Source organism: Diadema antillarum, unplaced genomic scaffold, assembly GCF_040938485.1.
Source record: "Diadema antillarum isolate AM-2024a unplaced genomic scaffold, OU_Dant_1.0 seq00002321_RagTag, whole genome shotgun sequence".
Lineage (NCBI taxonomy): Eukaryota > Metazoa > Echinodermata > Echinoidea > Diadematoida > Diadematidae > Diadema > Diadema antillarum.
Window position 1 is genome coordinate 22,702 of NW_027272942.1, and position 144,179 is coordinate 166,880.

Below are 144,179 nucleotides of genomic sequence, written 5' to 3' on the forward strand. Positions count from 1 at the left end.
CTCTTTTTTGGAGGTCATGTTTTGGCTTATTTTTTTATTTTTATTTTTTTTTAAATCAAGTATGTGGTTGTGTTTTCTCTCTGAGAGATCATCATATCAACTCATACATTTTGTGGGTTTTGAAACGCTTCTGATTTAACAGTCAAATTTACACGTCATGTTGAGGGCAGTCATCAGAATCCTCCAATATGTAACAGCATGTCTTTCATTTTTTTTTTTTCAGTAGAGAAAGAGAACTCATCATATAAAACAAGACAAGATGCAAAGTATGTATGACTTGTCAAGTCTCATTCTTTTATACTCTCGTATATAGCCATTGAGCAAGTCTTCACCTGAGGATTACAAGGGGAAAAAGGGATGTGTGTATTAATCATGATTATCATGGTAAAGAAAGAGTGATGGTAATGATGATGGTGGTGATGGTGGTGATGGTGGTGATGATGATGATGATGGTGATGATGATGATGGTGATGATGATGATGGTGATGATGATGGTGATGATGGCGATGATGATGATGGTGATGATGGTGATGATGGTGATGATGGTGATGATGATGATGGTGATGATGATGATGGTGATGATGATGGTTATGATTGTGGTGGTTTTGATTGTAATGGTTTTAATGATTTGGTCATTTTTTTATTTGATAGTGACTATTGTGTCGAGGGAGATGATTTAATTCTCTCTCCCTCTTCCTCCTTTCTTACCCACTCTGTTTAAAGGACAAGTCCACCTTCATATACATGTGGATTGAGTGAATGCAACAATATTAGTAGAACACATCAGAGAAAGTTTGGGGAAAATCCGACAATCCGTTCAAAAGTTATGAATTTTTAAAGTATTTGCGCAGTCACTGCTGGATGAGAAGACTACTAGAGTGTTGATGTCATATGCGTACAACGATATAAAGAAATTAAAAAGAGAATTTCACAAAATTTTACTTTTTGAATAAAGTGCACATTTCTTCGACTTGTTACTGACATATTTTAAGGGTAATATTATTCCCCCTACCTTCTGAAAGAGAGAAGTCAAGTGTTCTTTTGTTATGCGAGAAAAGTGAAAATATGTTGAATTTTCTTTATTCTTTCTTTGTATCGTTGTACACATGTGACATCACAAGCTTTAGTAGTCTTCTCATCCAGCCTTGAGTGAGAAAAAACTTCAAAAATTCATAGCTTTTGAACGGATTGTCTGATTTTCCTCAAACTTTCACTGATGTGTTTTACAAATATTGATGCATTCACTCAACCCACATATCTCTGAAGGTGAACTTGTCCTTTAATGATAGAACTTTGGATGTGGAAGATGATGACAGTAAGGATTGTGATGAGGTCGCTTTCAGTGAAAATAATGGTGATTATGATCGAGATCCAATGACAACAGAAACAATGATGGTGACGATGGCAATACTGTTTCTAATGGTATCTCTGATTTATACATTAGTGATAATGATTGTATAGACGAGTATGATGGGATTGTATAGTTTTGGTTGAGATGGGGATTCAGGATTTAACTCATTGTGAGATACAGTGGACTCCCATTATAACGCAGTCCTTGGGATTGGCAGTTTAACAAAAAAAAAAGATCGAAATTTCATTATAACCGAATAAATAAACAATAAAATACATAGAGTTTTTTTTACTTCGTTGTAACCGGGATTTTGTTATAACCATGTTTGTTATAACATGAGTGCACTGTAACTAGAAACCATTTATTTAATTTATTGAATAAGCATTTAATTCTAAGAGGAATTCAGAGTTTATTTGATGAAAATTAGTTTTGAAATGGTGGTACCCACCTTTTATTAGGACCTCTTTGTTTTGCTTTGTTTCAAATATCTCAGCCATTTCAAAACTGATTTTTATTTTAATTCCTCTTAAAAATCTATGCTGTTTAATATTTCATATACTATAAGTGGTTTCTAACTCACAAAGAGTTAAAAGGGCAATTCCACGATAACACCGTGACACTTTTGAGTATAATTTCACTCATCAAATGTAAATAACAATCAAAATGTAACACTTGAGAAAAAAATTTTATTGTGTATCTATGCATATCGTCATAAGCAATTTTGAAAACAAAAGAAAGGAAGAAAAACTGCTATGGTAAATGAGTTATGCATGATTAATTACCACTGTAACACCGTGACGCAAAATGGACATGGGTTTTTGTGCACTTTGTTTACTGACAAAACTCTGTGAAGTTAATGAACATTTTGATAAGTGGATGTGTTCATTGGATGTACTAGAGACTCAATTATAATAATGAAGTAAAATTTGATTAAAGAATCAATTGACAGGAAAACTATGACATAGATTTTAAATAAGTGCACCGTAACACCGTGACTGAAAACCTATGGAGAATCCTGTTGTCTTACTTTCAGCTCATAGTATTTCTCCATTAGGTAGAATGAAATGATGATTCACGATGAATGTTTGACATCACAGTATAACACTTCCAGATAAAACAGAAAATTATTGAAATCATAACAGATTAACAAAAACAACAGAGCAAAGAAAAACTTTGGACTGTAACGCCGTGACATGTCATATACGTTTGTACACGTCACAGTCAGGAACACTGCTCTTTTAGTAAAATATACTTCATGTTTTGAGACATAATTCACTCTATCATCATTGAAACCTTGTTAAATAGTTCTGAGTGAACTTTTAGGGTTTACAACTACTCTTTAAAAGTCCAATTTGTATTTTTAAAGATGACATACAAATTTGAAATTTTGATTTTAATACCTTTGGTCACAAAGCCAGGTGAACCAACTTAGCAATTTCAGTAGCAATAAAAAGAATCATTCAAGCAATTTGTGTGGTACAAAATGTACCATAATTATTTTTCTTTTTCAAAGATGTACTGGAAAATGAACATGTACATAAAAATGATTACAATGCAAATTCTCATTCATACATATACTCCTAGTGAGTGTGGCTCTTTTAATGGTGAAACTTGTAAGATTATGCACAGCACCATGCACAGGAAAGTAGTATTCCAGTGAGATTAACTTTTGGTGGACACATTGATCTAGCTTCAGTATGCCCTAGGTAATTCTTTAGGATACCAGAGAAGCTGCAGCAAGATTTCAGACTGTTTATCATGTTAGGAACACATTTGAGTCTAGAAAAGAAGAGTCAAACCATGTGATAAAATGGTCAATTATGATAAAAATATTAAACAAAGGGTATTAACTCAACTGAAACTGTTGCCTTTACCGTACCGGTGATTAAAAGTTCAAAACCTTCAGAAATGTTTGCTCTGGATAGTTATGAATCTGGTAGGTGGCACACTGTGAGTGGACTGCTTCCATTTAATCCAGCATGTGCTCTGAGTGTTGATTGGCATATCAAACCCCACTGCATTGTAAACACAGTTCTCGATTTTTGGCACAGAAAGGGTCAAAATAGCATGATGCTGGCAACAAGCACAAGGGATAATCTTTGTGGATATTACTTGACCCATCTGTTATGAACAATCCTTGAAGAACATCTATCTTTTGAGTAAATGTGACAGAGAAATCAGATGGTCACTTCAACAGTTAATTATCATGTGTACGTGTAATCCGGTATGTGTCCTGTGTTATTGCAATGCAAGTCACGGTGTTATAGTCACGGTGTTACAGTTACTGTAACACCGTGACATATTTTAATCAGCTTTAATTAATTAACAAAATGAGTTACCATCATTTTAGTACTTGTATATGGTAGCTACGTGTGGTCATGATTTGGGCTATCAAAATAAACCCTTTAGTGTTTGTAATTTTCAAACAATACTAAAAACATCAGTTTTTACCGTAACACCGTGACATTATTGAAGATCGTATTTGCGATGTTCGCTGAAGCTTAACACATAGAAAATCTTGCACTTTGATGATTTGGTAATGATGTTCAACCCTTAAACTCTGAAAACAAAGGCAAAGTTTTTACCTCCTTTTTCATTTTCTCATGCAGCATTCATTTAACTTCATTATATTTTTCAGGTAATTATGTCAAATTTAATTACGCTGATTTTATGCACATGTTTAGCAAAGTTAATGATGTAATTTTTTAACAAGATAGTCAAATATGAAAAATTCAGTCCTTAAGCTTTCATTTGATACCAAAATGAATGAGATTTGACTATTTTGAAAATTTGATGGTCATGTCCACTTTATCTTGGAATTGCCCAAAACCTGAATTCCCATCTTGACCAAAATTATATCACCCCTTTAAACTGATGATGTTGACAAACCATGTTGATGATTATAATGGCGATGTAAACTGGTGAAGCTAACTAGGTAATAATGATATTTCGTGATAGTATAATGATTCTTGTAATGATGTTGATTATGGCTTTCATAGTGGCTGAAGTCTAATAGAGGTCGATCAACTCTCCATCAGAGCAAATATGCGGTTTTTCATGCTTGGGAAAGATATTGCAGAATTTCAGGAGTTTGATAATGACGATGCAGGGTGAATGATAGTGTTATAACATTTAATAAGGTGAAAATAATGTGGTAGAGTTGTGGCAGAAGAAGTGGTAGTAGAAAAGGTGGCAATAGTTGCGATGATTGGTAATGCCCATTTCGATTACACATAGCAATGTAAATCATATCTGCAAAGTAAACTGAAGAATGAAGAAGAGAGTTCGATGAACTTTTATAGCACAATCTTCAATCACAAAGAAATATATAACCGTACCGGTACATTGACTGTGAAAGCTATAGGCTCTATCCACGCCCTAAACAGTGCTTTATCCCATCTTTTGTTGTTTGTAATTTTTTTTTTCTCTCTCTCATTCTTTTGCTCAGTTCCTTTCTCTAGTCTTCCAGGTCGTTATGATAAACAGAGTAAAATAAAAGAGACAGAATACTCCATTAAATCAATCTCAGTTACTGAGAGAGCTTTGTAGGTTTGCATTTCAAGTGTTGAAAAAAAAATAATCACAATTACAAGCAAAGTAGAAGAGCTGGTGACTTTTCATCTCATTACCTACCAGAGTCCTGAAGTCTCAAACTGAGCATTTACCTTGTTTTGCTCATATTTCCTGTTAGTTTCATAAAAAGCATACTCTTCACAACAACTTTTTGCAGAGTTGTGATAACTTACTTATGATGTCCTTACGAGTGGTTATGGTTGCTAAATCATTGACAAAAAGCAAAGTGTACTTGCTCAAGTCTTTGATAAATGGAATGAAACAATTAGGCAACTACCTAAACATCTTTCTGCCACATAAAATGGATTTTCAGTTGCCATGTTATGGTGTCTCTTTGAAAACATGAAACTTCAAAACTCGAAACTTCTTGATTTTCCTCAGATTGTGCTGTATGTGAAACAATGTCAACTGGCTATGAGCGGAGCGTTATCAAGGCCAGGGTTCATCCAAAGAGGTTCTACATGTAACATAATAGAACCTCTTTGGGTTCATTTCATCACCACACTGTGCTAAACTGCGCATGATCGAATCGATATTTTATAGATCGATCACCGATCGATCGGAGTGATGAATGGCTGATCATTTCGCTGATTCTACGTACCAGAGCTCATTCAACGCACTGATGAGGAATCAGCGTCTCATTGGAATTGCACGCGTTGATTACGTATTTACACGTACGTATGTTTACACTTTTCGCGAATTTTCGAGGTCCTGCATGAATGTCCTAGGCTGCCGGTTTTCCGAATTTAGGGTCACTGACGCACAAATATAAATATATCTGCCAATTAGGTGATTCAGTGATTGAACAGCTTCAGTGAGTCTGACTACATTCCAATTTGCAAGCGTATATAAAGCTATTGCACCATGTTTGGCTCACCATTTGGAGGTGGTTTCTTGAACGACGATCCATTTTTTAGGTAAGCAAGATAACACTAACGTTAGATTCATCATGGAGGTTTACCTCCATGGATTCATATAGGAGCTACAGCGCAGTACAGTAGGCCACGCCACGGCACGGACCAGTGCCGCGGTCGGTCGTGCACGGCGGCCACGGGTGCTTTGCACCGGTGCATGCATGCATGGACTCGAATGGCATGCATCCGGGTGCGCTGGGTTGACTTTTACTTGCTGCTCAGCCACGGTTTCAGCGTAAATTATTTCCAATCTGTGTAAAAACGGTGTAGAAAACTAGATGCATAACAATGTAGAAACTCTACCTTTATTAAACATGATATTGATAATGATCAGTAGATGCTAGATGAATTACGAGTCCTTGGCCTTGTTGGACCTTGACTCTTTTTTGTTAAAGTTTACCGTAAATTTTATGTCTCCGCGTTCTCTGTCACAATGTCAGTGATTTGCTTACCTTTAATGTGCAAAATCAGCTATGAATTATTAGGAACCATGTGTATATTTATGAAAGTGATCATAGTTGATTATTTGTACCATACAGAAAGTCACTGTCAGAAACAATGTCTGAAATGAAATGAAATGAAATGAAGACGTGCAGCCATAACCCCAGGGCGCTTCTTCCCAGAGTTGGTTGTTGACTTGTTATACTGGTACGGCGGTAGGCCTACTTCGCGTTCGGTCTGGTCGCAGTCCCCTAATACTAGGCCCTATCATTATTTGTGGTTATGGATGAACATGTACAAGCTGTAACTGTTATGATTATAACCCAGTCAGTCTAACGTCTAGAGAGCATGCTTCCAACATGTAACATTAAAATCCTAAATGTAGATGGATGTAGATATTACAATGTAGATTAATCTATGCTCATTTGATTTTGGAAATGATGGTGTGAGACTGAGAGAGAATCTGTTTAAATAAAGCTAAAGAGTTGATTGAACTTCTGCCACTCACAGTCTTACCATTGAAGTCATTAATGTCAATACAGATCATCATTGACATTGGTTTTGCTAGGTACCATTCGTTGAATTTAAAGGGATGGTACAGTATTGGTGGAGATGAGAATTGGGCTTTTAACTTTTTGTGAGATACCAAGAAAACACTTATGAAATAGTACAGAGCATACCATTTTAAGAGGAATTCAAAGTTTATTTGATGAAAATCGGGTTTGGCTTGACTGAGACATCCAAAAACAAAGAAAAACAAAGCGATTGTAAAAAAGTGTGGGTCCCACACTTATTAGAATCGCTCTGTTTTGGGTATCTCAGCCATTTCAAAACCAATTTTCATCAAATAAACGTTGAATTCCTCATAGAATTACATGCTCTTTCATATTTCGTAAGAGGTTTCTCTAAATTATCTCATCAAAAAATGTTAGAAACCTGAAATTAGGTCTCAACCAAAACTATACGATCCCTTTAATACAACAGAGTGACAGCTGTCACTGTCGATATTCTCTTTTTACAGTGACATGCACAACATTCATAGACAGCACATGCAAGCCATGGAGAGCATGTTTGCACGTGATCCATTCATGTTCCCAGCCGTGGAGGCTCCTCATGCAGGGGGAAGGTCCGCAGCAGCAAGACAGAGAGACCGAGGCCCACTGGTAAGTCGGGCCAGTGAGGCGCATTTGATTTTCTTGAAGAATTGACTGTGATCTATCTCCATTATATCACCCCTACTTTGTGAAGGTTGATAAGCTTGTGAAAGAAAAACATGTTTTTGTTTTGTTGGGGTTTGTTTATTTGTTTGTTTTTTTTATCTTTCAACTTGACGCCTTGATTTGTATAAAACCCATTGTCGCTGGGACTACAGATGTGTATAGCTGTATGGACCATGGAGCTCAAGAAAGAAAAAAAAGGGGGGAAAAACAGCTTCATGGTAACATTTTAAACCCCAAAAAGGTTAGGTAATTCTGATTCAATATTGTACCGGTATGCTACATAGAAAAAAAAAATGATATACAATGTAATGCCTTAATTTTCTGTTCCATTTCATTTAACTTTTCATTTAATACAGCCAATATTTATTTGGACCCTCATTTTGATTAAACTAGTGATAGGCATACAGTGCATTGTTACTGACTGAGTCACAAAGTTCATTTGATGTTATTTTTCGTCTCTGTTCACATTGTACAAAATTTGTACAGTTACTGTATGTTCAGTCTTGACTTGTGATTTACAGAAAGGCAATAATAACTTCTGTTATTGTTTGTTTATTTGATCATTTAGGCTTTGTCTCCGTTTGGAATGATGGATTCCATGTTTGGAAATTTGAACTCCATGATGGGCAACATGCACAGAAACATGGTGAGGATCTCATTTTTACTTCTCTTGAACCACAAAGGTGCTCCTTAGCAAATTTGCAACTGACAGTGATGGCTGAACCACATATTCATTCAAATCACACCATAAAGTTTGACGTTCACGAGATTATCCTCTCTGGAAGTAGAGACTGCAACATTTAATCTTGTAGGGGTATTTGCAGTGTGAATGCAGAAATGGTGTGCAGTAATGTGTTCTCTCCCAGCTCACCATCTATGATCTGTGTGTATATGAAGTTGAGATTCAGCTGCAGTGGTATTCTTCCATTTGGAGTTTTTACATGTACAAGTACAGCCATTGGAACTGAGTTGGTTGAATGCACAACATGGTCTTTGTACTTGAAAATGATGGAACGGCCCAAGTCCAGATTTGAGTTTCATCTTTGCTTTGGAGACCCCTTGCAAAGTAATGCATAGATACTGTATATAAGCTTTTATTTTTGCAAGGGTTGAATTTTCGTGAGTTTTGTGCAGCACAGTGGGACCGCGAATATGCAAATTATGTGCTATGGTACTATTAGCATGTTTTCAATAGCCTCGGTGTCAATTTGTGAAAATAACATCTCGCGAAAATGTCTGTCACTTCCTCATTAGCAAAAATATCTGTACCCGAAAATAACAGCTTTTATACAGCAGTCATTCAGATGGCTGTGTTACATTTTTGTTTGTACACATAACTTTCCCACAACTGGAAAATTAAAAATATTGGGATGTTTAAAGGGGATGGCTAGTAACTGATTGGTGGGAATGCTGGGGATGATTGTTCCAATTCTTGTTGGAATCATTTAAGAGTACATTATATATTGTTGTGTGAAAATTGTTTGCTTCAGAACGGTCTCATATTCAAGTAATGTGCAGTTTAATGCCCTGTCACTGACCAGGCACGCTAACCTGGAAACATTAAACTGCCCATTACTTGAATATATATGAGACCATTCTGAAGCAATTATTTTTCACACAGCAATAGATATATAATGTACTCTTAAATAAATCCCACAAGGATTGGAACAATAATCCCCCAGCAATCCCACTGATTCCCACTGATCAGTTACTAGCCATCTCCTTTAACTTGTTTGTATTGTTGTTGCTTTTTTTTTTTTTCCTCAAATTTCTCTCAAATGGACTTGGGCCTTGCTTATGTTCAGGCATGATTAGAGACAAATTTCAATGATTGATGATACAATAGTGACCATTCTCTCTTTTTCTTTTTCTTTTTTGTATATTATAGGAGAGCTTGGCACATAATCCAAATGCTCATTGCTACTCATCTTCAACGGTAATGAGCTACTCGAACACTGGAGATGGCGCACCTAAAGTCTACCAGGCATCTTCATCTACCCGGCAGGCACCAGGAGGGGTATGTTTCATACTAGAATTATCCCCATGGCTCGATCATAGAAGTACATTGTATATTAAAGCTAAGTTGGTCAAGACGTTATAGGTAATTGTTGTATTGAAGCAGCACCATATGCGAGAAGTCATATCTGACTTCTGAGCACACTTTGGTTGTGGTGACTTTTGTACAGTGTATTTCTTGCAAACATTATCTTACAACCCTTATTGACACTTAACTCTAAGATTTGCTTTGGCCTACGACATACAGCATTCCATGATGAAACTTGGGAGCATACTATTCATGATATTAATATGAGATAACAGTAGAAAGAGTAATATTCGTACCTTCAATATGAGTCATTCAGAAAACTCTAGAAGTGGTTTTGAGGTTGTAATCTGCATACCGGTTAACTTAGTTAGTTGATGTATTTTGACAGTTTAGTTGTTGATTATGCAGCCTGTCATTTTTTTTTCTTTGTTTTTTCCATAGTTGTAATATTGTACCTGATTTTAGTGCAGAGCAACTGAGGTATATCTCGTGCAAGTGTTTTTAGAATTGGAGAAGTGGAGTCCGGACGTGATTTTTTTCTAGTCCCCATAAAGAAATTAGAAGAGACCTTCTTTAAAGACATGCATTTCTGTGAGGCAAGTTGATTCAGAGCTGTGATTGAATGGGGGACATTTTTAGAAAGCATATAAAAGTAAACTGATGCCGTACCTAAAACTTGTATTTCTGTTAGTTTTTCCTCGTACTGTGGGAATACGCACTTATCAACGACATGTGATTGTATCTCGTTTACAGGTACGTGAAACAAGAAGAACGGTCCGAGATTCTGAGAGGGGTATTGAAAAGATGGCCATTGGGCATCATATTGGTGAGTGGCACTGGTCGTAATTTCCTTTCTCCTTTTTTTTTTTTTTTTTCTTATAGTTCAGGTATCTCCTGAAAGCTTAAGTGGTGCTGTACCATGAACTAAGCCTCATTGCTGACTAAATTTATGACCTCAGTGGAGTCAGCAGTGGATCTTGTCAGTGGATCTTGACTCCATGCTAGGACCCTCTGAGCATGCTTGTCGGGTTGTAGCATTGAGTTGAGATCCGTGGGGCGTGGCAATAATATCAACAGTGCCCCGTAAAGCAGCCCATGTCTGTGTCGTAGAACTTATACCAAGTTATGTTGTGGATTGCGCTACAGGTACAATCCTCCCTCTCCTTTCATATTGTTTGCCACTTGATAGCATGAAAATGTTTTCATGAAGGAGAGCATCCCTATAATAATGAACTGCACGTAGGAGAACACTATGTGGTCTGCTACTGTATACGCTATATAATAGCGAGTCTAAATTTTCACAAATCGAGACTTCTGACGATATCGTAAGTGGCTAAATTCGCGATCATGGGGTGCTGTATTGAACAGAGAAATACGTATGTGTGTGTCACATTTATATCGGGATCAGAGCCTTTATGGATACGCGTGTCCTTAATTTCCCATATAGCACCTGACTTGCAAAATTCATTAGAATAAATACCTCGCGAAATATTTAGCGTATGCAGTATTACATAGTCATGGTCATGATCGTGTGCAGCAAATACTTGACTGATATTTGACTGATATTTGATTAACCCATACATATGATAGTGTATGGCAAGATAACTATACTTTGATCACCGTGACAAGGTGGAAAAGTGCAGTGACACACATCTGATAACAGATATTTATTTGCTCAATATGAGGATGGCAATAAAAGTTGTGCATTTCAAATGTTTATGGTTCTTTTAATGATTTACTTTGGGATTCTCTTGTATGTCAATTATCAATAGCCATGTCACTTTTTTCTTCCTTACATTGTGGTAAAGGTGAAAGGGGACACGTGATTGAGAAATCTCGAAATAGCAGGACTGGTGATATGGAGGAAAAGCAGGATTTTCTGAACATCGATGAGGGTGAGTATCTGTGTGTGAGGCATCTTATTTCAGTATTTAGTCTTTTGAGGAAAAACTCAGCATGTTATCTTTTGGAAATTTTCAATTGCTGTATTAGAAGCTTAATGTAAAGTAGACAGTCGGGAAAATTCTAGGACCGTTTCTTTTTCTTCCATCCATATTCCTACAGCAGTCGATAATTTATATATTTTTATCTTTTCAGCCATGTATCACTAATATGGTAAATAGGGTCATCCCTTCTTGAGTAACAGGATACTGAATGAAATTCAGTCAGATTTGATACCAGTATGAAGTATGACAGAGTAATGCACTGCAACATAACGGTAGATGTGAAGCATCTGAGTGTGCAGGTTCAGAGTTTGAAAAAAAAAATTCTGTGTTATTGAGGGAGTTTGAATCACCTGAAATAAATATGTCCAGATACTGTGCAACACCAATAGCAGTGAACAGGATATTTAAAAGAATCCACTGGATTCAGACATAGCACTGATATGTACAGTTGTAGATATATAATGCAAGTGACTTACATGTGATTGTGTGTAATGTATTGCTGAAAATGGGCTTCTAGGAATATGATGTGGTGTGCAGTTGTGTATGATGTGTAATATACTTTGAGGGTCATATGGAATGATATTAAGGTATTCCAAGCACAGATGCAACTGCTGCAAAATGTGCCAGGGCTTAACATAGCATATTATTCACAGATTTTGAAGGTAACATGAAAATGCTGAGTTCCATGATACCCCTCACCTTTCTGCTTCACTGTGTCTGTGTATCTCCTGCCCAGACAGACAAACAGACAGACAAACAAACACTGATAACCCAACCTGTCACCGACTCAAAATAATATGTTTCGTCATGTATGCATGTGAAGACGCTATCGTGTTACGTTCCATCCTTCACCAGGTGAGGCTCATACGTTCGACACTGAATGGAAACAAAGGACGGGGTCTCGCCACGGGGGGCGGTCAGTGACCGGCGGACGGACCGCGCCCCCCATGGTTGCCATCACAGATGGAAGAGAGTAAGTGATATTGTTCCCTTACAAAAGCTCCACAAATTACTACAAATTCTACCAAGTATTTACCTGCTCAAGTGTAAGGTGCAAAGGATTATACAGTGCACTCCCATTATAATGAACACGGTTATAACAAAATTCAGACAAACAAAATTAACACCTTGTATTCACATATGTTCGAATAGTTGCAATGACCAAGCAATGGTGACTTTTTTTTTTGGGGGGGGGGTGGGGAGAAATTACTCGTTAGTTGCTAAATTATCAATGGAACACCTAATTTTGATGATACCTTTGCCCTAGCTGTTTGCAGAGGTGTTGAGTAGATAACAGTGTCACCTCAGCTGCCTGTACAATTGTAGTTTGCTTATGATTGTTGACCAATATTTATAAACTGTATGGTGAATTCCATGATGTTCTTTGTGTCCAGGTTAAGTTAAATTTTGTCCAGTCTGTTTGTTTGATTTTATCTCATTTTTCAAAGTCAACATGAGCATAAGGTTGAATTGCTCTGAAAGTCTCCACAGAAATCTAGCACAGGATAATTGGCTTCTTGCTACTATTGGAGAACTTGGTGGGCACAATGCAAGTTATAACGTGAAAAAGGTGATGTGGATAGGGGTTCTAGGGCAATTACCCCAGACCCTTCCCCTGACCGAAACCCTAATCCTAATCCTTAATACATCCTAACCCTTATCTAAACTGTAACCCTAAACCTAACCCTAACTCTAATATTTACTCCGACCTTATCACTAATCAGTATTTAGCTTGGGGGTAATTGTCCTCAGGGGGTAAATGCCCTGATACAGTGGATAGGAATCACAGTCATTGGTGCCTACAATATGACTGCCTTCCCTTTGATGTGTACCATTTACACACTCTCTTTCATAATCTTACTCGTTTCAGACACCAGCGTGACCGAGAGCAGCGTCCCACGAGGCACCACGACAGCTCCGACCGCTACGACCGTTCCGACCGCTCCGACCGCTCCGACCGCTCAGTCCGCTTTGACCGCTCTGAGCGAACGTCCGATGACGCCCATCCGTACCAGAGGCGCCCCACCCCGGCCAGACCCAAGGGACCAAGCAAAGGGGGGCGGTACAGAGAGGAGGACCAGCTCTGAGCTGTCAATGTGATGGTTCTTCCGTTTGTTTGCCGGACTCTTACTGATAATGTTTATCAAAACCACAGACAAAAATGGAAAAAAAAATTTCTTGTACAGTATGCATGTAGAGATATCAAACATTGTGAAGTATGAATTAATCCCCCAAAACAAACAAACAAAAGAAAGAGAAACACTGAAATCTGACATCATGTCAATTTGAAAAACATCAATGTCACTTTAGATAACATCAGTGTGTAGAGATGTATGTCAAGGACCATATTGTATTAACTGACATTTTTTTTTTGGTTCTTTTTTCAATTTAGTCATGAATTTAATTTATTCAGCGAAAGCAAAGATACCATTTGATTAGCAATGTGGGTGCTTTGTTGATTGTGTTATTCCTTTATGCATTTACGAGGTGCTTCATAGCTATTGAAAATGCAAAAAGCTGATATGGTTTATTGAATGCATGAGAAAATATTCCAGTCAGTAGTATTTCAAAATTAAAACAGTGTATCAATGAGTAAATATTTCCTCGTCCTGAGAAAAGGGAGTACGTAAATATTGTTTTGGCCATACATTATTAAATTTAGTGTCAGCATTAGTTTTGAACACATGCGTCCTGCCCGGAGTATGAACAGATTAATCACACATCTAAACAAAAAGCACTTTACTGAGTTTAACGTACTTGTATTATCTTTCTTTTGTAATGTGTTTGATGTCTGAATGTTTGCTGTGATAATTTTGACATTTGGTGGGGGAGCCGTAAAGATATACAAAACAGTGGCACTTTGGCACCAGTGTGATTGAGTGATCCATGACAGATGGAAGTTTTTCTCAAAAGTTAAAAACCAAATGACAAATGGCCTCTGTGACGGGAAATGATACTTTCTTGCACTTAGAAGTGAGAGTAATTTCTACTTCAAAGGATTGTAAATCTGATACGAAAGCATCAAACAAAGCTGTGGTTTTGCACAGTTCTGATTGCAGTGGAAAAGATCAGACTTTGGCAACCCTCTATAGTAAATCCTCTTGAATTAAGATGCATTAGTGTTCAGTGCTTAACCCCTACCTTTAAATTCCATCTGCTGTATCATATGTATCCGGTACTGCCCTGCTAGCACTCAATCATTTCTTGACGACAATCCTTTAACCTGACTTAAATTTAGTGCCATGCTTTCAGCTGTCCTCAAATATTGCTCCATCATTTCAGCAGCTCATGTAGAACGCCTGTTAGCTATTCCTATCTGATTAAAGGAGTATTCCTCATTTTTCCAGGAAAGAAAGAGCTACGTGTTTATTCAACCTTGCTTTCCTATTATTGTTATAAAGTGTATCTGTACACAGAAATTTAGTTTTTTTGACATTATAGGTTATTGTACTGGTAATATCCCTATCAAATATAAGAGTGTAACGTTACTCACATACAGAGATATAGCAATATATAAAGAGACATAGAGCAATCTCTAAAATGGCAAAAATTACATGTGCCGTGATCTAAGAGTAGTCGTCTGGCGTTATCGACTGCATTCAATTGCATAGTTCGATGATTTTCTGTACGATCAGTGTGTGTACTACGATATTCTCAAAACACGCAAACGCACGCAAATGTCCACGTATGCAGCTAGGTTGGTGCTGCCGTGCCGCGCCAGGCCACTGACCAGGCAGCTGCGGCAGCATCTACTCATGCGGATGCATATGGCTCGATGAGGCGATACCGATAGACAGTATTCAATATAGCTGTGTGCAGACGGAGGCGAACGAAGGAAACATGCATATACCGATGGTGTAGGCGTGGCTACTATTTTCAGATCTGGCTACTACTGCAGCGCGCACTGGTGCGTGCTGATTTATTAGAATTAATATTTCACAGTTTGGGACATTTTTTGTGATGGGACAGAATTTTCTCTTGATTTCTTAGGACATGCTCTCACACCTCTCAAATTTAAATTTTAGGGGAGAGATTCCCTTTAACATCTACTAATAGTAAAACATTATGGACGGTGGGTGAAAATGTGGATTTTTGAATGTTCATTTCCATGCATTCCCATTTGATAAATTTAAGGGTGGGCAGGCATGGAGAAAATTCGCAATCCTGCATTGTCAGCAGCATATATTAAAAAATGCATGCATTACCATTTAGTATCAAATAGCCAGCCGCTCTTGCTTTTATCTTTGATTGAATTACAGAGCAGGTTGAAAAGAAAAGTATTTGAGTGTGGATTTCTGTTTCCTCCCAGCAGAATGGTTAGAAAAATATCTTGTTCCTTGCTCAGCTGGTTTTGATTTTCAAATGACTTTTTCATTTCACTTTTCCATTTAAATGACAATGAGTAAATTGTACTGGTACATATGTATATAATGAGTGTACATGGCTTCTTTTTTGTTGCTTTTATCACTGAATATGAATACATATAGAGTCGTATGATGCACTAACAGAATATAATTTTTTTTCTTTTTTTTTGTGGTTGTGTTAACTACATGTAGTAGTATTACCACTCACATTCATAGTCAAACCTTGCGCTGTCTACAGATGCATTTGCTTTAGTTTTCTTTAATTATTTTCCTATTGTAATGTGAACATCAAGACCTCGAACAACAAAACAAACACAATCTTTTTCATGCAAAGAAAATGTCAGTACGTATTTGTGTGGATTGGCACAGAAAGAATTTCAAGATATCCTCAGACTGTACACATGAATGAAGAAGTACAAATGTGGATACAGTGGGACCGCATATAACGAGGTCAGACATAGCAAAATACCTGATATAGAGAGGTCATTTTGAAGGTCGCAACCTTTTTATGCTTTTGTCTTTAACCCTGAAAAAAATGAAATACAAACTGTACACAATTTAACGAGCAGATTTCGGTGGCCCTAAGCAGCTTGTTATAAGTAGGTTCCAATGTACTAAAAGCTCTGAAATAGTTTTGCAAATCCTTTGCCATCTGCTGAATGTATGGTAATGTGTAGCTAAGCCTTGATTGTTCTTGTACTCTTCTCTCATCAATACATGTTATTCCAATGCTCACCTGTGCTATTTAAAATATTGACCATTTCCAAGACAGCACACAAGTGTAAACATCTTGTCAAACATTTAATTGACATCCACAAAAACTTATAAGAATCAAATGTCATGTGGAAGTTTTCACCAAGTTATTGCTGTGTCCCTGACCTCTCAAAATATGTGCAAGCCAGCTGCTTTTTTATTTGTTTCTGTATTTTCTTTGTTTATGTTTTTTGTGTTTCGCCATTTTGTCAGTGGTATCTGCAGATTTATGGGGAAAGCGATGCCAGAAATGTATATTTGAATAGTAAGAGAATATTAGGCCCAAAGTACTGTGTGTTGCCTCATCAAATTAAAACAATTGAAGAAGAGGTACATTGTACATGTATATTAAAAGAAGGAGAGACCAGTATTCATGACTTTTTCCACATTATCTTGAAAATGTTTCTGTTTTTAGTTGATAGCCTTCCTGAGCTAATTTGACAAATGAAGTGTTCAGTTTGGTTTTGCAAAGTAAATCTCAATTCATGACTATTTTCATATTACTTCAGTTGATACTTTAAAGCTCTCTATGTTTCATTAAAGTTAGAAATCAGGCCAGAATTCACAAATATAGTGTACATATCTAGTCAGTGGAATATGCACATATGGACCTTGCATAAATGCACAAAACACATCAGTATGCCAGCACACATCTTATATCGACTGCATGATCACATAGATCTGCATGATCACGTGCAAGGTGTGCCTATTCTTTGCTTGGTATACAACATAGTTTGTGGACGAAATTTAAGCAATGGATAAATTTGTTAATTAGTGCATTACCCGTGTAAACTTCTGCCCTTGTGTTATATTATTTTTTTTCTCTCTCTCTGGTGTCTGGAGTGTATTTAATGATTTATATCACAGATATTCTGAGCTGAAAATCTTGTATTCCCGAGTGGTATATTTCCATGGAAAATGGTAGATTTATACATGTATGTACATGTCTTGTAAATAAAATGTCATAAATGAAGATTATGTTCTAATAGCCATCATTTATATGTTCATTGTTCGAAAAATGTGTGAAATTCGTAGAATGTGACAAATGAAAGGGAATGCATGTCATATATATATATATATATATATATATATATATACAGGGCTCGACACTAACGGTGGCCCGGTGGCCCGGGGCCACCAAAAATGAAAGTCGGGCCACCAAATTTCAAAAAAAGGGCAAATTTGGTGGCCCGCCTCGGGCCACCAACATTTTTTGAAAAGTACAGTATGTCAATAAATTCATAACTTTGTGCGCCGGAAATTAGCAGTTTAATTTGTTTAAAGGATGGATGAAAAGGACTGAATGAGTGCCTGAGAGTGAGTGTTGCAAGTTTGTTGAAGTTTATTTATGAGTAGATATGTCCAACTTCTAATTCTTACTATCATGAAACTTAAATATTTGACTCATTAAAAAGAAAGGACTTTTTAATTTTTTTCATTGTTTTTTTTCGGGACTCCAAATTTTTCTCTCGGGCCACCAAAAACTTGAAATTTAGGATTTTGGTGGCCCCATCGGGCCACCAAACAAAAAAGTTAGTGTCAAGCCCTGTTATATATATATATATATATATATATATATATATATATATATATATATATATATATATATATCGCTATTTCTAGCCATGAGGGGAAATGCAGAATAAATGATAGTTTGGGGGAATTTTCATAAAAAGCCTAAAGATTCATAGAAAATGCAAATATTGCCCTTTTTTTTGGGGGGGGGGATATTATGCATTAATATGGGCTCAATGCAGCATTGAATTGACAAGAGCGCAAAATGCATCTACCACTAAATTCTGTATTTTGATGAGAAAATACAACTTTTTTTTTTGGATAAACTAATAAAGAATGAAGAATCTCACTCCAAGGAAGAATCTACATGTATGTATAGAATGGGAGGGAAAATCTCATATTACTGGTAATTTTAAAAAAAAAAATGTTGTTTTCCCCCAATAGTACAAGTATAAGTACGGTCCTATAGGCCTATGTGTAGGTGGGCCTATTTGAAACTGTTTCTTTTAGTTCTTTCTGATTGCGATTTTGTTTTTAAAAATGGCATGAAACATAACACCAATAATAGTACTTGAATGCATGTCGTATGAGTCTTGCAGAGACTCCAACCCTAATGCCAAGCACATTCTGATCTGGAGATCCTCCCGCCTGAAACCACTACCCCTAGCAAACGGGAGACTCCAACTTAATGTGCTCGAAGCGCACATCACAAGCTCGAATCTCTAAGTTCCTTGCGGCTGGGGTCCGTGAGGGCCCGCTTTAACTTAAAGGGCTCTGGAAGCTCTAGGGTTGTAACAGGTTAGATGCTCTCTCGTGCTATCTAAGGCTTATTTTTCAACATAGGATATGACACTAAGTAAGAAATCATTTCAAGCGGGAGACACAGAGCTGGAGGGGGAGGGGGAGAAATTAAATCTCAGGCGGTAGAACGGGAGATTTTGAAACAAAAAACAAAAAACAAAAAACAAAAAACCGAACAAACAAACACACAAAGACAGACGGGCTTTCGGCGGGAGATCTCCCGTCGAAAGCGGGAGAGTTGGAGTCTCTGGTCTTGGCATTGAAACTGATTACTACCGGTAGTATGGTTTTTGGTAATTCTGAGAGGAGATGAATCTTTCAACCCGATCGAGGAAGTTTTCCCCCAGATCAGATGAGGATTGAATAAATGCTGGCCCTTTGAGCAGAACACATCAAATCGGACAATCCGTTAAGTAGTAACTAATTTGTATTAAAGTCTTGGTGCCACCATTGCTAAGATTAAGAAAATGAAAAGACTACTCATAGCCATTTGTGGCGTTACTGCATGCAGAACGACGAAAATTGTTTTCCACGAAACTTACTTGCAGCGCAGCTGGGAGGAATTCTTTGTCCTTGTTTAAATGTTACTGAAATACTGACATATGAAAAAAATAATTATTCTCCTGCTTTCTAATAATATAATATAAAATACTAATTGCTTTTTGATGTAATAGCTAATTGCTTTTTCCTTAGAGTTGGAAAACGAAAATTATGGGAATTCTTTTTTGCTTTTCTTTATTGTTCCCCAGTGATACCAGACGCTTAGCATGCAGGAATGATGCTCCTAGAACTTCATGAAGTGAAGTGGGATCACAAGTGTATTGCTTGCGCGCGTTCTGTACGGCACCATAGAGATTATATACATTTCTATGCACGCACGCGGGTAGTTGACGTGCGTGCGTGCATGCGCATGCAAGCTAGCCTCGTGGTCGTCCTTTTAAATTGTTGCACGTGCGAAGTGAGGTAGTGTGGCTAGTGCTCTTGTGAGAAAGACTTGAAATTGCCTCCAAATAACTAAGTAACATAATCAAAATGGGTTCCACAAAGGTCCAGAAGAAATCAAAGGTACGTATAGATAAACGTGACTCGAAATTTTACTTTGATCTTAATACACGCGCTGTGTTGATTGCAAAGATAAAGTGAACTCCCTGTTCGCGTGCATGTTGTGGTGTTGTGCGTATGTGGTGCAAGCCGTACATAACTGTACACAAGTGAGGTATGCCATGTGATGTGGTGGTGCGAGATGATGGTGCGAGACTCGTGTGTTCCCGTAGCTGTACCACGTGGCGAGGGCAATATGATACGCAGAGCAGGTGCAGGACAACCACTCACACATGCAGCACGACCTTCTTAACACCAAATCTTGTAGCATATTGGTCACCATGGACAGATACAGATAATCTTCCAGGCTATGAGTAGTAATTTTGGCTCACAATATGATGTGACTTTTTCTGTGCCGTAAAAGAGCAGTCCTCTGTCTCTTGGCAATTGAATTATTTTGTTAAATTTTACTACAGTCACAGGCAGGCAGCAATGTGCCTTTTATGTCAATGAAAATATAGACTAGGCCCTGCAGCTAGACAGGTAAATAATTCAGTCTTTGGCATTTTATTTGAGAGGTATTTCTGGCTGTTTTTTTTAGTCAGCAAAATACTTAGATTTGTAGATTCCAATTAACCCATTGAGGGCAAGTTTCGAGAATACTTGGGCAGGTGTCTATGCCTATGGGAAATGTGCAGAGACTCCAACCAAAAGCACCTTCTGATCTGGAGATTCTCCCGCCTGAAACCCCTAGCAAGCGGCAAACTCCAAGTTGATGTATGCGAAGTTCCTACTAAGGGTTCTAGAGTAGATGCTCTCTGCTGCTACAAGACCTATTTTTTTTTTCAACATACAATAGCAATAAGTAAGAAATCCTTTCTAACGGGAGACACAGAGCCAGGGCGGGAGAAATTAAATCTCAAGCAGGAGAACGGGAGATTTTGCAAAAATGGGTTTTCGGCGGGAGAGTTGGAGTCTCTGAATGTGTTAGAAAATCTATAGCAATATCACTCACGGTCCTCAGTGGGTTAATATGACATTCACAGGGCACACAGATTTTGAGGTTTTAATTTAATGGAAGTCATGAAATTTTAGGAATAGATATTTTAGTTGTCATAAAAATTAAAAACAAGATCTGTACTGATCATCTTGCACAAAGTGATAGAGAAATAATCATTTTTTTTTCCTTAAAATGCAAAAGAAGTGATATAAAGATCTACTTTGTTCTTTGATGCATGATGCAGAAACAAGATTGAAGGAATAATTCATTTTGGGGGTGGCAAACTTGTGCTGTTTTAAAATGATTAGTGCCTTCAACAAATTTAGGTGGAAAATTGGTTGCTCTGAGTGAGGCCAGGGAGGTGTAAAAAAGGAGAGACATCTCTTCGTAATTCATACAAACCCATATTTGGGTTCAAAGCGTTACAATGGGATGTCTAGCATTCCACTATACCCTTTGAAGTCATGCTCTGCACTGCTCTAGTTGCAAGGCGAAGTTCGGAGACGAAGAACGCATTTCACCTTTTGTTGAATTACAAGCTTTATTTCCCCGTAAAATTTTAAGTGAAATACTCAAATTGATAAAGAGTAGTTTAGGAAAGAATTCAATATTATAAACATGTATTTCTAGTTTCTTCGTAATGTGCAAATGGAAATGAAATGAAAATTAGGCCCTCTTAAAAACATAATTTTTTCTATAATGTGCACATTTCTGCATGTAAGATTTTTATCCTTTAATCTGGGATATTTTGATCTTTCAAATAAACTACTCCGCGAAAGCGTGCTCCAACGTGCTTTTAAACTATTTGCTGTTAAAATTGTCAGTTTTGCACTGCATTGTGATTCGCTGCTCCAATTCAAGGTACACAAATTCATTGTTGCCATCACATTGAAAGAGAGAGAGCGAAATGCAGTAGGGGCAAGTATTTCTAGACATGAGAGCACTAGTCCCGATAATGGATGCTCTCTTTTCTCGAAGCGCCTGATTTCCACCTGTAGTTAAGCGCATAACTTCTCGGCGGTGCCGCGCATCCTTCAAAGGAGAGCAGGAGTTGTCTCTCCTTTTCTTACACCTTCCTGGTGAGACTGAGCCGAGTATTGTGAGAATGGAGTTTTTTATATTGTTGTATCCTGCAATCATATCACCAGGACCAAACTAGAGTCTTTCAAGAGGAGGTGCGCCCAGGTAGTACCTGTCCATTGGATTGGCGTGAGGAGGCAAAAGGTGCACTTTCTGGACATGTTGAACCTGCCAACTTATCAAGGCAAACTCGACTGGATGAAAGTGGTTGAAGGTGGAATGGTTTTAGTCTTTTCCATTACCCATCTGTCGTTGGCCCCATTGTAAGATGGGAAAGGGAAGGAGAGAGATGGGTCTTGCGTGACCCGAGTATGAAGCAATTAAAGAAGTGTAAAGCAGGGGGTCTTGCGTGGCCCCAGTTCATACTGAAAGCACCAAATGGGAACCATATAGCCCATGATATGTACGTATGGCGGGCTTATCCCACGAATGGGTCTTGCGTGGCCCACAAGTACAAGTTTAGAGTGATGGCCAGTTTTGGAGGGCCTTGCGTGGCCCAGTGAGTTGGAAGTGTAGTGACCAGTGTATGGGGTCTTGCGTGGCCCATTGAATTGGAAGTGTAGTGACCAGTTCATGGGGTCTTGCGTGGCCCCAAACAGTATGTTGTGTTATGGAAAGGGTCTGGCGTGGCCCTTTAGTTTAATATCAAGTTGAAGATTATGCCTAAACTGGGTCTGGTGTATCCTCTGATACACAAGTAAAAGAGTGTGTAGGCTGGGTCTTGCGTGGCCCAGGGCTGCAGGCAAGGTATTTGGGTCTGGCGTGGCCCAAGTGTGAGGACAGGCAGTGAGTGGCAGGGCCTTGCGTGGCCCAAACACGATGAGTAAAGTAAGTGGAAGACACTCTTGACTCCAACCAACCTGTGGATGGATGTCTTACGCTCTGCTTATCACCAGGCCACGCCCACACACCAATTCCACCTCAGTCATTGGTCGACGGTAAGCTGCTTGTCCCGTGTTGTGGTGATTGTTTTTTTGCTGCAGTAGTTAATTGTAGGCAGCAGATGCAATGGCATAACAGCAGTTGCCATAGATGTGTGAATTGTATCGTCTTCGTTTCATTATTGGCATCTGTAAACATTTTCTTTTTTTTTCATACACTGTAAAAGGTCTCCTTTTCCTCATCATGAAATACATGTATTATGACTGATAACAACAGTGACGAATGTGAAGTCACATTTTTTGGATTTGAATGCAGAGCTTGTTAAATTTTTTTTTGTTTTTATTCCCCCCCCCCCCCCCAATCCCCCAGCTATGGAGTCACAGAAACTGAGAAAACCCAGTCAACTACTGAATATACTCTTGCAAGTCAATTTTGTTAATGCACACATTTGTACGTGTTGCATTTATCACAGTGGTAGGTGATGACATACCTTGAAAATTTCAAGAAATGTACATGTAACTTTGTTCATATTTGGAAACGAAAGATCTATAAAAGGTAGCTCTTCAAATGTGTCTGCGACGAATACTGTCAGTCATACTTGCAAAGAATTTGTGATGGAGGGAACCTTAACGTGTTTTGAAGAAGAAAAAAAAGAGAGTAATGGAACAATCACATTACATATATCTGTAATGTTTTTTGTTGTTCAAATTGCATGGTTTAGAAATGTATTTCATGTTACTTCATTTTAATTAATTTTACAATATTTTACAACATCTTTACTTCATTTTTCTTTATTTTTACAGGCTGCAAAGGTAGCTGCAGAAGCCCCTAAAAAGTAAGTTTTTCTAAGAGTATGTGCATGTATTTGACCAGCTTGTAGACTTCGAAAAATGCCATTTCCCAATGTCAGGGAATAATTTCTAAAAGGAAAAAAAAATAATTGCAGTCTTCAAAGAAAAAAAAAGATATTTCCCCATAAACTTTATGAGATGAGTGTTTGTTGTGCTCTGCAAGGAAAGATTTGCTAAACAATAATAATAATAAAACAATCAAGAAATGCCTGCTAAAGATAAAGCTGGTTCACATACCCATGAAAGAAACTGAACTTGTCTTCTTTATGAAGGGGTTTTTAATGGACTGTTTTATGTTCTCTGTTGATATCTCCTTTTGTACTTCCATTTTATTTTCAGGGCTGATAAGAAGGGCAAGAAGAAAGCCTACAACAATGTCCCACCTCCTAAGCCAGTAAGTATTCTAGTACTAAAGTGCTGAAAAACAAGTAATGTTTAGAAATGCAACATTCTGAAGGTTGAAACACTACACACAAAATCAAACTAATCAAATTTAAAGTGATTGTATAGAATTGATGGAGATGAGGATTGGGCTCTTTAACTTATTGTGAGATTTTGAGAAACCGCTATGAAATATTACAGAGGATACCATTCTGAGAAGAATGCAGTTTATTTGATGAAAAATCGATTTTGAAGTGGCTGAAATAAAAAAAAAAGAGTAAAACAAAGTGATCCTAATGAAAGGTGGGTCCCACTTTTATATTGTTTTGTTTTGGATATCTCGGCTATGTCAAAAATTTTCATTGAATGTTGAATTCCACTTGGAATTGATGCTCTTTCATAAGAAAGAGGTTCCTTTTTATCTCACAAAAAAGTGCTGATGACATCAACCAAAACTATATCATCCTTCGAAGTGATGAAATTAGGATAGGGATTTCAACAAAGAGGGGTGGATAGATGATTAGTTCAAGATACTACACCACAACATGCTGCTTATGAGGATGGTCATACACATTTAGACAACGCATTTTGTACGAGTTGTGGAAAATCTTGATGCTTATAAGAGTGATGATTTAAAGAGAACTTGTATACACTGCCTTGGGGTACATTTGTATATGTGTTGCATTCATTGATACCCTGCCTACATCAGCTTCATGTTGGACTGATCCTCATGTTATAGTCGACCTAGTGATTTGCTTTTTTTAGTGAACACTAACTTTTGTCGTTGGATACAAGGGAGTGGGAATAGTTACTGTATATGTTGTTATTTTCATGAGGGATTAATTTTCACAAATTTCGCAAATCACAGTTGGATCGTGAATTTAGCGACGCGCGACAAATATTGCAATGCACTAGAGGGTAATACGGGTAGTGCAGTTACGATACCGTCGGTGTCAATTTGCGAAATCAACATCCTGTGAAAACATCTGTGAGCTCCATATTCCCGAAAATAATCTGTGTGCGAAAACAACAGCCTCTACAGAAAACAACAATGCCAATAAATTTCCTTGTCTGGTTCTTTGCAGGATCCAGTTGAGGAGGATAGTGACAGCTCAGAGGAAGAGGAGGAGGAGGTGCCAGTGAAGAAGGGGTCCAAGCAACAAGCTGCCCCTGCAAAGAAAGTTGTTAAGCCCCAGGATGAAGATGACAGCAGTGATGACGACAGTGATGAAGATAGCAGCGAAGAGGAGGAGACGAAACCGGCGCCCAAGGCCAAGCCTGCTGCAAAGGCACAACAAGCCAAGGCTCCGGCCAAGGCTCCAGCGAAGGCAGCCAAGAAGGAAGAGAGCGATGAAGATGATAGCGACGATGACAGCGACGAAGATAGTGACGAGGAGGAGGAAACACCAACACCAGTGAAACCGACTCCCAAGACCAAGCCTGCTGCCAAGGCACAAGCGAAGGTCCCAGCAAAGCCAGCTGACGAGGAAGATGATTCCGACGACGATTCTGATGACAGTGAGGAAGACAGCAGCGAAGAGGAGGAAGAGAAGCCGACGCCTAAAGCCAAAGTCCAGAGCAAACAGCCTGCGAAGGCTGCCAAACCTGCTCCCAAGAAGGCAGCTGCCGCCGCAGCCGACGACAGTGATGAAGACGATAGCGAGGATGACAGCGATGAAGAGAGTGAGGAGGAAACCAAGCCCACACCAAAAGCCGCTGCCAAGGCGGCCGCTCCAGCGAAGGGCAAGCCGAAGCAAGAGGAGGAGGAGGAGGATGACAGTGATGAAGACGATAGCGATGAGGATGAGAGTGAAGAGGAGATGGAGACGGAGCCTACCAAGGCAGCTGTGAAGAGGAAGAAACCGGAAGCAGATGAAGAGAGTGATGATGACGATGATGAGGATGATAGTGATGAAGGTAGGATTTATGTTTTTCTTGCTTTTGTGTTTATTATCCTTTTCATGCTTTTGCCAAGAGGGTGCCTGAGGAAATTTGAAAAAATTGATGATTAATGATTATAATAATCCGTTGCAAATGCTGATGTTGTTGCAGCCAGACTGGCCTGGGAATTCTTCAACACATCCCTCTCCTATGTAATTTCTGATCATTTTCAGAAAAGTTGCTTTTACATTCTTTATTGAATGTTTATCTTGTGAAAAATTGTAACAACGGTAATTTATCTTGTGCAGGATGTCGATGGTTTTTCAATGAAGCTGCCACAGTGTAAGATTATGAATAGAAAGAGTAATCACTTTGAAATGATGCTATGATACAAATTGGTTGTCAACTGGTATTCTTCTAGTTTACTTGCATACTTTCAAAACTACTCTCAGTTTGTGAGTGGAGGGATGCTCAATTTTGTAATCCCTGTCACAATCCCCCCCCCCCCCCAAAAAAAAAAAAAAAAAATACAGAAGAGGAACCACCTGTCAAGAAGGTAAAGACACCAGCTGGAGCCAAGAAAGCCAAGGAGAATGGGGCTGCCACGCCCAAGGCTGATGGGGACAGCTCTGGTGAGTGTTTCTGTGTTTGGGGTCGTTAATATTTTTCCTTATTTGCACAACCTAGTGGGTACAATTACAGTGCACTCCCATTATAACGAACACGGTTATAACGAAATTCCGGTTACAACGTAGTAAAAATTTAAGCTCCGACATTATCAGCTCTATGTTTTGTTGTTTATTTGTTCGATCATAGCGAAATTTTGATATAACGGAAGAAAAATGCCGGTCCCAAGCACTCAGTTATGATGGGAATCCACTGTATGTTGAATGGTGTACCTCAGCTCAGATATTTTCAGTACAGACAGGAGCAAATTAATATTTCCAATGTGAGGTTTAAGCAACTGATAACTCTTGAAGGTTGGAAAAAGGAATCCTTTGTGTGTGTGTTTGTGCATGGAGTTTAGAACTGACTGATGTAGAAGTGTGAAAGAGGCATCAATTATGTGAATATTTCTACACAAAAATGAAGGACAAGGTTTTTGATAAAGTACTGAGTACAAGAAAGTAAAATTATTGTACTTAAGGAATAATTTAAAGTGTGCATTGGTACAATGTATCATTTCATGGGCTCATTGTGAAAAGAAGCGAATGGACTGCGGGGATCTTTTAATGCCATTTTAGTTTCTGACCCGCCTTCTCTGACAAACTGCGCACCAATGTCCTTCAAATATATTTGAAGGAATATGATAGTTTAACCCCCCCCCCCCCCCTTTCTGGTCCTACATGCAGATGTGATCAGTATCTTCATCGCAAGGGTAGATCCATCGACCACTCCGGAGCAGATTCAGGAATTCTTTGAGGAGAACGGTGTGACATGCTCCAATGCCCGCATGGTGAAGAGCAGGAAGTAAGTGCTGCTTGTGCAATTTGTCAATGTTCCTTATACAGCTGTAAATCTATAACCTTTCTTACCATTGTACTTATTATCTTGGGAGGAGGGAGGGGGGATGAAAGAGCAATAGGATATAAGTGTACTATATTTGTATGTCAGAGGGAAAACAAGGGGTACTGTGTGCTACAGTTGTAACAAAATTTGATTGGCATTTGCAATGAAATAAAGAAATTAAATAAAGATTCTGGTACCAAAATTGTTTACTATTATATGTCTTTATGTACTTTATTTGTTTGGCTTCAGCGAAGTTTCAGTATAATGAAAGATAACTGCCTGTCCTAGAGACTTTGTTGTATCAGGAGTTCCGTGGAGTAATCATCTAGTAAGAGGTTTAATTCTCAAGAATATTAATTCTGCATGGCTTGCAAATTAGAACTCCTTCAGGGCCCAGCAAAATAGATGCACGGAGATTTTCATAGTATGCTCACTTGTTGAATGGCATCTAGGTATCCAGGCTTAATGATGACTGTTGCATCGCTGAAATTACAGTGTGAATGTTGAAATTAACGACGAGGCATTTGTCTGAAAGCCTGAGAGAAAATAATGTGGAGGAAAAAAGATATTATTCAAGCTTACTTTCAAACCTGCCAAAAATTATGTGATAAGCATGTAGCGTGTTTCCTAGCATTTTTATACAGTCTATTGCATGTGGAAAGCACTGGTTGGGATATTACAGATAAAATGTCTCACTGTTTTCCCTGCTGGGAAGTAGCAAATGTTCAGTAGTTTTCTGAAATACAAATAATGAACAGATAATGATGTGAGTGAAGTTTCAAATCTCATAGCATGAAGGACACCCTTACAGAATTATAGTTCATTGTATGCTGTGAAATAGTTTTTACTGCATTTTGTGTATGTCTGCGGAGTTATTGCAGCAACATTGCACTCCCGTTATAACGAGCATGGTTATAACAAAATTTGGGTTACAAGAAGTAAAAATTCAGGCCGCAACATCTGCTCTATATGTTTTTGTTGTTTATTTGTTGGGTTATAACGAAAGAAAACTACTGGTCCCGAAGACGTTGTTATAACGGGAGTCCACTGTACTTGATAAGATTTTGCGACTCCACAGTGGATACAGCATAAACATCAAAGTGCGAGATGTCACATACAGTGTTGCTACTGTATGCAGGGCATTGATACATGATATAAAACAAGAGTCCGACATTCGGTTTTCCTCCAGGTTTGCCTACGTGGACGTGCCCACAGAGGAAGAGTTCAACAAGGCCATGGAGCTGAACGAAAGCGAACTAAACGGCAGCATCATCCGGATGGAGCGCGGCCGCAAGATGGACAGCAGCAAGGCACCACAGAAAGCTGCCCACACACCAAGTAAGACGAAAAGCTTGCCTTGGGAATAATCCCCCCTTGATCGTTAGACATTCCATTTCCACAAACTTCTTTTAAATCCCCCTTCCAGCTGTGCACAAATACTATTCATGTCTATTTATTCATTTATTATCATTTATTTTTTTGACCTGCATAAACCTTATGGGAAGAGCGTAAAGAGCATTAATTGTATTTTCTTATCCAATGATGTATTACACTTTGTCAGCTTTTCACAAAGGTTCATCTAATATTGTAGAACATGAAGTGTTATTCCAGAGTATGTGTCTAGGTAGTTGAAATGTGTAGGAAATTGATTTCTTTACACTTCTAAACAGGTTCTTGGGAACAGAATGTATGTGGTATTCAAAGTCTGTTGCTGAATCGATGTTTGGCAAAAAAAGAAAGAAAGAGAGAATAAAGAAAAATAGTTTTGGTTGTCAGGTATCGGAGAGTCGGTGAAATTTTAAGAAAGAGCTCATGGTGTGTGAACAGTTGTGCCAAAATTGCTAGGCAAAGGCGAATAATGCCTAGAAAATTATGCAAACAGGTTGTAGGAACTAGGTATTTAAAGGGGATGGCTAGTAACTGATCAGTGGGAATCAGTGGGAATGCTGGAGGATGATTGTTCCAATCCTTGTGGGATTCATTTAAGAGTACATTATGTATCTATTGTTGTGTGAAAATTATTTGCTTCAGAATGGTCTCATATTCAAGTAATGTGCAGTTTAATGTTTCCAGGTTAGCGTCCCTGGTCAGTGACGGGGCATTAATCTGCACATTACTTGAATATGAGACCGTTCTGAAGCAAATAATTTTCACACAATAGTAGACATATAATGTACTCTTAAATTAATCCCACAAGGATTGGAACAATCATCCCTCAGCATTCCCACTGATTCCCACTGATCGGTTACTAGCCATCCCCTTTAAAGGCAGTGAGGAAATTTAACATCTTTTATCCTTGTCCTGCAGGGAGAAGCGAGGGTTCAGACGACCGCACTCTGTTTGCCAAGGGACTCAGTTACAGCACCACCAAGGAGACATTGGTGGAGACATTTGGGGCATCTGATGCCAGGATTCCCGTCAACGAAGAAGGGCGGCCAAAAGGGTGAGCTAGTTGAACACTTGCAAATCCTTTTCCAGCGTGTGACATCAATTGAACATAATTTTACCCCATGTTCTTGCCAAAAACTAGCTCTTTCGGTCACTGTCAAAAAGACTTGGTGATGATGGGCAGACTTGTACTAGAAACCTTTAAGAAATGTGTAAATCCAAACCCCCTGATATACAACCTCTTACCTGATTTCGCAAAGGCAGATTGGATCATATATTTACAATCAAAATTTGTTTGTGATGTACAACCAGTGTGAAGTCGGAACACATCTTGCCCCATGTGTTGTTTACATTTGTGCCATCAGAAATTGCATTATTCTTGGACGAAAGTAAACTGCCTTGTGAGTTTCTGCAGTGGTTTCCATACCAGGACATAATCAATAGAAAAATGATCAAATACTGAACAGAGAGTCCTTACCAGACACTTATGTTTTGACTTTAGTGGAATCTCGTTATAACAAGGTCAGATATAGCGAAATGCCTGATAAGCAAGGTAATTTTTCAGGTCCTATTCTTTTTATATTCTTTCTTTGTATCCCTGATGCAGTGGACCCCCATTATAACAAAGTCCTCGGGACCGTCAATCTTCTTTTTGATATATCAAATTTTTGTTATAACCTAACAAATAAACAATAAGAGACATAGAGTGGATAATGTTGCAGCCTGGATTTTTACTTTGTTGTAGCCGGAATTTCATTGTAGCGGTATAACAAAGAAATTTCAGTGACCCTGAGCAGCAGCTGTTTATAATGAGGTTCCCCGGTGTGTATTCTTCCCCTCTCCCCAATCACCAGGTTTGCCTTCATCGAATTTGAGTCAGAGGAGGCTGCAGACGAGGCGATCAAGGCCCACCAGGGCGTTGAGATCGACGGCTGGTCTCTCATCTTGGACTACTGCGGCAGCAAGAGGAAGAACTTTGCCTCTCCGGGAGGCGGCCGCGGGGGCCGCGGCAGATTCAACTCGCCCCGGGGTGGCTTCGGTGGTGGTGGCGGAGGTGCGTATTATGGCAGAACCCTCTTGTGCAACTTTTAAATAATTATCATGAAAGAATTGATTTGGCTCTCTCACCTAGTCAGTGCTATTCTATGACAAGCTAGTATCAAGAAAAAAGAACAAACCCCCACATTACAATCCTATGCCCTCCTGACTGTCAGAAATTGATGGTATTTTGTTTTGGTGCATCTTAATTTGTCTGTAATTCTTTATGTGTTGTTTTCAAGTTTCAACACAGTGACATTCGAGTGTGTGTGGTGTGCGAATTACTCCGCACAGTCATGTCAGATTCACTCTGACGGAAGTGTTATTCAGTGAAGTTTTGTAACTCCTTTTCTGGTTTAATTTATAAAAAATAATGCCATTGTGTAAATTTCTTTTCCTGACACATGTACCTTGCCCATCGAAGGTGTTCTAAAGCATTGTAATGTTGCTGATCATTTTATTGCAGACAACTCAAACAGCAAGACACTGTTCGTGAAAGGTATTTCATCCGATGCGACGGAAGACTCCCTCTGCGAATCCCTCGGATGCACAGCTGTAAGAATCCCCCGGGATCGGGAGACAAATGAGATCAAGGGGTAAGAGAGCTTTGAAAAGTGTCAGCAGTAGCCTCTAAGTTTGTCCAAAGTTCGACGTATGTTTCATCTCATAGATTGCCAGGCATATCCTGAGCTTGCTTGAAACTGTGTAATTGGTGTAACTACTGTATGAACATAAGGCTTTGAATGCATCTGGAACTTGATTCTGGATGCCACAGTTGTATTCGTGACAACATTTCTGGGACATTTCTTGTCTTTCTTTGAAGCGAGAAGGCGACCTGTAATGATTTACTGCAGGAGCAATAATTAATCAATGTCCAGGTGTATTAACCCTAACTAGGCCGGGCTATTTAGATAGTTGATAGAGCCGGGGGGGGGGGGGCCTCCCAGGCCCCCCCTCCAGATCTCGGCCGTCGACTGCGCGATCGTGACGAAAATTGGCACACACATTGCCTATGATGTAATCCAAAATACCGCGAAGTTAATTTTTCAGAAAATCATCATTTACGCTAAATTATGCTAATTTATGCATGATGATGCATAAAATCAAACTATTTGGTATTAATCACAAAAAAAAAACTCAAAACAGGCAAATTTTTTGTGTAAATATTCTTTTTAGTGTCCTTAGCAAATGTAGTAAAAAAAAATTGTGATATCAGAAAAAATTCTTAAGTATTTTATTGTTTTTTTGAATTTCTTATGTATTTCCTTGTTTTTTCGACTTTATGTTTTTCATTGTTTCTTCGATGAAATTTGTCCGCGACATCGCTCCGAACAAGAAAATATGTTATTCATTGATTTTAATCGATAAAACACCAAAATAATCATGCTTTTATGAAATTTGCCAGTAAGCACAGTTTGCATTGAAATTGTACACGAATTAACGTTTTTGAGCAATTTTTGGTCTGACATGCATGTACATATTTATGCGTAACTTCGGAACCGTGCGCCCGGGCGTCACAAATTTGGTGTCAAAAGATGCGGGAGACTCGAAAGAAAAAAGTCATGAAACGTCGCGGCGATAGCTTTTTGCGATTGCGATACATCGCGCGGAACGTCGAGGGGGGGGGGGGCCTCGGAGGCCCCCCCCCCGGCCTAGTTAGGGTTAAGAAACCCTTCAAATAAGGCATGCCTGTGGCCATTCCTACCGCTTGCATGTAAGACCGAAGGGGACAGTAAACCTGAGTCAGATCCACGCATACAGGAGACTCTCCATGTCCTGTGTCGACTAAGCTGGCCCAACACTGAAATACCTGTGTAGATATTTGTCAGTTTGTACAAAGTGTTACGATCGCCATCAGGGTTATTAACCCTAAAAAGACTGGGGGGGGGGCCTAAAAGGCCCCCCCCCCCTCGACATTTCGCGCGATTACTCTGCAACACGCAGTGCTCTCGCCGCGATGCTCTATGACTTTTTTCTTTCAAGTTTCCCGCACATTTTGACACCAAATTTGTGACGCCCGGGGGTACGGATCTGAAGTTACATAACATTTTGTACATGCATGTGAGGCCGAAAATGGCTCAAAAATGTGATTTTGTGTACAAAGTCAATGCAAATTGAGTTTTTTCACATGGTTCATATAAATATGCTTATTTTTACTCTCAATGGCTAAAATCAATTTGATTTAGGAGTATTATGCTTCAAAAAGTGTCTGCCACAAATTTTGTTTAAAAAAACAACAAAAACAAAAGGTCGAAAAAACAAAGAAATACATAAGAAATTCATGAAACAATAAAATAAATAAGAAATTAATTTTGATACCGAATTTTTTTTCAAGTGCATTTGCTAAGAATGCCACAAAGAATAATTAGACCAAAAATGAGCACTTTTGGAGCTTTATTTACTGATTTAGATCAAAGAGTCTGATTTCTCGCATAAATTAGCATAATTAATCAAAATAAAATAAAAGAAGACTATTTTGGAAAATTTAAATATACGATCTTGTAGATTACATCGCACACTACCATTGTGCAAATTTTCGCGGCGATCGCGCGATTCACGGCCGAAATCTTAAGGGGGGGCCCTTTAGGCCCCCCCCCCCCCCAGTCTTTCGAGCTACCAAAATAGCCCAGTCTTTTTAGGGTTAATCTGTATTGATTTTTGAGCATACATGTCATGTGTGTGGTGTATTTGAGAATATGATAACACTGTACTCTATGACCCACCATATTCGCAAAGGTACTTTCAAGTCAATCCATGGTTTATGCAAATTTCTTCCTTATAAATGTGTGCAACAGATTTGTGTATGTCTGCAAAACATCCAATAATGACCACATGTCGATTCAAGCATGTGAAAGGTACACCTATTTCGTTCTTATTTTATTCCATGGACTGAAAGTTAAGCCACCTCTGTGAATATGGGCCTGTGGTCGTAGCTCTTTGTGAAAACAGCGTTGTGCATTTTCCATCATGCAGATTTGCCTATGCTGACTACGAAGACCACAGCGCTGCCCAGTCGGCCATCGATTCTCTCTCTGGCCAGGATGGACTCTACATGGATTTCGCTCGTGAGAGGTCCAGCTTCGGAGGCGGCAGAGGCGGCGGTGGATTTGGACGAGGTATGGACACAACTGTTCTATACTATTAAACTGATGATTAACCTCAATTGCTACTGGCTTATGGTAACTGATCTCTTCTCATTGTATCAGGGCTTGGATGTGCAAAACACTAAATATGTTACAGGGGTTCTTCTCCCAGGGGTTAAAGGGAATCTCTCCACAAAAATCTACATTTTGAGAGGTGTGAGAGCATGTCCTAAGAACTCAAGAGAAAATTCTGTCCCATCACAAGAAATGCCCAAAACTGTGAAATATCAATTTTTATAAATCAACACGCACTATTGCGCGTTGCAGTAGTAGCCAGACCTGAAAATAGTAGCTGCGCGTAGACCATTGGTGTGTGCACCTTTCCTTCGTTCGCCTCCGTCTGCACACAGCTATATCGAATACTGTCTATCAGTATCGCCTCATCGAGCCATATGCATCCGCATGAGTAGATGCTGCCGCGGCTGCCTGGTCAGTTGGTGGCTCAGCCCGGCGCAGCAGCACCAACCTAGCTGCGTACGTGGACATTTGCGTGTTTTGAGAGTATCGTAGTACACTGATGGTACAGAAAATCATCAAACTACGCAATCGAATGCAGTCGATAATGCCAGACAACTACTCTTAGATCAAGGCGCATGTAATTTTTGGCATTTTAGAGATTGCTCTGTGTCTCTTTATATATTGCTATATTTCTGTATGTGAGTAACGTTGCACTCTTATATTTGATAGCGATATTACCAGTACAATAACCTACAATGTCAGAAAACTAAATTTCTGTGTACAGATACACTTTAAGTTTGCTGTGGATTAGGAGTAGGAAAAACAACATACATGTATATAACTGAAAGTTTCATCAAACTTGGAAAACGATAAACCTGGGAGAAAATTTAGCAATATCAAAGTTTCACATGTTTCCAGAAACAGTGGCTTTGACTATAGTGTCATTCAAATCAGACAAGGCATCGACATTGCACCTCAGAACTCTCCTGCAGCAATGGTGTTTTTGCAGTAGAACTTAGCTACTGCTATGAGCAAAGAGAACATTCCAAGAATCGTTTTTGTAGATGATGCAGAAATAATGCGTATGCCCAGTACTTAATCTCCAAGATATGTACTTTTCAGCCAGAAACACCTCTGTAATACCACAGTATTTATTAGCATGGTATTGTGATAATGAGAAGTGCTTACCTCCGAGAGGTGTACTTGTGAGCATAAAATACCATGGTATTTTATGAATGAGAACGGAACCAACTGAAATACTGCGGTATGTATATTACAGACCTGTGACAATAAATTACAATGGTATCTATTACTAAGTAATTCCAATATGAAAGCAACTACTGTGCAGTGGATTATCCTGCATCAAGCTGTAACAAATCTCTCCCTCTCTCTCTCGACTCTCCTTGCCTTCAGGTGGTGGATTCAGGGGAAGGGGTGGACGAGGCGGTCGTGGCCGAGGAGGATTTGGTGGTGGCCGAGGAGGATTTGGTGGTGGCCGAGGCGGCTTTGGCGGACGAGGAGGTGGACGAGGTGGCGGCAGAGGTCAGTATGGGGGGCTGAGTGGTCAAGTGTCAACATTTGTATTCAGCAATTTACTTAGATGTGTTCAGTGTGAGTGAAAGTACGCCTCTCTGGTGTTAAAAGCCATTGGATCTAATTTTACACTATTAGGAAAACGTGCGTGTTTTGTACAATACAGTGCACTAGCATTGTAACAAACACGATTATAACGAAATTTCGGTTACAACGAAGTAAAAATTCAATCCGCAACATTATCCACTCTTGTATTTCTATTGTTTATTTGCTCGGTTATAACGAAATTGCGATACAACGAAAGAAATCTGCCGCTCCCGAGGACTTCGTTATAATGGGAGTCCACTGTACATGTATATCACTGCTGTTATTTAAGACAGCTTTGCATTTCATTGTCTTTTTAATGATTGGATGATGTACTAGGCACACTCTAAATGATGGAAAAACAAATATTACTTTAATCCCGGCCAATAAAAGCTTGCTGCTGTCGAAGCAGCCTGTTGAAGCAGCCAGAAGACAGAGACTGTAATGACACAGCATGTCTTTTTTTTAAAATCTCTAAGATATCTAATCAAGTTGATTACCACATACTTGTAATTTTGATTCCAGTTTGTTTCAATGATTAAAAACAAACTAAACAAAAACAAATGATGATCATGTCGAATCAAGTGTAGCAACTTTTACAGAAATTTGTAACACAAAAGCTGCCAAGTTAGCAAAAGCAAATGATGACTTGCCCTGAGTGGCAATACAAACTGTGTTTGGAAAGATGTTGAATTCTGGATGCTACTTGTTATCCTGCTACTTGTAAAACAACATATTTGCTTACATGCATCAGTTCAAACTTAGTATAGCGATATCTTCTTGAGAATGCTGGAATATGAGGAATGTGAACCTTTGATATGATTTGTGAACTCCCCCCCCCCCCCCCCCCTTTGTATATATTAGTTGACTTATTTTCAACCTCTCATCTTATATTCATTTCCAGGACGTCCTGGGCTTGGTTTCCAGAAGAAGGACGGGATCAAGGATTTCCAAGGAAAGAAGACGACATTCGATGACTAGGAATTAAATCTCTGAAACAAACTTTTGGACTTATTGAACTAGCTGCAAGGTCAGCTAAAACGCTTGATCACCCCTGTGAGACCCAAGCTGTGAAAATGACATCCACAATACACTTGCTCGACAGTGTGGCCAGCTGTGAAGTGGTCGTGCAAAGCCGAAGGTGGTCTTGACGGTCAAACGGTGGCTAAACAGAGGAACCGTACAAGCTGTAGCACTGAAGTGGACCTGACATGAGGGAGTTGGTCGCAACAGTTGTTTCAATCTGCTGTTGTAGGCAGTACTTTTAAAATAACCAACAAATGTGAACTCAGTATTAACAGTTCTTGTCTGACCCATTTGAGGTAACAATTTCAATTTATTCATTCTGCTTTGGCCAGATCTATCACATTTAAAATGATGCTTATAATTTTTAAATAACCTATAACACATGGAGGTGTCGTTTAATTACCAATATGTGGTTTTTGAAAATTTATGATATGATCTGAAAAAATTAGCCCTTGCATTTGCACCCAAATGTTAAAAGGGTGGTCCAATCCAGGGAAAAATTCAAGTAAGTTTATGAATATTGTGAGAACTTTTTACACTATCTGTGAGCTCGAGACTGACGTATGTATGAAGGGAGTTCTGGCTATTTGAAAGTGTGTAAGTCATCTGTATAGGGTCATTTCTATGTCCCTTGCGCCCTACTCCCTTTCTGTATACATCGTCATTTATTTCAAAAAATTCATCCGGTAAATTGCTCAGTTGAACATGTTTCAAAATGGACTTTGGTGGATTCAAACTCCGAACTGTCTCATCAGGCAAAGCCCTACAAATTTGTTAAAGGAAAATGTATAGACGAATAGAAATTCAATCTGTGATCATTTCTTAACCTCTCTAAAGTTGTTAACAAGGTGCGTGTTATTCTAATGGAAGAACTAGTACCTTAATTTGTGTTGCCAAACTTGCAGAAACCTTGACCGAAAGATCGGTCTGTATCTGTTCGTCGGGATTTGTTCTGCGGAGACTGTCCTGGTTTCACGGATCCCGTCACGTAGGAGAGCGATAACGTCAAAAAAAACAAACAAACAAACAACAACAACAACAACAACATAAAAGACTCCTCCGTATAGATGGATCTTTCTATCTAGCAGAAACCCTACATGTATAAAAATACTTTTGAATGTAATCAGCAATCGGTTTATTTGATCTGTAGACTAACCAGTATTCATGTATGCTTTTGTCTCTTTTTTTTTCTGGCAGTTTGTAGAACTGCATGAATGCATCATATTCCAGGACAGTAGAAATGCATTCAAATTTTGTTTCATTTTAATCCCCAATACACCTCTCAAATCGGGTTAAAACACTTAGGGTGTCCACATCCCACTCTTAGAAACAGGAGTGTGAATAAGAGTTTTCTTTGTTGCGGCACCAGACTCTAATGAAAAAAAAAAAAAGGTCTTTATGCCTTGAGATAAGTTTTTAATGCATTGTTGCATTGCTGTTTTGACTATGAATTTTACAAAATGTACCTAGATTATGTGATTTTACAGAGAAGTGTGTACAGTTGATTAAGTGCATTTGGACAGCAGTGTCTGTGCTTATGAGATATTTATGTGTCTTTGGATATTAAAATCTGGAAATTTTATGTAAGTGATGCGTACTTGTGAATTCATTCGTTTCTGTAAGTTACCAGACTTCATGATGGTTTTGTGAAAACACAAAAATCTTGTCTGATTTTCATGAAACTCCCTCTGTTCTGTTAGTTTCTCTGAGGTCTATTTTCTGTGGTCAATTAACTTTTCACATAGTCTATCACTTGTACTGAACCTACAAGACCCCATTGATGAAATTTATATGTTCATGTGTATGTCCATTCACACATACTACGTACACACCACAGACAGAAACACTATAGACTTCCAGTGCAGAAAAAAAAAGTAAAACAACACAAATGTATTTCAAGAGGATAATGTTTGAAACTGAAGGCATTTATGCCTATGACATGCTGCCTTCTCCTCTGTTCAATCTTGAAGCCAGGGGGTGAAGCCAGGGGGAAATTGAAAACATTAACATAATCCTTCTCTTCATACAATTATCACAGAATAAAATGATGTGGATTATTATTCATCCAGTCAAAGTGTACTGTAAAAGTGGTTTCTTTCGCGGTGGTTTTATTTTCGCGCTTTGAGTTTGAACCGCGAATTTAACATCACACGAAAATGTTTTGAACCTGTTGCTTGTTACAACGCTATCATTACCGACCGCGAATTTAAAAGTCGGCACTGATGGAAACCCCGAAAGTTTCTGTACGCGAAAGAAACCACTTTTACAGTAATCTCCTAAATTCTTACATATCACAAAACTGAAATGGAAATGTGAAAATCTGTGTACGACTTCACACAATAAGGACCATTCTTCCACTGGAAGGGTGCCAGAAGAAGCTGATCGTTTAAATCGGCAAAATGTCGCGCTGCAGAAGCTTCCATTCCAGTTTTGTGATTTATAAGAATTTTGGAAATTATCACAGAAATATATTATGTTTGTGCCGTGTACTTGTGTGTGTGCTTGTCACATTTAAGTGATTAAGAATCTATGGATTTATCTAACTGCTCAACTATTATTTCCAGGTGTGTTCGAATCTCCATTTTGCCAAATTAGGCGTTTTCACATCAGCCCGATGTTTCGAAATAGCGCGCTATTTTCTGACTTGGGGAAATTAACCCGATCACGAAATAGCGCGCTATTTGATAATGTGAATACAAATTAGCGCGCTAATTGATCGAGAAAATTTCTAGAGTCCAACTCGGGAAATTTCCGAAATAGCAGGATAATTAATGCGAACTATGAATAGGAAATGAATAGGAAATGAAATAGCGCGCTAATTTGCGATCGCGAAAAATATCTCGAGCTTGGATTTTTATTGGGCTGATGTGAAAACGCCTAATGATGTTGCATGAACCCTATTTCTCACTCCCACAGAGATTTATTTTAGAGAAATATCACATACACATATTAGTCTCCCACTGACATGCACACAGATCTTCACAAAATGTAGTTTTGGTTGAAATAGGGGTTTCAGGTTTCCAACTTTTTATATTTTTTTAAAGATAATGAGAAACCTTTTGTGAAATGTGAAAAAGCATAAAATTCCAAGAGGAATTCAAAGTTTAATTGATGAAATATGGCTATTGAAACGGCTGAGATATCCAAAACAAAGTGTTCCTAACAAAAGGTGAGACACAACGTTTATTAGGATCAATTTGTTCTACAGTGCATTTTGTTTTTGGATATCTCGGCCATTCCTAAAACCGATTTACATCAATTTCTTTTTGAATTTCTTTTAGAAGTTTATGCCCTTGAATATTTCAGAAGTGGTCTCTAATCATCTTGCAAAATTAAAGTGATTCTAACATGAGGAGCTGCTTGCTGTATACAGGAGGAAATACAAGTGAATGTGTCTTCCATGAACAAAAATACACACACATACACAGACACACACACGCACTAATTAAAAAAAGTACCATTAGCAAATCACTAAATCACACAAAACTGCTTTTCTGTACAAAATATGTACCCACATTATTTAATTCAACATTTCTTGTGCAATAACATGAGCAAGGTTAATTTTACTTCTCAAATTATATTTCCAAATGTTAGTACATTGTACAACATCACCATGTACCCAGTACTTTTGCATGTAAGAGTGGACTGTTGACATACAGTACATTTTCCCCAAGACTCGTGCAAATATAGACACGCACTATCTCGTCGATGAAAAAAACAGAAGAAAAGAAAAAGAACAGCACATGTAATCACAATTAGTCTACTTCAGAGTCCAAATATACAAATATGCCTCACCTTTACAGAAGAAATAAAACATTTGCAATATCACAGTTATCTCAGCCTCTGTATACCACAGTCAAATAAATAAAGTAAAAAAAAAATGAGTACATCTACATAGTGAACATGATGTCAAAAATTTAGCGAAGGAAACATGAATAGTACCACAAGTGGAGATACAATGAATTCCTGCTTGTGCCCAAAACAGGGTTCATCAGTGAATACGTACTGAAAAGAAACGTAGTGCATAAGAAAAGCCTGAGCAAAAGTTTGGATAGCTACTGGTCGCAATTCATGCCTTTCCATAGATTCAGTTGTAGGAGCACAATATATGTTTACACATTGCATTACTTGAGGTACTCTATAATAAATGTCGTTGACCACCGATGACGACTGAAAATCATCGTTCACGTGGGCAGTTGTAAAATATTAAACATTTATTACTGGTACACTTGATGTGGTAGTAATGTTAACTGCTGTTGATGCATGGAGTCCTTACATCACTCACTCCCTTCTAAATGCGATTTTAAACAGTGGGACAGAAGTCCAAAAGTATGTTTGTCCAACTCTGTCTTTACCAGATTGGGAACCTTATCGCATACAAGGTCTGTGATGGCCACAAGTTCGTGATCCAGGAAGGGTCCATAGATGGACACCTAATACAAAGCTACCAAGTCTCACGCAGTCTGCGTGAGACTCAAGCATTTAGGGTACGTCTCACAATCTCACGCATGGCACCCATTTTTCTCACTCATTGGGTGAAATCTGCAACTTGGGCCTATTAACAATGAGCATAGCTCAAAGGATTAAAGTGATAGTTGCAATTGAAGGTATATTTCCCTTTTGTCTGTCAAAATAAGTAAAAAATAGTCACTTAAGTTGCGCCTGATTGCACCATTAAGAGCTAAAAATTGAAAAAGCTCCGTACTAACCCCTCCCACACCCTCGCTCACGCGCACATGAGCGCACTGAGACGTTGAGTCATGAAAATCTCACTCATAAAAATTTTTCGAACTTGGCATCCCTGCTAATATAACATGGTTACTGTGCCCCATTACTGGGGAACGTTGCTATAGAGAGGACCTAAAAATCATATCAATTACATTGTATTCTCACTATATCAGTGTACAAAATCAAGAAATATAAAGTTTAAGGACCTGCATAATCACCTTTATGAGATAGGGTTCTGTTATGTCCAAACTCTTTATAACAGGTTCCTACTTTACTGTTAGATTATCATGGTATAGTTTCCTGATAAAGGCTCCTTCGCAGTTTGGGGACTTACATCACTACAGCTTCCATATCCAGTTTGCGTTAATCAAAACGTGTTACAAAAGAAAAAAAAAATAGCACAAAATGTTGCATATCACTTGCAAGTACATTCAGACGGTCTCCTGTTGCAATATTGATGACGAAAATAAGAGTGGCACAATGATATAAACATATATTTCTGGGTTTTTCTTTCCCCTTCAACTTGCTGCAAAGGATGGTCCATCAGTGTTAACATAACAACATTTGACATCTTGCTGTATTGACTAGAAGCAGACTCAGTAACATAAGCAATAACATTTATATCCAAATGCCTGGCAAACGTGGCACCAGTAAATAAATATATACCAAGCACTTCACATTTCAAAGGTCCTCGAACCTACAATGTACACTCAGAACCAAATGTAATTAAAGAATAGAACAAGCAGGTTCTGAATTCCTGCTGTACTTGTACAACAAATAAAAATATGGCAATCAAACATATGAGTAATTTATTCTCTTCAGCTTCATAAACCATAGGTCAATGCATTCTTGAGAGAAATCTTCTTTTTTCTCATCAATTTCAATTTCACTTCCATTGAATAAAAGTGACAATCATGGTAAGGATGCTACTTTGGTTTAAACTGTTAAGCATCTTCAAAGAAATCATACCTTTCTGAGAATTTCCACAACATGTGGAAAGATACTCTCAAAGTTAATGTATTCCATGGCTCCTCAGTTAGAAATACTCACTTGCTTGTCACTATTTAGCAAGAAAAAAACAATTATCTACATCATAGTACTTTTGACTTCTCGTCATTGTGACCTCATCACATGATTTCTGCAGCACTGTATAGCCGACACAGACCAAGAGTAGGAATAAGCAAATAGAGAGAATACACTAGAGATTAATTTCTAGAATCTGAGACACTGCATGTTGACAATATTCAACATGTGTTGTGCATGATCATGAATGAATACATACTCCATGGGTGACTACAAAATGTACAGCTCCAAGTCATTGTACAATTGGGTTTTTCTTTTTATTATATGGTACATTGAGTACATATTTCATGCCTTTTGCAACCTTACAGGGAAATTACACAACACACATGAATTGATCGAAGATAAAAGAAAAGAGAGAGAAAAAAAAAGAGGAGGAAAGTCTTACAAAGACAAAAGACATGGACACTCTCAAGCCGGAAGAAACAGAGTTCTTGAGTATTACAGATTCACCCACTTTGGCAAAGCAACAATAACTGTTTACAATGATAGTCCCATACATACAAAGCAGATGAGGTATTGACACCACTGCCCAGCCATTGTCCCACTGGTTTTTAAACAATATTTGGATTTTTTCCTTTTCTTTTTTGTGTGCAATATTCTTAGAACTAAAACTTACTCCCCTTTTACAGCCATCAATGCAATAAAAACTGTGAATAGTTTGATGCAAAGACCTTAATCTCTTCTTGAATTTACATCATGGACGGAAATGAGGTCGCGCTTTGCACCAAATTTGAATTGGAGATTTGTCACGCCATAAAGGCATTACAGCCTCATCTACATCTACTTTGCATGTGGTTGATTGCGACCAATAGTGTGGTCTTTCTCTGTCCAGCTTGTAAGGTATGGTCTTTGCTGTTATTTCAAAACACGTCATGGAGTCTCATTTTTTCTTTCTCTGCCTAAAAGGGCCTGGGGTGGGCTTGAATTCCTAACTCACAGGTTCAGACAAACCAGTGCTTAGCAACCACTCGAGGGGGAACCGAAAAATATGCCGCTACACTCAGGATGGTGTCCAAATGAATAACTGTCATGACATGTGTAATAAACATCATTCCAGTACACATTCACATGTATCAAACCTATGATTTCTTTCTAGATGTGTTTGTAGCGGCCCAAATACAACTGTAGCAAGCGGGGCATTGGCTAGGGATTGAGATGAGCAACAGCTTTTGAGCATGGACATCGAGATTATCAAAGTGGCTTTCGGATACAGCATAGTGCATACAGAAACAGGACTTCCCGTCAAGTGGTTAAATCCATGATCATTGGATACACTATTAAGAAGGGGAGACATGCATGTGTGTGAGTTGCATTTGTGTCAAGGTCCGCGGAAATAATTTCCCGTGTTGTTAAATTTGCAAATAGCACCCAACTTGTGAACTTTGCAAAAATAAAAACCTCACAAAATATATGGTGTATACAGTAACCTCCTATGTATGGCAAGTGCCTGCTATTTTCACTATGACATTTGGCATCTGGCATCGTCTTGGTAAAGAGTGATAATTTTAATAGCCAAAAACAACAACAAATAGACACATATGTCTTGAATTTGTTTGTTTCCTTTTTTAGTTTTTTTTTTTATCAATTTTTTTTTTTTTAATTCAAGCTAATGACCTCACTGGCTGCAAAGGAAAGGGACTCTTTGTATCTCTTTTAGAGAGAGAGAGAGAGACAGACAGACAGAATCACAATGATTAGTCTCATTCAAAACTCCATTGAATACACATTTATATCTAGAAGGAAACCTCAGCATCAAATCACATTGTCTTCAAACAAACAGATTAAAAATACAAATGTTGCAGTACTGTAAAAGAATAGAGTACTTGAAGAAATTTGTTCTGTTGGACAGGACATCATACATTCTGCAATATTCTTCAACAAAATGTGTTCCAGACTCTTGAGAATCTGATCAGCTAACTGCCACGTTAGACGATTTTACTAACACTTGGTGACCGCATTCATCTGTGCAATGTGTTGGGTCAAAATCTTTTGGCAGAGTTTCCAAGTAAATTTGTTCATGGCCATTTTTTAGGTAAATATCTTTTGGTAAATAACAGCACTACACACATCTAGGCAGTCACATGTAGACTGTTGTTACTAAGCAATTTGAACTCTATCTCTTCATGTAATGGGAGAAATCAAAGACACATGAGAATGGGCTATAAAAATGTAAATAATATAATTCAGCCATATCACTTCACAAGTCAATGGACTAGCGTAAAGCAAACAAGTTTTCATTTCAGTACATTCTCAGAATAATTCATCATGGCACGTTGACACGAAAAATATTACATTGTAATATTCCACTCTTGTCTCCCCAAGAGTCCAATGTATCGGTTGTCATGGTAACATCAATTCTTACACTGTGAGAAGTAACTCACACATGCACTGTGTCGAGCACTTTGGCAGATTGCACGAAATGGCAAAAAAAAAAAAAAAAAGAGTAAAGATACAAAACCACATCATTTACACCACTGAAAAGAAGAAAAACATCACTTTCAGAGGATGAGTACCAACTATCGCTATGTTTTATCTGTGCTATTTTCGATTTTAGGTATTTTGTGTAAATCTATTTGCTATCTAGTCCTTTCTCCTTTTACTCTTCAATCATGTCCTATTGTGTCAATGGGCTTAAACTTCATTCGAGGATGCAAGAATGCAAAAACTAATGTATAAATGCGTATCGGAAACAAGCCGTTGACAACCCATTGCTGAATGTGAGTTTCCTTTTACAGCAACTACTTGTCCGCTTCTAGATTGAAAGAGGAAAGACATAGGAATTTACCCATGCATTACGAACATGAATTCAAACTAAATGAGCTTCACTGGCTGAAATTTCTGTCACATGTCGGGTGGACACATATGAATAATTTGGGGAAACAGTTCAAATAAGTCGGCTTTTATCATTCATATGTTTAAATTTCACAGGAATTCACTTTATTTCAATATTCCAGAAAAATGGCCTCTTCTTAAAAAAAAAAATTCCAAAGAATATTCAAACAAAATGTTATGAAACATACAATATGCTTCCGTCTCTTTGTTCATTTTGACCATTTTGATTGGTAACAAAGGTACTTGTTTATGCCAACATTCAGACATGAAAATAAGGTTTCCAAAGAAGTTTATGAAAAAAGAATAAATAAATATAATAAAATTAAATGTGTCAGTGGGCATTTCACTTCCTCTTGTCAAGAACATAATGAAGTGGTAGATTTGTCAGGGCGCCCCCTGCAGAATCAGAGAGACATGGCAGCTCTTTATCACACGCCGTGCTGTTAAGTCATTGCCTCCCGGGAGCCCCTTGGGATACTGTGCAAGACCAGAGGGCATTTCAGAATCTAGTTGGGAATGGGTTAAAGAGGATATAGGGGCTGGATGTGCCAGGCACTGGGTATGGTTTCAGGCTCCTACTCAAAAGATTTTTTTTTTTTTTTTTTTGGGGGGGGGGGGGGGATGGCAGGGAGCATTACGATATAGATCAGCCATGACCCATGTCTCAAATGCTGCACCCTTCCACTGTTGTCCAATGTGGCACTTTCATACAGCAAATTCAAGAAACAACACAATACACAATAGAACAGAAAAATTTGACTATCCACCTGCAGTGCACATCACTACAGTACTTTGTATACAGTTTTTAGTCCAGAGAGAAACTAAAGATATTACCACCTGAAAAATTGAAGAAAAAGAAAACAAATTGCATGCTCAAAAAGACCTTTCTGCATCAAAAAATATAGTTTTACCTAAAACTAAAATAATACTGCTCAATCTGAAATTTAGAGATACCTCATTCTCACAGAGAAATCAATAAAATTGTATTAGTATTGCATATCCAGTACGCAGATTTTGTTCCAGAGTACTCTCCATGTGAGAACTACACCTTTATCTGGCAGTTTCCAGAATGTTCTTTTTTTTTTGTTCCCAGTAGAAACGGCGATATGGTGCCTTGTGAATTTCTGAGAGGCATAGCTCTTGTTATCAAGGTGTAAGATTTGGAGATATATAACGACTATCAGATCTGCGTAGCTTTGTGGACGTGGCTGGCAACACCCTGTGCTAGTTGTGCTTGGCTCTTTTACCCTTGGTGTAGCCAATCCAGCGCGCTACGGTCTCCTTGAATATGGGCGAGGAGTCTATTGATGCGAGCAGCTGCAGCTGGCTGATGTGGGTGGCGTGGTAGTCCCACCGCGCCAGATTGGGGGCTTTCCCCAGCGCCACGTGGCGGAGGTCGTACGTGGTCCCTGAGCCGACGTCGAACAGGGGCAGCATGGCCTTGAGTGATGCCATCCCCTCGTCGAACAGCTTCTGCGCGTCGCGACTCTCGTCCCGCTCGGCGACGGTCAGCAGGTCGTAGAGACCGATCAGGCTGTAGATGAAACCGTTCAGGACGAAGGAGCTGGGGGATGTGGGATACTCCTCGTACCACGTAAACTTGTCCATAAACTTGGCGGTAATGCCGCCCTCTGATGACGGATACTGGAAAGGACCCGTAGCACGTAAGGCTGCTTGAAGGTACTTTTTCCTCCGTGTCTTGATGAATGCTCGCGCCAACGTTGACATGGCCTGGCCTTGGGCCATCGCTGAGTACCATTCGGGCGGGAGGGTCATTCCATCTAAAACCCTCTCTACCTTGATCGACCAGCCGCCTCTCGCGTCCTGGTGGTTGACCAACCAGTCGGCCGCATCGAAGAAGTGCCGCATGTGCCGCGACCTCGCCAGCACGATGTTTGCGATGCGGCCGTGGCCGCGCAGCTCTATTCTCACCAATCTCTGCAGTAAATACCTGATGGGCTTGTTCCTATGGTGAATACCCAAAGTAAAAGCCATGGTTTTTCGGTAATCCACCTGAAGATTTCTTGTGATGGTACGCCACCGCGCCACGGGACCAAGTCCATGCACGACAAACCCGTCGCCCACTCGAAAACCGTCCTCCCCGCTGACGTAATGCATGCTGATGAATTTTCCGGCTTCCTCCCGCTCGGCGACTATCGTGACGGAGGCATTGGCAAGAAGTTTTAGGTCAAAACTGAGCACAAAGTCTGATTTGGAATCCAACACACGGGACCAGGCAGCAATGGAAGACAAACTGTATTCGCCTGGATGGAGAGATGAAAAGAAGAAGCCGACAGTTAGTGACAATTCTCAAGAGTCGTTCACATCTTATGCTACTCTGTGTGAAAAGTGGTATTCACACTCACGCGAATTAGCGGAATACAAATCGCAAGATATTCACTGCTATCCAAATCTCGAGTGTTTTGCCTGTGTGGACATTAAAATCCCACTACACAGCGCGATCAGCATTGTGATCAAAATCTCACGAAATTTGGTGATCATTTCAGAATTATCGCAATAATTTGAGAAATAGTGAGATAATGTGCACGACAGCCAGTGTGTGAACACTGGAGCAAAAAATCTTTGAGACCTTTTATCCCATCATTTAATACAAGTACAACTGAACAGCGCCCGGAACACAACGGCTACCATTTCGGTAGATTTCAGGCATACACAGTTTTGCCGACAAATCATAATTGGCAATTAGCACGATATTTCTCTTTGTCTAAACAGGCATAAAAAATCTCAGTATTTGGATAGTGATCATTATCCCGCTATTTTGTCTGTGTGAATGTGACTGAAGTTGATTCAAAGTATCAAGCATAATCGTATACAAAAGACAGTAATGTTTCATTACAATTTGATAAGTAGATGATATTTATTGAGTTATGAACTTGTTTTCACAAAACAGAAATGCTGGTCAAAACTGCATGCAGAAATTATGAAAAAAAAAATCACTGTCTCAAATGACTCTTACTGAACACAGATCTTGATGACATTTCTTGTTGTATGGAACTGAAAGGAAACCTCGATGAAATTTCTCCCATTACCATATGTCCCCCCAAAAAAATTACAACAGTACCCTCCACAACCATAACTTTAAAAGTGGTGAATCGACCCAAACAAAATTTTTTTCAGGGTATGAAACTGTAATTCATTGCCCACATCTTACAGAAAAACCCCATTCAGTTTGCTTCAGTAGTCAAAGAGAAATGAGGATTTTTGTAGAGCATGTCAAGAATCCCTTCCCTCCAAGTTCTGTCTATCGTGTTTACACATTAATATGCAGTTCCAAGAGCATCCAAGTGCTAAACTTGAAAGAATCAGACTCATGACATGCTGTTACAACAATCCACATTTCTCTGTGACCACTTAACCAAATTGAACGGGGTTTTCTGCAAAATAGAGCTAAGATGTTATATTCTAAGATCCTGAGGTAGCATTTGGACGGTTTAATCATATTGGGTGTTATCAATGCAAAAAACTGATTGTAATTTCTTGGGGGGACATACTGTATACAATGTATCTGTCTGATTGTACTCAACAGTCAACTTAACCTTTCCTGTGCCAGGGACTTCGGACATTGCGAACATTTCTATGGTGTTTTCTTCGCCAATCGGCACTTCCAGCACACAAAAGAATTAAGTATGGTGCCAAATCTGAGGAAAAAATATCAATTAGAATTGGTGTACCCGTATAGGTACACCCTAGACCAGTAGTGTTGAATGTACTCTTTTCAGTATGCATTGAAAAAGCAGTCAGATAGATGGATAGAAAGAGAGAGATTATGAGAGGACGAACCCGCCGTTTTGAACTCCAGCACCAGCGACCCCTGCTCCTCGTCGTCGATGATGCGGAGCTGGCTGCGTGGGTCCGGCGAGGACCAGGCCGAGAGGTCCCCGCTGCTGGCGTCCTTGTACACCGTCATCGTGGGCGGGCTCTCCGTCAGGTTCTTGCAGTAGTGGGTGAGGCCAAACTGGGCTATCTGGATCGGGTAGTAGTAGCTTTGTTGGTCCCACTGGTTGGACAGTGGCACACCTGTAGAGGGCGACAAACACAAATTGGCACTGTCAATTAATAAAGTTTGTTTTCACGTTGAATCAACTCGGTGTAGCTTTTAGGGCAACTTGCGCTCAATTTGCTGCCAAAAGGAATATGAGTTGAATTACGTTAAAAAACAATGAATGAATAAAGTTCCCACCCCAAAAAAAACAAACAAACAAACAAACAAAAACTGCCTGTATAGAGTAGGACCTCTACACTACAGGATAGCTTTGTAACAGAGTTTTGTTTTAAAATCGCATTGCTGAAAACTGCAAATAGACCCCCTTAAAGAAACAACAATGGAGCAAAATTAGATTACACATTTTCAGTAACTTTGTCATTGACACAAGTATTACTGCACGGGGTATTTTTGAAAGCTCAACCTCCTTGTCCATCACTTTCTCGTGACAAATTTCAGCTCGTTTGTGGCTTCATCAACAACTTGAGGATTGCTCAGTTTCGGCGTTTGGCATTCTGCTCCCACGCCCGAGGGAAAGATATTGAAATGATGATGGTGCGATAAAGGCATATAATCCCATACATCTTTACTTGACTAACTGGCATCTATATCATCAAAGACATGGATTAGTAAATAGGATGAAGCTAAATATATAACTCATTTTTAAAAAAAATGGTTGTAAGAAAAAAGGGAAAAAAGGAGAAAAGGTTAGCCAGCAAGATATGCCTGCCATGAAGAGTGAGAGAGAGAAAAAATTATGTGCCGGAAAATAAGGCAGCACAAAAGGCGTCTCACAAATGCCAAAGGGGTATATCCACTTTAGAATAACAAGCACGCCCAGTAAAGTCTCTTTGATCATCGCCGCTGTTCTAGATAGCTATCAGCATACACATGGTGAGCAACATCAATGTGAAGTTTTGGAAGGGACGGGTCGGTTGGTCGACCACTGTTTTCCAAAAAAAAAAAAAAAAAATGGTGGGGGATATTGAGTTCAACCGGCTGGACAATATTGAGTTCACTTGACTCAAGTGTTAAAAAACAATAGAGATTGAAACCTGCTTGTCAAGGGAGGGGTGGTGAGGAAGAGAATGCGGTATCAAAGGGAGTGAAACATCCCCTCCCCCCCCCCCCCCCCCAAAAAAAAGGAGAAGTTCAGTGGTCATAAAAAGGCATGGAAAAGTGGGAATGTTCTACACTCTTTCTTGCTAGAACATCTGGACTTGTTCTGTCAAAAACCAGCACCAATATTGTAACAAAAACTGCAATGGACAAAAGAGGCAAGAACGGGCAATCCACCAAAGATCTTTTAGACATTCTATATGGCTTTAACTGACCCTCTCTCCACCAATGATTCAAAATGTTATTGAAATCACGGTACAAATGGCTTGCAGATAGTACAGACAAGACTTATGAGACCTTGCACCTGTAAAAGTATGCAATATCAGTAATCTGAAGCTCTCCATACCCATGTCAAAGAATAAACCATCAAGTCAGCTACAGATGAAGTAAACCAATCAACAGTTGTATGGATGAAAGTACTTTAAACCCATTGCAGACGAGTCCCCCGAGTATACTCGGGCCGGTGTCTATGGGAAATGCGTGTTGTAGCAAAATCAGCCCATCCTCAATGGGTTATAGATAAAAATCACACATTTTTATTATGCCTGTGAATGTATTTGATGATCTGTTATTTTCACATGTACATGTACATTATCACTTATGTTTTTTGTATTCATACATTGTAAATATGTTTGTACTCTCATACCCCGAGAGGGGGTCGATAGAGTCAATAAAATCTTACAAATCTTACAAATCTTACTGACTGTGTATATGGCAACGACCTGGTGTAGTTAGATGGTTAAGAAATTGTATCTTGAGAACTACAGTGTTCATGACTCAAGCAAATTACAGTTTTACTGAAAGTGAAGCCAGACTCAGTCACATTCAGTCCACAGCATAATGTGACTGAAAAACAATGGAATTCTGTGGCTTTGACCGCATCTTGCGAGACACGCAAAACAAAAGAGGGGAAGTATTAACTGTTAATATGCTTGTGAATGTATTTGATTACTGACTGTGTATATGGCAACAACCTGATGTACTCAGATGGTTATGAAATTGTATCTTGAGAACCACAGTGTTCATGATTCAAGCATATCACAGTTTTGCTGAAAGCGAAACCAGACTCAGTCACATTCAGTCCACAGCATGATGAGACTGAAAAACAAAACAAAAATTCTGTGGCTTTGACCGCATCTAGTGAGACACGCAGAACAAAAAATGAGAAATATTAACTGGTTATTCTGTTCTGATGAAATATAGAAGGAACGGGGAGGACAAACTTGATTCCATCTTTTTTTTCTCTTTCGGGTAGTGCTGAAAGGGGAAGTAGTATCAATATATTTAATTTTTATACGTGAGGGGAAAAATGGAGAAGCACATACTCAAATTGGCAATGTGTGGCGGCAGGGAGCGATGGCCTCCTTTTATCATTGGTCTTGGAGCCGGGGAATAGTTCATACGGCTGGGTTGTGTCAAGCTCAATCCATCACACGCATGCTAATCAAATCAACCCCCCTACCCAGCAAACATACAGGTGAAACATTGACACATACCAACAAACTCACACACACACACACACACACACACACACACACACACACACACAGACACACACACACACACACATACACACACATATGCATGCACACACTTTGCACACACAAAAACAACAAGCTCTCTTTTAAAGGCAAAATACGATATCATTCGAGCATTCCACATCTGTTCCATCCATTCTATTTTCGGGAAAACTTGAGCAATCACAAAAATGAGACATTTCGTCGTAAAATGCGTTCGTTCGATTCAAAACCCCAAAATGAAAACTGCACGAGACAGAGAGGGAAGATACAATAAATTTCAGTCACCACGACTGATTATCAGCAAAGAACACAAACAAACAAGTTACATATGAAGGCAAAACACTTCAGTCAATAATGAGGTCTGTAACTCTGTCTGGGTGTTGTGTGCTTGGTGACAAGGATATGCCGAGAAATAACGAGGAAGATCCAGGCAAAAACACAAAAGAACGAAACAAACAAGCGAGTTTGGAAGATAAAAATCACAAAGAAAGAAACAAACAAGTGCGTTAGAGAGATAGAATCACAAAGAAGAATGAAAAAAAAAAAAAGCGAGAGAAAGAATAAGAGAAAGGAGATATGTAATAAACAAAGCTCACAAAAGGCAAAATGTGGCCAAGCTTTGCTACATTTGGATAATGCACTTTGCACACAGACCCCATTATGTTGCATGGGTTGGTTCCTCACAGACACAATTTGCCTGTTAAAGCTTCCCCCGGAAGAAATAATGGCAGAAAAAAAGAAAGGAAAAGAAAAGAAAAGAAAAGAAAAGAAAGAGGACATATGACCTGCTCATGAATGAAACAGCGGCTTAGAGCCTCGTAAATATCCTTTTCATTCTGTATGTCCTCGACAAGTCTAACAAGGTTTTATGTTGTCTTTTTTCAAAGAAAATAGGTATGCCTCTACCATTCTACACAAAAAAACACAACAAAAGAAAGGCAGTCATCCATTCTAAGAGGAAATAAAAGAGGAGGGATGCTGGCCTAAAAGCCCATGACAGAAAATGAAAATACTGTAAATTTTATCATCCCTGACCTGTTAAATGTCATATATTAAAAAAAAAGTCTGGTGTGGATAACATATCAAAACATGTTTGTTGAGAATTGTGGCTAAAATTGCTTTGATCAATTGACAAATAAGCTTACACACAACATTTTTTTTTTTGTCTGTGTGGATGAGTAAAATCAAACAAAATTGTGAAAATTTGTTGAAAAACAACACACAGTTTAACTGTCGATTAACACAGTTGTTTTGTTGAATCCATTTCATAGTTGATTTTAGCCTGTCTTGAACTCTTGTCTTTGGATGTAAAAAAAACATAAATTGAAAGGCATCAAACATGTTTCTAAAAATGTTTACAAACATGTTTGTTAATAATTAAATCATTTTGGTGTTTCAAGGAGCCCACTAAAATTTGAGCAAAGATTTCCCCCCAAAACCCATGGCACGGTTATCACAGAGATTATTGACAAAGGTCTGAAAAAACAGAAGCTGGCAGCTCAAGTAACACAACACAGTCGGATTAGGCAAGTAGGGGGGGGGGGGATGTCAGGAATATTAGTTACTTTGCTTTGAAAGTAATGGAAGGACCAACTAATGAAAAGAAAGTCCTTCCTATTCATAGCTAAGTGACATCAGAGGGGCAATTTCAGATGCTATTAATGGCTGTAACTACATAAAAGTGGTAATTCAGGTCACTCAATTGGACAAAAGATATGAAAGACAACTTAGAACATCAACAACAACAAAAGAGGGGCAGATGTCAGTATTTTGCTGGACAAGTACTGCAGATGTGTGGGAGCTACAATACAGATATATTTATTTGACAGAGAGTCTAAACACGTAAAATATAACTGGTTGCATGGCATTTTGTCAGAATGGTGCTGGGAAAATAGGCACACTGCCTTGAGTTGAACAGTCTTTGTCAGCCATGATTATCCATCCTCAAAATAAAGGAAAAAATACTATCACAAGATTTAGATATAACACATAAAAGTATCAATGAAATTCTGCAACAGTGCTTATACATGTAACAGTTAGTCATTGAGCGGTCTGTGCAAAGAGTCTTGAATATATTGATAAAAGTAGGCTCCTATGTGCAAAAACTTTGCCACAATTTTCATGTTTAATAGCATCATTGATGGATGGGCTTGGAGTCTTCTTCAGTATTAGCTGAAAGGTTAGGTTAATCCTCCCTCAGTCCACGCTTCACACTCTATAGCACACTGGATTACTCTGGAGCTGACATCACAAATCAAAGTACATGTAAGAATGCCGGAGGGCAATGATGCTATACCTATACTCACTTCACATCTAAGCCTGACAGTGCATTGTGGGGGAGAGATTAAAGGGATTGTATAGTTTTGGTTAGAGGCATAACTTCAGGTTTCTAACATTTTTGGTGAGATAATGAAGAACCTCTTATAAAATATGAAAGGGCATGTAATTCTATAAAGAATTTAACATTATTTGAAGAAAATTTGTTTTGAAATGGCTGAAATATCCAAAACAGAGCAATTCTACAAAAAAAAAAAAAGACAGGACCTACCTTCTATTCATACCATTGCTTCATTTTACTTTGTTCTTGGATGTTTCAGCCATTCCAAAACTAATTTTCATCCAATACACTTGGAATTTCTCTTTGAATGGTATGCTCTGTAACTATCTTATATGTGTTTTCTTGGTATCTCCCAAAAAGTTAGAAGCCCAATTCTCCTCTCCACCAATACTGTACCATCCCTTTAACTCCTTGGCTGTCAGTAGCAAGATGTCCATGTATTAAGCCTACAAGTATATCTATGGATTTTGACATGGTGGTACTGACAGGGTTTACATTAAACTCTGCTATTGAAGGAGAAGATGTGGGGGGGGGGGGGGCTTCCAAATATGATACTCACTCATTGTACAATTGCTGTCAGAGGCAGATTTTCATGTCAAGACATGGATTAACTGTCATTTCAAAGGTCTTGCCGAATGCTCTGTATCTTTTGCTTTTTCCCCGCTATATATGCAGTTTGCAACACAAGTCGATATTTACACTGCAAACAGTGGGCTGTTGATAATGACCGTACAGACGCTGACACGGATTGACTCTTTGTTTGGCTTTTCAACAGGAGCGGAGGAAGGAGGACACAAGAACCTGTGAATGTCGGAAGGATAACATTTTATGTGGCTAATCCTTCCAAAACACATTTCCGTCCTGTTTACAGGAGGCCCGCAACTGTCAATCACAAGATGTGGGCAGCATCAGATGGCACACTAAAGATCCACCAAATCCGAAGGCATTTCGTTTATTCACTCCCCGCAACACAAGTGCAGATGCTCACCCTTCTGGCGGCATGATAGTGCAGCAGTGCTTGAAAAAGCGTAAGAGGGGTTTTGGTTCATTTCTTTTTCTTTTTTCAAACTAATTAATCTTTTTGGGCTTCTTCTTTTTGGAGGGTAACTTTCAAATACTTAAACATGCACATTCCTATCTTTTCTTTAAAATATACCTCACTATTACATTTGGACAAATGTAGATGAACTGATTGATTTGAGGATGATATGGAGAAAAGAGGGCTCTTTCACATTGTTGTTTTTTCATGCAACTGAGCCAATGAGCACACTCTATCAGTATTTATGATCATAATTTTTGCCCCAGTATTTCAACTAATGCATTTGGAGATCAAAAAAAGGCAACTGCACATGGGTTAAGTCTGCAATTATCAAAAGCGTAGCACTGTCTGTTTTAATGGGAGAAAAACCTTTTAGATAAAGTGGTCTTTTCTCACTGGAAAAAAAAAAATTGGAGTGGAACCTACAGGGTTTCACTGAAACAAGCATGACAATTTCTCCACAAGAATTGTATAAAAGCTATATGGCTGAAAAAAACAACAACACAAAACATCTCTGCTACTATGTCATTGTTACAGAGATGACAGGACCAAGTCCCGCCCCTTTTCAGTCATATCTGTCGAATCACATGTCAAGTTGGTCTGACTGGAATCCTCCAGGTCAATTTGATGGAATGAAAAGAAAGAGAGTATAAGAGAATACAAGACAAAAACAGAGAGAGAGAGAGAGAGAGAGAGAGAGAGAGAGAGAAAGGGGGGGGGGGCAGGAAGAAAAGAAGGGAGAACGAAATTCAATGGCAATGTCCCTCCCAGCCTTTCCATTAGTAAAGCAAACACTCTCTCAAAAGGATCATTTAGCGCACAATCATTTATTGGTGCTGGGTTTCCCTCGCCCCTCCAAAGTTTCACACCAGTTTGCCAACACCACAAAAGAGGGGCTGATTTGCCCCCTTTCACGTGGTACACCCTCCCTACCGAATTTGCTCTGGGGGGAAAAAACAGAAATGAGGGAAAGTTGAAAACTTTGGAAGTGACATGCACGACCAGCATAGGCACCCATCTCTGTTCCCATTTTATCGGAGTGTGAGAACGTACGCCAGACGACTTAAAAAACAGAAGAAAACACAACACAGCAGCAACATTAAGGTCTATCAGCAAAAACTGGATCTTTCTTACGATCTACCAACCGTGCATGGTAGTCCTCACCCGCAAGTGGTCATACCAATCATGACATGTCCCTTGTTACGGGGATACAAGGCTCTTGCTTCCCCAATTATTTGTTCGGAAGAGGAGTGGAGTGTTTTGATTTCATTATCCCCCGCCCCCCCCCCTTCAATCTCTCTCTCTCTCTCTCACCCTCCTTACCCATCTCTCGAAGGATAAAAGCCAACTAAATTTGGTCCTGCCCTGCTATGATGAAGATGAAGTTCAAATGATACTGACAGGCTGCCTTTTTGCACAAGCGTCGCTCAACCCCCGAGATAAAATTCCCCCAAAAAGAGCATCCTTCGATCATCTCACGGCGAGGGGCCACGGCCTTCCATCACAGGACCGAGGCCTACAGGTTAGCTTGAGGGGTTGGGGGGGGGGGGGAGGGAAGGATTTGGCTGCTTTGGATACAAAACCTTTAAATAAATGTCTACATCAAGATTATATTCTCCTTTCGTGATTGATAAAGTCCCGTTATAAAGACTCAGTGGCTGGGGACTGCATGCTATGAGTGATTTTACGTCTAGACGTCAGGTAAGGTTTTGCAAAGCTTCGCCAGGGGGCCCCATACACAGAAGAACAATGACCATGCAATAAAGTGCAACACCCTTTTCTGTTTATTGACATTCATGATAGACTAAAATCAAGTAAACGGATTGATGAGGATTTCTTCAAAATCTGACATTAGATAAAGAAAGTTATGGAATTGGAAGATAAGAAATTTTATAATTTCACACATTTGCAATATTCACTGATATTAGTTGAAACAGACATGCAAATCAGATGAGCTAATGTCATCCCTCGTCAGTCTCTGACATATAGGCCTAAGTAAATCTTATGGCCTGCTGCTGATTTCCTCCACCATTTATTTTAATTGTTATGTCAATCTTCAACACACACTTTTTAACTATGATTATGTACTTACCCGAAATATTTGGTTTGTGTATGTATGTATAAATTTGATTTGATTGATTGTCTATCTGTATGTTTTTTAACTGAACTTGTGGAAATAAACTAAATTTGAAATTTGATATATTATTTCCTTTCCATCACTACCACCTACAGTCATCATTTCAATATCATTAGCAGAAAAAAAGTCAAGCATAAATCATCTTCAAGTTTATCCTACCCGGCATTAAGCATCATTAACTGTCATCTCCTACAAAACTACAAATGTAGCCTCGTCACCTTTATCATCATCATCACTATCATCATAATCATCATTATCACTGCAGTAATAATCATCACGACATCAGCATCACCTACATCATCACAATCATCGTTGCCGACACCATTACTTCATCATTTACATCATATACCATCAGCATCATCACCATCACCATCATCATCATCACCATCATCATCATCATCATCACCATCATCACCATCATCACCATCATCACCATCATCATCACCATTATCACCATCATCATCATCATCATCATCATCGTTATCAATTCTTCACACATAGCAGCCAAAGAAATAGCAGCATTTTGAGCATTATCTGCATTATCAAAGAAACATTTCTCATTCAGATCCTGTCAATCCTGTCACATGATGAGGCGATGCGGAACTTTCGAATCATCAAATTTCAGAAAACATCCTCCACAAGGTGGTATGTCTCAAGGGTGGAAGTGAATAAGCTGGGAGGATGGACCCAGGAGGAGGGGTGAGGGAGAGAAAAGAAATATCTGTGAGGATTTCATTGCTGAAATAATGAAGTGGGTGTTACCAAGGTGACTTGTATCACGTTTGGCCCTTGAGTTGATCCCAGGGCGCTCATCAACTGCTCGCAGTCTTGAACCAACAGAGAGAAGAACTTGAGAACTCATTTCCTCACATGCCATTTAGACCTCCGTGGCAACAGAATGGCCGCCAAGATTGGAAAGATTAAGCAGCATGTATGGTTTACACTGATAAAACCAATGGGATGCTCCATCGCTTGAAGATGTCAATGGAATAATAAAAGTTGCGGTCCTGCGAAGGTTAATTCAGCTTGTGGTAAACAGTCCGGTCTTGACCCCATGCGACATTTCTAATGTAAATCGGGGTGACAAACCACTTTGTCTAACTTACTGCCTTCAGACAGCATCTGAAGGGCATTTCACACTCGAAATACACATGTTCTACTTTGCCCTGTCCATATGTTAGCACACAAAGAGCGCACCTTCTGGCAACCTTCAATGTTAAATTCGATTCATGTCCCACTCTGGCTGACAGTGACACACAGCTGTTCATGACAACACTCCCCTCTTCAACAAAAATGAGGCTGACTAGCCTTCCTTCCAGATCATTTAACTCATCTCCTCCAGTAATACAACTCACATTAATCTTAAAGGGATAATACAGTCTTGGTTTAGATGAGGCTGCAGGTTTCCAACTATTTGGTGTGTGCAGATTATGAAATCTGAAAGAATGTGTAATTCTTAGAGGAATTCACAGTTTATTTGATGAAAATTGGTCTTGAAATGGCTGAGATATAAAAGAAGCAATCGTAATAAAATGCGACAGGCCACAACTTTTATAAGGATCTCTCTGTTTTACCTTGTTTTTGAACATCTTAGTCATTTCAAAACTGATTCTTATCAAATAAACTTTTAATTCCCCATTGAATTATAAGCTCTTTAACATTTCATAGAGTGGTTTCCAAATATCTCGCAAAGCATTAAAAAGCTGAATCCTCACCTCAGCCAGTGGAATATCCCTTTAAGAGCTATGACATTTAATGCTATACCTATAATGATATCCCCCGCTCCTGCTTCACACAATACAACCTCGTCCCCACAAGATGTGCTAGACTTTTCCTCTATGAACAGAAACAATGATATGGACTTAAATATAAAACTGAAGTCTGGATCCCAGACTAGAACCTGACCTGATGCAAACTTGATGATTAGATCAAGTTTTACTCCTTGAATGAGCGTGACCTCCACGTTTCATTCAGACAAATGTTGCCAGACTGCCCTGTGGGACACCAGGAAAGTGGGCTAAAAGACAAATTTCTGCACATGTTTTCAAAATTCACTGAAGCCATGCCACAACCTTTTTGAGCTTGGAAAGTCCCCCTCCCCCCCCCCTTTTTCCCCCCTCAAAACAATGAGTAATGTAATGGGGGGGGGGGGGGGGGTAGCATGAAGAGAGAGAGAAAAAAAAAAGAAAGACAGAGAAGAAAAAAAGTGGAGAAGTTGAGCATTTATATTTGGTATTCTAGCACAATTTAAAGACAATATTTAACAGTGAAGCAGCTAAATTTCAGAAATGTTTGAACTTTGTGCTATTGGCCTAATGATGTTTGAATACACTATAGAACAAACAAGACTTAGCCAATTCAAGTTGTATGATGATGTTTGAATACACGATTATGTTTTGATACACTAATGGACATCCCAGCACACCAAGGTTTTCAGAATTATGTTGACACTATCAAGAGATGTATGAATAGATATCACCATGATAATAAACCTTTTATTGAATGGTTGATTCTAACATGACTGTCTGTGGGAAATGTGAGTATGATAAATCAGATCACTTGCAGATTATCACTATTTTGAAGTATTCAGCATGCAATTCTAACTCACATTTTTTTTTGCTTATTTTATACACATGAACAGAGATGATAGCTCCATGCAGAACAGTGTAGTACACATGTGTCTGATTTATCTGAAAATTGTTAAATGCAGCCTTTAACAAGAGTTCTCTCTACGTGCTGCAGGATTAGAACACAGTATGGCTCTACATATTGAATACGACATATGGAGCACGGATGTGTCATGGGACAAGACATTATAATTCCGATCTCTGTTTTGTTCTGTTGCCAGTCCTGTTTTGTCTGCCTCGGGAACACTGGTGTCACAGACACGCCTTCTCATATATCCAGGAAGTTCCCTCCATTTGGGTGAGGTGAAGAAACCCCGTCTAATGATGATCACTGTCGTCATATTACGATGGATCATTTCTGGATTCGAATCCATCCGTGCCTCAAGAAGTCGAGATGTCGAGAGAACGAAAAGGGAGAAACCGAGAGCTGAATCACAAAATACAGGATGCGAGGGGGGGGGGGGGTAGGGATAAAAAAGAATGAACATATAAGCAAACAAGCAAACAAAAGAGGGAAACCCAACTATCAAATGGCAGCGAGAGTCAGCAGTTAAAGAGACTCTGGCCATTATAGCCATCTCTGATGTTAAGAGTAGAAGTTTCCCATCACTTGTAACCGTGGAAACCATATCTACCCTCACTCAGATGCCCAGGCTTCCTCTCCCATCTTGCCACCAATCTCTACTGCCGCCCACCGACCTCGCTCCAACTAAAGATTTCTGCCATCTCCACCTTGAAGAAAAATGTTAATCCATGTACCAGCACCTTTGTCCCCGAATTGGGTTGGTCATCGGTGGCGGCAAGTGTTTCAAAGGCGGTCGCCCTTCTTGCCCTTGGGAATAGACGCCAAGTGTCACTGTCAACTCCAGATGGCAGAAAGCTTCGGTCGACTAATTTATCAAGAACTTTATTAAACGCCAGGGATGAGGCCAAAAAACAAAGATCAAAGAATGTGCTTGTTACTCCGGTTGTTTTTGCCAATAGATACGAAAAGCACCACACTGGGCTGTTCAATGTATAAATACTTGTAAAATGGCATCTAGAAATGATCATTAACTACACATACATGTTTATATCACATGTTACATAGGCCTACACAGTTTCATCTTCTATCACTCATGATGCAGTTTCCATGGAAACCATTTGCAATCAGTCAAGCAAAAGAGGCCTGAATTTAGCTGCTGGCACTAAAATGTTTCCTCTTGCTTCGTTGCCTACATGCATGCTTCTTTGCCTGTAGTGTCTGCTGTTTGTTGTTTTTTGTTTGCCCTGGTTTTCACATTTTGAGGGGTGGGACAACATTGAGAAACAAATTTCATGTTTACTTCTGCAACATTCATGCTACATTGTACTATTCAATCAACAGTGCAATTCACTCTCTGTACAAGTTTGCCAATAAAACGCCCACATAAAGTTTGACCTTCTACCGCAAATCATTTTGCCATGAATTTTACCCCCACCTTCAGTTTGAAAGATCAAGTACAAGCTCAAAAGTGGATCAATTTGTTTTGGAGCATTGCAATACAAAGCTAGGGGGTCATTGGTTTGGTGACATTTTAAGCCCTTGATCTGGAAGTGGATGGGGGTCATCAGAATGTGCATGTTACAACTGTTACTTCAAAGATTCCATGTTTTGTTTGTTTGGTTGTTGTGTTTTGTTTTTTTGTTTTTCATTTTTTTAAATAAGGACCTATGAGGAAAAGAATGATATGTCAGGCCTGAAACAAGATTCAGGGGTCACACCCCTTCCCCCCCCCCCAAAAAAAAAAAAAATGTATTCATACTTGAGGTGTTTTGATGTTAATTTCACTTTCATGAATAGATACTGATATTTTGATATCCACCACAAATATAACAAGAGACCCGCGGGTCTAGCGCTCACCTGAGTATCGCAAGTTTACCTTTCACGCAGTCACTAATCTAAATTATTCACAGCTCTACTAAAATTTGACCAGGCATTCTCAAGTAGCAGATGAAAATGTACAATAGGGACCCAATTTTTTAAAGATTTCTTAATTTGGGGGGATTGGGGCCCCCTGGGGCCGTCTGGGTGGGGCATGGTGCCCATTTTGATAAATTGTGATCCTGACCCCCTAGGGATGCTACCTGCCAAGTTTGACGAAAATCCATCAAGAGGTTTTCAGGAAGAAGATGAAAATGAACAATTCAGGCCCCTATTTGGACCTTCCCAGTCCCCCCCCCCCCCCCCCCCCCCCCCCCCCCGCCCCCAAGAGGGGCACCCCTGGATCTGCTGTGAACAAACTTGAAACTACAGTCATTAATGTACTCACTCATAGTATTATCTTAGCTCTATAACTTCTGATTCTAGAGAAGATTTTAAAAGATTCCTTCATTTTGGGGGGTTTGGGCCCCCTGGGGGACCCCTGGGTGGGGCATGGTGCCCATTTTAACAAATTGAGTTCCTAACCCCCTAAGGATGCTACCTGCCAAGTTTGGTGAAAATGGGTCATGGGGTTCTCAAGAAGAAGATGAAAATGTACAATTTATGCCCCATTAGGACCCCTCCCCACCCCCCTCCCCTGGGTCCCAAGGGGGGCACCCCTGATTCTGCCATGAACAAACTTGAAACTACAGTCATCAATGTACCAACTCATAGTATTAACTTAGCTCTATCACTTCTGGTTCTAGAGAAGAAGATTTTTACAGATTCCTTAATTTTGGGGGGTTTGGGCCCCCCTGGGGGCCCCCTGGGTGGGGCATGGTGCCCATTTTAACAAATTGAGTTCCTAACCTCCTAGGGATGCTACCTGCTAAGTTTGATGAAAATCGGTCTTGGGGTTTTCAAGAAGAAGATGAAAATGTACAATTTAGGCCCCATTAGGACCCCTCCCCACCCCCCTCCCCTGGGTCCCAAGAGGGGCACCCCTGATTCTGCCATGAACAAACTTGAAACTACAGTCATCAATGTACCAACTCATAGTATTAACTTAGCTCTATCACTTCTGGTTCTAGAGAAGAAGATTTTTACAGATTCCTTAATTATGGGGGGTTTGGGCCCCCCTGGGGGCCCCCTGGGTGGGGCATGGTGCCCATTTTAAGAAATTGAGTTCCTAACCCCCTAGGGATGCTACCTGCCAAGTTTGATGAAAATCTGTCTTGGGGTTTTCAAGAAGAAGATGAAAATGTAAAAAGTTTACGCACGACGCACGACGGACGACGGACGACGGACGACGGACGACGGACGACGGACGACGGACGACGCACGACGCACGACGCACGACGCACGACGGACGCCGGACGAAGGGCGATCGCAATAGCTCACTTGAGCCTTTGGCTCAGGTGAGCTAAAAACGATAATCACCACTTGATGAAATAAGATCAATTTGTGTTAGGATGAAAGGGTGTGCATTAAAATGCATGGAAATATATATTTACCAGCCTTTCTTCCAATCTCATAACTTTACTCACAGTATCAAATTACTTTTTTAAGGAAAGATCCTTTAAAAGGGTTGGCAGATATCCTGTCAGTGGAGGTGGAATATGGAATGTATATATTTTTATGTTTGTAGTCATCTATGTGGTCATGCATGCATGCATGTCAGAACACATAATCCTTTGTATCTACCTTGTATATCTGTCAGTTTGTTTACCAATGTGTCTGTCTATACCTCAAATTGTAAACCACGTTTAATGAATCATAACAACTATACTCTTGATCGAGAACTGTCAACCATCTGTCTATAATGATGCTTCTAATGATGCTCACCAAAATTTTGTTACAGAAAAAAAAAGGAACCCACAAAGATGTTTTCTACCAGGAGGTATAAGAGAGGAGGGGCGGATGCCAGATGAGTTTCGGTGCCCTCTTGACCACCAACTGGTGTGTTGTCATGGCAACCCTGCATGGCTCCACCGGAGGATGTCCTCCAGTGCTCCAGCCTTTAATTGGCTCTGGACCTCATCAGCGAAAAAGGGCCAGAGGGAGGATCCTATTATCTAGGCTAAGAAGATGGGTATTCAGATGGGCGACACACGTCACATCACAACAGGGACCGACCTGACATTACATCCTGTCAAAGCATATGCAGCTGAACCACCACGACAGATCTCTGAACACCGTGACACCAGACCCAGCTTGGCCAAGTCCTCTCTGCAGGAGGTTGTATCCATGCCAACCACATTTATCCCTCATCTGAGAAGAGCACTTCCAAAGATGGACAGCAAATTGTTTTTGTCAATGAGTCAGCACTATCACAGCCACTAATGTTTATTTCTATCCAAAGAATATTTCAGGATGATGGTATAAACCACAAATGAGATATTTACCCGAAACCTGTAAAAGGGATCGTATAGTTTTGGTTGAGACCTAATTTCAGGTTTCTAACGTTTTTTGGTGAGATAATGAGAAACCTCTAATACAATATGAAAAAGCATGTAATTCCATGAGGAATTCAACGTTTATTTGATGAAAATTGGTTTTGAAATGGCTGAGATATCCAAAACAGAGCAATTCTAATAAGTGTGGGACCCACACTTTATTACGATCGCTTTGTTTTACTTTATTGGATGTCTCAGTCATTCCAAACCCGATTTTCACCAAATAAACTTTGAATTCCTCGTAAAATGGTATGCTCTGTACTATTTCATACGTGTGTTCTTGGTATCTCGCAAAAAGTTAAAGCCCAATTCTCATCTCCACCAATACTGTACCATCCCTTTATCAAACATACAGTAAAAAGTGCAATATGCATGTCTGAAGTAATATGTCTATTAATCACAACAGCAATGCCAGTTTTCCCACAACCAGTGCAGCTGAGCAAGAATGTTTCTTCTCCTTGATATGAAATTCATATGTTGGAATGTTCTTTACCCCCTTTTCAGACGCATGCCATTTTATACCAAAACTCGATAACGAAACGACGTATAAAGAATTATCGTATGGCCGACACACCGTTCAGACGCTTATTTTGACCGTTCTGGTAAACGTCGTATAGATGTGCAGTTTCCCACTGCGCATGCTGTTATAGTCATGAGTGACAGCTGTGGGGTCACCTATCATGCGCGGTCCCACTAAGCCCCGCCCAGTTATACCGTTCTATGGTCGCCATACGTTCAGACGCACAATGGACACGATGGAATGCTGATTCACTATCGAGTTCTAGTTCACAACGATGCTCTGACCGTTGTTTCGCTATACGTCGTTTCGTTATACGTCGTTTCGTTAGTCAGCGTTCAGACGTATAAATTCATTGAATAGCATAAGATATGTTAGATAAGACATCATGATAGTCCATTGACATCAGTGTAAATGACAGACACATTTTGCTCTTTTACGAGAAATGTCACTTTTGTCACTTGCTTCCTTTTGCCAAAGTAGGGCAGTATACTGTTCTAGTATAATTTTATTTTTTTTTGCGTTTGAATGCCCTGTTAGTCTTTAGCCGTCCCACTCCCTGTCTTGTGCAGACAGCTCTCTAAATCACAAGAAAACAGCTGTAGTATGAACGAAGTGTGAAATGATACCAAGAGTGAGCTTTGCCTCTCCCAGCCACTGACTGCTGACCCCCTCAAAAACGAGAAGTTCTGTTGCTTTCAAAATCAGCAGATAGAATATGATAGATACAGGAGTATTTATTGATGATGATAGTCTTGATGGTGAAAATGGTGAAAATAATGACGACGACGACGACGAAGAAGAAGAAGAAGAAGAAGAAGAAGAAGAAGAAGTAGAAGAAGAAGAAGAAGAGAAGAAGATGAAGTAGAAGAAATTAAAGAAGAAGATGGTTGTTAAAATGTACTGCTGATGATGAAAATAATAATGGTTTATTTGTTTTGTTTTCCTTCCAGTGACCGACACTCGGTGTTCACTGGGCCCCTGTGTAGCTGTACATGTATATGGAACCTGATATGATTTTGATGTACATAATCATTTAACAGATAGGTATGTTACACAGATATGTGAGGACAGTGGTAAATCTGTAGATGGTGATGATGGTGATGAAGATGAACAAGATGAACAAGAAGACGAAGATGATGATGATAATGATGAGGATGATGACAATGAAGACGATGAAAATATCTGTGGCGAGGACAATGCTTGCTCTGGTGGACGACTGTACAATGATGATGATACAGAAAAAACCCATTTTAACAAGCTCACAAGCAGCGAGGCACCACTTTTAAAAGGAGGAATTTGGCAGTCCTGATTTCCCATTTCTGCATTTAGCTGGTCTCCTTTTTAGTACATTTATGAGGTGCCGGCTATAACAAGGTAAAATATTGGCAGTCCAGGCGACCTCGTTAGAATGGGATTTCCCCGTACACAGAAAACAAGCACAACAAAACTAAGCAAAAATAAAGTGACATGATGCATTTGACACACTTGGAATAAAGCACAAAATCAATATGGAGGGGGAGATAAAAGATTTGTATGATGGGAAAAGGGTGGCAGTAAAACAAATCAAACAGTGAGGCAGGACGAAAGAAGTAATGTGATGACATCTAGAATACATTAGAGGGAGATGGTTGTAGGAATCGGATGACATAAAGTGGGAGTGCGAGGCAGGCGTAATGAGAGATGTAAGGCACGTCACTCCCGTGTGTGTCTGTGTGACCCACATATGCGACAGAGAGCCTGGGGGTATGGAGAACATGTACAACGTAACATATTTAGAGACGTATATGTGCAGTGTGTGTGTATCTTGCGTTGGAAAGGTTGGATCTGTGGCTACACATGGAAGACCAGCTCAAAGAATAGTACTCTCTAAAAAAGAAAGAGTGAATTTTCACTCTATTTTCACTCCCCTTGGTAGTGACGTCAAGGATCACTAGAAGTGGAGTGAATTTCGAGTGAACAGAAATTTCACTCCAAAAGAGAGTGAAAAAAGACGGAAATGTTTTTGGTGGGATGTTCACTCCTTTCTCACTCTAAATTCACTCCTGACGTATTTCACTCTTGTCAGTCGTTTTTCACTCCTTTCTCACTCTCAATTCACTCCTATTGTATTCACTCTTCTTTAACTCCGGAGGTTTTTCACTCCTTTTTCACTCTTTTTTTCAATCCTTTTTCAATCTTTTTTCAATCCCAAACGGAATTACACTCTACATGAGCACACATCTCTATCACCATTGATCACAGCACTCAGTGCACTAGTTATTCAACCCTGGAAGAAAAAGTGGCAATATGGTGATGAATTTGGGAATAATCTAGGTGGTCTGGACTCATTTTTGGAATAATGAATACCAATCAAACTAATACAAACAAAAACAGCAAGCTACTTTCATAATATAGATATTTGTTAATATTAATGCATGTATTTAGAAGCCAACGATCCACCACTGGTAGCCCAGTGCATTGCCAACTTTGTGTTCCAGTTTTGAAAGTAATTCCTATCCGAGCTGGATCAATACATGAAACTGAATAAATATAAGCTAGTAATCCAAATGGTTGTTGTTTCATTCTTTCTTATTGATTTATTCTTTCTTTAAGTAGCATTGAGGGGGATATAAGAAGATAATGTACTAAATGCTACGCATGTTATGGTTTTTTTTTATGAGCTGATTCTCTATAAATGTGTGATGTCCACTGGATCACCTGAAATTAAAAAAAAAAGGAATATACCTCTTGAAATATCTAAACTTCAACTGCAGAGCAGTACACACCATTACAAACAGTCTTCATGTGCTGAGTATCTTGTTTTCCATGAATTATGTGGTCAATAATAATTATACATATTTTTATCATTTAAGAACAACTGTCACCATAATCATCACAAGGTCCCTGTAAATATGCTATTCTAGCTGTCATTCCCAAAGCTCTACAAATGAAGAGTTTGTTTGCAAAAACTGCTAAGTCCATATGTGCCAAATGGAGATATTTGCGATTAAAGGTCAAGAAAAATAAAGAGAATAATAAGAAAATGTTTGCTTCTTTTGATCATAACTTCAAAAATGTACCATTATATGTAGTAACCAATACATAATTTAAAAGGCATTATTTTGTACTTTATGACAGAGACCGTACTTCAAAATCTTCAAAAATGGACAATCGGTTTTTGCGAACAAACTCTTCAAATATTAACATCACACATTTCCCCGAAAATATGCCAAATTCATAAAGTTTGTGCAAAAGTGAAAAATTTTACAAGTACCCTTCCTGAACATGTTTAATTTTTGACTACAAGTGAATATAATCATTGCATGTTCAATGATAAGCTACAAAAGACTTGCAAAGTACAGTCACCATCATCTATATTATAATACAAAAACAATTACACATGTAGTAGGAATTGTGATTGCTTCGAAAAATTGACAAAAATACAGAAATTTTCAATACTGCATGGTTAATCAAGTTTGGATCCTCTGTCATGTAACACAGTGATGCTCTACAAGTACATTGTACAAATACCTAAACATACTCGATCAGAGAAGCATGGTTTTGACTTTAAGTAGGCTTTAGGTGGGGTATTTATGTAGATGATAGAGCCAGAGGGGGGCCTCCCTGGAACCCCCAGACCTCGGCCATCAACCGTGCGATCATTACAAAATCCACACACAATTTGCCTGTGACATAATCTATAAAACGGTAATGTTGATTTTCAACAACAAAAAAAGTCACTTGGCTAAATTATGCTAATTTGAGCATGAAATCAGACCATTTGCCATAAATAAAGTTCCAAAAAGGCACATTTTTTGTTTTTTGTGTAAATATTCTTTCTAGTGTCCATAGCAAATGAAAAAGAAAAAACTGTGCCATCAAAAAATTCTGAAGTATCTATTTTTTTTCTATTTACTCATGTATTTCTTTGTTTCTTACTTTTTGTTTTTGCCTTTTCAATGAAATTTGTCAGCAACAGGTCCAGCATGAAAATATTTTTTATTGATTACAATCAATAACCCCCAAAATAATCATGCCTTCATGAAATTTGGCATGGAATGTCAAAGGGGAGGAGGGCTCGTAGCCCCCCCCCCCCCCTCAACCGGGCCTACTATTTATGGAAAAAGAATTGCAATCAATACAGTTGACACAACATGTATCATATCATTGATCTTCTTCACCTAAATAAGGCATCATTGTACAATATTGAACATTTGTAATCCTTCCGAGTTTTGCCAGATGTAGCAACAACTAATGCATGCAAACTAAATTTCTTGTAGAGTGATTTCATGTGACGTCATGTTGGCCACCATAATGGTGGCTTCCATAGCAAAGACGATCAATATTCATTCATGCATGCCTCTCTAACAAAGGTGTACTTTTGCCTTAGGTTTCCCTGAAGTAAGCATTGCTGCAGCTTTTGTATGCAGTCTTGATTTCCAGTCGGTTTAGGCAATTGACTTCATTAGGCTGCGTTCACATAGAAGTATACGGTATTCGCTATTCGCTATTCGGGCACCCAGTACACCATCACCCGCACGTCAACTCGCCCTCCCATGCAGTGAGGATTTCTTCCTCCTACATCCCAGCAAATCTTATTAACAATTTCTAAACTGCATCAGAATGTCAGTCTACATGCTTATTTTTGCTAAAGGGCAAATCCAGACCAAAATTGTCATTATTTCATAAACGAGAGACGGTATACGCTGCAAGAAAATCGAACAAGCTCGATTCCCACTTTGCTATACTATTCTATGCTATTCGGTACATTCAAATAGTGTCCTCTTATGTGAACCGGTGTTAGGAAATCCTATCGTTCGATTCAAGCTATTCGCGTGCCCTCGAAAACGAGTCCCAAATACCCAAATAGTATACCTCTATGTGAACGCAGCCTTATGGTGGGTAATTGTGACATCACTGCTAACACTCTATATCAAAATATGATTGTCAGTTGCAGGTTATCTTAATAATTTGTTACGAGATCAAGGGAAGAATTGTCCATAAGTTTGACTTGACACATTCGTGAATTAATCTATTTAACTCCATCTACTCTAATGCCGTGGATTTATCAATGATGGGCTGCAGATGTTTCGTGGAAAAAGAAGTTGAACCCATTGAGCTTCTACCCACAAGTTTTTCAAAGTACAGTACATCAATTACATAAAGGTGAAAATGTACAAAATAACTCTGGGTCCCGTAACCCTAGGGATCAAATGGGGCCATCAATTTTGTTTTATTTTTTGTTAAGATTTTTCCCCCTACTCCAAAGAAGATGGATGCAATAAATTTGAGCACATGCATATTGTACTGCATCAATGCTAATCAAAGGGGTGACAAAGGTATGTGGTAACTTAATCACAACATGGAGACATGATCTTCATCCCAAGAGCATGGATGACCATTGGAAGATTCTACTATTTAGCTGCTATTTGTAGCATCCCCCCCCCAAAAAAAAAAAAAAAATGAGGGAAAGAAAAAAAAAATTACATACGAGTGTCTGTCAACAGTTTTCTCTCTTGAATATTTGACCATGAAAAGGTTTTATTAAAGCAAGTCAGAGTTGCCTGGAGAGAAGGGGGTGCTTAATCATGAGCGCAGCCAGATTCGTATCATGCGGAATGCCAAGCTGTGTGTGGCCAAACATTCTTTGATATGCTTGGAACACCTCACAGATGAATGTATTGATTAACTTGTGGCCATGAATTGAAGAGGGGATTTGTTTGACTATACAAGTCAAAACTATTTTCAGTTACTAGTATATAAAACAACAATCAACAATTTAAAGCATTAACAATCACACATTCTATGCAACAAACTCTTTTCATCGGCGAGCCCTGTTCTACTTTTAATGTTGAAGTGCTGCAGTACATCCTGGTAACAGCTTCATGCTAAACTTTTGCTGAGCCTGATGAGGCTGACTCTTCAACAAGAATGTAAGTTCCAACGTCAGAGGAGCATATGCTGTATCTCAAAAGAGGAAAAAGCACCTATACACCGATGGTAGCTGTCTCTTCTCATTGGGCTTCTAATCTAACGTTGGAATGGTGCTCGGTCAGGGGCTTGGTGGGAGCTGCAACTTCTCTCTCTCTCTCTGCCTGAGGAGATGTGTGGTGTCATAGCTCCTCAAGGTCTTCAAACGATACTCAATGAATCCATGATCCTTGCCATACAGGTATACTCCTGAAATATACGAATACATTGTAAGTCAAAGCTTTTTCTTGAGTCTCAACAAATTTGACATTGGCACAGAGTTGACTATAACTGATGAAGATCTGATAGCAGTAGAAATACATGTACCTGTAGTGGCATTCTTATGGAAGAAAACGAGAATAGGTTTATTATAAATGAACGGCGCAACTGGCATGTTGGAACTTAAGTTACATTACGTTACGTTGAAGTTAACGTTCATCGAACCTAAGTCATGGAATCAGGCCAATCTGCACACAACTTTATTAGACATCTATGAGAAGGTACATCACAATCCCCACATTGCCTGTATATTTGCACAATGATTTAATTAAGAAATAGATGCAATTTCCCTGTAAAGGCCATTTTTTTTTTTTTTGGGGGGGGGGGGGGTTATGCCCATAATCTGAAAAACTTTGGGTCCTTGCCCCCTAACTAAACAAGGATGATCAACTCCTTGTTTGGTTGCTTAATTCTGTCCACTAGCTCTTGAGAAAAGTTGAAAATGTTGGAAGTTTTTGCAAGCTAGATGAATAAGATACCATGTATGTCACTCAATCTTTCTGCTAAAGAGGGCTAAAAAAAGTTGTAGATCACATAAACTTACGAGTATAAACTTACATGTCCTTTTGCACCTTGAGTGGTGTCTCACAAAGTGGGGTACTGCATCGCAACTGCCTTGGCTACAACATCCTTTGCTCACGACTTGGTATCTGAATTTAAAAAGAAAGCAAGAAAAATGTTAATCATATTCTACGACGCAAACATCAAAAATTTGGCCCTCATTTTAACCTTTTAAGGGGCTGAACTATTTTTATGTTTTTTTTTTCTTGGCATTAATTTCTATTGCTATTCAGTACCACTGTTTCCAGTACATTTATTGTTACTTGAGCCAGATATCAGTTAATACATATGAAAATTTCATGCAGATAGGTTAAGTGTGAATGTGCACAGTTAGTATAAAAATTTATACAAGATGTGATTATCCATTGAACTTCATGGCACATCAACTCCCACTTTTTTATTAATCATTGTGATGATTAAATCATAAGTATTAGGACTATTATCAAATCAATATACATGTGGCCCGATGGGGCTACCATGAAAATAGGTCAGCGTGGAGTCTTGTACGTACACTCTGTTTACATGTTTCATACAAGTATACCAGTCTTTATTTTTAAATCTATAACCATCACTTCATTAACAATGTTATACTTACCGGCCCCTTCTACTTTCTTTCCCCCTTGTTTTTTTTTTTTTTTTTTGGTGGGGGGTCGGGGCAAATTTTAGTCTGCTTTTCTCTATACTTGAGAAGACCAAAAAAAAAAAAAAAAAAAAAACCAACAAATGAACAGGCAAATTACATGGTTATATATTGGATGGAAATGTACATTGCAGTACAAGACATGACAATGTGAAACTGGTATTCCAGACCAATTTTAAAATTATAATAATAATATATGAATAATAATAATATTTTAAATAATTGAACTTACGCTGTACAGTTTTCTGCTTCCATTTTTAACAACAAATATGCTGCAATGATCTGGATGTGAAGATGTCTCCTCGGAACAGTCAGAACTCCTTCCCTCTGCTTTTGAAGTATCTCTTCCCCCTTGAAGTGATGTGTGTGTTGAATTCCTGGGCAAATAAGTAAAATTTAATGGTTTTATAAATAATACAAATGGCATGAGGATAGTAGGTTCCTCCAGTTTACATTATAAACTTGAAGAGCAAAATCATTTAACATGCATATTTGACATAAGCAACAGCTCTACTTACACAACTCAAGACTGACCATAACATGGTTTTCACTTCTGTTGATACAAGTACAAGGTACACATTTTTCTTAAATACAAGTACTAACCTGTCAAGACATTCATTGTAAGAGGGAAGGACAGCTCCAAAACTGCTCCATGAAGTATCTTGAAAATCATTTCTTCAAACAAAATAAAACCAACCAAGCATTCAGTCTCTTGATGTAGCCTCTTATGTAATTACTACGACTCTAGAATGTAAAATAAAAAAAAAAATCAATTTCAAACTAGTCTCCCTTCATTAATCATTGTGGAAAACAACAGAATAGCTTACAGCAGGGTTAATGCAATAGAAGTCCATATCTCACAGGCTCCTTCGCTGATGTTGGCCCGGTGTTTCCAGCATTCGTCAACCCTGAATTCAATGGCTAGTCGTTGTATGACCACATCTGGTACTTTGCAATCTGGTGATCTGCACCCTCTTCGTGTGACAGAGACTGTACAGCTATCAATATCTGTCTTTGTTCTCAAAATGATGACCCCTACACCGAGTTCCTTTAAATCACCATCACTCCCGAAGAGCTGTCATGTCTACGTCCTTATCTGGAGGAAAGTATGAAAACACAAGGTTCAGAAATGGATTTAGAACTATTTCCACAAGACAATATGCAGTTGTTTTGCACACAAATACTAAGTGAGCACCAATACAAAAGCTAGTAGGCCTAATTACTTTTTTAGCTACATCAGCATATTTACTGTTACTAGTGTTAGAATTAAAGACCCAAAGATGATCTCTGCCAAATTTCAATACCTAAGGTCACCTGTAACTTTCATAAAAAACAATGTTGAAAATAGTACCAGTCATCGTCTGCTACAAGGGGGATCGATCTCCATGATGTGTGAGCACGCTGATCTTCAGCTAACGTTTTTAGAAGTGTGATCGTCACAGTGGACCAACACTTAACATGAACAGTACACGCATCATACTTCTTACCTACAAACTTGTAGTACAGTAGTAGATGATCACGACACATGACGTGGGAGCTAGTGTACGTGGTATTCTCCCAGCTGTTTGGATGCTCAAAATCAAATGTAGCGGCAAATAAAAGTCCTTTTTACTACAGATAATGAACAATAAATCACCTAATTTCACCAGTCTTTATTACCGTACTGATCGAGATCACCATCTCATCTGGCAACACAGACCAGTGTCAGTGATTCGGATGTCAACTCAACAATAGCAATGTAGAATACGTGTCTGGCGCTAGGCGCTTCTAATGTATTGCTAATTAGCACAGCTTAGTATTACAGTTAGGACCCTATAGTATAAGTTCGATCTCAACACTCGACCACAGTAATCTCTGTGTGATGATATGCTTACGAATGTCAATTCAATGACTAACGTCCACGACCAACGTTTCATTCATCACTCATTTTTTTTTTTTTTTTTGAATACTCGTAGTTCAAGCCCGAGATCCCAACGTGTACAATTAAAGTGTTGTCTAAAGACTCAACGTATTATTAGATCCCAACACCTAGCGTGTACCATCAGCTGAGTTTCGGCCTCGGATTCTAGCTGTTCGTAAGGTGTTCTATGGTATGACCAGCCCCATATAGCTAACTGTGTACAAACCATTGTACATTAATTGTTCGAAGGAGCGCCAGTACGGGCCCGGGGTTATTCGTATAGAACCCTGGCCTAAAGGTAACTTACTTGATGGTCGTTTACGGAGAGGTATAATTAGATCGATCTATGGTTTGCTTACCTTCAAAAATGTGAATAATATCTCCGCCCCACTCAATTTGAAGACAGACATTTTCTCCCGTCCATCACGACATCCAGGCTCAGATTCTCACGATTGCACTTACACGCACGTAAATCTGTGATCCTATGCATAATACACGCACAGTTAGCACACAGCACGCAATTGCACACAGTCCACGCACAGGCGACGCGTCGCTCTTTACCTGCCCGCGCCCAAGCCAGGGGAAATTGCGGCTGGTGATTGGCTTAGAGTAAACACATGACAGGGGAAATCTCAATTTCTATTGGCCTAGCCAAATGCGTTTAATTATGTATTCACTCGGAATTCACTCGGCTTAATTTTCACTCGGTATTCACTCGGCGAATGGGTTTCACACAAATTTCACTCGTTACAAGAGTGAAATTCACTCGACAACTAGTGAAAGTCACTCTTAATTGAGTGAAATTTTATTCACTCCTTCCGAGGAGTGATTTATTCACTCGAAATTTTTTAGAGAGTACAGTCAAAATGGACACACAGACTATTGAAAACATATACACACACAGAGTTACACTGTCAAACTAACACAAACTGAGCAGGGGTAAGGGGTGGTTGAGCATAACATTTGTGAGAGTGAACAAAAAAAATCAAAGAATGAATTTAGAACGACATGATACTTCCTGCTTGAGTCATTCATAGCCGACCCCTATCCCTAAACGACGCCCCCCCCCCCTTTAGAAAATAACATTGTGTGTGTGTGTGTGTGTGTGTGTGTGTGACACTGAAACAAAAAACTGATGAAAAATATGAGAAGCAGCCCACTTGCACCTGAATATTGCTGATACCACAGCATTGTCATTTTCCCCATTGTCTACCCCATCTGGGCTCATCTCGCCCTCACGGGATAGTTCCCCCAGCCCTGCCTGCTGTCCTCCAAAATCCTCACAGTCTGCTACCAACCAGTAGGAGCTACGAACATCCCACAAGACACATGTTCGCTCACTCATACGCCATTACTGCAACATCTTTCCCGCAGGAGTAAAAGTCCGCATTATCTTGGGATGTCATTGTCTCCACAGTCGTCTCAAACATTCGACATCAAGTCGGTGGGTATTTGGATCAAGCCAGAGAGCAGAATGGGGGGGCAGGTTGGCCAGGCAATGACTTTCGGAAGATTCTTCCGCTCGCTCCACACTCGCATCTGCTTTTATGCCTTGCGGTGTGATACCAGCGCAAGCGGACGTGGAACATATGGTTTGAGGGTCATGTTGAGGTTTGGGGAAGAAAAATAAAAGTAACCCGAGGCAATGCCACAAATGTTCATTTCCGACATGTAAACTCACCAAGGCAGGGTTAAAAAAAGAAAAAGAGAAAAAAAACAGAATACATCTATGAGGGTGCAGCACAGAGACATTATTTTCATCATATGAGTAAAACAATGACAGAAAACAAAACAAAAATATGATTTCTAAAAAGGGTGGGATGCATACAGCTGAAGGATAATTAGATTAATTTTCAGCACTTGAGGCTTCAGCAGATATAACACAAATCAAATTCTGTTTCAGATAACTGAGTATTGTGGCTCTGCATTTGTATACGTTTTTGTTTTTCTTTCATCTGTGTCAAACTTGTTTTTCAAGATGGGCCAAGTGATAAAATGTTGAGTTACATCTTTCCCGAGCATCTCTCACTTAACCAACATTCCTGCATGTGAAATCTGATTACTTATTTCCTGTATTGTCTGATGTTTTCCCCCATTGTTCAGGGACGCACTATTTCAAATTTTTCTGTCCTTGCCAGACCCATATACCATCCATTCTTTCTCTCGATATTTATACAGATTGCTTGGTGATAAATGGATATTTTTTGTACACAACTATATTCGGCTATGGAGTCCTTTACCGCTATTAACTCTCTTTGACTCCAAGATGTTGTTAATTCCCATATAACACAAGGAGGCTATACCGGGAGCCAGTGTTCAATGTTATCTGAAAGATACAGTGTATGTTTAAAGGAGCATTCCGGACGATTTTCATAATTTCACATCATGTAGTACATAAATCAACAGCTCCACGTATGGATCTGTGGAATTAATTGTGGTCCTTGAGCAGAGAAACCAATAAATTGAAAATCTTCATCAAATTACACTGAACAGTGATGATGACATCAGAGCCTCATATATTTCAGAAATGTAGCAGTGTAATTCCATTACAATACCGCTTGCTCAACAAGTTCACCTGTGAAAAATCCATGCATACTTTCTTCTTTTATTCCACTTCCTTGAGCCCCAACTCATACATTCTTATGGTGAGGCTGTCATGTCATCATCCTTGTTCATTGCAATTCATAATAAATTTTGAAAACATTCTCATTACTTATCTCAATCGCTATAAATTCTGAAACTCTGCACTCAGTTTGACTAATTTATAGTTGTTCAAATGTAAAAGTCTGAAAATCATCCGGAGGTCCCCTTATAGACAGTGTCTCTCAGCTTGGTGAAATAACTTCACATTTCCATCCCTAAGCACCTGTAAAACACAATGACTGTGGCTGCTGCATGCAATTCCTAGTATAATGGAAATCATCGATCTACTTTTCTTTTGATAATTGAGTTGCCACTTTTACCAGCCTGATACTGGCAGTACTACACATGAAGCTGGAGAAACCATATTTATGTCATTTGAGGAAGGATTTAAAAAAAAATATAGATTTGTAATTTTATTGTCAGTGTTCCACAAGAGTGCCAAGAAGTAGCCTTTTGCGGTTCACCTAAAAGAATTTTAGTTCCAGAATTTTAATATGCCTTGGAACTGCTGAATTTGTAACTGATTTTCACATTTCAAGACACTTTTTTTTTAGCTCCCTTTGTTGTATTTGTGTGTATTTTTAAAGCAAATTCAATGATTTATGCCATATCCCATATATATAGACTCAAAAGAGCTATAATCAATATTGCAAGGACAATATGATGATTTCTGCAGTAGTGCCAGGATTTGATGGGTTCATTTGCACTCAAAACTGTCTGGAAGAGGAGCTAGAGCCATTGTCAGAAGTTAATGATGACATACACAAATATGATTTATTACCTTCTACCATATCATAGCCTGAATATCATATTCCATTTTCCTCCGCTACTGGTGGGGACAAATACTGGCGGGGACAAATACGGATGCAAAGAATCTATACCTGGCCAGCTGCCAAACTCACAGCTTTCATCAAGGGCCTGATTTTTCCCTGGCCTTAGTCTGCTGGGTCAAGGTGTCTATATTTAGATGTATCCACAGAGAACAATTACATATATTGAATATTGCTAATTCCATTTCTTGAAAGAAAAAAAAAACAACCACAATGGACGGAGAAAATACAGGGAAATTGGGATGATGGGGGCAGGGAGGTTTTAGAAGGAAGGGGACAGGGTGAAAAAAAAATTCAACTTATCTGACCCCCAAGGCTTACACTTTTTGCATTTGTCATATGTCAACACCACGTTATCAATCACGTAGGACTAGCTGGCCTGGGCAGTCGACTTGCCCATGTACAAAGCCAGCTCGCTTGTACCTCGGGCAGATCGGTTTTCTATTCCGTCAGAACCGAGAGGAATCAATCACGAAATGAAACCTCCAATATGAAATTAGGACAGACACAAGGAGGTAGAGTTAAAAGTTGTGTGAGTGTGTGTGTGTGTGTGTGGGGGGGGGGGGGGACAAGAAAAGGATGAAAAATAGTCCTCCATATTTTATATGAAGTCCTTGAGATCCAGACACAGGATCCTCCAACCCAACCCCTCTCTCTCCCCCCCCCCCCCCCAAAAAAGGAAAGAAAACACTTGAGAAAACCTCAGAAAACAAGATCTGTACAAAAGGAGCGATGCGCACATCAGTCCAGATCATCCCAATATGATCCTGGTGAGAAAGACTGAACCCAGTTCCATCTCAGAAAAGAGGGTGGGGTGGGGGTAGCAGAGGGGCTTGCTTTCACTTTAGACTTGGAACACACCTTTAACTCCCCAAACCAGATATTGGGCAAGGACTCGGCAATTTCCGATTTCTGTTGACATTGTAAAATTACACGGATAGGATGACCAGAGAAAGAGAGAGACAGGAAGAGGAAGAGAGAGAGAAAAGGATTACACTCTTTGATTTTTTCTCACTTTTCTTCTCTTCTTCGTCAATTTTGGAGGAGAGCCGAAATACACTACACAGCCTGGTCTCCAATGATGGAAGGGTTTAGCTGGTGGGGGAAGAGAAGAGGAAAGGACGGGAGACCAAAAATTCACCTTTTGGTGAAAATAAAAGCACAGCACTTGACATTTGTATAGTCCTAAAATACTGCAATGCACCTGCTTTAAAGGGGAAGGCTAGTAACTGATCAGTGGGAATCAGTGGAAATGCTGGGAGATGATTGTTCCAATCCTTATGGGATTCATTCAAGAGTTCATTGTATATCTATTGTTGTGTGAAAATTATTTGCTTCAGAACGGTCTCATATTCAAGTAATGTGCAGATTAACGCTCCGTCACTGACCAGGGACGCTAACCTGGAAGCATTAAACTGCACATTACTTGAATATGAGACCATTCTGAAGCAAATCATTTTCACACAACAATAGATATACAATGAACTCTTGAATGAATCCCATAAGGATTGGAACAATCATCTCCCAGCATTTCCACTGATTCCCACTGATCAGTAACTAGCCTTCCCCTTTAACTTTAGAACTTGGATCCAGCCCGACGACGATTCAGACCTGAAATGCTTTGAGGTACTGTAAAACGAGGAATGCTCGCACGCATTTTAATTTCACGAAAGCCAAGTTTCGCGATTGAATTAAAATGCATATGAAAGTTCTTGTCTACACTACATGCACTAAATGTTAGAGGCAACTCGCGAAAATTTCATACCGCGAAAAATGTCGTCGGCTCCAATTCGCGAAAATTTCATGCTGCGAAAATATCGTGTTTTACAGTACCCTATGCATGTTTTACTTCTGTCCATACTGACTTAAAGCAGAATCTGCTTATGAAGTCTAAAAACAGAATGATGATGATAACCAAAGATTCTGGAGGTGGAACCCAGAACAACAACAACAACAACAACAACAGTCATCAAAACCAAGAAGGGTTTAACAGCATGGTACAAGGGGAAAGAAAGGTACTCAACAATTATTTGAGAAACAATTCTCATACTACAATCTAACACTTTCTACAGATGCTGTCTTGAATAAACTAAAACTGAAAAGAAACATATTCAACTTTAATCAAATTCAAATCATCCTCATACGATACAGCCCTCATATGTATCTTACGCTGCTACCCAACATTTACTTCACCAATATGAAATTCTTTCTTTAACTTCTTCAGACACCTGGACAATGAGCAATGTAAAAAAAAAAAAAAAAAAAAAAAAAACACTTGAAAGCTTGATGTAAGCAGGAAATTTTCATTTCATTTTTGGCACTTTATTGTTAAGTGCAGTGAAATTTGATGCAAGCTATTTGCCTGTAATTTAGATAGAATTTGTTGTAAATTGGGTGGGCTTAATATGGACTTTGATTCTAAAGAGGAAAGTTCAAGATAACAATATTTTTTTTTTCAAGCAAAGGCTTATAAAATGTGCCTCCCACTATTGCCACGAGGTGAGAAGGCAAACATGAATTACTAATCCACTTTGTGAATATGATATCTCTCTCCTTTACCATTCTCTATCAAGCGATGAGCTTGATTGGAAAGACAAACATGTTTGTTTTCATTTGCTGATGGACAATCACTTTCTCCCCATATTCTATCAAACCTCCCCCGATTCTCCTTAAATTGTCCCCAACATAACCACAGACCTCCCATGAGCCAGCAGAAAAGACCAGGCATGGGACAGGACAGGACGGTTGGATGGACGGAGCGAGGGAGACCGACGCTGGCCCACGATAACGAACCGAGTCGCGGGTCATTCCAATTGCGATTTCACTTTCTTTTCTTCTCTTTATTAGGTACAGTCTTCCCTCTCGGGGGCTCTTGTCTCTTTTGTAGTCCGGCCCCTCGCTAGTCCACCGAGTCCCTCAAAGCGTGGAAAATCAGGTCATCACTACAAACTGCTTATACCAAGCAGTAACCCTACACTCCTTGGGAACTACATATATTTTGTCACATCTAATTTCTCCCAAGGTATTTCCTTTCTTCTTTTTATTCCTCCTCCTCTTTCGGACACTTAGCCTATTCATAGGTGAGGAAAAGGTAAAAACGCTGGGTGACCTGCACTTTGTATCACATCGCTCCCCTCCAGCTCAGAAATAAAAACACAAACTTCTTGCAGGGATTCTACGGAGGATGCGATGATGGGAAGATGGAAAAATATCAGCTGAGAAGCAGGAGGAGTTCCTCTACAAACTATCACACTGAACAAAATAGAATAATAGACAGACAACACAAATGGAAAGAAAACAAACTGTAAAACTCAGAGTGATGTTAATCCTGAATGTTGGCATCAGCGTTCGATTCACTTTAGACCAGAATTATGTCTTTTACAACAATCACTTTTTCTTTTTTTCATCTCTCATGCTTTCGCTCAGAAATGCATTTATTGTGCATCCAGTAGAGCTTACAAAATATTTTTTTTCTCATTCTTGAGCATATAGGGCCTACCATGTAATTTGCTTCAGAAGAGAAAGTGAATTATTAAAGAAGTACTAGCTCACTGGTGAAATGGCTCATTATTGGCCTGAACATTCTGAAGGTTGATTAAAATTATGAAACATAAAAAATCTGTATACCTAGATGTTTGTTAATCCAAACGGTTATGGTATTATTCTGAAGGTTTGTTCATCCGAAAATGAAAAATGGTAAGTTATTCCAAAAGTTCATTAATCTGAAACTAGAATAAGGTTCATTAATCCAAAAATATACAGAAGGTACACACTAATGAACCTTCAGAATTACAAACTTTCATTCATTTTTTTTTTCCATTAATGAACTTTTGGAATAATGACACTTCAGAATAACAACTGTAACCAGCTATACTGTACAAGCCGATTCTTTATACTTTATAATATGCATATTCAATTCAAATAGACTTTTGTCATTCCCTTGTGTCTGATAAGACTCTATCACAGACAATATAAATGTGGAGTGGAACTTCGCCTTAATATATATCCATCTTCAATACTTTATGAGAAGTCTTACCAAAGCAAATTCACATAACAGAATTTGGCAAGTGACCCTGGAAACCATTTTCACACACCCAAAAGACACCATTTCAACTGCTAACTCACTCCATTACCAACACTCGAGTGCTTGTAACTCTCCCTCTCAAATTTGTTATATTACCTCAATAAACTTTCCCTGACCTGCTGATTTGTTTTGTTTTGTCTTTGTTTTTTCGTTTCAATGAACCAGGTGCACATTGTAAGATTTTCATATTTTCTTTTTTGGAAGAACCAGAAGTCCTCTTTTTATCAAAGTGCATTCCCACATTATTACTTTCTTTTAAAGTTGCTATTTACATAAGTAGGCCTACAGATAATGTACATGTAGACAAACAAAAGATACAGGTTTCACCCAAAATTACACTAAAGATGAGAAGATGTCATGGAATTGTATGTAAAGTTTAACAAGCTTTTAAAGAAGAGCAACTCACATATTCAAATTTAAGGTAATGTGATGATGTCATAGCCTAACTAGCCTCCCATTGGTCAAATGATACACAAAATCTCCAGTCACATTCCCTATCACCCATCTGCCAGTACTTCTATCTCTCTCAGTCTCTCATTCATTCCATCCATCTCTCCTCTTCCTCTTTCTTCAGCTTTTCCACTTATTCCCCTCGATACCCTCTATACCCCATCCCCACATCCCCCACATCCACATACATATCTTTAAACATGTGCTACTAATAAACTACAAATACCAGAGGAAAGATTATGACATCTCTATTACCACTAAGTACCTATGTGCACTCCTTCCTTCAAACGCCGAGTCGAAAATTGAACAAGCCACTTGGTCCAAAAGTTTGACTGTCTCATATCTGGGGAAGGTGGTTTCAAAACGGCAGAGAACATATTTGCCTTGGGTGCATGACACCAATCATTCTGCACCATTCAATCCGTGGTGATTCAATGAAACTCACTCAAATAATGTGCCCTGCAGTATAATTCTGTTCTCTTTGCCGAAGTCTGTTCCGTCGCTTTAAGGTTGGCATATATGACTTTGGGATTTCCCGTCAACCCCCCCCCCCCCCAATCTCAACCATGGTTCCCTCTCAAAGGACTCATTTCTACATTTCCCTCCTTTTCTCTCTTTATTTTTTTGTTTTCCCCTTTTTCTCTCCAAGTGTTTGTATGTAAACAGAGCATTTATATCTCTTATGTCAATCACAGATGGAATAGCCTTGGTTAAATTCAGGCATGTGTATTCACTGTGCGCTTTTTTTTTTCACACCTGACAAAATTAGTTCTGCCATTTACGGGGATAAGTTTGTGCGATAGCCTAGATTCCATTTCTGGTCCGGACTCGCAAACACGAGTGATAAACCCCTCGTAGTATTTTTGGTGGCATGATCTTGAGTGTTTGATGTCAGGTCCATTACAGCTTTATTTCATCTGCTCAAGTATTGAAAAAAGTTTAATGGTGGCTTTATTTCCCTTTTACATATTTATTCTTTTCCTTTTTTCGAGAAAGAGATTTCACACCGTTTTTCCCTTCCTCATTCTGGTCAATTTGTCCAAGAGGCGATAGCAAATTTCTCTCAGTTTTACCCTCTGGCATATAGGTTGTCTAGTTGTCCGAGTCTGGAGGGCGCTTCACTGCATTTTGGTACCGACAACAGCGCCATGACGATTGTCAAGTCCATGCACAGTTATTGACAGACAGGTAAACTCCAGCTGCACAGTTGCCCTTTCATTCCAGTCCATGGCTTCATGTCTTATCTCCAAGAAAATGAAGATCATGCCCGCAGTAAGTCCTGGCTGTTTGAATTTCTTTCTGTAGGCGTGTCTTCATCAGCCTGAAGTTCAAACTAGCGGGACATTTTGCGGTCTTAGAAAATAGCCCGATACAGCGAATGTGCGTCTTCATCAGCTGGAACAGCCTGCTTCGGGAAATTAGTCCGAAAATTGACGCATGCGCTCTTTGCAATATTACTCTGCCTGGCTCGCGGTTCGAAAGTGGATTTCCCCGCTCAAAATCTCCTATATCACCGTATGTACGATTCTACAACCAGGGAGGTGAGCAGTACAGCAAATTCTCTCCAAAGGGATATTAATAACGCTACTCTTTCTTCTGTCCATGTGAGGCATCTTATATGAAATTAACGAATTGCAATGTTTAAACAAATCCAAAATGCACACAATCTGCAAGAATCTTCAGCTAAGGTAGAGTGGACCAGAAGAAGAAGTTTACAAAAAAACAGCTAGCATGCACGGCACTGAGTTTTAATAGGGAGGTGAGAGAAATCACCTCCCTGGTTTTAAAGATGACAACAACAGTAGGCCTATAGCACACACATGTGATCCTTGAATACACCGTGCGTGTAATGTACTATACACAATCACTAGCTGCTTGTACATGCGCTTTACATTGCCAGCTGGCTAACCAGAAGCGTGGAGGGATCGAGAAAATTTCGGGCTGATGGAGACGCACCCAAGATAGCGCGCTATTTCACGAATTAGCGCTCTAGTTGACGAACTAGACCAAGATTTTGGGGGAAATTTTCCTGATCAAATAGCGCGCTATCTGCGTCTTCACTACACAGATAGCGCGCTATTTTGACATCGGGTTAGTTTGGTAACCGCAAGATAGCGCGCTATTTGAAAACTTCGGGCTGATGAAGACACGCCTAGTGAGTGTTACCCCATATCACACAAGTCAAATTAGAGCAGTGTCTAAAGAATTGATTTTCTATAAACCTAGTGGTGTTAATTTCGAAACAGAGTAAAGAATCAAGTTCTAACTTGCAGATTGTGGCAAAAATCATATCTCTGAAAAAAAAAATCCTATGCATAGAAGGGTATAATAATGGCTCTGAATCAAACACAGTACAAATAAAAATCTTTGATGGAATGTACACTATTTTCTTCACAAACGAACAAACAAAAAAGGGATATACGGCCTGCAAAAAGGGAGGTGGGCAGGCCATATGTATGAAATCACCACACAAGAGAAAATTGAGAAGAAAATGCCCAGAGGACAAAGCTGTAATACTCTGCCTACTCAATTCACATCCCTCCACATGCATACGCACACACTCTTGCATGATTGATTTGATTAATACGCAGCCTGACAAAATATCTTAAGATGTGAAATTGAGACGAACAAACTGTCTCATCGAGGAGCCATGGGGAGCGGGTCGCTCTGATCGATCAATCAACATAAAATCTTTTACAATATTATTACATTAGGAATGGAATAGTATACAAGACCACCCCAGTGGAAACAATGCAAAACAAAACAAGAATGAAGTAAAAAATAGATAGAGAACAAACTCTGAACCTACATTTAAATGTCAATAAATTTAGTCAAAACCTACAGTTTCATTTCAATATATACAATTTAATGAACTCTGTGGGCATGGACCTATAGTCAACATCAAAGCACTAAACATTTTTAACCTATTTCGTACATTGTGCAATAAAAAAACTGTTCAGTCTCCTTAAGCGAAAACACAAAAGCCCATGATGAATAAATATCATTCAAAAAATAGATTGTCATCTACAAGTATATTGTATTTTCCTTTAATTTCCTTTTGATAAAAATATTTAAAACAATCTCATATACATATTCCCAACTCACCTTGACTTCCTGTGGAATGAAAATTGGATGATATACAATGAATAGTTCATGGTTTTGATTGTTGGTCATTTATCCAAATTATGAATTTAGGTAGCTAGCTACAAATAATATCTTTGGTTGCTTTGCACACAAATTAATCATGTTTAAAAGCTAGTCACATGGAATATTTAGCAGTGTAGCCATTTAATGCTCTAAAAGTTGGTTTCATAGTTGTCTACAACACAGTCATCTTTATTCTCATCCTCAGTATGACAAACAAACAAAAACCCCACTGAAATGGACAATTCCTTAAATGGAAATTGAGGAGAAAATTGAAAGAATAATTCATTTTACTGCAGGCCTCCGTGAATGATTCATGGCTAATTGTCAGTACATCATTAATTCATCATTATAGCACAACTTTCCCTAAAAAAAACAAAAAACTTGCTGGTTCAAAGTTGTATCAGCTAGTCCAGTTAACTACCCCCTTGGGCAACTAAACATAATTACCTGGCTAATCACATTTTAATAGTTAAACACTATGCATACATTTCTGGTTCAATGAGATGGCAAAGACACAATCCAATCAGAAAATTTTCAGCTGCCTGATGCTAATTTGTCATGCTCTAGGACATTTGGCTGACAATATTGCTGAGTGACTGATTGAATAATACTGCCCACAGACTTGATGCAAGGCAAGTCAAGCTATGATATTACAGCCAGGGCTCATATTTTCAATAAAAAAGAAAGAACGAAAACACAAACAACAACCCGCTGGGCGGTTGCATTGCAAGTGAAATGTAAAATTTCATCCTCCTTGTTGAAAGACGCCTCTGCCTGGCATTGCGAAATGACAAAATCTGGCTGTTTAAATCCATACAGCTCTTTGATCTCTGACTGGTGCGTTTTGTACATGTGCCCGGAGTGCTTTCTTTGCCAACTGACATGAATCTCATGAAAACTGATCATCCATGAATAGAGATTACCTAATCCCCCTTGTGTTACCATGGCCATCCTGCTGGAATGCAAAGAGAGTTAATACCTAATCCCACTTATCCCCATTGTGTTTAAATACCATGACCATCCTGCTGGAGTGCAAAGAGATTACCTAATCCGACTGATCCCTATTGTGTTACCACGGCCATCCTACTGAAATGCAAAGAGATTACCTAATCCCACTAATCCTGTCACCATGGCCATCCTGTTGGACTGAGGCACATACTGTAGCTACAACAGCTACACCCAAGTAAGCTTCTTGCTATATTTACAACTTGGTAAAATCTGTGATGGATTACAGAATGTTTTATGAAAAAGTTTGTGTAGGGGTATCACATCAAACCAAGCTATACTTTTCATGTTAGTCTGCATATCTACTTTACCTCCGCCAAGGGAGGAGGTTATGGTTTCATTACCATTTGTTTGTTTGTTTGTGTGCAAAATAACTCAAAAAGTTGTCAACGGATTTGGATGAAACATGCAGGAAAGGTTGAGAATGACACAAGGAACAGATGATTACATTTTGGTAGTAATCCGAAAGCTTTTATGGATTTTATGAACAATTTTCGCTATTTTGGTAGGGAAGGTCAATAAACTTGGGAGTTCAAGCTGCGCGTATTTGAGGTTTGCATGAGCGCACTAAAGCACATGCTCTGGTTTCTGCTAGGGCCAGGCCCACCGTTGCAGCTGGAAGTTGATGACCTAACAAAAGACTTCTATACTGTGAAATTGGGTGATTTTCAGCATGCATACTCATGGGTGGAAAGTGCACTGATCTCTCTGCTTGGCGGGGGTTTGCGCTCTCAGAGTGCTCCTCTAGTTTTGTCTTGAATCAGTGAAGAGATCATTTTGTAATGCACCTAACAGCAGACCTCCCACATAAGACATCTTCGTCCTCTCCTTGGCTTCTCATCTGAACCAGGCACTACTATTTTTAAGCTCAGTTACATTTTTCCCTATTTCTCTTCATACAGGTCAAACAACAACAGCAATAACTTTGATAGCACTCATTCTACTACTTGGTTGCAAAATAAAACAAAAACAAATGAACAGACAAGGAAAATAGACATATCATAGACAGCATAGAGCATATCAATGTCAGGCCTACGACAAGAAAATAGCATAAAGGCCAAAATTTGAGTCATCCTATTGCCATACATCTTTTTCTCTTCTTCAATTTTCTATAAACATATGATACTTACTAAAAACTGTTATGAAAAGAGCATGTTTAATCATGCTTTTATAAATTTCTCATTTTCCAAATGAAATGGAGACTGAAATGCAATTTATCATTCAGACAGAATTCTAGACAGTTTCTCCGAATGCACTGTGTTAAACAACAACAACAAAAAAGATTGTTCATCTCAGATGGAAGAAATCAGTTGTCTTTGTTTGAAAAACAGAAGAGACAAGAAAGAACCAAACCTGAGGACAAAGAAGAAATGTGTCTTTCAACCTGAAGAAAAAACAAACAAACAAAATAGACCATCTCCTCCCCCTCCTTTAAGAAAAAAAAAATTAAAAATAACAGAAAAGAAAGGAAAACTGGCCATGAAACTGTATTACTGCTATTTCAGATGTAAGCAACCATGAAACTACAGCATTGAGTTACAGGAGTTTGAGAAGTAAACGGCCGTGAAGTGAAGCTACTTCATGAGTTTTTGGGGGAAACAAACAAGTTGATTTACTTTCCCTGTGTCATCATCGGGCAATCTCAAACAAATTTGCCATGAATTGTTGCAACCGAATCCTTCCCATAAATCCAGAGGGAAAGGACCTGATGTTGAAGAACCAGAAGAAGAGTGAAAAAACATGTCCCCCATCAGCCATCACCACCTATAAGTACCAAGGGCTCCAAAAGACCAAGCGGTTCCACATTTTGGAGGCCAATGTGATAAAAACCATATTTTTGGCCCTGGCATCTCATAAAAGCCATGATAACTCAGCCACTCTCGCATTTAATTGGCGACTTTCATCTTGCCACTTGGACTAGAATGTTTTGGTCTCCATCTTGAGAAAAAATGTTACACCCAATTTGCTCTTGCAAGGAGAATCAATGTCAACAACATTACTCTGTACAATGACACAGAAGCAAAATGAAAAGATGCACAGGTTTTTTCTGCTAGACATCCCCCTCCCAGCCTTTTCAGATTGGCAAAGAACTTGTCTGTAAGTGTATTTAGAAACATATTTCATGTTATATGTTTCATATCATGTATTTCTACTGATGCAAATACAAATTTTCATCACTTTTCTCCCAAAATGTGAGTCTCATACTGAGCCTAGATCAGTCTCTACATTAAGACTGAAGTGATGGAGCTTTCATTTACCAATAACTTCATCATTGGTGCACATACAGGTGTGTGTTTGTATGCACTGGTCCTTGACTTCATATCAAAAGCATATCAGGAGTTTGATGTTTGATTAAAGGGCAATGGGATTCATTAAACACATCTGGCATTGGGAATGCAATTCGTAGTTATCAAGTGATCACGAAGGAGACCTTTTTCAGGGTTTTGAACACTCGGTAACTCAGAACACATTTGGATACATGTTTTAGAAAGAGGATTAAAAGCCACAACACTGTTCTTGGAAGGCTCAAAATTCATCTTCTACACTATATATCGCAATACATAGAAAGGGTCTACCAAGAAGCTTTATGTGACCAACGCAATTTGCTAGGATGACAGGTTGTCAACTGGAGTATTTATAGATTGAGGGTGTAGAATAATTTTGATCGTACAAGTGTAGTACACAACTTTTATTCCACAGGCCCCTCCTCAGGGTAGGTAGAACAATTTACATGACGACTGATTGTGCCCTACAAATTGTATTTTCCAACAAGGTCCATGATGCGATTCACTTGAAGATTGGCAAGGACTGCCGTTGCCCGATTTGTAGATCATCAATAATCGATTTCAACAAATTAAAGGGATCGTATAGTATTGGTTGAGACCTAATTTCAGGTTTCTAATATTTTTTTGGTGAGATAATGAGAAACCTCTTATGAAATATGAAAGAGCATGTAATTCTATGAGGAATTCAACGTTTATTTGATGAAAATTGGTTTTGAAATGGCTGAGATATCCAAAAAAGAGTGATTCTAATAAAGTGTGGGACCCACACTTTATTACGATCGCTTTGTTTTACTTTGTTTTTGGATGTTTCAGTCATTCCAAACCCGATTTTCGTCAAATAAACTTTGAATTCCTTTTAAAATGGTATGTTCTGTACTATGTCATAAGTGTTTTCTTGGTATCTCGCAAAAAGTTACAAGCCCAATTCTCATCTCCACCAATACTGTACCATCCCTTTAAAAAAAACAGTCACCATGAGCAGTATTCTCTTAGACACTTGTGCTTCAGGCAAACCTTTTCGTCAACCAAAATTGTGTTACTACAACATTATGTCACACAATTCTTACGCATTTGTGTACATATCTAACCCGTTAAGGATGGACTGATTTCGCTACAACATGCATTTCCCATAGACACTTGCCCGAGTATACGCCGGATTGTCCTCAACGGGTTATGAGAAAATATCAACAGCTCTGAAGGTACACAACAACTATGTTTTTTTTCTAAGCAAACTTCTTTTTCCGAAAGTGAGAAAGCCCTCTTCCAGCCAAAACCGACTTCTCTCTCTCTCTCTCATTTTAAAATAACATCTGTCTTCTATGTTTATTGCATCATGAAATGTGCCACCCACTTCCAAGAATGTGCAATCGAAAGCACCGTTTGTGTTTTTTTTCCTCTTTTGCCATCAGTTACTTCCAGGATTTTGATCTTTTCAATGGCAATAAAATTTTTGGAAAATCCTATTTGAGGTACAGTCTCAGACCCATGTTCATATTTACTATACTAAGTAGAATAATATCAAAAAGTAAATTTAATTTTCAAGTTTTTTTTCATCAGACAATGATAGCACTTTGCATTTGGGAAGCCTACATGTGACTTCCGGACTTACTGATATTCTAATACAGTCAAACCTGTCTATAGCGGCCACCCAAGGGAGACGGAAAAAGTGGCCGTTATAGACAGGTGGCCGCTATAGACAGGTAATCCAACTTTGTGTGCATTGCTTACATGTACATGTATCATCGTTGTATCCTTACATGTACATGTATGTGTGTACGTATGTATACACCGTGTGTTTCATGCATTTAACCATGCCGGTGTATATGAAATTGTTGCACAGTAGCATGTTTATAGTCGTGAAGAATCGTGCATTATTATGACTGAATGAGGGATGAATGTAGCGGTGGCGATCACTGAACGCTGCCCGCACGGCTACCAAACAGAAAAACACGCTGAATCATCGACTTGGCTACGGCTCCATTGGGTTTTTGGCCGCTATAGACAGGTTAATATCTCCCGCGGGAAACAAAATTTGTGGCCGCTGACCGCGTTAGAGAGGTGGCCGCTATACACAGGGTCTTTAACAGGGCTTTTCTCTCGGGGGGATTTTGCAGTGGCCGCTATAGACAGGTGGCCGCTAAGGCAGGTTTGACTGTAGTTGTAAATGTTCTTAAAATGTTAAAATCAGGCAAATACAAATTATGGGAAAACATCAATGGACCTTGATTTCCTCGACCTGAATTTTTAAAAATGTGATGACTGAAAAAAAAAAATAATAAAAATAAAAAAAATTATTCTTTCAAATTGTCTTGATATGTGGTATGAAAGTACCTATATTACATCACATTTTGTATCTAAAAAGCGTGAAGAACAATCAAAATTAGTCAAGTTATGGCTTTAATATTTAGTTATAGTCACTGGCAAATATGAATTGTCAATGAAGTGGTTAATGATAAAAGCAATACAAATAAAAACATCAATAACCATTATAAATTGATAATGATAATAACAGTAATCGTGATGATAACAATAAAAGCAATTAACAACATATATAGCATCTATGAATAGAACAGTTGTAAAGACATGTACAGTCTAAAGAGCAGAATCATAAAAGAAATCTATTTGTATCACTGTAGTAGTGCATGATACTTAGTGACATGCATAAAAATAGACAAATTGATGCACAAATAATTACGAGCCATTAGGCACCTTCTCAGTAAAAGTATCATACTCCGACGCAAAGTGCACAAACTCAAGAAACCAGAAAGGTCAATGGACCAATACACCAGTAAAATCCTGCTCCATCCAGATTGCATCAATTCAATGCTTGCATTCTTGGAAATTTTCACAATGTGCAAGCGGTACTTTGGTTTGATGGTAGGCCTGTAGATTTTTTCATCAGCTGAATTTGCTGATACACTACAGATGCAAAATCAAAAGACACACAAACATGTATTACAGTTTGATGGCACTTTATCTTCAAAAGCTCAGACAAACTGATGACGTCTTCCTACTGGGGCTAATAACTGTCACATATTTCATGCTTAAATGACACTTCCTGTCCTCAAAACAAAAGGAAATCCAAACAAATAAACAAATAAACAAATAAGCAAACAAACAAACAAAAGCATGATGCTCTATTAAAATGGACCCATTTCAGAACACTTGAATGATATCAGTCCACAGTCACTGATTTCCAGACGGTCTACATGAACGGGGAAAAATGATGGCTAGAACACTCGCAGTTAAAAACAAATTTAGCTTTGGGACAAGGCCATTGTGTCAATTCCCATGTAGGCCCTATAGATAGAATTCTGTCAGGCTTATCTTGAGCATAGTTCCTAAATGTTCGAGTTTGAAGTTCTACACATTCTTAATAGTCTGTGAAATTGCTACAAACAGCACTATCAACAACTATCAGTGTGGCCAAAGAGACTTAATATGTATATTAGCCTTGCACACAGGTGAACTGGATCAGTTCTCATTGATACACAGTATGCATGGCACGAACTAGTTATATTTTCTTTATTTTCCAGAAGCAAATACACTGTTACTCAGTGTTAGACTTAGTTCCCCTTTCCCACTTCTTACACATTTCAAACATTAGCATGGGATGAGTGCATTTTCTTTTTTCTGTATTAAATGCATTGTATGTCACTGATTTGATTGGGACAACTTTAAATTTGAAAGAAGAAATATTGCAAAATAATCTCTTTTAGTCAGATATCATGTATTTCAATCTCGTCCACCTTTCTCTTATAGGTACAATTAAAAAGTGAGTGTGTGTTTTTTTTTTTCTAGTAAAGCTCTTAACTTTAAAGTTTTTACTGATTAAACAAATAATTATTCAATAAAAGGAAGGAAAAGAAATGAAAATGGCAAAAAAGGAGAGAGGTAGAGAAGAAGTATGGTCCAATATCAAAGTGTGGTGAGAGGAAAATTGAGTTGAACTGAAAGAAGAATGAAAGAAAGATGAATTGAGGGTATAGAGAAGGGATAAACACGAAGAGCAAGTAGGGGGACGGGGAGAGAGAGAGAGGAAAGACAGATGAAATAAGAGCAATTTCTAAACACGCAAATAAAGCCTCTCTACCAGTTCCAAGGTTGGACAGCAGACGCATCGCATTAACGACTTTCAAAGATGTACATGGTGCCTAAAGCAGAGACGAGCAAGGCCTCCTTGAAACATTTTCTACCTTTCTACTTCTCTCTCTCTCTTTCTCTCTCATTTAGAGAGGACAGGAAGAGAATTAAAAAAAGAGGTAATCAGAACTTCCTCATCTGTATAACATTCTTCAAGAATTTCTCGGTAATGTGACTGTTTGGTTTCATTTTTCCATCTTGAAAAGACGGCTGGATAGCCCATATCCGGCTGCACTAGCTGGTCTTCCATGGGGTCCACTTCAATGGTTACGCACCCTGCTCTTTGAAATGAATGAAATGAAGCGGGTATGGTGTACCATTTGCCCAATAATTCTGAAAATATAGTTTATCACTGATACACTCAGTTTTTCCACTGACAAACTTAGTTTATCACCGAAAAACTTAATCACTTGATAAACACAGTTTTATGGGGAAAAATTTGTTTATCGAGAGAAAAACTGAGTTTATAAACTCTGTTTCTCAAGTGATTAGCTTGGCTGATCAAGTGAAAAACTATAGTCATTATGCAAAACTTATGTTTCAAGAGATAAACAGTTGTCACCAAAGAATTACTTTATTGAATGATAAACTGAGGTTTTCCGGCAATACATTAGGTTTTTCAGAATTATTGGGCAAACTGCATGCCATATGGCTAGACTGTCCCACTCAATCCATATTCAGTCCTCATTTAATAAAGGTAGGGAATCCCAGTTGCATGCCTTAAATGAAGAGTTGTATAAATACAGTGGTACTAGGTGTTTCAAAAAACATTTCCCACTTTTGATCACTAATAGTCCAAAAACTATTCATTCAATAAAACTGTCATCAATATGAGTAATAACTGAATAGTGTACAATTTTGTTGAATGTGATTTGGATGTGAAAGCATAAATCAGTTTCATTAAATCTAAGATTGATTTTGAAGTAAGGTTTCAAATTTTGGTCAAATTTTAACCCTCTGTACAAAAATGAACTTTGCACAGGAACCAATGATGTGTATGTGAGTGTGTGCTGACAATGGCCCTGAACAATGGACATGCCTGAACCGCCTGTTGACTAGGCATCAGTCTCGCGCTCCCAGGTACATGAATGCTTAATCAATAATTCATGTGGATTGCCTGGACACTGCTAGTCTGAATTCATGCACGGTAAATGCATGCACATGGAAAAAGTAAGCATATGCTTCCATATGCTTGCAAACAACACATTTCATTCCAGCTGGCAATCATTCTCAAATTTTGCTTCACATGTATCACTAAATCTGGGATATGAATAAGCATAAATGTTCTTAAGTTCTTCATTTTGATACAACTGTCTACTAATAGTCTGACAAATTTGTCGCTTTTTCGATAAAAAGAGATAATTTTTGGTAAAGAGTTCAGCAGCAATTTTCATTGGGGCAATTTGTTTCACAGTAGATTTATTTAAGGCTCCATATACACAAGTGTATACTCTAATTGATTTTCTTTGCTTCCTGTCACCATGTTTACGACAGAACAGAAGGTATTCATTGTAATTTTGTTTTTCAGAAGTAGGGAGAGCACTGTCGCCACTCAACGACAGTATCTGCATGCGTTTGACTTTACACAGATACTGCCAGAGGCTGAATAAAGACTAGTTGTGATAGTGGAATTTCTCATGAATGAATAATGAAGCATTCAAACCCTGGCCATTGTTCTGGACCATTGTCAGGGTGTTAACTACACACTCCCATACACACCCATTGACCCCTGTGCAAAGTGAAAGTTTTGTACAGAGGGTTGAAAATAGAGCAAAATCTGGAACCTAACTGTGAAATTAATCATGGATTTCATGAAACTGATTTATGCTTTCATATTTAAACTACCTTCAACAAAATTGTACACTATTCAGCTATCACTCACATCAATGACAGTGTTATCTGATTTGTAGTTTATGAATTATTAAGAATAAAAAGTGGGAAATGTTTTTTGAAACACCTAGTATGTTGAAGAGAGTATCATTTTAGAAACTCCCATAAAGTATTGAAAGTGGAAGGTAACATTTAGTACATTTTTATTGACCGTTAGATTTTGAATTGAATTTTGGTCCGGCTCACCGTAAATTCCAGTACATTACTAGGCTACCTTTGCAGACCCATGCACTGCATGTGTGTCAATCATGTATATTTTGTGAAGAAAGTTCATCAAAACTTACAAACATTTCTATATACATTCTTGCCACACAAAATGTTATTACATCAGCTCTTATACTTTTAGATTTGTGTTTAAAAAATACAGAAGACTGCAACAAAAAGGCTTAAGTGTGGCTGACACACAGAACTACTGAGTAGAAGAGTTTTGTGCATTATTCAAATTGTAGATAACTGCTGACTTCCAAATTTCTAAGCAGTGGTCTAAACAAGTCCCCTGAGGTTCATATTTAATGTTTTGCTGCATTTTGGAAGGTCTGTAAAAGGTATCCCCTACCTTTGATATCAGGCCATGCTACTGTTTTGTTGGTTTTGTGATGCACGGTCACATTTTAATAGTCATCTGCGCCTCATAGATAGCACTGATGCCTTGGAGTAAGACCATCAATGTCTCAGCAGAAAAATATTCACTTACATTGTATATCTGAAGTAGATCATTTTAATCTATAGGCCTACTCTCTAAAAAAAATTGAGTGAAAATATTCACTCTTAAAGGGGTGAATACAAAAAAGAGTAAATTTAGAGTTAAATTGGAGTGAATTTTGAGTGAAAATGTTCATTTTCACTCGTTTTAGAGTGACCTCCAAAATCTTTGAGTGATCCTTGAGGTCACTCCAAAATGAGTGAAAATGAACATTTTCACTCAAAATTCACTCCAATTTCACTCTAAATTCACTCTTTTTTTGTATTCACTCCTTTAAGGGTGAACATTTTCACTCAATATTTTTTAGAGATTACATTGCTTTTAGGGATGTATGTTTTCCTACAATGACCACAGACTTTAGAAAGCATTTCAACATGAGCCTTTATGAAGTATGTACGAAGGAAAATTATTGGTAACAGTCAGTGATAAAATTTTTCTGAATACTGGTTGCAAAAGGACTCTTGATTTAAAAAAAAAGATGAAGGAAAGTTTACCTATTATGCCTGGTAATGGATTGGAGAACAAACAGGAGTAAAAAGATTTTATGGGTTGCTAATGCCTAATGTTCCAAAGTAGTTGACATGCACTATATGAATTCTAAACATACTCCCAGCATTTGGTATCTTTGAGCTGCATATTAGCCCTAGGATCAATGGGATTGAAAGTAAGCAAAACCTAAACAAAACAAAAAAAAAATTAGGGCTATGATATCTAAGAAAAAAAAAATAACACTATGGCTTTGTGAGACCAAGTGTTACCTGAGAGGTATTTCTTTTTAATTTGTAAAGTTGTAAAATAATAACACTGAACTTACTTCATATGCCACTATTCATCACGAAGTGCCTTGAGTGGCTCATAACTAAAAGGTGTTCTTGAATTGCTTCTTTAAAAAAAAAAAACAAACAAACAAACAAACTGTAAAACCGAAGATAACCTTTCAGGTTTTGTTAAAGCAAATTTCAGGTTTGTATCTGCACTTTGCACAAATTAATGTTACGATCATGACGTGGAGAGTGCATCATGACAACAGAGCATGGCGCTGCATGAGGCCAAACAAGAGACGACCCATATTTGCTGGCGTTTGCCGTACCCGATGTCGGCCGATTTATTTATTTCTGAAGGGATTTCATCAGGATCCATCCTCCCCGTAGCACTGCACTTAAGAGGATCTTACCGCCTCTCTCTCTCTCTCGTATCGGTGGGTCGGAGCGAGCGATTGTCAGGAGCGGGGACGCACTCAAAAACATGTGCCACCTCCGTCAGCGTCCTTGCATTGTAGGGAGTGACACTTGACACGTACAGCCATACATCTCCATAAATAAATACCACGTGCCGACAGAATGCACCCAAAGTGGCGAGTGAGAGGAGTATACCCAGCTATAAAGGAACTCCTCGGAACATTTGGAGTCCATCCAACCTGTCCCATCAAGCTACGGGTTAAATGCAGGCATGCTCTTGGTAGCAAGACACGGGAATCACGGAGGTGATAAAATTTCAGGCTTTATAATGATGATACTTTGAGGCACACTCACAAGTAATTTTCTTTTTTGCCCTACATTATAGTTGGTTTTTTTGTTTGCTTTTTTTTTCAGTTGTCTCCACCCACTGTGCAGGCAGGCAATGAATGAAAACATGTTTTTAAAAAAAATCTGGCAATATCATGCCTCATGTATGCCCATGTTGTTGCTCTGAGCTTCCCTACTGATGACGGGTGACCCCACGACCTGTCGTCTCCGCAGAGGTCAGCTGGTTGTTTAAAAAAGTTGCTTGCTGTTTGGGACAGCCTCCAGAGTGCTCCCTCTTGTCACGCTTGCCATAAATCAGCCAATTACCGCACTTTGCTCGTCGTCATTATCAGCAACGCACAGGTAGTGTTCCACTCTTTCCAGCAGAAGCAGCAGCAGCACTCTCACCAAGCGTTGCAACTTAACTCTGTGGCGGATATCCCTTTAGGGCCACACTCTCACTGGTTATCCCTTTACGACTGCATTTATCTAACTTGCGATCGAGAGAGAATCATGCTTCAAAAGGCATTTCAAATGGCGTTTACTAATGTTGTTTGAAATGCAATTCTTGGGGTGCCATGTTTATCTACTATTTGTAACCGATGGTGTCTGTAGTATAAGCCCTTCTGGAAGATGACTTTGGCAGCTTGGAGAAACAAGTTCCAAAATAAGAAAAAGTTTCATCTGCTTGCAGAAAGGTGATCGATGGTCTCAATCGCATTTCAAGTCACCCTTTGAATGGCATTTCACATTGCCGTTTCTAAACGCATTTGAATACATGGTTGCATTTATCCATCGCCTGAAAATGCCGCTTAGGATCATGATTCTACCTCACAAAATTGTTCGATCAATACCCTTTAAGACAACTTTTCACTGGTTTTCTTAGCTCCATACTAATACCTCATCATAACTAAACACAGCCTTTCAAACCAGACTTACCACAACAACATCCAGACAATCTTTATTCATTTTGCTTGTTGAGACGCCAAAGGTTGCTCGCACTTTGTCAGAGTAAGTTTTGTCAAATTCTAACCCAGGTCGCTTTAGGTAAGGTACTAAATTTCCCTGACATCACCATGACATTACCGCAATAACATTCAAACAACCTCTCTGTTAAGATGCTTTGGTGGTAAGATTTGGCTAGTACACTGACACACAGGCGTAATACTCTAGATAGAATGACACATTGCACAGACCACGTAAATGGATTGTGACCATGTTTTGTAACTGCGCAATTGATGTGCGCAGTAACAAGGCGTTCCTCTCAACTTTTACGACAAGAGATGATAGACACAATAACTCAAGATTGAAAGGGCTTTGCGAACACGTTTTGATAGTGGGAGTTGAAAAGTGTTTCAAACATGAGAAAATGTTAAAGAAGCCCTTGATGGAGCCCCAAATGGCCAGTGAGAAGAAAAACAGGGCTAAGCACCACCCCTGGGAACCATTGAAGATGGGTGTATGTGAAAGGGGGAGGGATAAAGATGTGTCTTGGCAAAGAAAATAACAAGCCCTGAGAAATAGAGCACTGGGAAAAAGTCCTACAGGTGTCACAGAGTATAAATAGACAAACTCATGTCAATAAAGCACATGCATGTATATTGCCACAGACTAATATCCCATTTATACAGGGCATCTAGAGCACTCCAGGAGTGTTCCTGATGCCCTCTAAACTCTGTATGAACAGACAATTGAAGCCCTTGAGCGCTCTGCAGTTATGCCCCTCTTGTGAGCTAGGTTCAGGAGCGCTCCTGAAACACTCCAAACCTTTTATAAACAGTCACCATCATTTCGAATGATCCAAAAGTGGTATGTGGTGTGTGCTGTGCACTTAATTTATATGTGAGAAGTTCCTATGCACCCTACTGTTACTATGTCACTTTATGCCCCTCTCAGCCACTTCATGAGTGGTCTTGTTGGTTGAACGGTGATTCTCTGTATGAACAAACTCAGTCGAAGCACTTCAGGAGCGCTCCTGGGTCCAACTTTGTGTATGAATGGGGTATAAGACAATCTATCTGGTGTTCATACAAAACAAAGTCAAATGGAGAAGTGGTTAGTATAGATTGTATGAATATGGCAGAAAGTATGAATGCTATCATCACAAAGGAGATAAGGCTAGCAGCAGCTCTGAACAAACATCAATGTCATTTGAATCTACCCTACCCTCTCACCTAACAAAATTGTGACAACAGAGTAAGGTCTTATTCTTAGCAGGACTTATGGTAATTCAAAGTAGCCACTTTTACCACAGATGAAGAATATTCAGCTGTTTAATGCAACAAAATAATTATTACAATTGTTGCACATCCTGAACAAATACAAACAAACAAATAAACAAAAAACAAGGGTCATGACAGAGTGACCGAGTCCAGAAAAACATAAAAGTTTTCCTTTCTGAGAAAGACAGGGGTGCTCAGAAATGGTTTTATACTCACCCTCCACACCACAGATGTATTTCACCCGATTCCGGGCCTCCACGTTGTAATGGTTGAACGACATGAAGAGACCGTCCGACTTGTAGGGCTGCTGGAAATAAATCTTGGCGTTGCTGTGCTGCCACTCAAAGTGCTCAGTTCCGTCCGACTGGACAATCTGACCCTGGACTTCAAAGTACTTCCTAATGAAAGAGAAGGGAAGGTACACCTCGCTACCTTCCGAGTGGCCTTTGATGGTGTAGTCACCGTTGATTAAACAGTCCATCTCCTTGTAGACGTGAGCGGCAGGATCCTGGTCATTGCTGATCTGCTCCAAGTGTCGCTGCTGCTGTTGAATTTGCTGCGGTTGATCGTTGCTGAACTGTTCTTGCAGCTGCGGCTCCGGCTGCTGTGGGTAGTTGCCGAAAAGTTCCAATGGGTTCTCCTGCTGCTCCGGCAGATCATCACCAAACTGTTCAAATGGCTGCTGCTCATCTTGTTGTGGATCGTTTACTTGTTGCAGATCATTTGCTATCTGCTCCAACTGTTGATGCTGCTGATGGTTGCTCCCCTGCTCCTCCTGCTGTGGCCGTTGCGCGTCGTTGCTGAACTCTTCCAGGCGCCTCTGCCGCTGTTGCTGCGGTTGATGCTGCGGTTGCAGCGATCCCCCGGAGTCCTGGTGATGCTCCGCGATGCGGCGCCTTGATGAGATGTCTTCGGGCCGCGAGTCAGCGCTGTTTGCGTCAACGGTGCGACCGACCACGCCCACTGCGACCGCGTTGCTCCGAGCGTCCACCAGGAGCTCCGCCTGTGCACGCCCCTCCTGCTGCCCATTGTTGTGGCATCGCAGGAGGAAAGTGAAAGTGATGAAGGAGGACGTCGCCAGAAGAAGCAGGAGGGTGCGGAAGCAGGAGCGGTGAGACATCAGGCGCATCTCATCGGTGGCACATCACAGCATCCACCTGCAAGGGAAAATGAGAGAGAAAGAGAAACTCACAGGTAAAGATTGGAGCCCAGTTTTTGTCAGGCACAGTTAATGTTCTACCCAACTCAGCTGGGTACTACACAAGAAAATGGATCATACAATAAACCAGTTCTGGAATGTATTCAGATTTTATGCATGCTTCGTTTATAAAATTTGCCTAACAATCACACAGCTTGCCTGAGGCTTGCCCTACCTAGCAACAAATATGTGAATTCCTGCCTTGACGTGACTAATGAGAAAGAGCAGGTGAATGAAATGCTTTTGCTACTTGGCTGTTCAAGAAAAGAAACATCCACAAATTGTAACATATTACAGAATCCATCTATTATTGGAAAAAAAAAATGTACATCTCACAACAAAACACAAACAAAAGATTCCTGCATGTTGCGGGGGAATCTTACAAAGTAGAAAGAGCGACAAGTTTCAAGTGGTGCTCAGTTGCCTCGATTAATGATGGCCTAAAAATTATAATAAAACACCTTACCAAACCAACAAAACCGGTCAAAAAAGATGGGTAACAAACACACACGCACACACACAAACACGACAAGCTGGTCAATGTGCTGGTCACATATCTGGGTTATGGTATTGATTCCATGGCCCAGATTGCTGTATTTTAACGAGATGAATTGGTCTGCTGCAGCACCAACTTGCGAATCCATACAAGGAAGGGAAAAAGTATTAGAAATATGTTACTGCGATCAATGGCACTGATCCAGAAGAGCACTTGAGGTACAGCTGCAACCATGCAGCATCTTTTGTATTCCAGTTTTAATGCAGCCCACTACTATTGTTGCCCCTCTGCATTACATCACAGGATTATTGACCCATGAGTATCTCCTACATTCTACGGTCAAAGAGATGGGGGGGGGGGGGGGGTAGGGCGGGAGAAAAAGCTAGAAGAGGAAGAGAAGATACAATAGGAGCACTTTGTAAAACTCTTCTCTCATCTTTCACATGATGAAACAGGTGGGAGAAAAATCTACATTGACATGATTTTCCGTGGTACAATTTACGTGCATGCATTGCCTTAAATACCAATACACTCTCCCGACGTCATTACTTTACAAAATTGTTGATAGATTCTGACTGGCACAAATAAAGTTGAGGACTGTAAACCCCATTGGCAGTGAGATCCGTCTATATTGCTGTTTCAGTGTAGGTTGATGAACTCGCTGGATCCGCTCTCGACAAATTTCAAAAGGCACATCAAGGCTTTAAGACACAGATATTTTCCCAGCTTGATAGGATATCTGTCACATCCAATCACAGTTTCAGCACTAGAAAACATAAACATTTCCTCATGTAATATTATTGCAGACCTCTCAACCTTCCTAACTGAAAAATGAGGATGAACTGGCTCAAAAATAGGAAAGAAAGAGTAGTTTCCATAGGAGTGTGTAGTACAATTATCAAGAAAAATAGGAAAATCCTATTGAAACAAAAGCAGGGAATGGTAAAAATGCAGATTCTTTCCTCCAAATTCAGAATGGTTGGGATGTCTGCCATTGCAACTATTATGGAAAGACTGATGAGAATCAAGAAGAAAACAATTCTCAAAATAATAAAAACACAAGAATTCCTGAAGACCAAGCAAACACAATGAAACTGCACATTCCATGACACCAATGCAGAACACTGTATGCGTGAAGATGTAAGAGAGGAGATGCCATTTTGGAAGCTTTTCCTACAAAGATATTTTTCATTAAAAAAAAGAAATGATGGTGGAAACTCTTGGCTAATGATAGAAATACACATGCATATATATCCACTCTGTTGTTTTTTTTTCTTTGTTTCAACCTATTGCAATGCAAACCTGATTTTGTGGTTTGCAGAAACCCTATTCCATCTTCTCGTCTCACAAAAATTTAAGGATACACTCAAAAGAAACTGCAAAACTTTATTGTTGACGCTTCAATTCCATGAGTACAAACGCAAAAGAAGCATAGTACACAATGCCCCAGTGAATTTCAGATGAGCACAATGTGAATACCTTTATGAGCTCCTTTGTGGAGAAAACATGAGCTCCCTCGTGGAGACGATATGAGCTCCCTCGAGGAGACTTGGTATGCATTTAATATTCTTGTTTATATCTCTTTAAGATCTATAATGTTTGGTTTATGTTTAAGTGCTGTCTGGGGCAAATTATTTGTATAGGGCCCCATTTCTCTCTCTTTCTCTTCTTCCGATCTTTAAAATAACAACAACAACTTTAGGGACAAACATTCCCAAATTTTGATTCTGGAATGTAGTCACAATAAAAACTAATTTCAATGTGCTGTTTTAAAATTCACAACATATCATACTTTCATCACTTTAAAGGAAAATTGGAGGGGGGCAGAAACAAGGAAGGACTTAAACCCTGCAGAATACACAAAGAGGGAATGTCTGTTTGTCTTGCAATCTGTTACGAACTGAGTTACTTTTTAGCAGCTGACTGTTGTTTACCTGAAAATTAGGATGGCAGGCACCAAAAGACTACCGGGGAATTGTCACTGCAAGGGGAGTTTGTGCACATTCTACAGATCCAAGAAAATACAGCGTTTGCTTGAGAAGTGATGCACCTGAAACGGTAACACATTTGCGCTAACATCCACAGACTCCGCGTCATCAAACAGTGGGTATTAATCTCCCCAGGTGCACAAAAGGAATTTGCTTTGCACCTGAGGATAACTGCCCTTCCTGTGTCAACCGCAATCCTCCGCAGACATTTTCCAAAGTGTTTGAATGACTTGCATTTGGTCCAAGTTTTCCTCCAAGCTCATCCACATCGCTCGCACAAAAATAAGAGGAATGCCATGAATTTGCCGATGCCTGCTGCAGACTGTCAGCAAGGTAAAACCATCCTCCAAGAGTGGATGATCACCGATATGATCCATGTATTTTAATACCACATATCATCATTGTTCCAGCTAGTCCAGTCCTAGGAATGGGGGAACTTGCACAAGATGTTCTTGCAGTAAATATCTCACCTTCTTTATCACAAATCCATGGTCCTGGACCCCAGACTAACACTTCAGCCCTTTTGAGGAGGCAGGATGGGTATGGTGGTGTGAGTGTCGTCAACACTAGTAATTTCACCAAGAAGTACTTCTGTCATTCTCATAGTGTAATGATGCCACAAGAGCAATTGTCTCCTTTTCTTGGGGGAGGGGGGGGGGGGGGGGGGCACGGCCAGCTTGACTGAGCAGGAATGCCTGATTCCATAAAGCACAGTAGACATCCTTTCTACTGCTGGGTTCTTGGTCTGGATCTTGGCTGGTATCTAGAGGGATCGCTAGGTAATTTGGACTGCCTAAATATCCCATATGAAACACAATACAGGTCCTTCATGCTTTGCTAATACCGTCTAGCTTGTGAGCCATTGAGAGATCTCACGATCGTCAAATCTCACCAGCAGCAACTACACATGTTCAAATAACAACCGCTCATATTAAAGGGACTGTACAGTACTGGTTTAGGTAAGGGAGTCATGTTTTGAACATTTCTAAGTGAGATAATGAGAAACCTCATATGAAATATGAAAGAGCATGTAATTTAAAGAAGGGTTCCACGTTTATTTGATGAAAATTGGCTTTGAAATGGCTGAGTTATCCAAAAAAGTGATAATAATAAAAGGAGACATGCCACATCTTTATTAGGATCTCTTTGTTTCACCTTGTTTTTGGATATCTCAGCCATTTCAAAACCGATTTTCGTCAAATAAACTTTTGATACCCGTTAGAATTGCATGCTCTTTGACATCTCATAGAGTGGTTTCTGAATATCTAGCAAAACGTTAAAAGCTAAATCCTCACCTCGACCAGAACTGTACACACCCTTTAAAGGACAAGTTCACCTTCATAAACATAAGGATTGAGAGAATGCAACAATATTAGTAGAACACATCAATGAAAGTTTTAGGAAAATTGGGCAATCGATGCAAAAGTTATGAATTTTAAAAATTTTTGTGTTGGAACCGCTGGATGAGGAGACTACTACAGCTTGTGAGTCATATGCGTACAACAGTATAAAGAAAATGTAAAGAAAATTCAACATATTTTCACTTTTTTCGCATAATAATAGAGCACTTGAATTGCCTCTTTCTAAAGGCAGGGGGAATAATATTACCCATAACATTTGTCGGTAACGAGTCGGGGGAATGTGTACTTTTTTCAAAAGATGAAATTTTGTGAAATTCTCTTTATATTTTCCTTATATTGTTGTACGCATGTGACATCTAAGTTATTCACACACTGCAGTAGTCTTCTCATCCAGCGGTTACTGCACAAAAACTTCAAAAATTCATAACTTTTGAACGGATTGTCCGATTTTCCTCAAACTTTCAATGATGTGTTCTACTAATATTGCTACATTCTCTCAATCCTTATGTTTATGAAGGTGAACTTGTCCTTTAAAGACAAGAGGTGGGGGGGGGGGGGGCGCACACCAAGCTTGACTGAGCAGGAACACCTTATTCCATAAAACACCGGAGTCTTCATCCTTTCATGAAGGAATATCACTTACTGCAAAGCTGTTTGGTCCTTTCAGGCCTGAAGATCCCCCCACCATCCCTTTCTTTGATATCAGAATCGTACCATTTCTTCCTCAGAAAATTAAGTATTTTTGTCACGAGCGTGGTGTCCCGCTGGGGGAGCACAATTACCTGAGCATTAGGATCCCAGCGGATTAACAAGCTCTGGCAAACTGGATAGCCTGACCCCCATTCATTGAGAAGATAATGGCCAGAGTTCTGGACGATGGATTATGAGAATTACACAGATACAGATGAGTACGTACCTCAAAACTCTAAACAAAATGCTATCCACGGAGAGAAAAGTATACTAAACCACAAGGGTTTATCCCTTTAAGAGGGATCTCTGACTCTATAGGTACAAGTTTGGCCTGCCTAAATATCCCATTTGCAAAGATACAGGTCCTTCATGCTTTGCTAATACTTTCCTAATTCATGAGCAATTGAGAGATTATGTCATAATCATTACAATGACAAATCTCACCAGCACAAACTACAACAACCCTCCCCCCCCCCCCCAAAAAAAAAAACCAAGAGACCTGGGGGTCACCCGCTCACCTGAGTATCGCAAGTTCACCTTCCTTGCATTCTTGCAGACTCTTACCTGAGAACATTGGAAACTTGGGGTAGGGGTAGCTTTGAGAATGGGGGGCATGGTGTCCATTTACATATATTCAATCACACTGGTAAAAATACCTGCCAAATACACTGTACTTTATAGAATGTTGGATTATGCAGCTTGGGAAAAAAGACTTAAAGCCCTATCACTTTTAATTAGAACTAGAAATAAATATTATTCAATATTCATTAATTTAGGAGGTTTGGACCCCTGGGCCCCCCAAGGAAAGCATGGTGCCCATTCAAACACTTTGAGATCTTATCCCTATGGGAATGCTACTTGACAAGTTTGATGAAAATCCATTGTTGTTTTCAGCAAGAAGATGAAAATTTAGGCCCACATTTGGACACCCCCCCCCCCCCCCCCCCATCCTGCTTCCTTGGGTCCTGGGGGGCACATCTGATTCTCCAATGAACAAACTTGGAAAAACAGTCATCAATATACTGACTCATTGTATTAATTTAGCCGAATCACTTCCAGTTCTAGAGAAAATCTGTAAAGATTCCTTACAGGAGGGGGGGGGGGGAGTGGAACCCCTGAGGCCCCCCAGGTGGGGCATGGTGCCCATTTGATGGAATTGAGATTCTATCCCCCTAGGGATGCTACCTGCCAAGTTTGGTGAAAATTGGTGATAAGGTTTTCAAGAAAAAGATGAAAATTTACAATTTCGGTCCATATCTAGGCCCCCTGGGGCCCCCCAGGTGGGACATGGTGCCCATTTGATGGGAATAAGATTCTTTCCCCCTAGGGATGCTACCTGCCAACTTTGGTGAAAATTCATAATGGCATTTTCAATAAAAAGATGAAAATATACAATTTGGGCCCTATTAGGACCCCTCCCTGGGTCACAAGGGGGGCACCCCTGATTCCGCCATGAACAAACTTGAAACTACAGTCATCAATGTACTTATTCATAGTATTAACTTAGCTCTATCACTTCTGGTTCTAAAGAAGAAGATTTTTAAAGATTCTTTAATTTTGGGGGGTTTGGGCCCCTCTGAGGGCCCCCCCCCCCCCAGGTGGAATACGGTGCCCACTTGAACAAATTGAGATCCTTTCCCACTAGGGATGCTACCTGCTAAGTTTGGTGAAAATCGGTCAAGGGGTTCTCAAGAAGAAGATGAAAATGTAAAAGTTTATGCACGACGGACGATGGACGACAGATGACGCACGACGGACGACGCACGACGCACGACGGACGCCGGACGAAGAGCGATCGCAATAGCTCACTTGAGCCTTCGGCTCAGGTGAGCTAAAAAAAACAGGTCTGTAACAAGCTCTAAGGTCAGTCAATCATATATGCCAATTATATGCGCGACATGTTACATACATGACTAAGATGCGTGTGTATGTACGTGTGTGTGTGTACAATATAAGCCTATTGTATAATACTGTAAAAGTGGACATTTTCTTGTCAGCAATATTTGTGTGTGCGTGTGTGTATGTGTGTGTGGTTAGTCAGGTAAGAATTCTCATTCGGCCTATATTTTCCTAAAAAGCAACATAAAATCAGGATGGAATTTCCCTTTAAGAACATCATTTTAATGAAACAACTAGCACTGTGATACAGCAGATGATAATGTCTTCTACAGTCAGGCTACAGAAAAGAAGGGTTTGGGGGTTTTTTTTCAGTGTGCACTGATCTTGACAATGGACTTGGTATAACCTGACTTAGGTGGGGTCAGGTGGCACACACGGCAGGTTAAGTTAAGACTTGATGAAATGTAAACAGTCATAGTGGGGGGAACATAGATCGAGAGCACAAGGCAATCCGAGCAGTGAGTTTGGCCTGTGGAGAGAAAGTTCAACGACAGTTCGTCACTAAGCCTGGCACTTCAAAACGCCCTCAGGGTAAGAACAGGACCAGTGACCAGTATGAATAACATCTCGCTACAGATTATACTTCACACTTACAGTACATCCAACTTTCTTATATCAATCCCTAGAAAAAATAAAAAAGTGACATTCTGGAATGACGTGCAAAAAACAAAAACAACAAAGGAAGATGGGGAGTCAACCCCCCCCCCCAAAAAAAAAAGAAGGCCTACATAGCTCTAACTATAAGAATGAGATGTCTCATGGATGGCACAATTTTTGGTAATAACTGCATTAACTGTAGGCCTATCATTATATACTTGTACATACATTGTATACCTTGTGACTACATGTCGGCTTTGGAGTTGCAAAACGTAACCTAGATGTCTCAGTAGCGATGTTTTGAGGTCACGGGGGTTGAGCTGCCGTGTTTGTCTTTTGACACCCAAGAGTCAAGGGTAGATGGGATCATGGGGACGAGGACAGAAGTGGGAGTAGACGGGGAGGAGGGATTACTCACAGACGAACACACCAGGTACCTATTTTTCCGCTACCAATTGCAACTGCCATCATGTATCCAAGAACTGAGAAGATTCTATGGCTATGAAGCCCCTCCTTTCCTTTGTGGAATCCTGTAAGCCTACAACTTCACTTTGTTTCTCTCCGAGCATTTCTCTTTCCTGACCAAAGTTCTACACTTAGTTCCATCATTTCTCTCTCAAGTTTCATAACTGCATTACCAATCTGTTGCACACAACACACCGAACATGATAGAGTGAAAGTAGATACGTAGTTATGGCATCTTGTTGCGGCCGGTTCTATCGTTTGTACAGCTTCTCATCACTTTAATGGAGATGGCGTGGTTCAAAGCTTATTTGTAGGGGGCCAGAACCAACGTGCGCACCAACACACTATTTGTAGGGGGTGTGAACCAATGTGCGCACCAACACACTTTGGGGAGCCCTGAACTTTCTTCCTAACATTATACAGTCATATTTGATAGAATCCCTACAAATTAACTTTTTTTTTTTGTACATTGAAATACCACAAATGAACAAACATGCTTTACCGTTAGAATAAACTTACACCAACAAAAACTCTGGGTGATAATTTCTTTTATCATCAAATATCCAAGCAGCTTTAATATGCAGAGACTGTCTGAATGGAAAGACATAAGTGTGGCAAATGTTTCACCCACTGTATATCTAAGGCAACTTTGGTGGGTCTTGTGTAAATTCTACTACAGAAAGTGGCAATCTGGGATGGAATGATTTAACTTTAACAGATCACCTCAAATTCATAAAAAAACAGACTCTTTTCATCTCACATACACCCATTTGCTATATTTCAGTTTGCTTTTCAACGGATTGTAAAGGTAAGAGTAAAACACAATCTCCACAATATTCTTAGTGCAGACATACATGTGTACCAACGCAACCAAGAATAATGTGCAGCATTGTCGATCTGCACATATAAAAGAAGCAAAAGGTGTACGTAAATGTCATGAGCTGAAAGCACCGCCACTGTGCAGCGGGCAAGTAGTAATACCTATGCCAAACTGTAATCATGGAAATGCCTCGTATTACATTACAAAATCTAATTTCGAAATGCGGCGAGACTTTGTGGGCATCACGCCATGCTGTTTGGTAGCCACTGGCCTTTGTCCTCTGATCCTGAACAAACCACAAGTGACATTCCCGCTGATTGCTGGGCAGAATTTTTCTTTTCTTGCTGCTCAATTTCTCAAAACGGTATGAAATCATTTTTCTTCTCTTCTTTTTGGCTGGAGTTTGGGTCGTCCTCCCCAGCAGAGCGGCGGTCATGGAGTTTAAGCAGCTGTGAGGCACACAGATGCATCTCATTAGGATGAGACGTCGTCGTGGTAACCGCCGATCTCTACACTGGGAGGATGGAGACAGCCAGCAGGGAACAAGAGGAGAAGAATTCAGAGGTCAAAACTAGTGCTGGTCCACTGGCCAGTGACCAGTTCACTTTTAACACATGACTTTCCTGTGTAGGCCCTACATATCTTGGGCTACATTTATCAACTTTGCCATGTTTGAAACACTTTTCAATACCCATTATTAAAACACATTTGCAAATGCCTTTCAGATCATGTTTCTTGAGTTGTTGCATTTATCAATTCTATCATGAGTCGACTGGGGGTCTGAATTGCCACTGCACAGCTCCAATGCACAGTTTGACCAGTGGATTGGAGATGTGTAGTTGGTAGTGGTTGAAGTGGGCAGGCCTGAGCTATATGCATTCTAAAACAAACAACTTTGCATTTACTCTGCAGAAATGTGTTTCTGGTTCAAATGCATAATTTGTGGTCACACCTTCTTTTTTGGTGTTTCAAACGTGCATTTCAAAAGTGCATTTCTAACCCCATAAGGCCTAAATCAAAACAACTTTGCACTTATAAACTGCTTAAAACTTCCCGAAAGTAGTTTGGAAACCTGAATTCTGCACCAGAAGTGAGTTGATAGATATGCATCCTCTCTGAACCACACCCCTGGTTCTGTCACACAAAGAATCTACCACAGACTCCCCAAGAAAGGTCTTCGGTTGTTGCTTTTAATATGGGCCTACTTTCTTGCGATCTCACTGCAAATCCTTCAGCAATGAGGAGAGTTGGTCATAAGTTCTTATGGCATACTTAAACAAATTGGAAGGGGCAATAAAAAATAAAAAGACAGCTGTGTGATGGTCTTTTTTTTTCTTTTTGAGAAGTAATATCAAGGAATGGGTTCATCCCTTCTCCCCTCCCCCCTCAAAAAAAAAAATAAATGAATGAAAACATTAAGATGTGCAGGAATGCAACCCTCTGTGCATTGTAAGATACATCATGGAGCTATATCTAACAATTTTCATACTCCGCATACCTCTCCCAATGCAATAAAGAATAATTGGAAACACATAAATAAGGTTTCGTCTTATCTCTTCGTAACAATTTGAGTCGTAAGATCTGCCACATGTTATGTATATCACGTGTCCCCGCACTTCGCATGGATCCAATCACTACCTGTGCATACTTTCAATGTATAACACATGTGCGAGTGAATTTCGCTATCCCTGGGCCACTAACTGACCATATGGTTTGATTCTTTGAAGGACCGGTCAGCAGCAACTAACCTGAATGCTGGCGTTCTTTGACCCTTGGGATTTTGTCTACCGACCTTGGATGGGCATTAATTTCCCTTTCTTGCATTTTCGGAAGCATGCAACATTTGGCAGGAGGAAAGGAGTGATTTAGTTTTTCTGTCTTTGAATGGGACATCTGGGTCCAGTTAAAGATTAGGGGATTAGTGGAATGGGGAATCTACGTCCAGTTAAAGATTAGCAGATTAGGGGAATGGGGAATCTGGGTCCAGTTAAATATTAGTCTGAAAAGAAAGAGTAAAATTTTACAAGCACAACAGTGAAAATTTGACTATAAAGAAGATATGAATTGTAAGATATCACTAATTTTCACACAACAGTTCTCAAACAGTCAATGTGACTATGCAAATGAGTGAGTTGATGTCATTGCCTCACAAATTACCATATAGTTTCTTTGGGTTTTTTTTTTTCCATTTATTTTCCATTTATTTTCCCCATTCCCAATGGAAATATAGGCCCTATTACTACAAATTCTCGTTCAAAGGCAAAATCTAAAAATTCAAATTTCTTTCTTGTGAAAATGCAATTTTATCCAAGTTTCAAATCCTAATTACATCTGACTCATCATTATATTGAAGTTATTTGTTCAGGACAGCAGAATAATTAAATTTTTGTCAGTTTTTTTTTTTTCAAAATCAATGAAAAACGGTGAGGTGATGACATCATCATTTGTATGTACTCACCTCAACTGTTCTAGAACTGTTTTGCAAAAAATAATGCAACTTCACAATTGAATATTTATCTGATTTTGATCAAACATTCAGTGTTTTGCATATACAGTATAATTTTACTTGTCCTTTTCCGAATACTTTAAACTTTAGTACAGTTGAACCTCTCGTATCCGGACAAGTCGGGACCGGGGCTCATCCGGATAAGGGATTTGGCCGGATACGGGAGATTCAATGCTTTATACATGTACATACACACACATGTAGTAATGTGTACACTGCAACCTTTTCATTGTTACATTTGGGGATGTTTGGGGATGTTAAAATGTCTGAAGGTAAACAATTTGGAAGGAAATTTGATGTAATGTATGTTAATCATGTTGGAAGTAATATGTAATTCATGTGTGTTTGTATAGGAGTTCTCAAGGAGTTGGGAATCCTCCTTTCCTCCCGTAATTATTTTAAAAAAATCACGGCGAGATTGCGTCCGTATAATAGAGAGATCCGGATAAAGGGAGGCCGGATAAGAGAGGTTCAACTGTAGTAGCTTCTCCACTGTCCACTGTATACACAATGATTCAACCAGCTGAAGATACACAGTCAGCCTACTGGCAAAATGTGACTAGCATTATCCATTGAGAACCAGACTCACAATTTCTGCATTTGGATTCTCTATCTTTATTAAGCATGTTTCTCAACATTAATTGCTAATGTTTCACCAATTACCATTGAAAAAAATTTGATTTCACTTTAACATTTTTTTTTAAAGTCCATATTTAATTGCTTGCATTGGCTGCAGAATTTGCAGAAGCCCCTCTTCTGCTAAACTGTGCAATACTGATTCTCATAATTGCCAACACATTTTAAAAGATAAAACAATTCCTATTTCTCACTCAAACTGGTAGGATTTTTGATCATTTCCTTCTAACTTTGTGCAGACATTTGTATGCTTAAAGCACATATTGGGCTCAGAAGAACACCACAGCATTGTACACACTGTAAAAAGTTGCTGAGCACGGGAAGGGTTATTCAAGTGAACCAATTAGATAGGTAGCAAAAGTCCTTATCGCCGCTGGGGTGACAAGACCTTGCATTTCAAATTTTGGTGAAAATAATTTTTTCTGATCAATGGCCAGATAATCAGTTCAGTGACGTCCTGTCTAAAGCCTAGGTGCCTTAATAGCCCAAAATGAAGCCACCACAGCATGTCAAATGAAAGGCTATCCCATTTGATTTAGTGCTTTGGCTTCCATGTCTTGTCGCTCTACTGAACATTTGACAATTTGTAGATACGAGGTCTTGTCGCCCCAGCAACATCATATGGACCACACACACACACACACACACACACACACACACACAATAAAAATAAGAATAAAGACAAAATGCCTTAGCATCCTGCACAATTTGAACAAGTCAACTTCTTGATAAAATTTTAAGCTTCTGCACATAATTTTCTCCCTGAATCAAATATGCAAGATCTAAATTTCCCTGCAGCTTGTGAATGTGTTTTTGTTTTTCTTTGATGTTTTCATTTTGAATTCCTCCTTTGAATACTGTTTATTGTACATGATCCTACCTGCTTGAGTGTTGGGACGTTCTATGCACTGGGGTTACGATCACCATGGTTACGAGTTGACGCAGTTCTCGAAAGCGGTCACATCCAAGGAGATGGGCATTTATAAGCTCTAGCTCTCCACACCTCTTGCAAAGGAAGCTATTTCATGTAAAATGCAGACCAGAATGACATTTATGCTGCTGATAATCCTGGCTGATGCAAACGGCAAACGAGGATCCAGAGAAGATGTTTTATCGGGCTTAACAGCTCCTCATCTAGCATACAATGATAATCGAACAAAGCCACACATTAAGTTGCTGCAGCCATGAAATATCCATTTCCACTCCTTGCTCTTGAAGCAGCTACAATCAATCCAGGTTCTGCATGATCGATGATGAAATGTCCCCTTTCCAAAGTCTGTCTTTCCAATGACATCACACTGAAGTTGGAATTTCTTCGACGAGACGTGATCATGACAATGAAAGACATATTCATTCAAATCCAGTGCTGATAACACACATCACGGCAGAAGTTATAGAGGCTGTACGACTTCTCCGGGAATGAACAGCGATGAAAAAGTTCGGCCTGGATGCACGAGAGAAGAGGAGTGAGGAAAAATACAGAGGAGGGCAGGACCAGGGGGAGAGCGAAATGAGAACACCTTTCTCTGTTTGCTCTGGACTCCTTCCGACCCGACTTGCTTGCTCCTTGCTTGCACATCCCAAACTAATCTCGCCCCTCGTGAGCAGCAGCAGGCATCCCATGTCCGCAGAAGCAATCTACAACAAACTGCGGGGAGTGATTTGAGTGTAGGAGGGGGAGGACGAAGCTAGACTCCCAGTACAGCCCTCTTGTTGACACAGCAAGCAAAAAGAAGGAGATGGGGAGATATTACCACACTGAGGAGGAGTATAGACTTTCTCGCACAGTCACTTTGATGCATTATCTGTTTCTAAGGGAAAAAAATGCCTTTGACATAATGACAGTCACAGCAAGTCTTTGTAGAATAGTATGTATACATTATTCAAAAGCAGGTTTATGCAGCAGTCAAACTAGCAACATTTACACATCTTTAAAATGGAGACCAAATGAAACGGAAAGAATTCTTCCAGACAAGATTTTCCCCCCTCGCCCCACCACCTGTGAATGGATGGAAGCGAAGTAGGTAGAAGAGGGTCACACACGCTTGATCTGCGTTGCATACTCCAGTGCACAAAAATGAACAGGCTTTAATAATCTGTTCTTTCCTTATTTTTTTTTCCCCTGTGGCATGCCAACCATAATCATTTTCTAGCAGGTAGGTGCTTTTCCTTTTTCCTTCAGACTGACCATTTGGGCTTTTGGCTGCATTTCTCATCTTTTCCATGTTTGAAACATGTTTCATGTACCCATTATGTTTGCAAAGGCTTTTCGGACCACATTTCTCTTGCATTTATTACTCTTTCATGAGTCGAGAGGGATGCCTTGTTACAGCATAGCTAGACAACGCAGTTTGAGCCGAGGAGCGGAGATGCGTAGTTGGCAGTGGTTGGCATGGGCAGGTGGGAACCTATAAATGCATAAATTTCCAAACATCTTTGCATTTATCATCTCCACAGAAACAGGTTTTTGGCTTAAACACATTTGTGATCACACTTTTTACGGCATTTCAGAATGGAATTTCTAACCCCATGAAAAAAACAGATATGTTTATCAACTGCCCAAATCTCCCTGAAAGTTCTTTGAAAACTATAATTCTACGTAACAAGTGAGTTGATGAATGCACCCAAGTGTGAGCATACCCAAATTGATGAGGATGAAAGCTGCATACTGCTGGACCTTTGTGCAGTCTTTTGCATCGAGAGATAATTATTTAGCTTTCTATTACACCTGCATGTGTAGATATTTTTAAAAAAAAAAACCTTCGGCAAAGAAAACAAAAACAAAAACAAAATAGTAAAATAACATACCAATGGGGGAATACTTAAATGGACACTAATGAATCAAAATCAACAAAAAGATTGAGATTTTGAGAAAAAGAGACAGTTATGGTGGTTTGAAGGCCGATGAGTCAACTCATAGGAAAGGGGGAGGGGATGGACCCATAAAAACAATCAGGGTCATGTATCTGGTGTCACTGAGATGCAGCCTTTCCCATGTTAGAAACACGCCCCCTGTTCAGATGCAAGCCAGTCTATACCAAAACTCGATAAAGAAATGACTTGTATAGAATCAGCGTATACAGCCGACAGACTGTTCAGACGCTACTAATCTCGACCGTTCTGCAAAACGTCCCATTGCGCATGCTGTTATGGTCATGAGTGACAGCTATGGGGTCACTTTTCGTGCATGCTCCCATTAACCCCCTCCCAGTTATACCGTTCTATGGTCGCCATACGTTCAGACGCACTATGGACACGATGGAATGCTGATTCGTTATTGAGTTCTAGTTCAAAACGATGTTCTGACCGTCGTTTCGTGATACGTCATTTCATTATACGTTGTTTCATTAGTCAGCGTTCAGACGTATAAATTCATCATATAGCTATACCGTTTTGGTATTGCTATACTGCTCTAGTATATTTTTCTGTGTGTGCATCTGAACACCCAGTGAGATGCAGCTCTTCCCCATGTTTGAAACATGAACTGTGATGGTAACTCTGCATTTTATTGTTACAGTTCCTCAGTGATTCCCTTCTGGGAACATGAAGGACGATATATTCACATGTGTCCCATCTCAGACAAGCAGAATTGAATCTTTCTTTGCTTCCCCTCCCTCCCCCCCCCCCCCCAAAAAAAAGAAAATGGACAAATGAATAAATTAAATACTAAGGGAATGTAACTTTAAGGGGCTCTAAAGAAATAGTTAAACAGGAGGAGTACAAGCTGAGATTGTAGAAAAGTATATCACATTATGTACTGGCTGCTATCCACTGGTCACAGCATTATGAATTATTTTGCCTTATTTTCTCCCAGTTGTTATTATTCTGCTGCTTTCAAGTTATGTCACTGTGATTTTCCAAACAATTTTCTCAGGACTCTTATTGTTGATTTATAGGCCTATGCACTGAGGACGGACTGATTGTGCTACAACACACATTTCTCATAGACACCTGCCCGAGTATACTTGGGACTCGTCCTAACCCTCTTATGAAGTGATCAAATTTAAAAAAAAAAATCAAATCATACAATGTGCTAAACAGTACACCCAAAATGAGGCAAGGTCTATCTTAACAAGAAACTTAGGTTTCAGCTCACTATTCCACAAACATCTAAAATTCTAGTATCACTAGTGACATGACTGTTTAAAGCCAAGGTTATTTAGAATCATGAAGAGCTGAACCATTCTTGTGACAGTAGCAATACTTTGTGTAGCTTGACCCGTCAAGGATACACTGATTCTGCTACAACACACATTTCCCATACACACCTGCCCTAGTATTCTCAGGACTCGTCTTCAATGGGTCAAGATCACTTTAAATATCTTTGGGGGTTTTTTGGTTGTTTTTTTCATGTCATTCAATGCTTTCTGCAATTATGTCTGACTTTGAAACAAGGGGAAATACTAACAATTGAGAACTGGGGCATTTTTGCCATGATGGATGCACAACCCCAACAACATAATGTCACACCCTTTAGAACCATGAAAACATAGGAACATTGTGAGGTAAAAGATCGTAAATTAAGCAGTAAATTACTTATTAAAGAGAGAGGGCTTGCTAATTGCAGTAATTTATTAATCATGACAACATCTGTCCCATACATCTACAGCGACGAAATGAGAGGAGACAAAATAATTGCTGCTAAATTAACATTATCTGAGGTGATAGATTGCACACGACATGAACTTCATCCGAACAAATTCCCGCAGAGAGAGCACAAAATATTCCTCCGTCACAAGAGGTTTGGTCTTGTCCAGTCACGACCTTTAATGGACAGCTCACCAAAGCCTAGGGAAAATTGTTTCTGACACAAGGCTTCCATGAACATCTTCCCAGGAATTTGGGATGACACTCAGTTACTATGACGATAAGGAAAAAAAATGTATATTTACTGTACGCTATTCACAGGACAAAATTATTGAAATTCCGTGCCTGGAGATTTCACAGGACATGGGAGTCAACTAATTCAATGTTACAACACTTAATTACATCACTTCAGACATTTATGACTGGAGTAGAATATCTTTTCCTCTAAACGAGTGGGCGGACAACTACAGGGTCATGACCAAAAAAAAAAAAAAAAAAAAAAAAAAAAAAAACAGGAAAAGGACTCAACGATGAACATATCCATGCTCTTAAAGAAAATAACAACACAAAAGACAACAAATAAACTTTAGGTTTATTAGACTGTGGAAGGATTTATAGCTCAATCAGGTCTGTATGAGAACCAGATGAAAACGAGGGTACCACACAGAGTTGGACGCAATGACAGAAAGGTACAAGCCATCCTCCCACAAGCATGCAGGATGGATGTTCCCCTGGTCATTAGAGCACAGATTGGTCACCGGGGAGTCTTTAAAACTATGGAAGAGACTGTATATCAAGTCTAGCTGCCACGGGCGATCACCTTTCCTCACAACCTCTCCTCGGAGATTCAACACAGACTTCTGGCACCCAGGAGTTTCTTCTTCAGAGGTAGAGAGATTCCAGAATGTTTGGGAGGAGGGGGTTAATACGGGCAGTTGGTAGGGGGCGTAATTAGCACCTATCCACCTCATGAAATCTCTTTCCCTCCTCCCTGAGGGGGATGCCAAATTTTTATACACCTGTATTTAAAGATCCGCTGGCATGGAGATGCATACTGTGGAGTGGGAGGACCGGGCCGGCTCAGGAATAGTCAAGAATCCCTGTGACAAAATGTGTGCAGCTTTATCATCGATCATTATGCAAGTTGACACACAGCTATAGAATCCCCACTTGAGTCGACTGCTACCTATGAGCGTAAGCTTCCCCACACATATATTCGCTGACCAGTGCTATTTGTGGTTTTTGAATGTACCCCAGTAGGCAGCAAAAAAAAAAATTGCACCATCTATAGATCTCCATTCTACCGGGATTTTAAAAAAGAAAACCTTTTTTTTCGATATTGTGATATTGCCTTCCATGGTAAACTCATCTGAGTTGAAACAGGACACCAAATTCATTTGTTTGAAAATATTTATACATCAAATGAAATTGATACCCTCTCATTTCTGTGACACATGCATGCAGTCATTAGGGTTTGGGCTACCTCTTAATTGCTGTGCATTTATTGAAAATTTTTTATTTTTGATCAGATTTGATCCAAAATATCTGACCTGCTCCATCAGCAAGGCTGTGTCTAGAAGGCTAATTCAGGTCTTATCTTTTAGGAATGAGACAAGTCAAGTTGCATGCCTTTCTCTACAGGACAAAAATCAAAGATCCAAAGCGTAGATAAATTCAAGAATCCAATCAAGTCTTCTTAGAGCAGTGGTAGTCTCACTACAAGTCTCTCAGACCCTCTCTTGTCGCCTAACATCTGATCTACACTTTCACCTCCCATACACTGCATATTAATCCACACACACACACGGTTCATTCCTCCATGGAAGGCAGCATCCTTTTATAACAAACGGCTGGCTCGAGAGTCCACAGATTGAAAATGCGACAGCTGACACGGGTCCTTACCCGGCCCACACACCATCCCAACATGATCACCAAAACATATAAATGTCCGTATCAGCAAATGCCTGGACAGTGTTTTCCCAATAACGAAGTTGATTGTGGCAACATAAATGTCATTTATCGGTAAACGTGGATAATTCCCCTCATCAATTTGGCCAATGCTTTCTATATTTATCACTTTACAGCACAATTTTTTTTTGGTCCCGCCTCCCCCAATTACTCTGTGACAAGGACGATGCTGATTAAGACTGACTGCAAAGGGGTTAATAACCGTGAGGATGTTACAGAGCTGTCTTCAAGTCAACGAACAATTCGATACTTAACCTGTTCCCTTCCGCAATTTTCTGAGAACCTTCAATGCCCCCCAACAAGATTTTTTTCTGTCCGTCGACAAAACACAACAGGTTGGTAATCCACCTGTGCAAAAGCAGTTGAGCAGTTCATGTTTCCCCTTTCCCAGGGTCAAGTGCATGTGCTATGTGCTACCGAACAATGCAAAATATCTATTGGCCGTGAGATCTGAATAGAGCGTGCGCTGGGCTTGCAAACTCTTTTGTTTTATACTATAAAAGAGCACCCGAATGGAGTCAGCGAAAGTCAAAATGTAGTGAGCTCAGCTGCGATTGCTGTGTACATATCTAAATGCGAGTTTTATAACATAACACGTGCACTACATTGTTGGGAAAATTAAATTAAACAAAAATACACACAGTTTTGCTAAAGAAACTAAATGGATTTGATAGACGAAAGTTTAGAAGAAAGTAGAAGCCCTTTTTACACTTGTGTTTCTTAACCCCGTACTTTCTCTGACCCAGGACTATCGTTAGTCCCGTACCAATTTTTCAGCTTTTACACTTGCAAATAAGTCCCGTACTAAGCTCTTGTCCTGGGCTAAGGAGAAAACTGACTTTTCACACTCGTATTTCTAGTCCCGTACCTTCCAAACCACATGAATATTCATGATTACGCTGTACACTGTACAGGTACACGCACGCACCAGCAGCACTTGATTACCTCGTTTCTGATTGGTCAGTGGGGTTTGGACTTCGTCTCCGTCGCTTAGCCCAGGATTATTTCTTCGTTCTGTTTACACTCGCTTGCTTGGCACCGCAATTGCGGGGTTAGCACCGCAGCGGTGCTAACCCTGCTATTTTGCAGGGCCAGATAGTACGGGATTATCGGTGGGGCTAGCCCACTTTGACAAAAACAAGTGTAAACAGAAAGTGGGCTAAGGAAAGTCCGGTACCAACGGTGGGGGGGCCTTAGCCCCACCGTTGGTACGGGACTAAGCAAAATTTTGCATGTGTAAAAAGCCCTTTAGAATACGGGAACCTGGCATACCAGGTTCCCGTACCCTTGGTAAGGAATGGGTTAAATCACATTTCCTTTAAAAAAAAAATAATAACTCGGACAAACAGAAAGAAAGAAATTTCATCAAAGTGGGATTGTAAAAAAGGAAGAAAGTAACGGATTAATAAAATTCTGCGCATTTCGTGGCGTGAAAGTTTTTGTGCACATCATGTGGTATAACACTAGTGCAAAAATAAAAGCAAGCTAATACATTTCCTTGTAACATGTAATAATATTTTGTCTCTTTCTTCTCTTGCAATTAAAAACACACGAGATTAAATTTCACTCAACTGAACACGAAATATTACTCACACAAAACTTTTCCAGAACCACAGCTGCCAAGAATGTGCAATCACTCCTGAAAGCAAGACTAGCTTCATCATGATATCTCCAGCATTTTAATCAAATCCCCGTCTGAGATGGTAGGAGAGGTATTTGTCATTTTTCCCTTTCTCTGCCTTATTACAAGGTGTTAGAACAGTGCAGCGAGTATTGTCAAAACTTATCTTTCTTGGGGAAAAGAACTGGGGAAGGTAAAAATAGGAGGAAGAGGAAGAGGAGGGGGAGGGAAGGAGGGGGAGGGAAGGAGGGGGAGGGAAGGAGGGAGCGAAGGAGGGGATGAGGAAAAGGAGGAAGAGAAGGAAGAAGAGGAGGCGGAAGAGGAGGAGGAGGGAAGTGTGATTACACATACTGGAGTGATTAAAGGACAAGTCCACCTTCATAGACATGTGGGTTGAGTGAATGCAGCAATATTAGTAGAACACATCAATGAGAGTTTGAGGAAAATTGGACAATCCATTTAAAAGTTACGAATTTTTGAAGTTTCTGCTCAGTCACGGCTGGATGAAAAGACTACTATAACTTGTGATGTCACATGTGTACAACGATATAAAGAAAGAATAAAGAAAATTCAACATATTTTCATTTTTCTCGCACAGCAAAAGAACACTCGACTTCTCTCTTTCAGAAGGCAGGGGAATAATATTACCCTTAGCATACGTCAGTAACAAGTTGAAGAAATGTGCACTTTATTCAAAAGTAAAGTTTTGTGAAATTCTCTTTTTATTTTCCTTATATCATTGTACGCATGTGACATCATACACTGTAGTAGTCTTCTCATCCAGCAGTGACTGAGCAGATACTTAAAAATTTCATAGCTTTTGAACGGATTGTCCAATTTTCCTCAAACTTTCACTGATGTGTTTTACTAATATTGCTGCATTCTCTCAATCCTTGTGTACATGAAGGTGGACTTGTCCTTCAAAGAAAAAAAAATATGAGGAAGTATGTTCCATGTTACAGCTAAATTTCAATGAATAAGCAAACAAAATGGAGAAAACTGAATAAAATGTTTAAAAACAACTTATGGAACTTTTTAAGTTTTGACATGTGTATAGAGTTGTGATACCAAGTATTGCATTGGTTTAATAGCAATGAATGTTAAGCCATGGTGTATCTATACTTCCTGCATTATTGAAAAAAGCTTTTCAGGCCAAGATACAATTACCTTGTCTCGTCTGCATCTACCTGATTGTGACCACTATCAAAAGTCAAATTTAAAAGTCCATAACTCCCTTATTCTTTGTCACATTTTGATGAAATATTTACTGGTTTGTTTGTTTGAGTTTGCACTTCTTATCATAATTAACCTCAATAAAGTAGACTTTTGCCTCTAGGCACATTAATGTCTCCAAAAAGGTGTCAGACAGCCGCACAGGGAACAGACACCTATTAAGTGAAGCTGACGGAGACTGCAAATCTGATACTCTTAATTCAGCAATATCACAGCTTTTCCATTCAAAATCATAATCACAGCTGCTAAATATTATTCAAAAAGAAAACAAATTAGTCATTTCCCACTTCTGGGTTAGGGGCTCCCGCCTAATGATTTATGAGGAGGAGAAAAATACAAGGAAGTTGGAAGAAAACTGACGATTTCAAGTATCGCGTCACGGACGGGGAGGCGTCTCGAGAACTCTCCTGTTTCCGACCTGGGGCTAATTCCTCCCGTCTATGGCGTTAATGGCACCGTTCAAGTATTCCAGTCAACTCTCGCCTCATTAAATAATCAACATGACCACATTTTGATTCATGATGCGCCATACCCACAGGGATTTGAATCATTTTTCTCTCTATGGGCGACTGAAAGAAAAGCTGAAGAGGAGGAATAATGGAAGTCGTGTATGTACGTTCTCTCGCAAAAGTGGGTGCCGCATCGATCTTAATTCATTACCGCGGCATGACCCGCATTGAATGACAAGATCGTGAATGGAAGACGTTCCCTATGAAATTGGTATTACATGCAAATTTAAGGGCATTTATCTTTATAAACTTGTGTCGGCTCAGTGATAGACCCATGAAGGGCGTGGGTGTCTGCAGAATGATGAAGATGTTGGCGCCTAGCAACCGCCTCCATGATCTCCTCGAGGAAACAAGTAACGTTTTAAAGACAGAGAGGGCTTTCTTCTCCTTCCCCTCACCACCACCACTAACACCATCACTGCACTTCCCAGGTGCACATGCAACACGGAATTGACCGAAGATCGTTTGAGGTAACGGCCTCGCTAATGAGGCGGGGAAGATTAAGTTTTCTTCGACCCGCCAAGACTGATGTACGGATGAGATAAAGTGCAAGGATGGTGTCGGCGGCACCTGTGGTGGAAACGAAACACGAATGCTAAACAACAAGAGAGGAAGAAAAAAAGTAGGGGGGTGGGGACGGTAGAACCAACAACTTTGCCTTCACATTCAATGATCTTCAACCTTGTTTGTAACTCATGAGCAGAATCAACTTTCCGAGCCAGTTAAGTTTGATGGACTTTGCGGCGTATCGTATCCCATGCTCTCTTCCCGGCAACCTAATAAGCCCGGAAAATTAGCGATCATATTCCAGATTAAAAAGCACGATGGTCTTTCAATCTTGAAATAAGTGGGATCTCACCAAAAAAAATAAAATCCTCACCAAAGTTACAACCCCGCCATGCCTCCGGAAAGAGAACCCAACAGTTCACTGCTCTGTGTAGTTCCCACAATAATCTTTACACTTCACCTGGCTGTGTACACCCTCATAAAATTGGGTCTCTGTTGATTCAGAAATAATCATCTTAAAGTGAATCTTTTTTATGCAATATTTGGGCAATGACATGAAGTCACTAGGATTGACAAAGATAATGTTCTCTCTCTTTTCTTTTCCTTCATAATACGGTCCGAAAAAATAAGATGCAACAACTCACTACAGCTCTTAAGAACTGTGCTGTCACAGCAGACAGCCACAATCATACCCAGAAAAAAAGTTTACACAGCCGCGTAAAGACCATAAATTAAATATTCTTTCTCGTAACCAGCTTTGGCAATGACTGAAATACATAATGACCACAACCCTCCCTGTCTGCTGCGAGTGATGCGACGAACCAGCCCACAAATATGTGTACTTATTAGGTTCTGGTCATGTTTGACATCTCAGCCGGAAATGTCGTCCATTTGAGGGTCTTGATGGCCTTTAGGCACAACACCCCTGGCGACAAATTCACATCTATACATGGTATCGGCACTACGAGAGGAACAAGGTGTGAGATTGGTACACTTCCTTGATTACTTTTGATTGGAAAAAAAGTGGGGGGGGGGGGTTGAGGGAGTGTAGAGAAGAAGAAGAGACCAGAACATTCCACAAAGTTTCTTCCTGTTTAGGGTTTTGAATGCTAATCGCGTCTTCGCAATCACCTGGAGACGCAAATTGTACATCTCTCGCGTTCACGTTTACACAGTGTCCATGAATCAAATTCTGAATCCCTGTTCCTCTCATATCATAAACTGCGGGGTTGACACCAACCTTTCCCTGAATGTCGCGGGGGACAGCATCTATAAAAACCCGGCAGAGGACAGGTGCACTAAATGACGAGACTGTGTGACGGCAAGCGTGCCATTCACCCTGCTCTTGCGTCTGATTTTAGTGAGTGCCTAAACAAATGGACACTTCCCTTGTTTGTTGGCTGAGCTATATCTGAAGCTATGACCCCATTTCGTCTTGAGGATCTATTTCTCAGTAGTTGTGGAGGGAGCTTTTGCCGCTGACCAATATTGAGGCATATAGAAATTACAGTGCTCTCTTGCAAAAGGCAATTTGGGGACTCTCATATTTGTGAAAAGAAACAACGGTCTTGATAAGTGCTCTAGAGGAAGTCACTTTTCTCTCCAAAATAAACCTGGAAATTGGTTTTCAATTCTCTCTCCATTATGTTTGCCTACCAGTGCTTCATTCTCTCTTCCTTCTCTCTCTCTTTCTATCTCTTTCCTTCTATCCCTCTGTTCCTTCTATCTGTTTTACTTTCTCCCCTCCCCCTTCTTTCTCTCTGCCCCTTAAAGGGATGGTAAAGTATTGGTGGAGATGAGAATTGGGCTGTTAACTTTTTGCGAGATACCAAGAAAACACTTTTGAAATAGTACACAGCATACCATTTTAAGAGGAATTCAAAGTATATTTGATGAAAATCGGGTTTGGAATGACTGAAACATCCAAAAACAGAGTAAAACAAAGCGATCGGAAATAAAAGGTGAGTCCCCACACTTTATTAGAATCGCTCTGTTTTGGATATCTCAGCTATTTCAAAACCAATTTTTATCAAATAAATGTTGAATTCCTCATGGAATTATTACATGCTCTTTCATATTTCATAATAGGTTTCTCATTTCTCACCAAAAAATGTTAGAAAACCGAAAATTAGGTCTCAACCAAAACTATACGATCCCTTTAATCTTCTTTCCCTTGGCCCCTCCCCCTGCTACAATGTATCTCTTGCCCCATTTTTTTTTCTTCTCTCCCCTCCCTCTTATATCTTTCACTTTCTGTATCTCTCTTCCCTTCTATCTCTCACCCTCTCTCTCTCTCTCCCACTCTGTATCTCATTGTTCCTCTCTCTTATATCTCTTGTCATCTTTTCTTAAAGTTCTTTCCTCACGACATTTATAACCCCTGTTCATTTTTTTTTTCCACATGGGTAGGGGAGGGGATGGAAGGACTTTAATTTTGAAATGGCTAAATTGGAAAGTTTAGTCTGTCTAGTTAATTCTTTTTTGCTTAGTCTGTGGGTTTTTTTTTTGTAACATGTGGAAACTAAAAAATAAACATACAGATCATATAACAACAAGATTCAAGATTCAAGATTCAAACAGCGTCAGTTTGAAAAAGTAAAGTTATCACCCGTGCAAGGAAACATAGTAAGCACTTATCAAACTCTTTCATAAATGTGCATCATTGATGTACAAGGCAAACAGGTGAAAAGAGATGAAATTTGACTAAAGATGAAAATAGCTTGTGAGCTTTAGCTGCACAGGTGTCACAGGTTGCAGGTAACCTGTAGAGCATTTTTCTCCCTTTATTCTCCAGGTTGTGTCCTGTAAACTTCTTGGTTCCTCCTGATGCTCTCCCTCTCCCATATCCCTACCTCCCCCTCTGCCCCTTGAATTTGCTCGGGAAACGAAAATGGCAGAGAGGTACGCAAACAGAACGCAAGCCGCCCTGAAACCGTATCATGATCTGCGCTTAATGTCGGCGGGGTATCGCTTTCATCCCGCGTTCCCTGAAGACAGGCGGACGGGCGGAGGGGTCCAAGAAAAGATGTGGGGGGGGGGAAGCACATCGTCCCAGGGTCTTGCCGAGGCCCCTTCTAACATCATCATCACCATCATCATCGGGTGGTATCCGATGACCACCGCATGACCTCTCCAGGAATGCATGTATATTCAGACGGGGAAAGGGTGACTTGATTTTCGTGGGACTAGAGACGGATCAGGTGTCCCATGACGACAAGAGGGCTTCGGAACCTCTTCTCAGTCTCATACTTGCCCCCCCCCCCCCAAAAAAAAAAGATTGAAAAAAAGAGAGCCAAAGATGACAGATTCAAAAGATGCTCACCGCCAGAGACACTTAGAGGACATACAGTTGTGTACCATAAAGCAAAAACAATAGCTAACTTAATTAATGACATTGGATATTAAGTGCTCACCATAATCATAATAAGGTCTTCTTTATCCAAGGTAGCCTCTTCATTGTTGCCATTGCTCTACCAGAGGACCCTGCCATTATCATAGTCCCAGCATTGCCAGGTACCCATTTATACACCTGGGTCGAGAGGGACGTGGTGGGTAAATACATCTTGTCTAAGGACGTAAGCACTGGGTGGGAATCGAAGATGGGTCCTCCGATTGGGAGTTGGGAGTCTTATCCACTACATGCTACAGCGCTCCCAAGAAAAAGAAGAGAACTCTTCATCAAACTAAGCACCCTAAATACAGTTGCATGTCTCCAACTCTTTCAAATATGCCCATAACTTGATGGGATGAAAAGTATAATCTCACTAATGTTAGGTATTTGAGTAAAACTTTGCTTTCAAAATCATCATCTGGTTTTTGTAGTCACAGAAAGAACTCAATTGCTGAAGATTATCTTGGTATTAATAGTCCAGAACATGAATATGGATGGACAGAAAGAGACAAAATTTGAATCAAAAAGGCGTTAAAATTTTTGGTGCTTATAGAAAATGAATCACTGATGTGCGTTGACCTGTTAGTAATAAACAGCAACCAAAAAGGTGCAAGCACATAGTCCAGCTTAGGAAAGAAAAGAACTGTCAACACAACAAGCGGAAGTAAGAAAGCTTTAAAGGGTGACATTATGTAGATATGCAAAACTTTCAGAACACGTAATAGCATCTGCTCTACTCCAAAGAGGATATGGTGCCCTTTGGAACTGGGCACTTCAAAAGCCCTCCTCAGAGATGGCTCTTTTAATTAACTATGGCAGTCTAAAGTCTCCTCTTTTCTACATCCTTCTCCTCCTCCTCTTCCAACTCCTCCTCTTTCTCCTCCTCCCCTCATCTTCCTCTTCCACTTCCTCCTCCTCCCCCTCCTCCTCCTCCTCTTCTTCATCTTCCTCCTCCTCCTCTTCCTCCTCCTCCTCCTCTTCTTCATTCCCCTCCTCCTCCTCCTCCTCCTCCTCCTCCTCCTCCTCCCCCTCCTCCTCTTCCCCCTCCTCCCCCTCCTCTTCTTCATCCCCCTCCTCCTCCTCCCCCTCCTCCTCTTCCCCTCCTCCTCCTCCTCTTCTTCATCCCCCTCCTCTTCCTCCTCCTCTTCCTCCCCCTCCTCCTCCTCCTCCTTCCTATCTAGCCCCTCCTCCTAAACTGTTTCATCTCACATCTCACATGCGACTCTGCGTCATTCGACATCGATACGGAGACCGATGAAGTTTCTCCCCGGGCCTCGACAGCTCGTCTGGTATTCCGGCAAGCTCGACTCTCACAAAGTGATCCCCTTACGGTACTCGGCCAAAGTTTTCAAACATCACGCCAGATTTTTGGCAAATCTGACTCAACATGTCTCACATGAACCTTCTCACGACCACAGCATCTCTATGGAGCAAATCTGACAGCAGAAATATGATGATGTCAACTCTATCTGTCTATCAGTGCTCGATGACTCTGGGGCTCATCAGGATCAAACTTGTAACATATTTAAGTGGTATAAACAATAATTCGTCCATTTCTGATACTGCGCTGAATAAAGCTATGGATGAACTGTGGTTTGGCATGGACTGCTAAAATATTTCCAAATTAAAACCGTGACAATCTCTACATGAATGGATTTTGATACATCCTCAATACTTGATTTCTCCCACAGGTGGGAGTGGTAAAATTTAAAAACCATGCCAGGTACGCTATAACAGCATGGTGACAATTAATCACGGATATCTCAATAGTGATGAACTGATTTTAAAACCTTTGTCTGCTGGAGTATCTCCTTCATCCATTTCAACATCATCAGTCAGCAATATTCAAGAATCTTGTAAATCTAATATTAGGCAACCATGATGTTGAACAATGCCTTTGATAAGAATGTCCCATGGGGGGATTCACCAGTTCAGCCATTTCTTTAAACAAGATATACGATGTCATTTGAACTTTTTTATACAAAGATAGAGTCAGCGTCCTAATAGGGAAAAAAATGGCTACTTTCCCACGTAATAAGCAATTTTAAACTTGAAATTCAATTGTGATGAAAGATACATAACAAAATCAACAAAGATGTAATCAATTCCCAAATGAGGTAATCAAACTTGCTCTTATAAAGAATCGAACATGACAAGACAATCCAAATTTCAGCCATCTGAGTCGCAGCAAACTTTAGCCAGACATGGCTGTCCTCCTGAGAGATGCTGTTTGTACCAGTGGTCTCTATTATGAAGCTTTTAATTCTCCTTCTCCCTCTCTTTTCTAATTCCTACTTCTATATGGATATATATCTCTTCCTTCTTCTTTTCTCATCTCTCGTGTGGGCTGTCCTCATTTCATTGCATTAGACTCCTATTACCGAGGTCAAAAAAAATCACCTGTAGACAATACATCGGCTCCACTGGAATGGCCCCAAGACATAAAAACAACTTGACATTTTCTCTTCTTGCCCACCGCTTTTTCATTCCATCTCCCCCCCCCCCCCCCCCCCACTACCCTTTCGATGATAACATGATTCCGCAGCTCCCCGCAAATGTCCATAATTTGCTCTTTCCTCAAAAACAAGCATCCCAAGCGATCATTAGGCATGTGTGCAGAGAGGAACGTTGCCGGCCGAACAACAATCGAATTATGTCGCCGCTCTGAGACAGGTAAATCACATTACGGCTTGATATTTGTCTTGCATTGCTCTTTGAGATATGATGACAACTACGATGATGATGATGATGACGACGATAACGACCAAGATGATGATGATGTTTCATGTTGATGATCGAGATGATAATGGTGATGATTGTCATGACGATGATTATGTGATGATGATGATGATAATGATGATGATGATTATGTTGATGATGATAATAATAGTGAGATGATAATGACTATGATGATGGTGATGGTGACAATGATTGTGATTATGATGGTGATGATCAAAAATTATGTTGCTGATGATGATTTGTGATAATGACAATGATAATGCTGATGGTAACAGCGATGGTGACGAGATGATAAAGACTATGGCAATTGTGATGATGATGATGATGATGATGATGATGATGATGATGATGATGATGATGATGATAATGATGATGGTGATGATGATGATGGTGGTGGTGGTAATGATGATGATCAAGAATAATACTGCTGATGATGGTGATGATGATGTTGATGATGATGATGATGATGATGGAGAAGGTGATGATCATTATGTAGAATATGATGATGATGATGACAGTGATAATGATTATGATGGTGCTGATGATGGTGTTGGTGGTGGAAATGATGATGGTGATAATGATGACAATGCAATGGATATAGTGAGGATCATTATGTAGATTATGATGATGAATATGGTGATGGTAATGATGACAATGACAGTGATAATGATTATATGGTGCTGATGATGATGGTGGTGGTGGTGGTGGTAATCAATGACAATTAATGATGATGGCCAAAACAACAATGATCTATGACAATTGATATCATGTGCAGTATGTGCACACACGTTTCTCTACTGAAAGGAAAGAATATTCCTCTTTCACATAAACACCATACTTTCATCTTGCCGTGAACAGGATATTGGGCAATATATAATTTCAAAATAAACTCCAGAGCAGCTGGATGAGTTCCCAGGCAAACTAGAAGGGGAAAAAACAACAACTCAGAATTCCCTCAGACACTGAAGTAATACAACTCTATCATGAAAGGGTTATGACAGACATGGTAAGAATTTAATCCTCCACGCATATGGCTGGCCCTCTACATCTGAACCACTGAAACCCTGGTGATGATACAGTGTCAACAGTTTGGGGTGAGATTCGAGTCAGGGTAAAGATGGGGTTGGAGTCAGTGGTGGTAGGGGGTGGGTGGGAGCAGCAGGTGTGGATGGGGGGGGGGGGGGACGACTGGCTCCAAAAATAGCTGAAATAGAAAATGAAAGTGGACACGAAGTGGATTTAAGTTCATTCACATCGTCCTCCCACCACTACTTTAATGATATCAGGGCAGGGAGGAAAGTCAGCATCATCCACCGCAAAAGCATTTGTTGGGCATTTCAAAAGAGAATGGTGGAAGTGCTGGCATGTTTCAACTTGGGCCTCTCTTGTGGGAGATTTGTGGTAGTGAGGATAAAAGACTTTCATTTAAGGTTTCTAATTCAAATTCATCAGACAAATTTCTTGAAGAAGATTATTGCCCATAATGTCCATTTCCATCCAAGTGTCAAAATGAGTAGTCTTCTTATTACTAGTCATGTTCTTACTGCTACTACTACTACTACATTGTACTACAACTAATACTACCTCATTATCATTATTACCTCCATTATTATTATTATTATTATTATTATTATTATTATTATTATTATCATTATTATTATTATTATTATTATTATTATCATTATCATTATCATTATTATCATTATCATTATCATTATTTTTATTATTATTATCATCATTATTAGTATCATTATTATTACTACTACTACTACTATTACTATTATTATTATTGTCATTATTAATCTTTGTCATCTTCTTCCTCCTCCTCTCCTTCCGAATGCAAGTAGAGAGGTAGATGCATCTTACTAAGGAAGGTAAAAAGACTAAAAAAAACAAAAGGAAGATGTATGATTGATTTCTAAATGCTGAAACAAATGCCTGAAGAATTTGACCTGGTACACTTGTCCAGGCTGTATTTGCGGCCTGAGAGTCGGTGCAAAACAACAGTGGCAAGATGCTAAATCTGCAACAGGTTATAGCCGGTCCGTCCCCGAATACTCTGCGGATAATCACAGATTCAAGCATCACCTTTCCCTCCTCCCCCCCCCCCCCCTCTTTCTCTATCCATCTGAAGAAAATGGAGGTCAATCTCATATCCCATCTCCCACAAAGGAAGTTCCGAGAATTTCAAGTGAGATGAAATATGAATAAAGATGGAAGGGATGAGTCCGGGTACAGCTGGTGTCTCAAGAGATCACAAGGGACATATAGAGGAGCCACCTAGCTCATACCACCCTCCCCCATCCCCCTCCATCGCCCTCCATCTTCTATTTTCTGCCGACCCGCGGATCAATATTCGCGGGAAATGTGCCGGAAATGAAAATGTGCCAGCCATATGAGAGAAATGAGGGAGGACCGATCGGACTCCGCGGAGGTGCTGGCGGAGGAGGGTGATTGCAGCGCCGTTATTTGAAGTCACGGAGGGGGGCAACACTCTGGGGTAGCATATACCATGTTTGGATCAGGTATGAGATGAAGATGCTAGCCATCATGAAGATGGAGCAAGCAAGCTCGCATCACGGTCAGATGTTTTTAGATAGAGCTGCCACTCGCGGCTTTTGCTCAGAGAAATCGAGATCCACTGAGAAATTTGGCTTCCAGTTTCTCGTAATGCTAAACGTGTTGGGAATGACACACTCTGACCACAATATTGCAGTGAAGTCTGCTATGAAGGATCAGATTTAAAATGAGATAAGCTTGCTGTGTGAGTCATACTTCCAACAGCTGATGATGAGCACTGTCCTTTGGAAGAAGGCGAACTTGAAAACACTTCCCTGAAAGTGAAGGCCAATGTGTCGAACCAAATCAAACTTTACCCACATCTGTTGATGCGTCATGTGATAAATGCTAAGACCACACAGTTAATAGTCTTCATCATTCTTTTTCTTTTCCAAATTGTATAAATTTTACATTTTGATGAAAAATCAATGTGTGATCATTGCTGGAGAGAGAGGATACAACAATATATGATATCAATGTAGTGGGGGGGGGGGGGGGAAAGCAAATACCGAATTAAACAGAATAACACATCATTTATTTTTTAGCACAATCAAAAAGTACCTGATTTTATACCAACTTCAGCAGGCAGGGGGAAGCATGTCACCCTTGAAATCTGCCATGAGCATGCTCAGGGACTGTGCACTTTTCATACAAATTTTCATTTTGCTGAATTCTCTTTGAATTTTCTTTACAACATATATCACTCCACTCCTGCAACACCACAAACTATTGCAGTCTTTCTCATCCAGCAGATGGCTGCACAATGGTCATGGATTTAAAAAAATCTGTAGAAATTCAAAACTTTTCAACTGATTGTCTGATTATCCTGTAACTTTTCTGCATTTAAAGAATTCATGTACGAGTATGTCTGGCATGAAAGACCTTTCAAAGGTGCCAACCTTTGGCACAAAGGGCCAAGTTCATTACCCGTCCAGTTCAGGGAAGGGAAGAGGGGATTGGTATACTGTGGTTTAAGCACCAGTGGTGGCAGTGGGCATAGCAAATCTTTTTCGGAGGGTCAGGGTCAAGAGGAATGAAAGTATTGTGGATGAGGTAGTTAGACAGTTGCCATGGCAACTACACAGAGATGGTGACATGATTGAAGAGAAGGGAAAAATGCAATCTGGGAGGCCAAATCCTTGTCTTGTCTTCAGCGCAAAAATCAGCAGCTCATTCATTACGTTGTCTAAAGTCCATGCATTAAAAGAAAAAGGGGGGGAAATGGGGGGGGGGATGGACTTAAAGGCACGGTTACACATTTTCAGTTGAAGATGCATTAGTCATCAAAGGTTAAGTACCATTATGAAGGAGAAGATAATATAACCTGTATAACTGTAAGTCAGGTCAATACGAGTAAACCGATCAGAATGTTTGCACACCGCCCATCAAAATTGCTCTTGAAGTGATATTCTGTCTATTCCCTCGTTGATTTGTGATATCTATTCCATATCATTTAGAGAAGAAAGCAGAAGTTTGATTTTTCTCTCTATATATAATTTTTCAGCATGTTTCTGGCAGTTCCTAATGCTACATCCGAGGCTTAAAGAGAAAATACACCCCAAACTAAAATAAACTCCGAAAGAGAAAAGAAAAATTCCTACAGAACATTCCAAAAATGACAAAAATCGGATAAGAAATACGGAAGATATGACATTTGGAAATCTCACATTTTTTCAAAAAATATTTCTCGACCAGCCGTTATGAATATTCAAATGAGCGAGTTGATAATGTCATGCCTAAAAACTTTTCATGTATATCATATATGAAATTTGAGAAAAAAAATGCTATGTTTAGCTAATACCAGTGAAAGTATATTCCCATACAAAAATGTAATAGAGGTAACATTTCTTCTCTTTTATTTTGAGTGGTTTTTAAAGACAAGTTTTTTATTCATACAACTGAAATAAAATGAGATTTTTGTCATTTCTGTATACAATATGAAATGAATAAGAGATTGTGAGAGCATGACAGCATCAACTTGCTGATTTGAATATTCATAACAGCGTGTTTTCATAGAAATATCTAAATTTCAGTATGTCATAACTTCCTCATTCCTTATCCCATTTCATTAATTTTTGAACTGTTCTGCAGGGAATTTTTTTTTCTCTCTTTCGTATGGAATTGAAAAAAAAATTTGGAGAGTATTTCTTCTTTACATGTAACTCTTCACACAGCCACCATCTCGAAATGTCATTGATTCTGTGTAAGAGCGAGAGGCCCATGGGAATGATGACAAGGGGTTACAGATTTGACGGATCACCAATAGTCTACTGTTTCCATTCCCGTCTGTGCTGAGCGTCGCCAATAAAGCTCTGCATCGCGGATTCCACGGGATACGGCTCGGGTAGATCCCTCCAGCCGAGGAACGAAACAAGGCTGGCACGCAGAAATCAAGCCCGAGGAATGTGCAATCTTAGTCCCACTCCTGCTACTTTGCGTGAGCTGTAATGAGGTATACTTGTAACAGTTGGGCCCCCATGGATCGTGCTACTGGACTGCTGGAGAGCCATTACAAATCCTACAGCACACACAAGAGAGACACGACTGTCATCACCAACGCTGATGACAAATCTCACTCTGAGATCCCTACACCTCTTTCCCCCACCCCCCCCCCCCTCCCAGGTCTGAGGACAATGTAGCCTGACCTGTATCATACGCCACTTTCATTGGGCTTGAAAACTCGCAACATTAGAGACCTCATGAAGTTACAGCAAAAGTTGACTAGCAACAGTACCTAAATTCACCAGAAACTCTGCACAAAAACCTTCAAGTCAGAATGCAAAGCTTGCATTCAACCTTGCAAAGTGTTAGGTAATGATTGAGAATGCACACAGCAAGAAGAAAAAAAAGTTTGAAATTTACTCACGTGGCTTTTAGATCTGTTCCTCCTGTGGCGGATGACGAACCAGCATACTGGTACATGCACAATTCTTCTAGAAACGTGGCAATTTCTCATCAGAACTACTGTCGCAAGTTTTTAAAGTCAATGACAACACACAGTGTAAAACACTGCAAGTTTCCACATCGCAAGTTTTTTGTAATGAGAATGCTTCTCTAGACATCGGTGATAAACCTCGCATTGTGATGGCTCAAGATTGTGACGTTTTACTATTCAAAGTTATTTCTCATTCAGAAATGATATACAAAGTAAATGCCTTAATTGTCAGTTATTGATTTATATAGCATCTATTTTTTCTTTTCTTTTGTTTAGAAAGGAATGGGAGGTGAGCCTAGAGGTTGTATGACTTCAAAGCTCTTATTCTTAACAGAGCTTGCCAACCAGCCAATGACAAAACAGTTATGGGGGTAGGGGTACGTCACGTTACAGAAATATGAAGTTCAATGAAGCCTTAAATAGCAACTTTCTTCAAGGGGAACCCTACCTCAAGATGGCAATGAAGTGGCCTTCGATTCAATGACCATACTCTCCGTTGCAAGGTAACTTGAGAATACTTTTGGGTGTGTTGAGAAAGAGAGAGGAAATATTAGAATAAAAGTGGGGTAAGAAAGGATATTCACTGCCACTCCAATAGGCAATTTGAACTGAAACCTGATGCACCTGTATGGACATGGAGTACCGCCACTAGATGAAACTTGCAGGGTGTTCAGACGCAACAAATTTATACTAGAACAGTATAGCTATACCAAAACAGTATAGCTATACAATGAATTTAAATGTCTGAACGCTGACTGATGAAATGACGTATAACGAAACGACGGTCAGAGCATCATTTCAAACTAGAACTCAATACCAAATCAGCATTCCTTGGACGTCTGAACATATGGCGACCATAGAATGTCATTATAGGGCGGGGCTTAGTGGGAGCACGCACGAAAGGTGACCCCAGAGCTGTCACTCCTGACCGTAACAGCATGCACAGTGGGAAACTCCACATCTATACGATGTTTTCCCGAACGGTCAAGATTAGCGTCGGAACGGTCTGTCGGCTATACGATGATTCCTTATACGTCGTTTTTTTATCGAGTTCTGGTATAAACTGGCTTGCGTCTGAACAGGGGGTTGGTAGCAGTTGCAAGCGCAGGTGGGGGGAAAAGGCTGGGGGTGGGGAAACATGATAACAACCCACACACATTGAGGGTCATCTATGATATCTGGCGCAAATATCACAGATATAGGCCTATATCATATCTAATGCTGTCTTTGCAATGTCATATCGAATTATCGACAAAACATGTATGTATGGACAATCAGTATTTTCAGAGGATATTTATTCATAGGAGAAGCTAATATCTATACCTGCTACAGGCAGTAACAAATTAGCAGTTGATCAGTTATGATTATTGATTTTTTTTTCTTTTAATAGGAGCATAACTATCATCGTCAAACTTTCACAAGTTTGTTAAATAGGGCCTATATCATGTACTTTTATTGATAAGTCACCTTTTTCTCCACTCCTTATTTTAAATCACATTTTTCCCCATGAGACACAGACTGTTGAAAGATAGTACAAAACAGCTATAATAAAAACACAAAAACAAAGACAGAAAGACCATCAAAAAAATTAAATAGAAGGTTCAAGTAACAACTCTGTTTACAGGCTATGGTAACCTCTACTAGGCCCCAGTCTCTCTTGCTTTGCTCTCTTTTCTATGTTTTTCATGTAAGGGCTTTTTCCCCTCAATCTTGTACATTGCACTATGTAGGATTGTGCCCTCTCTGCTTGCATTCTCTTCAAAGAATAATCACAGAGAGATTGTTGTTGTAACACTTTGATATGTGATGGGCATATGAAATGGGGCAGAATCATAAATTTTCAAAAGATGAAAAAAAAAATCTTAAAAATCTTAACAAAATAACACAGGCTCACACATAAGTGGGAGGAAACAATATTACCACAGCAGGATTGAACAGATAGGCCTACATGGTTCATTTAGGCAGCTTCTGAACTTCAAAACTGTTCTTCAAAATTGGCTGAAATGTCTTGATTTAAAATCCCCAAGATGCTCCAGTTGACAAAAATGAGCTAAATACTCCCTGGATAGAACCCCCCCCCCCCCTCTCCCCTTTTTTTTTCCTCCCCTCAAATTTTTCCCCAATGTTAGATCTCACCTGTCAGGGACTGTTAGCCCCGGTAGCTATCACAGCCCCCACAAATATCTCATCGCGTAACCTAAACACGTCTGTACATATCCCCGATTCTAAACAAACCATCGGCCACCCTATGTGCTAAAATCAGAAAGAGGGGGAAAGAAGGAAGGGGGGGGGGTGGGGTCCTCTCCTCAACTAGAGGACCTTTAGGAGTAGCAGGGTCACGTGCACTTACAAGAAAAGAACATTCCTGCCCCGTTTCACTCCTTTTGTGTCTTTGCCACATATCATCCCGTCTCGTTTTCTCTCCGTGCACAAGACTGAAAGGGATGTTGCCCACATGAAAATCCCTTTGCAAACTTGCGTATCGAGTTTCTCCGACTTTACCACTGGGAAGGCATCCCGTCTCATGCATGACGAGCGAGGGGGTAAACTTGTATCATATATGTCATGATGGTATAACGCCTTCGGGGGAGTATCTGACGGGACACAAGAAACATTTGTAGTTGCTTCTCCAAAGAGAGCTCACGGCCGGCCACGACAAACTGCCTGAATTTATTGTCGGCATATTCCATCTTTACTGTCTGATGAGAAGAAAAGTGATGTGCAACATGAGACAATAATATGGATCACTGTGAACTACTGAATATCACAATGGTTCATCAGACACACACAAAAGTGTGCGCCTGAAGTATCAGACTATAAACTGGGCATCATGGGATGGGGGCAATATACAACAATATTCCTCTTTGAAGCCTAATACTATAATTGCGCATTATCTACATGTACTATGCTCTATCTGCAATCTATTCATGCAATGGTAGTAAAAAACAAAAAAACAAAAAAAAAATGCAGTTGAAATTACAATCTTTCCAAAGGAAGTAAAAAGGGTATCTCCATAGCTTTGAAAAGATTAAACGAAAAAAAAAAAAAAATGTGTGTGTGTAATATGAGTGGGACTATTGATTTTTCAAAACCCTGAGTTTATTGATTCTAGTGTAACACAGACTTTTTTTGAACAGCATGTACATCACTACTGAGCAGACTTTTGTGAATATCTGTTATACATTTTACTTTATATTTGTCTCAGTCATGTTCTGTTCTCTTTCGCATTTTGACTTCAGCTCTAAAAGGAATAAATTGTGATTCTAAATTTACACCAAAAGCTGTCACATACAAATACATACACCTGCATAAGCAGAATTTACTCTTTTTAGAACACTCGACTCGCACTGAATGAAAAAAATGCATGAATTGTGAGGGGTGAAAGGTATTTTTATCGGTATCACCTATTAAAAAGTCACGAACAAACGACATACAGACAACAAAACAGAGAAGAAACCCCGGTCTGAGTTATCATTTTATAATTTCTTGTCAATTCTTGCCATGATTTATGCTCAAAATTGGTGAGAAGATCACGCACCCGGCTTTGCCCCAATGAAAACATGACCTTAAGTAACTTGCAGGGAAGAAAACAGAAAAGGCAGGGGGTGGATGGGGGGGGGGGGGTTGCGAAATGCTTCCTCCTAAAAATAGTTCTGCAAAGCCAACAAACCGGCTTTCCGCATGTAATATTAGATTAGCCACTTTGACAAGGGGAGTTCTCGGGAGCAGGCCGGTAATGTTATGTTCAACCGTCGCTGACATACGATGCAGACGCATTTCGCAGCTGCATTCGACCGACTATACACGCACAATGACGAGGGTCCGCCCAACCAGAGAAACGAGGATTAATGTCTACATCTGCACTTGGGGAAATCTAGCAGGAAAAGGTGTGAATTAGTTTCACCTCAGGGCGGAACACAATTACATATTTTCGGTCCATCTCTGCCTTCAGTTACTCCTTCTCCTCTTGATAGTATTGGCTCCAATAAGAAAAAAAAAGATTCCACTCTTGTTTTCCCTTCTAGACAACCTTGTTCCAAGTCACTCATGTAATGAACTCATTTACTGAATTTAAAGATAATATAAAGTTTTGGTACCTCAAGAGTTTCCCTGAGTTTCCTTGTCTTAGTTTGTGTTTCAGGTTAAAGTACCTTTCATATAACTAACACTGTGAGAATTACTTGCCCCAAAGTGCTCTCTTGTCTTAGTAATCATGCAATAATGGTTTCGTACCAGAGCAGAGCTGGCTCTGAAAAATTCGAACGAGCCGTTAGTTTGACTCGAGGCGGTACCGCGACAATCAATATACACGCATTGTACGAAACCATTATTGCATGATTACTAAGACATGAGAGCACTTTGGGGCGAGTAAGTCTCACAGTGTTAGTTATATGAAGGGTACTTTAACCTGAAACACAAACTAAGACAACTCAAGGAAACTCAGGGAAACTTTTGAGGTACCAAAACTTTATATTATCTTTAAATCGTTTGATATATCCTCGAATTCTGTTTTCCACGATTACATTACGCTTTACGTTCAAAAGATAACACAGACTTTTGAAAAGAGAGGGAAAATGAAAATATTTGGATGTTAAAATGTGAAATTTTCATCAAGCATGCAACATTATGTGTGGATTCAGTGAATGTGGAAAGAATCCCCATGTTGTTTTAGCAAGGAAATAGCAAGGAACGACACGACATGACACGAATGCAGTGCATTGTGGGATATAAAATCATAAAATTTTTAACGCTCACCACCATCACTGCACAAATTTGCATCCTTTTGCAACAAAAAAAAAAAAAAAAAAATAGGCCTACACCGATTTGTGTGATTTGGAATGCGACCAAAATTGCCAAAAAAAAATCATGTTATTTTTGTTTTCAATGTAAACATTTCAACATTTGACCTCCCAAAATGCATCATTTTTAGTGCATTGAGAATGGCACTGTCGAATTTACACCTCAGAATATAATTTATGCCCTGTCTTGAGCAGAAAAAAAAAAGCAAAATAAGGCAGCACTCTTAAGATTCTGGCTACTTGCCATCTACGGACTGCACCTGCTGGCTTGTGCTGAATATACACAGGTCAAGTTTAGCTCTCCATCAACTCACCTGAGCTGGGGTCAGTGCTCTCCACATAACAACAAACAAACCGCAGCTAATGGGACCCTATCAAGCTGTTAGTCTAGACTGGTCCAGACTCTGCCATATACACTCACCTCATCAAACTTTACGAGACATCTGTGCAAAGTATCACTCCCACTCAATGTAGACTACAAAATGAATAATTTGTTTTCATAGTAACTTTTTCACAAAGAGATGAAATCCATCCATACATTCCTCGACAAAGATGTACCAACATCACCTCTTTAGAAGAGAAATTACAATTTAAAGTCTGCAGAAACAGACTATTCACTCTCCAGCCGATCTTCAGTTTACAGCAGAAATCTTTAGCCTCATTTTTTATTTCATGTACAATACTTCACCTAGGGGACTGAAAAAACCACAGCCAGCCCTGCAAGTGTGATCTGACATCTGTATGACTGATGGGGCAGAAAATAGGCCCTCTTTGTATATAATACGATGTATTATTCCATTCAAAGTGGACAGAAAATAGCATGGCCAATCAGGGGCATTTGAAAAGTTAAGTGCTGCTGATGTTTGGCCTTCCCTTCAAGAGAATGAGGTCAATGAAATGATGTTGAGAATTTACAACTTTGCTCTCTTAATCCACAGCCTTCTTACCTCTGCAGTCACCATCAATCAATTGCAATATTTTTACACAATCACAATTCAAGCAACTAAATATCTTTGAAATGATACCACCTCTATACCCTCAGATTGGGCAATTATTAGTGCATTTAAACCAAGTTTCTAATTATCTTTGCAGGTCACACAAATTTTGAGGATTTTTTTTTCTCTCTTTTTGTGCTGAGGAAAATGTCACAAGGCTTACCTAGAATTTGGACAATAGGGCAAAAATGTAAAAAAAAAATAAATCATAAGTTGTGGTTTGTTTGTTTGTTTGTTTGTTTGTTTGTTTGTTAGTTTGTTTGTTTTTTGGGGGAGTGGGGTTGTTTCATGACCAAACTGTGAACAAAACTGCAGGCCTATAACTTGCTTCCCCATTTGTGTAGGTAAAAAAAAAGGAAACATGACTATCAGTATAATGGATGATATAAGCAAACACATCTACACTGATTTGATAACATATTACACAAGGTACATTTCTTCCATCATTAGATCACGAAAACCTAATGGGCTGTAGATATTCTCATCTTCACATAGAGATTGATGGGTGATCCCTTTTCAAACATAATTTAAGCATGATGAATGATGTAGGCAAAATACATACCTATATTGATATGATGACATATTACACAAAGTATTTTTTCCATCATTTGATCGCCTAAACCTAATGGGCTGTAGATATTCTCATCTTCACATGCGGATTGATGGGGATCCCTTTCCAGCAGTTTAAGGAGAAAAAAACAAAAGTTTGCAAAATTGTCTTGTTCATTTATTCAAAACTGTCAAGGCCCGACAACTCGACGGTCGGGAGTTTTCAAAGTGTCTACAAAATCTGTGATTTACGTAGGAGAAAACATTACTATCTTCTTTCCTCATCACTACATCAGCTGAGGGCGCTTCATATACAGAGTTCTCGTATGATTCATCTCACTTATGGTTATACGACGAGAGAGCATTCAGACACAACATCTCGTTACATAATAATCGTATGGCAGCATTCAGACCTCGTGCATCGTCATGTTTCCTGGGAAGCGCATGAATATATGTACGAGTCTCTCCGTTGAGCAGTAGAAACTTTGCGCGGGCATTGAGTTGAATCCATCTCTTAGCTTGTGAATAAGCCCCATCTACTTCATACATGTACTGTACATGACGTAAGGATACAAGAGCATTCAGACACATATTATGTCAAATGATTCATATGATGATTAAACAAATCAATGCTCAAAACATCAGTTTGATATAGACATAATATGTTCACAAAGCGTTTCAACACACAGGTATTCCAGCACATGAAATTCTTCTGTATCCATACATTGTGTATTTTTATATTTATCATACAACCTCACAAGAGCTCCCTAGTCTGAAATAATGAAACGATTCAATGCATTCAATGCAAGCATATCTCACTGTAATTCAATCTCATTTCCTACTGAAGAAGTTTAGAAACTTTATGAAATTAGGTAGACAAAGGAAGACAAAAAAAAAAAAAAACGATAAAAACTTGCAATTGAATGTGAGTCTCCTATCCAGCGGTCTGCCCCTTTATGTGCTCCCTTTCATATAAAATCCAATTATCAACTTCATATCATCTTTATGTGGCATTTACTATCCGCCATGCATTGAAGGCATTCAGACTCACAAAAGTAGTTTGTCCTGGTACTGGGGTAGTAAAATGTGACTGTATGCTGTGAATTTCTCCCCGATGGCTTTCAATGTTTATGGCGTCTTCCTGTCCCATTTGATAAAATGATCATTATAATGCGGGAAAATAAAGCCATCCTAGAACATAATCCTTAAAGGTTTTGTCTACCATTGGGATCGAGTAGTGATTTTAATAATGTTTGAGTTATCACATTTGATGCATATGTGTAGGTCAGTTGTATCACAAAACATCCTGCCATATAAAAATTTTGCAATAAAGCCAAAAATATAAAGAGATATCACAATTGTTTCCCTCAATAAACCATAATTGTGGATGGTTTCTTCTAAAAACAATTTTATTATATCAATTGTTCACATTTTGCATATTTAACGATACTTAACATTTATCATAATGACTAACATTTTTACATGTGGTTGTTTATATCCCTAACTCAAATTTAAGAACTATTTTGAAGCACTAAAGATAGGTTTTTGTTTCCTCCGCAAATGATAAATAATGCCTGTAATTGGAAACCATACACTGTCAGAGTGGTACAAAACAGAGCTGATAACATACATTGTACCACTTTAGAGGCACCTGTAAGATGAGGAATGGAACCCCTTCCTCTAGAAGTTACTTGTACCATAGCGATAGGTTTTAGACTTATATAAGGACTCGTTTGCAGTTATATTTCTGAAACGTGGTGAAAGAGCTAGAGTATGGGGACAACTGAAGTGGGTTTCCATGGCGACCAATGACTGCAGGCAGCTTTCTAAACACGACAGTCGGTGTCACACACTCCCATGGCCTGTCAATCAAACATGCACAACTCAATGATCTCCCAAGATACATCTGTCTGAACCATTGTGATGGAAGTACATGAGGTGAAATTTAAAGCTCCACATCCACAACCCACATTCTGGGGGTCAAATTGTTCAGACTGCAAATGGCACACAGAATTGAGCAAACCCCCACCAGAAGTGCTTCATGATGACAACAAGATTATGTCTGTAGAAGCAAGGTAATTTTTGTTTTCCCCCTTACAAACATAATTTGATTGGCATATTAAAATGCATTTCTTTTCTTTTTTTTACATTTTGACAGTCGATTCCAGTGGAAAGTGTGTAACCCCTCATGACTTCAGATCAGATAACAGACTTCAAACAAGTAGGACAGCCATCCACATTGTATCATAGCTTCAGGCCAATGGGGTGACTACAGCCTCTGTTGGAAGTAATAAGGTGCATCAAGAAGGCGAGATGTAAACAAGGCTGAACAGGAGACAGAAAGGAAAAAGAGACACTGTCAGATGAGATACAGGGAGGAAGGAAAAAATATGATATTGGCAGTTTTTGCATAAGAATGCTACTTCCCATTTTAGCAGGTGGCATACATTAGTAACTGTAAGCTTATGACAGATGATGATGGTGATGACGATGATGATGATGACAACGATGATGATGAATGATGATGATGATGATGATGATGATGGTGATGATGATGATAGTGGTGGTGGTGACACAAGTGATGGTGGGAGAAGTGACGATTATTATGCAAATGATGATGATTTGTAGTGATTTGGGATTATCATGGTGATAGTTATCAAGATACTGGTAATGGTGATTTCATATCCAAACAAGATATCATCCCATAAATAAATGCCAGAAAATCAATATCAGGCTACAACCGTATCATTTTCTTTATCAAGGGACAAGAAAAATATAAGTTCAAATATGAAGTAACTGGTGTGAAGACCAAGAAACTTATAGCTGCAAGGGTCTTAAAATAACCATTCAAGTAGTAAATTTGTAACTTTTCTGTGCGAGGATAACCTAAGTATGACACAGAAGGGGGAGGGGGATAGGAAACAACTGATATACATACAGAAATACAATTTAAGCATATTAAGGCAGAAATAGTAGTGAAATGCAGCTGCCGCAGGTTAATAACCATGTTGACTCCTCATGGTTCCCCGTTTACTCACAAAAGATGAATCCTAAGAATTGAAGCGCGGCTATCGGACGGGATTCCCAGCTCAGTCATGCAGAATTATGAAAGGAATCATTCAGACTCCTGCTCACCATAGTCCAGAAGTTATGGGCCATTCCATGGTTTTTTATCTGCCCACAGAGAGCTTTGGCTTTTATCTTTATGGGTTAATAGAATGACTGTGCTGGAGTTGGAACCATGTATAACTGGGACGGGGGAGAGAAAGAGAGCTTTAATATTGGCTAAAGAGCTCAATTGTAAACATGTTTACAGAGATACAGAGACGTCTTTAATCACGTCATTTCTTCATATGTTCAAAAGCAACACTAGAATCATAACATTTTGTCTAAATATGTTTTTAAAACTACATATACCCATCCTGGTCGAGAAGGTGTAAGCAAAATATATGTTTAACAACAGCCAGGTAACCAAATGTGTATCCTATATCATAATGAGTATTTTCCATTGTATACCAAAATTATGGGTGTTTCTGCCTAACCACAACTTGAGGGTTGTTTTTATTTTATTTTTTTTATTCTGTGAATTCATATTTAATATCAATAATCATTGTCATGGCTATGACAATAATAATGATGATAATGCTTATAGTAATGCTACTCATAGCATTAACAATATCAATGCTATCACAGTGTAGTATTAATAACAATAATAATTTTATCAACTAGAGAGATTAAATGGCCCAAACTTTCTGCATCAAATCAAGTAGCTCTACTTTTCTTCCTGCAAGTTAACTTAGCTTTCATTTATCAAACATTTTCTTTGCTTCCCTGTACATGCTTGTATTACATTATGCACGTTTTTAAAAGCACAAATTTCTTTCTCATTTCTTG

At 39.4% G+C, this 144,179-nt stretch overlaps 3 protein-coding genes across 3 annotated transcripts; 2 read left to right on the top strand and 1 right to left on the bottom strand.

Annotated features, from left to right (window-relative positions):
* The first annotated feature begins 5,640 nt into the window (after window positions 1-5,640).
* LOC139714571 (myeloid leukemia factor 2-like) lies at window positions 5,641-14,566 on the top strand. The gene is made up of 8 exons (XM_071626262.1): window positions 5,641-5,841; window positions 7,301-7,442; window positions 8,068-8,145; window positions 9,388-9,516; window positions 10,297-10,369; window positions 11,352-11,438; window positions 12,345-12,462; window positions 13,360-14,566. The coding sequence occupies exons 1-8, from the start codon at window positions 5,789-5,791 to the stop codon at window positions 13,574-13,576; spliced, it is 897 nt and encodes a 298-aa protein (XP_071482363.1). The 5' UTR covers window positions 5,641-5,788; the 3' UTR covers window positions 13,577-14,566.
* A 5,304-nt stretch (window positions 14,567-19,870) lies between these two features.
* On the top strand, window positions 19,871-36,821 carry LOC139714574 (uncharacterized). The gene is made up of 13 exons (XM_071626266.1): window positions 19,871-19,987; window positions 23,729-23,760; window positions 24,116-24,170; window positions 25,243-26,074; window positions 26,572-26,670; window positions 27,391-27,508; window positions 28,737-28,885; window positions 29,855-29,990; window positions 30,790-30,989; window positions 31,440-31,569; window positions 33,947-34,074; window positions 35,488-35,616; window positions 36,596-36,821. Exons 1-13 carry the CDS (start codon window positions 19,955-19,957, stop codon window positions 36,670-36,672), a joined length of 2,118 nt encoding a protein of 705 aa, XP_071482367.1. The 5' UTR covers window positions 19,871-19,954; the 3' UTR covers window positions 36,673-36,821.
* A 9,724-nt stretch (window positions 36,822-46,545) lies between these two features.
* On the bottom strand, window positions 46,546-112,787 carry LOC139714573 (D-glucuronyl C5-epimerase B-like). The gene is made up of 4 exons (XM_071626265.1): window positions 112,774-112,787; window positions 99,454-100,394; window positions 49,162-49,398; window positions 46,546-47,624 (listed from the first exon to the last, which is right to left on the bottom strand). The coding sequence occupies exons 2-4, from the start codon at window positions 100,364-100,366 to the stop codon at window positions 46,585-46,587; spliced, it is 2,190 nt and encodes a 729-aa protein (XP_071482366.1). The 5' UTR covers window positions 100,367-100,394; window positions 112,774-112,787; the 3' UTR covers window positions 46,546-46,584.
* Between the last annotated feature and the right edge of the window lie 31,392 nt (window positions 112,788-144,179).

What these genes read in the sequence shown, in the direction of transcription:
- LOC139714571 (XM_071626262.1), top strand. Translation starts at nt 5,789, where the DNA reads ATGTTTGGCTCACCATTTGGAGGTGGTTTCTTGAACGACGATCCATTT. An exon ending in AGAGAGACCGAGGCCCACTG is followed by an intron (nt 7,443 to 8,067) that starts GTAAGTCGGGCC and finishes TTGATCATTTAG; the next exon opens with GCTTTGTCTCCGTTTGGAAT. An exon ending in GGCCATTGGGCATCATATTG is followed by an intron (nt 10,370 to 11,351) that starts GTGAGTGGCACT and finishes ATTGTGGTAAAG; the next exon opens with GTGAAAGGGGACACGTGATT.
- LOC139714574 (XM_071626266.1), top strand. Translation starts at nt 19,955, where the DNA reads ATGGGTTCCACAAAGGTCCAGAAGAAATCAAAG. An exon ending in GAAAGCTGCCCACACACCAA is followed by an intron (nt 28,886 to 29,854) that starts GTAAGACGAAAA and finishes CTTGTCCTGCAG; the next exon opens with GGAGAAGCGAGGGTTCAGAC. An exon ending in TGGACGAGGTGGCGGCAGAG is followed by an intron (nt 35,617 to 36,595) that starts GTCAGTATGGGG and finishes ATTCATTTCCAG; the next exon opens with GACGTCCTGGGCTTGGTTTC.
- LOC139714573 (XM_071626265.1), bottom strand. Translation starts at nt 100,366, where the DNA reads ATGCGCCTGATGTCTCACCGCTCCTGCTTCCGCACCCTCCTGCTTCTT. An exon ending in ATACATCTGTGGTGTGGAGG is followed by an intron (nt 49,399 to 99,453) that starts GTGAGTATAAAA and finishes CGCCCTCTACAG; the next exon opens with GTGTGCCACTGTCCAACCAG. An exon ending in GCTGGAGTTCAAAACGGCGG is followed by an intron (nt 47,625 to 49,161) that starts GTTCGTCCTCTC and finishes CTCTCCATCCAG; the next exon opens with GCGAATACAGTTTGTCTTCC.